Source organism: Stenella coeruleoalba, assembly GCF_951394435.1.
Source record: "Stenella coeruleoalba genome assembly, chromosome: 16".
NCBI classification, from domain to species: Eukaryota; Metazoa; Chordata; class Mammalia; order Artiodactyla; family Delphinidae; genus Stenella; species Stenella coeruleoalba.
This window is the reverse complement of record NC_137162.1, coordinates 454768-578596: the sequence shown is the minus strand read 5'-3', so window position 1 is coordinate 578596 and position 123829 is coordinate 454768. Positions and strand designations below refer to the sequence as shown.

Sequence of the window (123829 nt, the reverse complement as noted above, 5' to 3'; positions counted from 1 at the left end):
TCTCAAATCCCTTCTTCTGGCCCTGCCGTGACTCCCTTTGGCTGTGGCTCTCTCGTGGGCCTGTGGGGTGAGGTGTGTCCCTGTCCCGCTCTGTGACACGTGTGTCTTAAGCCGGGCATCCTGGTTTGGCTCTGCACCTGTGCGGTGGACACACCCCAGTGGGATGGTGTCCCGGCCATGAGAACATCTTTCCTTGTGCCAGACCCCAAGTGCAGGGCAGCGACCCAGCAGGGTCTCCTAGGACCAGTCCTCAGGTTAGTGCCCATCTCGTCTCATCAGTGGCCCCTTGGCCAGCAGATTCACCCTTTTGATTTTATTGTGGTAGATACACCTTAAGTTTACCATCTTCCCCATTTCAAGAGTGCAGCTCAATGGCATTAGGTATATTCACATTTTTTGTGCAGCTGTCACCACCGTCAGCTCCAGAACGTCATCTTCCCAAACTGAATCATTAAACACTAACTCTGCAGCCCCCTCTCCCAGCCCCTGGCACCCAGCACCTACTTTCTGTCTCTGTGGATTAAACTGCTGTAGGGACCTCACGTAAGTGGGATCAGACACTATTTGTCTCTCTGTGTCTGGCTTATTTCACCTAGAATAATGTCCACCAGGTTCATCCAAGTCACAGCATATTGCAGAATTTCCTTCCTTTTTAAGACTGAATGATCTTCCATTGTCTGGATGGACCACAGTTTGCTTCTCCATTGATCTGTTGGTGGACACTTAGGTTGCTTCCACGTTTTAGCTATTGTGAATAACGCTGCCATGAATAGGGGTGTGCAAATATCTCTTCAAGACCCTGCTTTCAGTTCTTTTGGGTTTATATCCAGAAGTGGAATTAATGGATCACATGGTAGTTCCATCTGTTTTCCAGCCGCTGCCCCATTGTACATTCCCACCAACAGTGCACAAGTGTTCCAATTTCTCCACATCCTCGTCCACACTTATGTTCTGTTTTGATTTTGTTTTTTTATCTCGGCCATCCTAGCGAGTGTGTCACAGCATGTGGAATCATAGCAGTGCTGCAGGTGACTAGCTGATGCTCGCCTGTCCAGCTGCTTGGTGGACCCATCTAGCTGGTATTTCCACCAGCTGTTCCCTGCGTTCGTACCACGTGAATTCAACTGCACGCCCGTTCTGTCCTGCGGTGCACTGAGCCCCGTGAAGAGGGTGCCTGTGCCCCCACTAGCTCGGATGACCTCAGCAGTGACCGTGGGTCCTCCGCTCCCTGCCATGGGGCCCTGCCCGCCACAGCTTCAGGGCCCTGGGGCTGGCTTTGCTTTTTCCCTTTACCTCACGTCCTCTTAGTGCTGCCCTGTTGTGTGTGCAGGACCAGCCCTGGGCCCTCATCCTGTCGGCCCCCATAACTCAGGGTGGTAGCCAAGGCTCGCTCCTGGGGCCGGTTTTGTTTCCGTGTGGGCAGCCAGGAGGCTGGAATCCAGCTCCCGCCTCATTCAGCGCCCTCGTCCTTCCACCCAAATTCCGTTTCCTCCCAGGCTGGGGCCAGAGAGAATTCGTTTTCACAGCATGTTCATCCGTCAAGGATCAGTGCTGTAGGGACCTAGAAAAGCAGCTATTTCCAATGAGCGATACATTGGTTATAAGGGAACACGTAATGTTAGATGTATTTTCCCCAAAGAGGCATTTAACCCTGTCAGCTTGGGGGCTTCTTTACCCCCGGATAGGGCTACACTCTTTATCTCTAATTAGTTCTGCTACCTGTGCTCCCTCCCATGTCCAGACTGTCCCTAAATTTTTTTTTTTTAATACTTGCAGAATGAACTTTGTTTATTTATTTACTTATTTATTTATGGCTGTGTTGGGTCCTCGTTTCTGTGTGAGGGCTTTCTCTAGCTGTGGCAAGCGGGGGCCACTCTTCATCGCGGTGCGCGGGCCTCTCACTATCGCGGCCTCTCTTGTTGCGGAGCACAGGCTGCAGACGCGCAGGCTCAGTAATTGTGGCTCACGGGCCCAGTTGCTCCGCGTTATGTGGGATCTTCCCAGATAAGGGCTCGAACCCGTGTCCCCTTGGCAGGCAGATTCTCAACCACTGTGCCACCAGGGAAGCCCTGTCCCTAAAAATTTAACTGAAGTAAGTTTCCTGTACAACCTCATGTTTCAGAATTGCCCGGCTTCTTGATTCTTGTTGTTCGTCTTCCAAATTAGTCTCTTCTGTACCTGTTCCTCTAATCACACCATCTATACAACGCTCCACTGTCAGAGAGCTTAGTATTCGGAACAGTCTCAAACCGGGGAGTCTGTGGGGTGCTTGGACTCGGGGGCAGGCTCTGAATCCGCATCATTTTTCAAGTCAGTGCAGATGGGCCCTGAGGATATCGATCTACTGTTTTTGCAAAGAAGAAAATCCCTAAGATTTGGTAAATGTACGTTTCTGTGATTTATAGTGAGACAAGCATGGCTCCCTCTAGTATTTCCTCCATGCTTTTTTTTTTTTTTCTTTTTTTTGCGGTATGCAGGCCTCACTATTGTGGCCTCTCCCGTTGTGGAGCACAGGCTCCAGACGTGCAGGCTCAGCGGCCATGGCTTACGGGCCCAGCTGCTCCGTGGCATGTGGGATCTTCCCGGACCGGGGCACGAACCTGTGTCCCCTGCATCGGCAGGCAGACTCTCAACCACTGTGCCACCAGGGAAGCCCTCCTCCATGCTTTGGTCTGCCTAATTACCCCCTTCTCTTACAGGACATCGACCCTGTCTGTGATTTCTTCCCCACTTTTGTGCCCCCTGGGCAACTGTGCCAACAGGCACAATAGCAATGTTTCCCTCTCATCCTGGTTCTGCTGCTAAACTTATTTGTCTGCCAAAAACCACACTGCTCTGTGTTATGGACTGAATGTGTCCCCAAATTCCTATGTTGAAATCAACCCCCAGTGTGGAGGTGTTGGTGGGGTGGGGGGCGCGGTGGGGGTGTTGGGAGGTGATTATGTCATGAGGGTGGGGCCCCATAGTTGGAGTTAGTGCCTTTGTAAGAAATGAAATGAGAGAGCTTGCTTTCGGTCCTGCTCCCTGCCGGGCGAGGCCACAGCAAGCACGCAGCCAGCGTTTGCTGCTGAAGCCCCCAGTCTGTGGTGCTCTGTCACAGCAGCAAGAGCAGACGGGACACCACTGCCAGTCTACACACGTGCATTCCGGGTTCGGTGCTGCGTCTGTTCCAACATGCTGCAATCTGCCCAGCCCTCCTGCCCACGTGCTGGTTGGCCTCTCCCAGAACTGTCCTCACTTACAATCTGCAGTTTTTAAACAGACAATGGCTACTCCAGGTGGGGCTTTCCTCCCCCTCACCTGGCCCAGATCCAGGCCCTGCGGCGTCCCCGGCATGGACCCTGTGTGTGACCCGTCCTGGTCCTCTTGCCGGGCCTCACAGTGGGATGCAGCCCCTGCCCAGCCTCCATCAGCGGTCAGTGGGGAGTCTCTGGGGCCCATCTCTGTTGGCCGTTTCTCCATGTGAGAGCCACTGTCCTTTCTGGTCCAGTTTCTCTGCCCATCGTGGGTCTAACCCAGTTCCTTTCCCTTCACGACCCCCGTGGGCATCCCCTTCCTGCCTTCATTTTCTGAGTGCTTGGCTCTGATCCGTTCCTTCAAGGGCCCTCCTGGCCTCCAAGAAAGGTCAGATTCCTGGCTGATGGGTGGTAAGTCTTACTCTTCACTGTGTCAACTGGGCCATGATTAATCCGCCTGCATTTTATGGTTCTGTCTTCTACCAGATGTTTCACTAACGTTTGTCACCACACCCACACCATTCTCTCCCAAAAGCCCGCCTTTGTCAACAGAGCAGAAGGTCCCATGTCCCTCGCCAGGCTGCCACCTGCCCTCCCCACCGTGTCGGAGTCACCACAGCTTTTAGAGCGCTGCACCACTTCTCCCCATCCTGTCTGTGACCCCTGACCCCACGTGACTCAGCCCTGCTCACGCGCAGCTCTGTGGAGCAGCCTGTCCCATTTCGTGTCATCACAGATGGCGTTAGTCACCGTGGCTGCCGCCGTCTGCAATGCCTGTCATCTTTGTCACCAGAATCTCCCGTAAGGGGGTCCTTTCCTGAAGACCCCCGGGGTCAGTGCCTCGTCATGTGTATGAGCAGGTGCCTGTCTGACTTGTCTTGGTTCATTGCTGTTTCTAATAACAGCACCAAGCAAAAGAACTCTCTGGGGTGCTGGGAATGTTCTAGAACAACACTGTCCAATTCGACAGCCACCAGCCACATGTGGTCACTGAGCTCCTGAAACACGGCCAGTGCAGCAGAGGAACTGAATTTTTTAATAGGTGTTTATTTATTTTTCTTTATTTTGGCTGCGCCAGGTCTTAGCTGCAGCATGCATGTGGGATCAAGTTCTCCGGCCAGGGATCGAACCCGGGCCCCTGCATTGGGAGCACAGAGTCTTACCCACTGGACCACCAGGGAAGTCCTGGAACTTAATTTTTTAATCTAAATTAATTTATGTCGCCACATATGCCTCAGAGTTCCACATTCAGTCCTTATGTAAAATTCTGTTTTATTCTAGTGCCACTGGTTTCAGCTTCCTATCTTCAGAATCTCACCTTGAAATTTACATTTATCAGCAGCAAAATCCCATTCCTTTCACCAAAGACAAAGCCCTGGAGTCAACAGGGTCACCGCAGGCCCCTTTCTGAGTCTCAGACTTACGGCGGACTTACCAAATGCAGCCTGAACCCGCCCCCTTACCACTCGGACCCGTGTCTCTGGGGGACAGATGCAAGACCACAGGCCCTGGCTGCGGGCAGTGACATTCAGTCTGTCTTCTTTCGGAGGACCTTGCCCGCACGAGGCCACACCCCAGCGTGGCCCAGCGCCTCCTGCCAGAGGCCTTCCCGGGACCAGAGGATGGCGGAGCCCCCACCTGCCAAGGGAGACATGATGGGAATCAGCCGGTGCTGGGATCGCTTCTGAGGCAGCTGACCAGAGCAGGGAAGGTGAGGCCTGGCGAGGGGTGGGGGGCGGTGAGCAGAGGGGGCTGCAGAGGGGAGGGTGTGAGCAGAGGGGGCTGCAGCCCCCATGCTCTCTACAGCACCAGCCTCAGGGCGGTGGTTTTGAGGACGGGAGGTGAGGGCTGGGGGGTGGGAGGTGCACCCTGCCTCTGCCTGTCCACTCGGCCTGCCCTGCTGCAGCCTCTGAGGGCAGGATGGAGGGGGGCAGGGGGAGGCAAGGTCCAGGGCTGAGGTTCCTTGGGCAGCAGCAGGAAGCTCTTCTACCTGGCCCCCTAGGAAGGAAGGGGCATAGGGGAGGCGCCCACCCGCCCGACAGGGAGACCCAGACAGATGTGATGGGGTCCCATGAGCAGCCCCTTCCCAAACTAGGGGAGGGCGTGCGGAGCTCTACCTCATCACACCTGCAACCTGGGGATCGGATACCACCCACCCACCGGGTGCTCTCCCAGACTACCGTCCAGCTGGGGTAGGGTCATGCCCACCACGTCCCCACACTCACACCTCTGTTCTCGCCACCAGAAGCACAAACTCGCCCTCTGGGCTTCAACGAGGGAGGTTAGGGGAGGGGCGTGGCGACGGGGGAGGGGCCGACCTGCGAGGGAGGGGGAGGGGGGACAGCCGAGGCCCTGGCTCTCTGAGATCCTCGCGAGACCACGGGGCGTTGGAGAGAGATGGGACAGAGGTGCAGTGATGCGGTCACACAGGACCAGCCTCACCTCTTGGTGGGGGTGGGCGTGGACAAGGGGTCTTGGGAGGGGCGGGGCCTCCCTCGGCGTGGTCGTCCCCGCTGTCGGTGGTGGTGGCCTGGACTAGTCGAGGCCGTGATGGCGAGAACTCGGCGGGTCTAAGGATTTAGGCAACTGAACCCCCAGGACCAGGTGCCAGGACGCAGGGCTGGGGCTGCTGGAAGAGCCCGTTTGCAAGGGGGGGAGTTGACTTTGGTCGCGGGTTGGGTCGGGCCGCAGGGCCTCCGAGTGTAGACGGGACTCGAGAACGTTGGGCCGCCGCTCACCGCTCGCCTCCACCAGCCCGCACTACCTGGCGCAGCAGGGACGCGACTCTCCGTGGCGCGCATGCGCGGGATTCGGTGCGAGGCCGGCTGCCTGGAGCCAAGGCCACGCCTCCGCTTAATCACCGGGTCTCCGAAGAAGGCAGCAGCGGGGTTGCAGAGGGGCAGCAAACCCGGGAGGTGGGTCCCAGAGCCAGGAGAGGGGCAGGGCCTAGCACCCCCGGACGCTGCTCCCAAGCCGAGGGAGGAAGCTGAGGCCAGACGTGGGTGACACAGCTGTCACTGGAGCAGCCAGGGTTAGAGGGAGGGGAGACCCCAGGGAACACGAGGCAGCCAGGTCGGGAGAGAGCGGGCCTGTGCCCGCGGCAGTGCTGAAGGAAGAGAGGGGCCACCCCAGGCAGTAGCCGGGAGCTGGCGGGGGACTCGGGGCGGGGGGCCGTCTGACCTGCGGAGGTGTGGTCACCTTAGGACTCAGGAAGGGGAGCTTCAGGTAGAGGCTGGGAAAGTCGAGGTGGCAGGGCCATTAGAGGAGGGTCCCGGATTAGGGAGGGGGTCGCCCAGCAGAACTGGGTGGTGGGCGCGGAGGATGGTGCTCGTGTGGGGACAAAAGACCGAGTGGCCGCCGGCCCTGAAAGATTAGAAAGGAAGAGATGCTAAAACTGGGGTTTAAAAGGCGTGGTACCTGTTAATGCCTGACATTTCATAAATCACCGCTTTTGAGCACAAAATGCAGTAATTCCCAACAAGTGTTCCCTGTTCCCTAGAGGGCGCCTGTCCCGCGCGTTCTGTGCAGCTGCAGCAGTCGTGGGGCGGGGGTTTACTTCTCTTTGCCGCGCTGGGCAGGCACCGCCCCGCCTCCACCCGGAGGGGCTCCGCGTACCCGCCCCCCAGCCCCCCCAGCTTGGCCGCTGTCGCTGGTAGGGGAGCAGACACTGTCGCGGCGGCACTTAGAAGCCTGCCCCCGGGCGTCCTTGGAGCAGCCCTGGGGACACGCGATTTCCAGGACACCGTGCAGTAATCTCACAAGACACCCCGCGCGACACACGGCGAGTGAGTTAAATCCCCAGCCTCACCCCTCAGGGTCCGGTGACCGAACTGGGCTGGCCCGGGGGCGGGAGGAAGACGCGGGGTCCGCGACCCCGGCTCCTCCCCGGTGTGCCCGGCTCCTCCCCGGTGTGCCCGGCTCACACCTCACCGACCCCTCCCCAGACGGAGGGACTCGAGGGCGGGGTTGGGGTGTTAATCCCAAGGCGAAGCCCGTGGGGCCTTTGATGTCCGCGGGGCGGGCTCGGGGGCGGCCTCGATGCCCCACCCAAACTGGCGCCGGCGCCCCTGGGAGTCCAGGCTGCGGGCTCGACCCGACCGCTCTGAAGCCCTGCGGCGGGCTGGGGGCCGAGTTCGGCCGCCGGGGGCGCCGCGCCGACTCAGAGCCCGCGCTCCGGGGGTCGCAGCTCCCGCCGGCGGGTCCCCGCAGCGGCGCCCTGCGGTCGTCTACAGCGCGCCACGTGTTCGTCTGCCTGGTGGCGTGAAGGAGACAGACGCGGTCCGGCCAAGGTTAGAGGAGAGGTCCCGCTGACCCCGCCGCCACCCCACGGAGCACGGGCGCCCCAGAACTCGCCGCCCCCTTCCCCGAGGCCAGCTTGGGGCCAGGGGCACGGACGGGGCCAGTGAGTAGTGAGGCGCTGGCGGCACAGGGGACTCGGACAGGGTGACTGTCCCTAGGCTAGCCCGTGCGGCCTGGGCTTCTCAGTCCGCAGGAACCCTGCGCCCTCCTGGCCACCACGGGATGGAGCCAGGCAGCAGCACAGCGGAGCCCGAAGCGGTCGGGGACCCACAGCGGAGCACGGTGGCTCGCCTGTCCTTCCTGCTCGGTTCCTCGTGGGAGCCAGACGTGGAGTCATCCACGTCCTGAGCCAGCAGACCCCCTTTCTTCCTGTCACCCGAATCTGGAGACAGCTCCTGTGGCACCAGAGTGAAACCTAGCAGAGGGTCTGGGCAGGGGCTGGGGGGTGGAGAGAGAGAAGGGCCAGCGGAGCCCGAGGGACCCTCTCTGACCAGCCCCTCCCCACCCTGTCTGGCTAGTTGCCCGCCCACATTCCTACCAAGCAGGACAGCAGGCTGCAGCAGACACCCTGTCCAAGCCCACCCTGTTGCTGGGAGTAGTGATGTGGACCCCTGACCCCCTCGGTGTGCACACCTGTCACCTCTGGCACTGCAGACCCTCGGGGGCAAGTTGGACAGAGGAGATAGCTCGGCACTCCACAGGACAGGCTCCCAGCCGGGGTGCTGGGTGGGAAGGGGCCGTCCTCGCCTTCCGGCAGCCCAGGCCAGCCGGGTGGGGGTGGGGGGAGATGAAAGGCTGTAACAGGTCCTCAGTTACCACCTCTCCCTTCACCGGGGACACAGACCCGCCCCTCCCCCAGACATCTTGAAGCCGGGGGAGGTGTGAATGGCCTCCTTTGTGCCTCTGAATTGAAGGCAATTAGGTGCTACTTATCTGTGGGGGGCATTTGGGTCCTCTTTGCAAACCCACCTCCCACCTACCCCGCTCCTCCTGAGCTTATAAGTGCAGCCCAGCCCTGCCAAGACTGAGGCGGACCCTGTGCTCCTCCTGGCCCTCCTGCGCGGCCGGGGCACCCCGGTCCCAGCCCCCACCATCTGTCCAGAGGCGGATCCTGAGTGTGGCCGCACCACCCAACAAAGCCTCCCTCCTCCGCCTTTCCTGGTGCCTGCGAGCCAGCCTCCAGCTTTGGCTCAGGGGACCGGGTCTCCCAGAGAAGCTGTGCGGGGCCAGCACACACCGCCAGGCCCGCCAAAGTCTCCCAGGGGAGCCTGTCTGTCCCAGCCCAGGTGTGCAGCAGAGGGGACCACCCCCAGACCGTGGGCAAGGAGGAGGTGAAGTCCTCAGGAGTGTGCGCCAGGGACGCCCACACCTGGTAGGTGTGGGGATTGGGGGGCCTCCCTTCCCAGGCTGGGAAGGGAGCCGGGGAGGTTTCTGGAGCAGGGTCACACATCTGTGTACTCCGGCCACAGGTGGGGCATTCTTTGCAGGGCTGGGGCTTGCGGGTTGTGCCGGACCCCTCCAGCCGGTGAACCCTTCTCGGAAGCAGAAACCACAGTGGCGGTCTTCCCTGCTCAGACCCCTTGGAACTTCTCTCCCCCCCCCCGCCCTGGAGGGGCTGCCCCCACCCTCTCTGAGCCAGGATGCCCACCTTACACTCGGTACACATGGCCTTCAAGCTCTAAGTCCTTGGGGCCCACTTCTGCAAGAGGGTCACAGGTAAGTGCGTCTCGCAGGTCACGAAACTGCTCAGTTCGGAGGGCCCACCATGGCTCCTCCTGCGAAGCCGGGTGCCTTCGTTCGGCATCCGGACTGCGGCCTGTTCGCCGGCCACCTGGAGTCCTGCAGGGCTGTTTAGGGACAGCACGGCCCGGAGCCCACCGTGCTTCTGTCCTTGTGAGCTTCCCGTGGTTTCCAGACTTGACGGAACGCTTTGTCGTTGGCGGAGGGGGCTTTCTTCGTCTGTCTTTTAGTCTTTGTGACTTAATCACTGCTCTTAGGTGTCAAGTCCTACGTGGCCAAAAGTGGGGCTGGTATTATCTGTAAGTTTGCATTTTTTAAAAAGTTTTAATAATGACCATGGACACATCTTCACCTCATGGGGGTTCTTAGTGCTGCCCTATCTCATAATTAGAAATCAGAGAACAGACGTGCAGGAGACAGAGCCTGGGTACACGGGGAGTCCACGGGAGGGCTTCCCCAGACCGCAGGCCTTTGCCGAGGGTGGGCTCCGCCAGCCCCCATTGCACCCCCCGCCCCGTGAGTCAGAGTTCCTTGTCTGCGGGTGAAAGAAACTGGTTTCTGGAAGGGAGCATTGGGCAGCGGTGAGGGGCCGGTGCCAGGATTGCTGTCCACTCCATCGTCCTCTTCGACATCCACGCCTCTGGACCCCCTCCACACTCAAGCTGAAGGCGAGGAGGGGTGTCGCCTTGGCCCAGCGGGAGGCTGGAGGGCGGGCTGCTCTCCTGAGGCCCCGCCGCCGGCACCGTCTGCGGTCACAGCTGGTGGCACCTCCCGGGGTGGGGGGCCCTGTCCCCCCAGGCAGCACTTTCAGCCACACGGACTGGGTGCCCTCCCGTCCTCCCTCAGGGCTGAGCCAGGAGGCAGAGGGCGCTCGGACTCCCCGTGTGCGCACAGCCTCCACGGCGGGGCAGGTCAGCGCCCTGGTGTGCTCCTTCCGGCACCGCCGCTACCGGGGCCCACCGCTGGCCCGGGAGATGCAGCTCTCCGAAGTGCAGGTGAGGGGGGTGGCCCGTCGTTGCCCTGCTCACCCGGTTTTAGAATCGCCGCGTGAAACACAAACGCCATCTGCAGGACTCGCAGCTGAGCGCGCCCTTCCCCACAGCACTCCGTGCGCACCTGGCGCTCTGACCCCCCCACCCTCTGCCCTGGGCTGTGTGCGGCCTGCAACTGCTGTGCCCATGGGCATCCTTGCCTGGGCCCCCAGCTCTGGCCCAGCCTCTGGGCTCCTTCTGGGGTCCCTGCCGAGCGGAACCAGCCTCCCTGGCTTCTGCGTGGGCCTCGTGCGGCAGGCAGCCCCCCAGACGCCGGGAGCCCGGTGCACACGCTGAGCCCAGCTTTGCCCTGGGGAGCCTGGCACGTGTGCGCCCTGCCGGAGACCCGGGATGTCTTTTAAGGATGTGTGGCTGCCCAGAAGCCCGCAGCTGAGGCCTGTCAGACACTGGGCCTCCGTGCAGAGCTGTGTCTGGCATCTACCTGCAGAGACACGGTGATCCCGTGTGGGCCTGAGACCGGTGGCACCTGGAACCTTCCGGCCTTAGGACTGTGGAGGGTTTACAGTCGAAGGCGTTTCAGAGCCACTTCATACCTGAAAGTTGCCAAAGGGTTGGTCTAGGAAGTGATGGGTCAGCAAACAGTCAAAGGCCAAAGTGGACTGTGTTGCGCCGGGCTCTGACGCCCTCACACACGGGGGTAACGTTACCCTTCGTTGAGGGTAACTTATTCAATAGAAGGTTTCCAGTTAGGGTAAATGAAGTCGAATTCTTATGCTATGTGCTTCCAGACTTTGTGCATGAAAATGGAAACCGGCAGGATTGGGAGGAAGTGAACGTGATTCTCACCTTTTGGCGTTTGAATTCCACGTTAACCACGACCCCAAAGCTGGAAACAGGAAAGGAACTGACGGTGAGCGCGTGTGAGCCAGGGGCTGCCCCCTGCGCTGCCCTGCGCCTCCCTTTGCTGAGGAAGGACCCACGCAGCGTCTGGCCTGCGCCCCCCGAGCTGTCCTCTGTCCTCGCCTGCAGGGCTGTGCCCCGCAGCAGGAGAGAGAGGGCCCCTCCCTGCCCGAGGCGCGCCTGGAAGCCGCCTCACCACTGGAGGAAAGAGCCGGGGGTGCAAACTTTCCGGAGGGTTCTGACACGGCACTCAAAGGGTGTCTGCGCCGCATGGGTGACAGTGGGCGAGCCGGGGCGTGGGGGTGATGCCCGGATACCGCAGTGAAGGGCCAGTTCAGAGAGGACCTGGGTATTCAGTACAGGAGTGCTTTGGGGGAGAGCAGGAGGGATTGAGGAAGAGGCAGGTGATCGGGGAAGGGCAGCGAGGCACAGCTGGGTGGGTGAAGGTGCGCCCTGGGGCCTGCCAGGCAGGAAGGCAATGAGGGGCAGATACCCTGAGACCTCCTGCTCGCTGTGGAGGGTGGGTTCCGAGCAGAAAGCCGCCGTGCGAGAAGCAGAAGCCTGGGTGTCGGAGGATAGAGCCGGGCCAGTGTGGGGGCGGCTGCCGAAGGCCGCTTGGAGCCTTTGGGATTTGGCCGAGTTCCGCAGTAGCGCGGTGTGGGCCCTGGTACCGCACTGCGGTTGTGGCTTTCTTTCCAGAGGTGGGCCTTTTACAGCTGTGTGGAGCTGCTTGTTCAGGGTTTCCTGTGGGTCAGGATTCGCTTAAACAGGTACAGGTCCGTGTGGTTTCAGCTGTTCTAACCTTTGGTTCAGAAGAGCCTAAGCCTCTGCCTGGATTCTCTCTCGACCCTAAAATCTTAGCCAGAGTCTAGCTTGTCTCGTTCCTTCCAAGCTACCCAGTGGTTCAGGGGAAGCTGAGCGATCCTCAACGTCTGTGTCCCGTGATGTGTGTGTGTGCGCCTCTGTGTGTGTGTCCCGTGATGTGTGTGTGTCCCTGTGTCTGCGTATGTCCCTGTGTCTGTGTGTCTTTTGCCTGAGTGCTGTCGCCCCCGCTCCCAGGGCTTTGGGTGTCACTTGTCTGCAACCTCCACCCACTTCTGGGCAGCGGTGCCCCCTTACCTGGTGCTCTCTAGCCCGCGGTTGTCATGACCAGCAGTGACTGGTGGGACCAGGCTTCCCAAGCCCTGCTTCCGTCCTGCTGCTCAGACAGGCGCGTTAGAGCCCCACCCGCTGGCAGGGACTGGGCAGAACAGTCTAAATCCCAGTTTAGGGAAACGGGGACTTTGCAGTGGACACTGGCGGGGGCAGCCGGCCTTGAGCAGGAACCGGGTGGAAACGGGAGAGCCCACGGCTCTGCCAGGTCCACCTCCTCTGGTTTGGGAGCCAGACCTGGTGACAGTCTGCAGGGCCTCATGCCTGAAACTTACATACAGAAGGTGCCAAACCCACACGATAAGGTACATAGAGCGGAACCAGCTGGCGGGGTCCACGGGCTGTCTGTCTTGCTCTAAACTTTTCTGTCTGCGGTTGTCATAGGAGGTGCTGGGCGGGGCTGCTTGGGTGTCAGCCCCTCCCCTTCCTAGGGCCAGGCACATCCCTCTGCCCTCCCCCACCCAGTTCTGAGCCACCCAGTTCTTGGCGCCCAGGCAGTGACGCCTGGTTGTGGATCAAGAATGGGTCCTCTCAGCCAGGCCACCCGCACAGGCCCCATAGCAGAGGGGCTTGCAGAACAGACGCGGCACTGCCAAGCCCCCTTAAGGGTGTGGGAGCATCTCCCCCCCATGACCGCACAGATTCTCGGTCCTCCTCCCGCTTCAGTGGCCCCTGGTGGCAGAGGACCTGCCACATCAGAGACCATTGCTGTCCAGGGGTCAGGACCACCCGGGCCGCACGGCGGGGCGGCAGGACCAGCTAGGCCTCTGCAGCTGGAGGGCTCCGTGTTGCCCCCTTCCCAGGCCGGTAAGATCCTCATTCCCAGCTGTGGTGGTGATTGCAAGAGACAAGGGGACAGGTGGAGGCAAACCCCTCCCCAGGGAAGCCATGCTGAGCTTTGTGGGGTAGGATCATTCACCCAGTGCCTCTGTGAGCCCCACCCCACCATTTACGGGGCAGGGGCCCCTGCGACTGGCGGCCTGTAGGGGCGTCACCTGGCTTTTCCGAGGGCTGCCTGGCCCCAGGCTGTTCTGTGTGCTCCCCAGCTGAACCAGAGCTGATACAGGACACACTGGCCTGCTCTGCTCGACCTCCTGGTGGGGACTCCTGGCCCATCTCCCTGCCGAGGGAGCCGCCCACAAGGGACCCCACCCTGCAGCTGGGGCAAGTCAGGGCCCAAGGGGAGGGTATGCGCGGCCAGCTGCAGTGACTCTGAAGGGTTTCCCTCCCTGGGCCCAGGAGCCATACCCTGCAGCTGCTGACAGGAGGATATGGTAGAGAGCAAGGCAGAGCCACTGGCTGCCTGGATCCAGCCGTGCCTGCAACCCACCTCTCTCCCCGTCACAGGAAACAGGTGTCTGGATCCGGTCACTGTTCCTCGTGCACTCAGGGTATTGTATATACCTGCTTCCCTTCGATACTCTCAGTGGTCCAGGGGGAGCCTCACCAGCAGAGCCAGCCCCCAGCCCCCTGGTGACGATGGGCCAGATGGAGAGTGGCACTGTGGGGGCAGGGAGCTCCGTTCGCTGGGCTGATCAGCCGATAAGATAAGCCTGAGCGTCACTGCTGAAGCTCTCAGTTCACTGGGCTCCTTCTGTCCCTTTTCCTGCCGCAGGATGTTAAGGCCAACAGGCTCCAGAGCCAGGGAGTCCCACCTGGACCAGCGAGCCGGCGCCCCAGGCAGCGCTGGGGGGCAGGCTGTGCGCACTCCATCCCTGGGAGCCCTGGCCCGCCCACCTGGCGCCTCCAGGCCCGGGGAGTGTCCCGCCCCCGTGACCCTGGTTATCAGAAAGCCCCCCACCCCACTGCCCCCCCCCCAGCTGATGTGTCTGGGAGTCGTTTCATTCCCTCATGTTGACGTATTTTTTTATCAGGTTCCCTCAAGACCACTCATTCTTACTGATGTGCCCCCCTGCCCCCACCAGCATGGACGAGAAGAAACACGACGGAGGGAGCTTTGCTTTCAGCGCTTCAACGGTCAAAGCTTTTCCACACTGAACTTTACAAGAAGTCACCTTTATTGACCTTTCCGAAGGGAAAATACACTCACACTCGTTACAAGTGTGATGAAGGTGGAGACAGCATCCCTGCGGCAGCCCCCGCTGACGCCCTCCCCCCGCCCCGCTTCTCTGCACATCCGAGCCCCCTGGTCCCAGACCCAGACCCCGCAGTGGTCCCAAACGGGCTGCCCCCGCTCCTGTTCCGGCACCTTCTATAACTTTTCAGGGCAGCCCCAGTGACAGTCACCGTGGAGCAGGGGCCTGCTCAGCCCCTCTCCCACGCGCCTGCAGGGGCAGGGCCTGGACCACGCCGTCCGCAGCTCTAGGGCACGCACAGAAGCGAAGATTACCCGATCTTCTTGTCCTAGGACGGGCGACCCCTCCCTCTCCCTGCCCCCACTGCCCCCCATACATCGTCCTGATGGAGGAGGGCAAGGACCCCCTGGCCCCGTCATCCGGAGCCATCCCCGATCCAGCGTGCAGGACGTGGAAGCAGGTCCAGAGGCAGGTGCGTGGCGGGGAATGGGCTCTGCAGCGCGGCAGGACCTCGGCGCCCCATTTTCCCATGCCCTACACCTCTTTAGGCCAGACCCTCAAAGAAGTATATGCATAGGAAAAAGGAACAGCGAGCAGCGTGGCCGGCACGGACGCGGGTCCAGGAGGGTCCGACCTGGGTCAGGTGAGGCGCGGGGACGAGCTGCGGGCTCGGCTGGGCGGCTGCAGGCGTCCTGTGGGTGCGAGTGAGCGGGATGGGCTGGTGGGCTGAGGCGGAGGCAGGGAGGCCGGCTGGGCCTTACCTGGTCAGCCTCGGGTCCGCGGTCTCTGCGGGCGAGCGGGGCCGGGAGCGAGGAGGAGAGCCGCTTGCTGATTGCGGGCTCTGCCACTGCGGCCGCCGGGCGCCCCTTTATGCGAGGCGGAGACCTTGGCGGGCAGCACCCGGAGCAGCGGCCATCACGTGCGGTCACGGGCTGCTCTGTGCCAAGGACCCCGCCCGCCCCCGCACCTGCGAGATTGGGGCACAAAGACCCGCTCTGAGCAGAGCGCCCAGCCTCGGCATGCGGGCGGTGAGGCCCACGGAGCCGGGGGCTGCTGGCCAGGACCTGGGACCGGGCCAGCCCTGGCCGGCAGCCTCCTCCGGACCTTATCTCCCCACGAGCCTCTGCTTGCGTCACGGCCCAGAACACACAGGGGAGAGAGAGCCTCCAGGGAGGTGGCACCTCTCCCCTCCCCTCCCGGCCTCCCAGCCTCCTGCCCTGGCCATGGAGCCCCAGGACCCCTGCCTCAGGAGGCCGCCTGGGACTGGGGCTGCCCGGAGTCCAGAGGATCCGGTGGGGGAGCTCTGCCTGGCCGCACACCTGCCCGCCGTGTGCTCAGCTCTGCCCCAGGGCCCCAGGCTGTCTGGAAAAGGGCAGGGGCTCTGCAGTCTTGGGGGGACACTGTAGGGACAGGCGAGGGAGCGGCACCCAGGGGACAGCTGATTGAAGATCCAGGGCTTCTCACCCAGAGACACACACAGGTGCGCCACCCCTTTCCCAGGCCCAGGGGCCCCAGGAGGGCAGCTCAGCCTCCCACTGTGTGTGGGCGCGGGCGCAGTCAGTACCTGCGGCGGGGGGCAGCTGGCTCCACACGGGCAAGCGTCCCCACTCTGCTCACGAACATTCCTGACCTGCGGGGAACAGCAGAAGTGGTGGCCTGAGTCTGAAACTGATTGGCCATCACGTCCCCCACCTGTCCCCTGGGTCCCAGGGGCCCCTCCTTTGCAGCACCCAGCCTCTACTCCCCCTCCGCCCCTGGGGTGGTCCGCGCCTCCAGGACCAGGGACAGTCCCCCTCCCTGCCTAAGGGTCCAGACAGGACCCCCCTGCCCTCACTTTGCCCCAGACCAGCTCTGGTGTGTCTGTGTCTGCATGCATGTGTGGTGTGTGTGTGTCTGCATGCATGTGTGGTGTGTGTGTGTCTGCATGCATGTGTGGTGTGTGTGTCTGCATGCATGTGTGGTGTGTGTGTGTCTGCGTGCATGTGTGGTGTGTGTGTGTCTGCGTGCATGTGTGGTGTGTGTGTGTCTGCATGCATGTGTGGTGTGTGTGCAGCAGCCCCTCGGGCTCTCAGCCGACCAGTGGGGCCTCGGGACTGTTGCACCAGACCCCAGCTGAGGGACTCCTGGGTGGCACAGGCAGGCGGAGGGCACAGGTGGGCGTGTGAGGGGAGCCAGGCGGGAGAGCAGCCACCCACGCCCGTGGATGTGCCAGTCCCTCCTGACACATGCCCCCCGTGGCCTGGACCCGTCCTGGCCGAGCAGTGTGGCTGAGAATCTGCAGGCCCTGGGCTGCGTGGAAGCGGCGGGTACCGCTGCTGGGAGACTGTCCGCAGTCCAGGGCCTCTGGGGGCCGTGCAGCCTGCCAGTGGGCGCAGGGTCAGAAGACGCCAGTGAGCAGTTGCTCACGGCTCTCCTGGGCGGGCGGGAGGGGCCAGGCCGACCTCTGGGCTGTATGGGGCCACAAAGTGGGTGTCAGACCCCGACCTCTGCTGGGCAGGGGAGGGGCCCTTGGTAGAGGAAGACCCCCTCCCCCCGGCTCCAGGAGCTCAGAGGCCCGATGGGGGCCGTCTGCTGAGTCTCAGGCTGATGGGTGAAGCCCCACCTCGAGTGGTGGCTCTGGGACCATCTGCTCAGGCCCCTGTTCTCTGCAGAACCACTTGGGGTCCTGCTCCCTCACCCCGGGGCCTCCATCGTCCGGAGCCTCCATCGCCCTTGACCCTCCCCCCTCGAAGCTGCCTCCCTCGGCTCTTGGGAAACACTTGCACCCTTGACCTTGGGCTCCTCAGGTGGGTGGGCGATGGGCCTGCAGGAGAGGAAGTGAGAGGCAGATTGATAGAGACAGAGACAGGGAGTTGGAGGAGGGATGGGTGCGGGAGGCCCTGCTGCTCCGAAGCACCTCGGAGGCCTTCCCTTGTCTTAATCTTAGGGTCCTGATTATAAAATCAGTGCCTGCTAATTACAAACCATTGTTTGCATCCACAAAGGCAAAGAGAAGCGGGGCGGGGACAGCAGCCTGAGTCTTGTGGCCCCTGCCCAGCGTCTCCGGTGTGTGGACCCCGAGCCGTCTGCCGCTGTGCCGCTGGCCCTGCTCCCGTCACCCCCTTAGGCCCCTACTTCCACTTTCTCTCCGGCAGTGGGGGTAGCTGCCCCTCTACCAGCGGGAGCCTGGGGGGCTCGGGTGGGAGGCCAGCTGGGGTGAGGGGGCTGGACCCACTGTCTGTGTTTCCCCAAGGGTGGCAGGGAGTAGACTGTGTGTCCAGGAGCCCCCCTCAGGCTGCCACGTAGAGCTAGGCAGAGGGAGGGGGCGGCTGAGGGGCTGGGCCTGCCTTCCACAGCAGGTTTCAGTCCCATCCAGCCCACCTGGACCCCTGGAGGGCCCAGACCCTTGGGGTCTCAGCCCCTGGAGGGCTTGCTCTGTGGCCTCTGAAGGTGAAGGAGGGGACTCAGGGCCAGCTTCCTGCACGGCCGAGGGCAGGAAGGCCCCAGCCAGAGGGCGCTGAGGCCGGCTCGCTGCCCAGCGGGTGCATCCCAAGTGCTCGCCCTGCCTCAAGGCGCTGTGCGGCCCCTCAGGGCTTTCAGTGGGACCCGAGCCCAGAGCAGGAACCCAGGCCCCCGGGCTGCCCCTTCCTGCGCTCTGGCCGCAGACCCGTTCAGGGACCACCCCCCCGCCCACGTCAGATTTTTGTAGGAGCCGAGTAGAGCAATGCCTGCCAGGTCCAGCCCCCTCCCTAAGTGGTGAGGACGGTCCCCCCTGGGCAGACACAGCAGCTGGATTCCAGGGCGGCTGGACAAGGGACACAGGGTCCTGCCCCTCACTTCTGCAGCTGCTGGCCGGACCCCACTGCGGGAAGCCTTCCTGTTTGCCCGCTCTGGCGTCCACACAACCCTGGGCGCTGCGTCGTGGTCCCTGTCCCCTGGGGCAGGGCCCCCTGCTGGGTCCAGCCAAACCCTGGGTGCAGAGGCACCACGAGCGGCCCCTGGAACACAAAACATGCTGGGCCTGGCCCGCCGTTTGCCCACAAGACAGAAAGTATCCTTGCCGGCCCTGGAGGACGTGCTTGGCATGGAATTGACTGGTGATAAGGGGTGTCCTTCAGGACTGCTCACTCCCTCCCGTTGCTCCATTCCTGGGGGGGGGTCCCCACAGCTGTCCGCCAGCTCAAGCCAAAGTTCCCAGCCACCAGGAGGCAGCCGACATTAACCCTTGGTGGGCTCCCAGAGAGGGTGGCCTGCGGAACAGAGACCTTGGCCTCTGCCCTGTACCCCAAGCTGTCCTGCACCCCAATCCTGCCCTGTGCCCCAACCTGACCTGCATTCCCTGGGTTATTATCCCCTGGCGCTCCCCACCCCAAGGGGCAGGCAAGGCAAGGTCAGCAGCCCCTCCCCAGGGCGCGGCTGAGGCCTGGTGGCAGCTCACACGTGCTGTGCAGGCCGCCTCTCCTGGCCTCAGTTTCCCCACCTATCAAAGGAGGCTCTGAAAATGGCCAACCCGTCCGGAGACAGCAGGTTGAAGCGGTGTCCGCCCTGTGACGTGGCAATTCCACTCCCCGGTGTCTGTCCACCCAAGAGGGACTGCCCCAGACGGACTGGAACGGCAGTGTCCTCAGACTGGAAACCTCTCCAAGGCCCCTCGAAGAGCAGGGGGTGCAAATCCCGGCGGCCTGAGGTCCTCGTGGTGGAGAACATGTGGTAACATGGGGAGCGTGGCCACAGGGAGAATTACGCGTTGTTGGTCTGAAACTGGACTTTAACTGGGTGCCCTGGATTTTTATTTGCTCAATCTGGTGTCCCTACACCCTGTTTGTGGAGAGGACGTGGGCCTGGAGAGGTGGGGGGACGGGAAACCAGGTCCGGGCCGAGACTCCTGTGGCTTCTGGGGCCTCCTGGGCTCGGGGCTTCTGGCGCCGAGAGCCTGAGCCCGGCCCGGTTGGGAGGGCCGTGCAGCCAGCATGACCGCGGTCAGAGGCCCCAGTGGCCCTGGGCACCTGTGGGAAGCCCCTGTGGGCGCTGGGTCCCCAGGCGGGACCCATGCGTGGGCCAGGCTGGGCCTGGAGGCTCTGAGGAAGGGCCGGGACGGAAGACAAGGAGTTAAGCCTGGACCCAGGCCCCCCCCCCAGCCTCCTGTCGGGGTTTCAAGGTTGTGTCTGAGCAGCTCCCTTGCTGGGGAGATAATCTCGGCTTCTGGTTATTTTCTCTCCCCTCTCCGGGGCGGATCCGGAACACTTGCCCGGCCATGGGAACTGCCCTCCGCCCTTCAAGGCCGCGGCATAGACGGCCCTTCCCAGGGCACCCTTGGCCTTCCCAGGACCCCCAACCCGAGGGAGGACTGGGGCCGCCTTTTCCAGACTGCTGACCTGACAGCCCCACCCCCGGCCACCGGCCCAGAGCCTGGGCCGCTGGGCTTGTCACACAGGCTCGCACGCACACTCGGCCCTGCCCACCGGCCCTGGGCCTGGACCCCAGGCTCGGCCCAGGTCCCCAGCCCCCGGCCCCCGCACGGTCACTGCTGTCCATGACCCAGGGGCCGGGGGTCTCTTTCTCAAGGGGCTGGGCTCCAGGTTTGGGGAGGGACCTGTCAACTTCAGTGGCGGCTGCTGCCCGTGGCAGTCTCCTGGGCCCCCAGCTGGCTGACCCACAGGCAGACAGCGCTCCTCAGGCCAGCTCAGCGTCCCTGACCCAAGGCCCCTCTGGGTCCCCGCAGGTACCGAGGGCCCCTTAGTAGAGGCCTGGGGGTCAGTGAGGGGTGGGGAGCGCTGCGGGTGAGGGCACAGCCTGAGACTGGGCACCTCCTGCTTCCCTCAGCGCTGGCCCCCGCGGCTGAGGAGGAAACCGAGGCCCAGGCCAGCGGGGGAGCCTCGCTTCCCAAGGACAAGGGCAGCCTAAGCTGGAACCAACATCCTCTCGGCTCCAGGGGCCCCTTCCCACAATCCTGGATGGAGAAGCTGCTGGGCTGGGCCGGGCGGGTGGGAGCCCCCAGCTGAGCCGCCCCCGTGGACTCGCTGCCCCTGACCTGGGAGGGGGCTGGGCTGGGGCTGACCTATCCTAGCTGCCAGGCTAAGGGCCACACTTGGGGGGGCGTCCCGAGACCCCCTGCTTCGGGCAGCCGTGGGTCACAGAGGAGCGCCCAGCCCGGAAGGTCAGAGCCAGGGCCACAGGCGGTGGGAATAGAGGGGGGGCCCCGGGGGCCGAGTGTGCACGCACGTGTGTGTGAGCACATGTGTGAGGGCCTGTGGGTTTGGGGCTGTGACCTCGCAGTGGTGAAGGGGCTGCGGGGGCCGGCGAGGAATGCTTGGTCTCTCCCGGGGCCTGGCCTGTGAGGCTGGGCTTCCTCTGGGAGCCCAGAGAGGGCTCAACACCCACCGGCCAGCTGCCCCTGTGTGGCTGCACCCAGCGAGCAGGGTGGGCGGCATGCTGTCATCCGGGGCCAGGGGTCTGGGGGGGGGGCGGTGGCAGCCCAGGTGACTGGCAGTGAAGGTGTCCAGACATGCCACACCCCCACCCAGCCCTGCACGGCCCCTGCCCACCCTCCTTGCCCTGTGGGCATGCCCTCTGCCTGGATGGCCACTCAGCTGACTTGACGGGTGGAGTGGGGGTCACAGAGGGCAGGTACCACTTCATCGCACCATGTGGCCTGTTACACTGCGGGAACAAAGACACCCCCCCCAGAACACCTGGGGGGCGGCGGTGGGATCAGAGCCCGGGGTCCTCACGCCTCCCCTGGGGTGAGGCCAGGGCTGCTCTGGCCCCTGGACTCCCAACAACCCTCTCCTGGACGGTCCCATTTTCGCTGGTGGGTGAGGCCCAGCAGGGCTGAAGGCCAAGAGACGGACCAGGCCCTCGGCCACCCCGCTGGCTGGTTCTGAGGGAGCTTCTCTCTCTTAACAAGTGTGTCCTTTTCAGGGTTTATGAGGGGATTGATGTCAAGCGTACGTGGGGCGCAGCAGCAGGCCTGTCTCTCTCAGGCGAGCTTGTTAGAGCCATTATTCTCATTTTTTCCCCATTACAGAACAACATGTTGCTATGACTGTTGACAATACAGAAGCGACCATTCTGCCCCCCGGGGGCCATCGCTGTGAATCGTGCGGGTTTCCGCCAGCCTGCTCTCTGGGCATCTTTTTATCACTTTCTACGCGCGAGCCACGTCCCTTCCAGGGCAGCTTCCCCCACCTCCCCCCGCAATCCCGTGGCAGCGGCGGGGGCGCCAGAGGGGCCTGGAGCCCCAGGCCTGTGGGTGCTGAGGGCCTGGTGGCCCTCGGGGCAGCGGCCATTGTCCCAACATGCTCACGCGTCCTTTCCTGCGTCTTCTCCGCGCCTTCATTTCTAATCTCAGTCGATTGCACTCCGCTCTGCTTAATTTACTACCTGAATTCAATCACAACCTTGAGCTAAACAGACCGTGTTCTGGCTGAACCTCTAAGTCAGTTTTCTGGAAGCTCCCCGTCACCGGTTCACTTCTCGTACGTTTTGCGTGTCTAGGGTGTTTTTCCCTGAAAGGTGTTTTCTAGGCGTCACAGCATGTTTAATGCACGCGCAACGTCAGGCCGGCTGCCCTACCTCACAGCTCGGAAACACTGCCTGGCGAGCTCGCTCAGCCTTGATGCCCCGGGGGAGCCGAGAGCCCAGGGTTCGGCCCCCACCAACCCCGCGTGATGGCTCCGGGGCCCTTTGGTGGAGCACCCGCCCTCCCGTCTTCTGGAACTCTCTAAACGTGCCGCGTTAGTGATGCCTCCCAGGCTCCCCCCGGAACCTGACTTCTCAGGGCTTTGCCCCCCAGGGCTGTCAGGTGCCTCCTGCTGCCCGGTGGCCACGGTGGCCACGGTGGCCCTGCCTGAACAGCGCCAGCCTCCGCCTCTCAGCCTCAGGCCCTCTGCCCTCCCCGCCCCGCAGCCCCAGCACGGAGCCCTGCTCGAGATGCCCTAGTACTGGCTGCTCCTCTGCCTGAGCCGCCAGCCCCTCATTTTCTTCACGCCTTTACTCGGGAGTCAGGTGTGGTGGGCTTCCGTGGCCCCCGCTCCCACACGTCAGGCTCTGTTTTCATCTCCCCACCCGGCTCTATTTCTGGGGGGCGCACCCCGCCCCCACCCCAGGCCTCACATTTCCCTGCTCCATCCCGCTCTCTGGCTCTCGGCCGCTAGACAGCGCGCACAGGAGAGGGTGGTGGTTCCTTGCAGGACTCGGCGTGTTACCGCTTTTGAAGGAGGGTCGGGAAGGCGCAATTTCTGTCCCGGCCACGCGGAGTCGCCCTCGGGCCAGCCCGGCGCCGCTCCTGGGCAGTGTGGGCGCGGCTGCCCCGGGCACCTCCACTTTCCCATTTCACAAAGGTTGGGGAAGCCCGGGCTGCCCACTGACCTCGACCCACCCTGGGCGGATAGTGTCACTGCTGGGCCCTCAGGACCTCATTTACACCTCTGTGCCTCCTAAGGTTTTCCCCTTAAAAATGCTTTTTAAATTATGAAGTACTTAACACGTGCAGAAAGCTCTGTCAGACGACGCACCAAGTGCCCAAGCGTCCACCTTGCGCCACGGAGACACTTACCAGGGCTTGGGGTCTGCTTCCTGGGCTGGGGGAGGGCAGCCTGGCCTTACCTCCCTGCTAACTGCCCGGCAGTCTCTGCGCCGCACAGTTCACAGCCGGAGAAAGCTGGAGTGACCGAACCAGAGAGCTGCCTTGAGTCCACAGCCAGCAACGGTGAGAGCACAACAGCGGCGCCCAAGGGATAGACCAGCGGGCGGCCTTCTCGTGTTCTTCCAGAGAGAGCCCCGCCTCTGCTTCTCCCCCGGGACCCAGGCCTGAGCCAGCTCTGCCTGTGACCCAGCAGGACTCAGATCCACTGCCCGTCACACGTCCCCCAGGCCCACCAGCCAGGTCAGGGGCCTCCCTCCAGGGCCCCCGAATCAGGCCCTGCCGATGCGCCCCGAGCCCGACCCTACTTGGGCTGCTCCTCTGCATTCCTGCCCCTGCTGGTGGCCCAGCCCCTTCTGAGGTCTCCCCGCCTCGTGCCCCACGGTGAGTCCCCTGCCTGCTCCCAGCCCCAGCCCTGGGCTTAAGGCCCCGCGAAGCTGGAGTAGGGCGGGGGCTCTGGCTGGGACCCCTGCAGGGGCCACCTGTGGGCTCGTCTGCAGGCCAGCGATCCGGGGCCCACCTCTGGCCCCTGCAGCTCAGCACCTGCTCCCAGGGTCCCTGTCAGGGCAGCCCTGTGCCCTGGGCTATGTTTCCCAAGCTCCACCCTCTGTCTCCAAAGCCCAGCCTCCGGGCCAGCCCCATGGCCACCTCCGCTGGTGAGCGAGCACATGGGCACTCCTTGACACAGGCACATGTGCGATGCCCACTGCAGGCTCCTGCTTCAACAAAGGGCCAGCCAGCCTCCTGCGTGTGCGCGTCTGGGTGTCTGGCCCTGGAACACAGTGGCAGCCCCTGGCTGTACCCTGAGGTGGAGGGAGGCTGCGGGAGCCCGCACCACACCCAGACTCCTGCCCAGCTGGCAAGACACTGTGAGCTCCGGGCTGCGGGAGCTCATCTCCGTCGGCCTGCCAGCTCCTGACACTAGGAATCAGTAGGGGCTGCTTGTGGCCCGGAACCCCGCGGCTGGCAGTCTGGAAGACCCAGCACACGGATCCTGCGGTCCTGGCTCCACAGGCAGGGCTGCTACCCCACCGCAACGTGCTGCCCCCTGAGGCTGTGTCCAGGGCAACCCTCAGAGATGGCCCCGTCCAGGCTCTCCCGGAGGCAGGGCCCCTCCCGGAGGGAGCAGGTCCTCGGCCTCAGCTGTGCTTCTAGGGAGCTCAAGCCCTGATTCTCCCCGCAAGGGCCTCGGAGCCCGCCCTCGGAGCGCCACGGCCCTGACCTGGGCCATGGGGCCGCGGCCGCGCAGTCTGACTCAGGGAGGATGCAGGCTGACTCAGAGCTGGAAGCAGCCCTGAAACCCTGACAGAGGTTTTCAGCTCTGACGCCACTTCCTGAAACCCTGCAGGGGCCCAGGATGTGAGTCAGTGGGCGGGAAGCAGAAGCAAGGCCCTGGGGTGCCCCCCAGCCCCCAGCCTGGATGCCAGGACACGGAAGCCAGCAGGATGCAGCCCCTGTCCCCACCCCCAGCCCCCCCTAGCCACACCCACCCACCGCCCTGAAGTCCCCGTCCAGGGCCAGGGGCCCCACGTGGCCTGGGTGAGGCCCGTCGCACAGGTCCTGGCTCCGCTCTGACCCCCCGGCCTCCAGAGCAGACGTGGCGATTACCACGAGGCTCTGCCGGTCCCCACAGGCTCTCTTCAGGGCACACGACCTCCCAGCGAGCTTTTTCTCCGGGGTCCTCGGGGACTTCAGGTGAGCTGACAAGCAACGCTGCCGCCCCCGGGCCCCCACGGCACACAGCACACCGCAGACCCTCCACATTCACAGACACAGTGATGACGGGACAGCTTAGGGCCTCCGGGGAATCGGACCCAAGTCTTCACGTCCAAACCAGTCTCGGGCGCAGGGGAGCCACACCGGCCGGGAGCCCTGAGACGCGCAGCCGGGACGGGTCCAGGCCTCATGCTTGTGGACACACTCGCTCGGGCCCCCGCGGCGCTCTGAGCCTGCTGGACGGTGTGCGGCCACACCCGGAAGCACCTGGTCTGGGGGGATTCCGTGTGGGTTCAAAGTCCGAGTCTGGTGGACGGGGAGCGTGGCCCCTCTGGCCCTGGGAGTCCCTCTGTCACCGGGGCTGGTCTCTTGCACGAGCTCCAATTCGCTGGTCCTTCAGCTTCAGCAGGTGCTCCAGTCTGGCCGCCTTCATCTGCAGGACCTGCAGGAAAACACACGTCCCTGAGGGACACGTGTCCACCCTCTGGAGCTGGGCAGCTTCAGCCCTGGGCTACAAGGCCACACAGCCAGTGGTCAGACCAAAGGCCCTCGAGTGGGGCACCCTGGACGGAGACGATGTGGGTCCCCGAAATGAGCCTGAGGGACCCAGGGTGATGGAGGGCAGGACACGAGAGGGACGGGCTGGCTTCCCTCCCCCATCCCGTCCAGCCTACTCCTGGGTCCTGCCAGCCACGGGCTGAGACTGGGAGCCTCCCGGCCTATCCGCTCTGCAGCCCCTGCCCGGCCCCGGGCAGGTCCTTGGAGCACGCCTGCTGATGGTGCAGCGCCATGTGCAGGGCTCACTTCTGAAGGGAAACAGCCAAGAAGACGCTCCCGTGAAGACCGACGGTCGCCCCTACTCAGCGCCCCTGCTCAGCGGTCCTGCCTCCAGTGCAGCCGCTGGCCCTGCTGAGCCTCCTTCCAAGGGAGGCCACGGCGCTAGCCTCCCTTGCTGGGAACACAGAGCCCGCCTCTCAAGCAGGTGAAAAAGAATATTTCGAAAAGCTCATCTGCCCCCTCGATGCTGTGCCCAAGGACAGATGGCTCCAGCTGGCCGAGGCAGGGCGTCGGCCTCGCAGCAGACAGACCCCTCCGAGGACCCTGGACAGGGTGCACCAGCAGGCCCAGTGTGCCACCGGCCCATGCGGCCTGGCCACACCTCTCCCCAGTGACAAGCTGCGAAGGCCAGGGGCGTCCCGAGGCAGCACGCCGATTGAGCGTGTCCAGTTCTAATTTCAGTCCACGCGGGAGGCTCCGGCCTGGCACATCCAGGCCCCTCCACGGCCCTCCCCCCGCCTGCTTTGTCTTACATCAGTGACAGTCACGGGAAGGGCACTTAACTGTGTCACTATCTTAAGTGGCAGGTGAACGGTTTTCCCCTCTGGGTTTCATAAAATAAAACACAGTTGGCAGCTGAACAACGCGGCGAGGAGTGGCAGCGGGATGTTAGAGGTGCCAAACAGCACCCCCCGCACAGCCAATAACCCGCCTACAGCTCTACGTTCAGTCCCGCCCCCTGGGTCTGCAGCACACACAGTGCAGCGCCGTGGTGCGTATCTACTGAAAAACACACACGCCATTCAAACCCATGTTATTCAAGGGCCCACGGAGGCCAGGGCCCCCTGTGTTAGCCCAGGGGCCAGAGCCACGGCCATGGGCGCGAGAGAGCAGCTTCGTCCCTACCATGGCTTCCTCTCTGCTCTCCAACACACGCAAACCACGCGATGACACCACTTTCCTGCTTCCTTAAGAAAACTGAGTGGAGATCCGCGCAGCCCTCGGGAACCGTGCTGTCATCACAATTCCTGACAACCCCTCGGACCCTGAGGCCCGACATGTTCAGCCTGCACAGCCACCCCACCCCCCACTGTCTTGGGCCCAAAGATGCAGCCTGTGCTCCCAGGGTGCTGGGGGAGCACGCAGTGGTCGCTGTGCGGCAGTGAAGGGACCTGAGCACCTCCTGAACCCAGGAATGCTGGAGACCCTTGGTGAGAGAGAGGGGAAGAGGCTGCGCCCCCAGAGCCAGGCTGCGTCCCAGAACCAGGTGTGCACCTTAGGGATGTGCCTCTGCTCCCTGACCTGGCCCCATGGCCCCTGGGCTGCTGTCCAGCACATCCGGTGGCATCGCCTGTGAGTCTGCAGCCCCTGGCTCGTGGGCCCCAGGCTTTGATAACTGGTGAAGCTGGGTGGTCAGTCCGTGGGGATGGGGGCTTCTAGGTATCTTCGGAACGTCCTGTATTTAAATAACCCACCTAAACGTGGGTCCCAGTCAGGGGCCCCGCCTGCCCCCCGCCACCTCGCCGCACACCAGTCCGGGCTGCTTGGGGGCGCCCAGGCCTGTACCTTGACTGCCTCCTGCAGCACGCCCAGCACCTGCTGCTCCTCCTCCAGCAGCTGCTGCAGCCCAGGGTCCAGGAGCTGCCAGGGCTCGCCAGCTGGGCCCCGACTGAAAGGCAAACCCGGGGCCTTCGGCCCGCGGGCCAGCGGAGGTGGGGCTGGGGGCACAGAGGGCTCGAGATGGGGCCCACCCTCTGTGTGCCCAGCAGCCCATCTCCTCTGGAGCCCTCTGACTCCCAAGGGTCTCCGCCCCGGAGGGCGCTGAGGGGCTCGGCAGGCCTGCGAGATAAGCCGACCGCCAGCTCAGGGCCTCCGGCTGGGAGAGGGGCACACAGGGGCGTGGTGGGGTGGTGGGCTCAGCCCACACAGCGCCACGGGGGCACAGTCAGGCCTAACGTGGTGCCCAGGCGCAGCCCTCGGTGCCTCTGAACGGCTTCCCCGTTTGGAGAGGTGACCATTGAACGACGGCCACCCCGCACGGCCAGTGGACAGGGCCCGGGGGTGCCCACTTGTTGGGGGGGGGGCGGTTGGCCATTACCAGCGTGTGCAGAGGCGGTGAGCCCCACCCGTGGTCTGTCAGTGTCGCCACTGGAGGCTCCTGGGTCCAAGGGTTTGAACCCTGGCAGAGGGTTCAAACGTTGTGCAGGGAGACCGGCAGGAGGGGCCGACTCTGCTCCTGTCGCCGACAAGAGGCCTGCCTGGGTCTCCCAGTCACAGACAGGGAGCAGGGAGGGGCTCACTGGGGGACGCTGGGCCTGAGCGCTTCTGAAAAGGGAAGCAGACAGGTCAGGCTGGAAGGGGCCGTGGGGACCCAGACTTCACTGCAGCCTGGGCCCCGGGGCCGTGGGGACCCGCGGCTTCATCCCCACCTATTTCCTGGTTTTACTCTCAGCCAGTTCCAAGGCTGTACGATGGCGCCCACATGTCCAGCCCTGCCGGGCGGGTCCTCACCCGCCTCCACCTTACCCCTCACTGCACACAAGACTGGCTCGATGGCCCCAGGCGTGGTGGCCACCACCTTGCGGATCTCCTCCTCCAAGACACAGAAACCCAGCTTGTGGAGGACTTTCCCACAGAGGAAGCAGGGTACAGCCCTCAGAGCAGACCGCCCTGCAGAGCCGGGCGGCAGGGCTGGCTCGCCTCCGTGCAGAGGGCCCGGGACCCACAGAGACCCGTGGCCGTCTCGTTCCCGGCCACCCCATCAGGGGTCACAGGACACATGGTGCCCTGTGCCTTCAGGCCAGGTGAGTCCCAGCCTGGGCCACCACCTCCCCGATAAGTGTCCCAGAGACTCTGCGGAGGACGCATCCTCTTGCCTGAGTCTCCTCTGTTCTGGGCGGAAGTCCTCCTAGCTCACCTCCAAAGTGCTCAGAGCCTGGCCTCTCCCCACGTCCGCCTGCAGCTGCCGTCCTCTCGCCTCTGGGGGCGGGGGCAGCCCACCCCTCCTCCCCCTCCCGCAAAGTCCCCTCTCTCCTCAGAATAAGTCCCCCCCACAGGCAGTGTGCTCCGAGGACCCTTGGTGACATCCCCTCCCCACTGCAGCCCCACTCTGTTCACTGTCACTGCCTCATGGGTTCTGCCTTGTTGTCCCTCATGTGACTTGTCACAGCTGACACTGGTCCCATCTCTTCATTTATCTGTCTTCCCCACAGACGTACAGCCCCACGAAGGCAGGGGCCCACGTACTGCTGTGTCTGCTGGGCCTGAGCAGAGCCTGTCACCCAGAACTGTTGGCGGGTGGGCGGCTGAGCGAGAGCTGTGGTCACGCAGTCAGAGGGCAAGGCTGGTGCCCCGTAAGCGGGTGTCGAGCTGACCAGTGCTGTCCTCTTGGCGGGGGGCCCCCAGGAGCCCCCGGTTGGACTGGACAGTGTCAGGGAGACCCACAGCAGGGACACAGCCTGAAAAGTTGTCCCAGGGGCTGGGAGGGGCTGTGGGGAGGCTGCCGTCCAGGACGGCCTTGGAGAGTGAGGAGTGGGGCCCCAGCAGAAAAGGCGGGGGCGGAAATCCTGCCGCGAAGCCCCGCCTGTTGAGAATGCTCCAGCTGCCGAGCTTCTGGTTCGCGTTGCGGGTGGGGATATAGTTGTGCAGGTCCACAAGCCGGGGGTGGAAGAGCTTCACAATCTCGGCCAGCATCACTGGGGTGGAGCGGGCAGGGGCGCGAGGTGAGCTAAGAGCCCTTGGATTCCTTAAATCATCAGTCATCCAGGGCCTCCGAGGTGGATGAGGACGGAGAGAAGTTCTGGGGAGCACCCGCAGGGTGTGGGCGCCCCAGGGGAGGGGGCTGTGAGAGCCCGTGGTGTCAGAGGAGCTGCTAGTAGAACCCCAGTCTGCTGCATCCTCCCCCGGGGAACGCGGGGTCCGGGGACAGGAAGAATTCCCGTGGCCAGGTTGAACACAGAACTGGCCGCTCGCTTTGCCGCATTCCTCCTCCTTCTGGGGCCATCGAGGCAGCGCCCCTCCCACGTCCTGCCCACTCCTTCCAGAGGTCCCTCACGCCCTGCCTCTGGGGTCGTCTGCATTTTGCAGGGAGTCCGGAGAGCGGGGACCCTTCCGGGGCCGCGGCCCTTGCCTGGCCGTCCCGACTAGCGGCACATCTCCTTCGGGGCTCCTGCTGGCCGGGAGGGATGACCGCTGCGCTCTTCCCCTGAGCAGAGAGCGCCAGGAACCGCCTGACGGGCGGCGGCCCTGCGGCCTGGACAACCGGCGGTCACCCCGGCCCCCGGCCCCGTCGTGGCCGCCGCCCCGCCCTCACCGCCGTCGCTGAAGTCCCGGGCCAGGTGGCGCTTTGCGGCGGCTGAGCGGCAGTGCGTCCAGCCAGGCGTCTCTGAGGCCACGGAGGGCGCCGGGCAGCAGCGGCGGCCGGGGTGGCTCGGCCTGGCGGCGCCCAGCGTGCCGGTGCCCACCGTGGAGCCGGGAGACGGCGGCGGAAGGGCGGGGCCGTTGCCGGGAGACCGGAGCGGGGTCGGAAGGGGAGGGGCGCCGGCCACCTTGGGTGCTGGCGGCCAGCTCCGCGCGGGCGGACCGAGCTGCTTAGTTTAAGCAGAGGAGGGCTTACGATAAAGTCTCAGAAGAAAAGGGAAAGTTTTATTTTAACAAGCATTGGACTCTTAAATCTTATAAATTCCACATTGTTTCGCATGCAACATTTTCCACCCATCTCCCGTCATTTAGAATTTGATCAATAATTTAATCGTAGAACACAAAAACTTCATTAAAGTTTTCAGCCCTACTGAATGTGCATCTGAGGTTTCCAGAGACCCAGACAAGACACCAGGGGCAGTAGGGAGACACACGTGGGTGAGGAGGCACTGGCCTGGCCCCCGTTCCTGAGGTCAGGACAGCAGCCGAGGGCCCGACCACGGAGTCCTGGGCGGAGAGGGCCTGGGCTGTGACCGTGGGGTGCTGAAGAGTGACCTTTGCCATGAGGAGTTGGCTCTTCCGCTAGGACTTTTCACAGTGGACCCAGCCCTCAGGGAGGGGGACGGAGGGCCTGGGGCCAGGCAGCTGGTCTGTCGGTGCTGGTGGCGAGGTCACATGATCACAGGTAACGTCCAGACAGGTGCACAGATGCCCCCCAGGGTGCTTTGAGCTCGGGCCCCATCACCTCCTCTGGACGGGGGGTTTCAGAGCAACCTTTGGGGCAACAACTCCCTTGGAAAAGGAAGAAAGAACTGACATTAAAAACCATCTGCTACGAAGAGCACAACTGAATCTAATTTCCATTTACTTTTCTTAAAATTTGGATCCTCAGTTCATCCAACGATATGACTGTGCTCAGAGCTCAGAGCCGAGTGGAGACAGCCCGGGTATTAACAGCTGATGCTTTATCAAGAATAGACTTCTGTACTTAACACTAGTGGAGAAAAAGACACAGTAACAGCTGGAAGAAGCGGCAAGCACTGAAAAGTCCTCTGACAGAGTAGAGGGCGGATGTTACACCCTCTCAGGGCTGTGCCCCAGGCAGCCAGCTGGGCACTGCCCTGTGTGTGAGGGCCTCACCTTAGTGGGTCCAGGCTGGGCCCCTCCGGCCCTGGGCTTGATGGGTGGCATCGGTGGAGTGCAGGTTGGCTTGACGACCTGGAAGGAGGCAGACACAGCTGATAGCCAGCTGGGCCAGGGCGCCAGCTTCCCAGCTCCTTCTAGAAAGTTCCCTGGGTGCTCTGCTCTGCTCCACCCCCTCCCCACCCACAGCTGCCACTGCCCCGAATGAAACCCAGATGTGGCAGGCCCCCATTCCTGGGCCCATCGGCTTATCTCACTGCCCTGCCCTCTTCCCTCAACTCCCCCCTCCCCCAACATGACCCAGGAAAAGCTCTTAAATTGCCAGAGTGGGGGTCTTCGGAAGCTCTAAAGCAAAGGATCCACTACTAGAATTTGCATTGGTTTGCATCTCAGCTTTCCCGGGGCCAGGGCTGGAGTGGAGACGGAAGGCCTCCAGCAGAGGCCCTGCTCAGCCCAGGCAGCTCATTCCAGCGCCAGAGGGACAGGGTGGGCCCAGCACACCGAGAAGGTCCCTGCTGAGCAGAGGGGCAGAAGTCGCCTGCACTTTTCTCCCCCAGCACAATTCCCTGGCTGCCACCAGTTCCGTGGCCAGAAATCTCTCTGCCCACCCCCTTCCCTGTCTGGCCTGTCAAAACCCCTCCTAAGACTTTTTTACGGACTATTTTTGTAACTTCGTTGTAACTCTAAAATTAATTCAAAATAAAAAGCAAAAAGTAGAGGATCTCCGTTAAGCACACGCCACAGTAATGGCTGTGGTAGGCGAGATCCACTCACAGAGGCACCGCGGGTCCGTTTAGGAAGTGACCAGCCGGGCGTTGCTCCATGCACCCCCACGACATTAACCGCTAAGGGAAGACGGGCCCTACTGAGATTTAGAGCCCTGCGGACACCATGCAACCCAGTGATGACTCCACACCGGCGGCGGACAGGCTGCCTCGGGCCCCCCAGGCTCCTGGCGGGTGGAGAGAGGAGCCTGGGTCTCCCTGCCTCACAATTTGCCAGAGCAGGTGACCTCCCCGCCTGCCGGGCGGTGCGTGTGCCTGTCCAGAGGTGCGCAGGACCCTCGGCAGTACCCGCGGGGCTCCCAGCAAAGAACGGGACCCACCAGGGCCAGACCTCAGGACAGGCGGGAGGGCCTCCCGAGTAAGCCCAAAGGCAGGGGGCTTGCTGGGGCGGCAGTGACTCACATTTGGGAGAGACCCTTCCCAAACCCCTGAAGCCTCAAACCAAAGGGAGCACAACGATGGAGCCCACAGCCCCACACACCCCTGTGCCCCTCCCCCGGGGGTCCTCTCACCTGCTTGGCCTTCAGCCCCGGGAGGGGCTTGGTGGGAGGAGCAGGTCTGAGCTGCTGGGAGGGGAGGAGAGGTCAGGACCCCAGTTTCCCTGGGTTCAGTTCATGTCGGCCCCTGAGGGTGCAGTGGCCACCACCCGAGGGTCCCTGGCCCACCAAAGCCAGCCCCAGACCCTCCACCTCCCAGGATCTGCTCTATGCCACCTCGACGGCCCCTCTGCCAGCCCCCCACTCACCTGGCCTGGGACCTGCTGGGTATACACAGGAACTGGGGACGGTGGGCTGGACATAGCGGCTGGAGGCTGCAGGAAGCCGGCCGTGAGCCTGGGTCTCAGGGCAGCCACCTCCAGGGAGCCCTGGCTTCGGAGCTGCCCCCACCCAGATGAGGACCCAAGGTTCCGGCCCCTCCCAGAGTGGGAAGAACACAGGCCCGTGTGTGCACAGGGGGCGCCATCCTGCCCCACCACTGGGCAGGGCCCTGAGTTATGCTCCCTTCCCACAGCCCTGGGGACGCACAGAGGTGCTGCATGGCAGCAAGGGCGTCTGGGCCTCAAAACCGTCCCGAGGTGGACTTTGCAGAGGCCTCGAGCCTCAGATTCAATCTGTCACCAGCTCCTGCGGGTCCTCAGACCACTCGTTCTAAAGCCTCGTTCTGCCTCTAAATGGCGGGCGTGGTGGCCACTCTGAGCCACTGGGTACTGCATCCTGGCCTGAGCTTTGGGGGTGGCCTGGGGAACCCGTTGGGGATGCCTAGTGCTTACAGCAGGAGGTGGCCACTTAGGGGTCACCGCGGAAGCCGTGGGTTTGGGTGGCTGGCTGGGGTGGGAGGAAAGGCCCGGCTCTGGGGGCCCCCTGGTGGGAGCCGGGGCCCTGCCCTTCACCGGTGTCCTGTGCCCCTCGTGGAACAGGGGGTTGGAGAGCCCCATGGCCGTCTTGGGCGCCACATTCCTGGGGAGAAATAAGATGGGTCAGTGCTTCCTGGCCTCAGGATTCAGCCCAGGGACTTGGGGCTCCTGGGCGTGGGAACCCTGGCCTGGCCAGAGGCCCACTCAGCTGCAGCTGCCCGTCGGGGTGCGCCAGTGACAGCCGCGCGCAGAGGGAGAGGCAGCCTCACGTGTCCCCATTGACTCTGGGGTCCAGGTGGGCCCGCAGGAGGTACTTGGAGGCCACTGGGCAAGTGTGTCCTGCTGCGGCCAGCGTGGGGGTCGAGGTCCCCCCAGAGTGGGCACCGGGGACACCCAGAGCCCAGGGCAGACTCAGAGCGCACTGTCCACCGAGGGCGGTGGGGTGCAAGGGGGAGACGGGGTCCTCTCTGAGTTTCCATATCACCAACCTGTCACCATGACCCACACCTGCTCCCGTGTCAGCGAAGGCAGGGGGCCCAGAGTGCGTTCTCCCCCTCCAGCAGTGCGAGCAGGCGACTCGCTCTGTGCACACACGCTGACGCCCTGCAAGCCCAGAGCTCACTCACCTCCTTCGGACGGGGCGCCGGGCTTTGCGGTAGATGACCACGCCTGCCAGGGTCAGCGCCACAGGCACCAGGAGCGCCACAGGCACCAGCACGCCCACCAGGCGTCTCCGGGACGCTGTGGGGACACAGGAGGCCAGGTGCCACCAGGGCCAGATGTGCCTCGAGGCAGCAGGGGCTGGGAGGGCCCGCGGGCAGCTTAGCGCATGTCCAGGCCAGCCTGGGGCCAAGGAGGGGCCTGAGGAAGGCGCCCCCTCCTTGGCCACGCCAACAGCCCTGAGCCCTGGGCCCCCTGCGAAGGCCAGGGCCACCTGAGGATCCTTGGCCCTGAGAACCGGTACATGACGCCAGCACTCTGGGCTCTCAGGGGACCAGCTGGAGGGCTTGGTGGTGGGCAGCCCCAGGCCCTCAGTGATGTGGGTGCAGCCAGGCCAGGCCCTGTAGGCCTGACTGCTGGGGAGGAAGACACTTGTGGGGGTGGGAGGCCCCGAGGTTCCCGGGCCCAGGACGGGGCTGAGCACCCAGCAAGGAGCTGGTGCTGTCCCTCGTTGCCCCTGCAGCCCTCCCTCTGGGACGGGCCCCCCTTCTCCTGTAGGGCCGAGGTGGGGACTCGGGGTCCTGGGGTCCAGATGCCGGGGGCTGCAAGGCCACATCTTCAACATGCCCCTCACGGTTTAGGGGCACACGGCCTCCTTCTCGGCCCCTCCCAGGTGGCCTGAGAAAAGGCAGGACCCGCAGCCAGATCCCCTGGGCTTGCGAAGGTGTGTGAAGGCGCAGGGCGGGGCGGGCCCTGCCTACCTGTGCGCACGGTAGACAGCAGCTCTGCGCAGTAGGGCGGGGCCCAGCCCGGGTGGCAGTGGCACTGGTCCTTGTGGTTGCACACCTGGGGGACGACCAAGGCATCAGGGTCTCCAGACCCCCACCTGCCGCACCGCCCAGTGCCCACTGAGGCGCCGTCTGCTCTGCTGGGGCCCCTACTGACAGAGGACAAGCTAGGGGTCCGGGACTGCCACCACCCAGGTTTCGTCAGATGTGCTGACGGCAGCAGCCCCTCCCCGGGTGAGGGAGGATGGCTCTGACGGGACGCTGTGGACTTCCTGAGCAAAGCAGGCATCGCCGCAGGACGGGCAGGACAACTCTGGGGCAGGCTGTCCTCCTGAGACGGGGACACGGGAGGGCACTGCCCCAGGCCCCCCGGTTTCAAGCCTTCAGAGCTCTGACCTCCCCAGCGTCACAGCACAGGTTACTAAGAGCTCAGAATAGGACACTTCACATCAGACCGGCCTGGCCCACATGTCCACCAGCACTGTGACTAACCTGGGCTTCCGTGTCTACACGGGACGCCCAGATCCCTGTCAGTTCCAGCCTCAGGAGGCCTCAGCAGGCTCCTGGCACAGCCCCAGGGCACCAGCCTCTGCCCTCTGTTTGTCTGGGCTATCCTCAGCACAGCCTGAGCGTCTTTCAAGCCCAAAGGGCTGGTGGCAGGCCATCCCCTGGACCCACGTACCCCATGGTTGCTACACCGGGCAGAGCAGTTTCTGGATCTGTAGACATGGAGGTCCTGGCAGAAGCCTTTCCAGCAAACCTGGAGGGCAGTGGGGGTCTCCGTAGGCAGCCAGTCTAGACCCCTGCTTGAAGCACCCCAGCTCTCCACCATCAACCAGAGCGGACCCAAAACCTGTGTCTGGGCTTCGGAGGGGCAGGCCACAGCCTTCACACCCCCGGTGGCCTCGCGCGCAGCCCATCTACTGGCCGGCCTTGGCCACGGGGAGAGGCACTGCCCGGCCAGCCTTCTGCTGCCACCAGGGCCACAGAGGACTGGCCCCGCCCATCCCCAGAGGGCTAGCAGGACAAATAGTCTTCAAACCCATTAACTGAGAAGGGTCTTCTCCCGCACCCCCCATGCGCCTTCCGAGTTTCTCCCCAGAACAGAGCCCTCCTCCAGCCGCCACCGCCCTGCTCTGGGCCCCAGCAGCTCGCCCTGGGGTCCAGCAGCCCAACCGAGGCGCGTCCGGCCCACCTGCTCCTCGCCACACTTGGTGCCTTCCGGCACTGGCTCGTACGCGCTGCTGCTGTCCTGGACGAGAGCCTGGCAAGCACCCGAGGAGGTGGTGAGGGTGCAGGAACTCCGCTCCGGGGGCTGCCCCCCCTCACAGAACAGAGTGCCACACCTGTTGACCCTGAGGACAGAGGGACGTGCGTGGAGCCAGCTCCGCGGGGACCCCTGCGCGGTGCTCACAACCGTGCTCAGCGCACCAGGAGCTGTGGGTGAGGCCCTGGGTCCACCCGCAGGGGTCCACGGCCCAGCCACAGTGACCCACTCTCCCAAAGGGCAGCATGCTCTGGCCTGGGGGTCCTGCAGGGCCAGGTAGGCCCCCGGAGAGGCTCCTGACTCAGCTCCCGGACTCCTTTGTGCAGAGGACTCTCTTGGTGGAAACATTCCGTGCCCTGGACCCAGGGAAGTCGGGCCACGGGAGGACGCTCACCTGCCAAAGTCCAGGGGGATACTGCCCTTGCAGCCTGTGGAGATGCTGTAGCTGTAGCACGTCTCCGTGGCAACCCGAGCGCCTGCGGGGCAGGAGCAGGTCAGCGCTCCGACTCAGGACCAGCAGCCACCCTGGCAGTCCTGAGGGGCCCATGACCAGGGCCCATGCCCGCCTCACCTGGCCCCCACAAGTCCCGGCACCTCTGGGCCACCGTGGGGCAGGCCCCGTTGTAGCAGTAGCCGCCCGGGCAGGGCGTGCCGTTCTCCCAGAAGGCGTCCTCGGGACACATGGGCTGCCGGCCGTCGCAGTGCTCCCCGAGGTCACACTGGTCCTTTGCAGGGCGGCACGGCTCTCCGGCCGGCTTCACCTGGTTCAGCAGAGCCGAGCTCACCCAGGGAACAGGAGGCGCCCGAACACCCACGCCTGCTGCGGTGCCCCAGAACCCCAGGCTCACCCTGCACTCGTGGCAGCAGCTGCCGTGGGCACACTCAGCCCCCTTGGCCAGCAGGCAGGTGCTGGCATTGCAGCAGCGGTTCTGACAGTCCTGGGGGCGGGGGCAACAGCGAAGGTCTAAGCGGGCTGCACGCTGGGCTGGCCCCAGGCCCTTCCCTCGGGTGGTCTGGTCACTCCCCGCCACGAGCCCTGCCAGTCGTTTTGGTACCAGAGGACAGGAGGTGCCGCTGTGCGTGCGCAGGGCGCCCGGGGGTCAGGAACGGTCGCCCCAGCCTGTGGATGGGGACCGGCCCCCCATGTGGGCAGCGGGCAGAAAGCAGAGGGTGGTGGCGGGGCCCGGCCCTGTACCTGGGGGGCGCCGCAGTCGCACTGCTCCCCACGCTCCAGGAACCGGTTCCCACACACGGGGCCGCCCACCAGCCGGTCGGGGTCCGGGGCGTCTACCAGGCAGGCCGTCTGGGGCTTCTCCACGAACGTCTCCAGGTCAGCCCGGCTGCAGTGGCTGAACTTTCTGGGGAAGCTGGAGCTGCGGGGAGGGGAGTCCCTGTCATCAGAAGGGGGGGGCAGCCGCCCGTGCCCTGGGACACCCCTGCTGGGCGGGAGGCCCTCGGGCGGGCTGGCTGGGGCCAAGCCTCACCCGATGCTGGCCGCCATCACGCAGCCGCCGCCGTTCCGCGGCACTGCGCAGTAGCAGTCCTGGATGTTCTCGTCGTGGTCCATGCCCAGGTTGTGGCCCATCTCGTGGGCCATGGTGCTCGCCACGCCGACGGGGTTCGGGCTGTGGTCCTACAGGAGGGGCCATGCTGGCTGGGGTCACTCTGGTGGCCAGTCCCCCGCCCGCCCCCAGCAGGCTGAGGGGCTCGGCGGTCCCTCCTGCCAGCATCACTTCTTCAAACCTAAAGCGTCAGTGCATCCTTCGGAAGAGGCAGCTGCTCAGGTGTCCAGGGGCAGCGTAGGGACCAGCAGGTGGACCTGAGTCCTGAGGCCCCCCCTCGCAGGCCCCAGCTCAAGCTCTGATCCCCACTCCCTTCCCCCCCCCCCCAGTGGCCAGCTCCAGCCTCTGTCCAGCAAACCCAGCTGGATCCCCCGCACCTGGTTCACAGCCCCCGAGTCCTGGGAGCACATGGCGGACACCCTGGCCAGTCCCACGGTGGTCCCTGCGAAGTCGACCCCGCTGGGAAAGAGAGCAGTGTCTGCACGTGGACACTCGGAACCCACCTCCCCTGGGGGCTCCCTCGTCCTGGCGACAGCGTGGCCCTCCGCCCACTCACGTGATGAGCTGCGCGTTGTCGTGCAGGTGCCGCCCCGCCAGGTCTCGCACCCGCCAGGACAGGAAGTTGTTCAGTGTGGTGTCGGCCTGGGTGCTGACGTGAATCTTGTCCCCACCGTTCCACATCTCCAGGCCCACGAGCACCACGCGGAAATTGAGCTCCTGATAAAGCTGCCAGAGGGCAGGGAGCCCCGAGGGTCAGGTTCCAACGGTGAGGCCAGCCAAGGGCCAGAGGTCCCCCCAGCATCCGCTGCGATGGGACAGGTCACGAGGGCAGAGTCCTAGCCCCCCCATCACCTGGCAGATGGTTCTACTGGCAGCCGGCGCCCCCCATGGCCAGCCCTCTCCTCCTCTCCAGGTGCCCCAACAGGCCTCTACAACCGGGGTTTCTGTTGGGCTGGGTGTGTGCTGCCGCGGGGTCCCAGCAGCCCCTGCTGAGAGGAAGCCCCCAGAGCGGAGCGGCCCCCACCTTGTCCACGTGGTTGACCACCTCCAGCATCCGCTGGCGCACAGCCTCTCTGCTCCCCAACCGCTGGAACTGGAGGACAGTAGACCCTCAGCTGCAGCCTGTCGGCCCACCTGCACCCACCCCACCCCCCGCCCCTGCCCCCGGCACCTCTGTGCTGTCCGTGACCACGAACAGCTCCACGTAGCGGGTCTCTCGGGGCACTGGCCAGTTCTGAGGAGTAGGGACAAGAAGCCGGTCAACCACCCAGCCACAGCCCGCCTGTCCTCAGCCCGTCTGCGCACACGGAGCATCTCCAGGCCCCGGAGCTGGCCCCACAGCGCTGGGGGAGCCTTGGTGGGAGCTGGGGGGGGCTCTGGCACAGACTAAGGAGCTGGCTCTGCGGCCAGCGCGCAGCCAGGCCCAGGCCCACCCCAGCCACGGGGGCGGCAGGCAGCACCCCCGCTTTGCAGGGCATTCAGGAGTCTGGGGATGCATGGGGCCAAGCGGACGCGGAAGCAGCGGGCAGGGCCTCCCCTCACCCGGGGCCTGAGGGCCGCCGAGACCCGCGGCCCCAGGATGGTCTCCAGGCTGCTGTCGTTGACCCCGCAGGTGCCGGCCTTCTGCTGCAGGTGCTGTGCCTGGTACAGTGCGTGTTGCCCCTCTTCCCCGCCCCCATCCAGGGGCTCGATCAGGTGGATGGTGGAGCCGGCCTGGAAGAAGCCCCTGAGGCAGAGGGAAGCCCATGGCTCTGAGTTAGCGAGGGACCCCAGGGCAGCAGGTGCCCCCGGCCCATCCCTCCCTTCTTGGCCTCAGTTCACTTCGCTGGAGAGTGAGACAGTGCTGGGCCCTGATGTCCTGATGCACCCCGCCTGGTCGGCAGCACCCACCTGAGGCCGGCACAGGTGCTGAGGCTGGCAGCGGATCCCTGGTGCCCCTCCACGTTGCCCTGGTAGAAGCAGTGGTCCTGTGGGAGGAGGGTGTGAGGGCTCCGCCGCCAGTGCCCGTGCTCCCCACACCGCCACGGCCAGCCTTGGGGGGGGGGTCACTCGGGGGCCACACCTGCCTCAGTAGCCGCTCTGTCACCTGGGAGCCATCGGCGGCCGTGTAGGTCTCCACGTAGCCCGAGCCCACCAGGTCCCTGGAAAAGAGCCCCCGTGATGCTCTGGGCCCCGCCTGCCTGCCCCAGAAGCCACCTTTGGTGTGGAGGAGAGGCTGGGCCAGGGAGCTGTATGCCCAGGACACAGATGTGTCGGGGGCAGGGATGGGAGCAGACTGCAGGCTTAGGCCCCTGCTCACCTGTTCTTCCGAAGGTGCAGGGTGAAGGTGTGCCCTCGGGCCCCCAGGACGTAGCTCACACTCTCCGGGTACAGGCCCTGAGCCGGGAGAAAAGGGAGGGGTCCAGAGAGAGGGGCCCTGCCCCAGCCACGCCCACCTCAAACCTGGGGGTGGGTAGCACAGGGCCAGTAGGGGGAGGTGGGGCCTCGGGTCGAACCGGAGGCAGTGGGCAGGTGGGGAGCTCCACCCAGAACCGCCTCGGGTGCCTCAGGCCTCGGTGGTTTCCTCACAAGTCCACACGGGGAGAAGAAGAATGCCCCTTACCGGGAAGCAAGGGGAGGGGGGACACAGCCCCTGACAGGCAGCCTTAGAACCCAGGCGGCAGAGGTGACCCGCCCCTGCGAGGCCCTGCCCCTTCCAGCCCAGGGCCCGACTGGCGGGGCGCCCCCAGCCGCAGCTGACCCCTAGGACACCGTGCGCTGTGCCCGCACCCTGAGGTCAGGACGGGGCTGTCCTCAACACACACTTGGGCACCTGCAGGCGCACACGCTTCAGGTCTCAGAAGTGCCCCCAGGCGCCCCGGGGAGTCCCAGCCCAGCCCCAAATGCCTGAGAGGCGTAAGCTAGCGCCCTGCTGAGCCATCCCCTCCAGTCTTGGAGGAGTCTGACTAATCGCTGGAGTGAAACTGGGGAGTGGCCGCGGCCGGCGGAGCTCCTGAAAGGAAGACAGGGCGGCCCGGCCGGCACCCCCCACCCCGAGGCGGGGCGGCTGTGGCCCTGCCCAAGGGTGGGCAGGATGGAAGAAGAAGGTGAGGCCCGGGGAGGGGGGGCGGGGAGGGAGGAAGGCGGCCCCTCACAGCTCGCTGGGCACACGGGGAGCTATCACCCTGCTCACAGACAGAAACGGGCTCTGAGGGGCCAGGGAGGGACCCCCAGGCCAGCCTCCCGCCCAGGCTTACCAAGTGGAAGGGCAGGGCTCGGCGGGTGCGGGGTGCTGGCAGGCGCCGGGGCCTCACCACCTCGTACTGCTCCACGTGGGGCAGGGTGGCCCTGGGGGCAACCTCTGCAGGAGAGGGGGGTCAGCAGGCGCACAGGGCACCCTCCCGCCCTGGGGGTCCCTTCCCAGCCTGCTGTGCGCCGGCACCTCCTCTTGGGGAATCGCCCGACAGCGTGGGGACCGCAGACTCTGAGCCCTGGCTGCCCAGCCCAAGTGGGGTTCTGCGTGAAAGAGGCCGCAGGACCCCTGCCCTGGGTGGGGTCGGGCAGACTTGCGCCTGGCAGTGCACGGAGACCCCACCCAGCGCCTGCCCTTCCAGGAGCCCACCAGGCTGCCTCCCAGACCCTGGGGTGACCCGGATGCCCCCTCCCCCTCAGAACGAGGACACACACAGGCCCTGGGCGGGGGGAGGGGTGGGGGACGCGGGGGGAGGGGGGCCCGGTCTGCCCGTCCAGCGCTTAGAGCTGACATTTTTCATCCCAACTAATCACGTGACCGCGTCTAACAGGGAACTGGCAGCCCTGTTCCGCAGGGTTCACCCAGCCCAGATCTAGAAGCTGCCCCGTATCCAGCAACAGACAGCAGGGACCCAGCCCAGGCCCAGAGATGGAGACCTACTCCCCAGGTGACTCTTTTCTCCTTCTTTCAAGGTGTTAATGGTTGTGTCTCCGTAACGGCTATCTGGCAAACCTCCCGGAGTGAAGGCCGTGCAGAGGGCCTGCCCCGTAAGTGCCCTCCCCCCCGAACCCCAGGAGGCTCTCAGGAGCTAGGGTGGGGGCCAAGGCCAGCAGCACAGTCAGTTCCCCCAGAGGAGAGGCAGGTCCCCATGTGGCAAAACAACCCCCTGGGGTGCCCCCAACCCCTCGGCTCCAGGCCACTGCTCCTCGGTCCTCCCCTCCCTGCCAAGCTGGGGGCTCCCCGTGGAGGTGGGCAATCCTCCCGAAGCCCCGGAATGGGGCCGAAGCAGCCAGGTCCTCCACCCTGTTCTGTCCCAGCCGGTCCCCACCTCCAACGCAGAAAACGCCCAGGTGGCCGTTTCCCCACGCACTTCCCTTTTGAAGTTTCCGTGTGTGCACCGCCCAGGGCCTCCCCACCGACTGGCCACCTGTGCGCCGCCGAATCCCAGAGACCAGCCCAGAGCCCCGCGCAGGGAGCAGGGGGCCAGGCGACCGGACCAGCCAGAGCCAGACGCCCAGCACTCACCCTGTAGCCACAGCGCAGCAAGCAGCAGGAGCCCGAGGCCGTGCATGGTGGGCGGTGCGGGCGGGGTCCGGATCCGAACCCACGGTTCCGGGGGGCTGGGGAGAAGGTGCTCCGTGCTCAGGCTGGCTCTGGTCCTGCCCTCGCCTCTGAGGCTCTTGCCCTCGCGCCCCGCCCTGCCCCAGCGACCAGCCCCCTGCCCGTGGCCAATCAGCCCCTCGGGGCCGGGAAGGGCCGGGCCTGGGCACCTGAGGGCGCGGTCCCGCCCCCACCCCGCCTCCCCGGTCTCCTTCTGGTCCCCTGGGGCTCCTGGACAGTGTCCCGTATCCAGTGTTCAGCACACAGTTTTGTCAACGTGGACTGAATTAAGCAGGGCAGGTGGACAGACTAACCTGGGCCACTCCTGCAATTGCATCCCCCATGCAGGTGAGGAAACAGGCTGGGGCTGCCCGGGGGGCCCCGCCGGGGGTGGGGGTGGGAGTGGAGGCCCTGCTGCGTGTGAGGCGTGCGCAAGCTCCAGCAGCCCTGCTCCCAGGCTCCTGAGGCCTCACTGGGGAGACTGGGCAAGGGGAGCACACAGGTGGGGCCGCTGGCCAGGTGCCGGGCAGCCACCTGGCTCAGGGAGCAGACCCTGCTCTGTGGAGAGGGCGGATGTGGAGGCCCAGTGGACAGCCCTGGGATGCGGTCGCTATGGGCCAAAGTCTGCAGCTGCCTGCCCGCTGCTGCCCCCAGCCCCCAGTTTCTGCCCGCCCTGCCCTGCCCTGCAGGCTGGGACCACTCCACTCTGGCCTGGTACCTGGGGATCCAGGCTTCTTGCAGCTGAGCTGGCCGGTGGCACCCCAGCCTCACTCTGAACGTGCCCCTGGGAAGGCAGGACATCAGAGCGTGTCAAGGCCTCAGGTGAAAGGGTGTGGTGCCCACAGTGGGTCCAGACCAGAGATCAAAGTTCAAAGGACCATGATTTCCCCCGAAGTGAACAGCAGAAAAAGGAAAACAAGGCAGGAGGGCTTTGCACACACTTTGGGGTATCTCGGGCGTGGGTGACAGAAGCCCCCAGGGCCACAGTGAGCAAGGGGCACAGGCAGCTTGTGTCCCTGAGCCCATACGTGACCGTGTTTCACACAACGATGCGTGTGAACCACCCCAAATCCTCCTGGCCATTTTACTTCTCTTTTTTGATATTGCATGTTATCGGATAGCAGAAGTTCAAAGGCTACGTGTCCCTATTTGGGCAAAAACCCCAGCTGCCGGGACTACACGCTCTGCTGCCCAGACCTCAACAGGGAACTCGGCAGCAGGGGCTCAGCACCGGCACCCCCACCCCACCTACAGGACCAACGTGGGCCCGCAGAGTCCCCTACCCCAGAGAACCCCTCCCCCACCCCACCTACAGGACCAACGTGGGCCCGCAGAGTCCCCTACCCCAGAGAACCCCTCCCCCACCCCACCTACAGGACCAACGTGGGCCCGCAGAGCCGCCTACCCCAGAGAACCCCTCCCCCCCACCTACAAGACCAACGTGGGCCCGCAGAGCCCCCCTGCCACAGAGAACCCCTCCCCCACCCCACCTACAGGACCAACGTGGGCCCGCAGAGCCCCCCGCCACAGAGAACCCCTCCCCCCCACCTACAGGACCAACGTGGGCCCGCAGAGCCCCCCTGCCACAGAGAACCCCTCCCCCACCCCACCTACAGGACCAACGTGGGCCCGCAGAGCCCCCCACCACAGAGAACCCCTCCCCAAGCCCACAGGGCGCTCCCCTCCCGCTGTCAACACCTGCAACCCGGAGGTGTCTCCTTCAGGAAAGCCCAATGCCCAGAGCCCAGGACAGGGACGCAGGGCTTCTGGGCCTCGGGCCAGGTGGGAGGGCCAGCGGGCGCCTCTGCTCAGAGCCTGTGCTGCAGAAGCCCGGACTGTGGCATTTTGGGTGCACCCGCACGCACTGCAGCTTAGAAGAGGAAGCAGTTTGTGGCTTGAGTCCAGGCCCCCAGCTCAGGGTGCCCCCTCCGCAGGGCAACAGCGGGGTTGGGAGCTGCCCGACCCCTGCCCCTAGGGGAACCCTGTCGTTCCTCATCTGCCAGAGCGGGGTGGGGGTGGGTGGGCGGGGAACACCTGGAGCAGGCGGTCCGAACTGAATTTTGAAAACGACCCACGTGGAATTCTGCAGGGAAAGGGTAGGGTGGCTGGGAGGGGGGCAGAGCAGCACAAAGGTATTCACCGCAGGCCACACCTGGGGCTGGCCGTGCCACCCACTGCCCATCGGGAGGGGCCGGACAAGGCTGGGCCTAACAGGACAGAGGCCACAGCCTCAGCCGCCGCCCCAGGCAGCTCTTCCATCCTCAGTGGGCGTGTCGGTGACTCATCCCCCCCAAGCTGCTCCAGCCTCGGGACAAGGGGCTGTGCTGCCCCCTGCTGCCTGGAGCAACGCCCTGCCTGCCGTGAGGGGTTCCTGCTGACCCCAGGGAGCCCAGCCCCACTTCACAGGGACAGGTGTGGACATCAGGCCCAGACCTCGCCCCCACCTGGCACCTTGGTGACTGTCCTGATGTTGTTCAGAGGCCATGTGTTCTCACTTTGTCTGACTTGAAACCAAAAAACTCTTTAAAGGGACTCTGCTCGCTTCAGGAAAGCGCGCAGACAAGCAGACCCTCTCTGGTCTGAGTGCACGAGCCCCAAGAAACGAGAGGAGCTGAGTGCAGACAATTCAACTTTATGTTTAAACAGGACACACACAGCACAAGCGTTCTGGAAACATGTGGTGAGAAACCTCTGAACTCATCCACCTGAGGCTTCAGCTGTGGCAGGAGCGGCTGGCCTCACTGCGCAGTGACAGCGACCCTGGGCGCTGGAGCTGGGGGCCCCCGCGGGTTGGGCACTGGGGGGGCTGCCTTCTGGCTCCTCTCTGCAGACAGGCGCTCCAGCCGCTCTGTGTAGAAGCCGTTGAAGTCGAGCCTGCAAGGGAAGTGGGCAGGGTCCCTGCAGATGCCTCCGTGGCCACACTGGCGATCCCCTTACCACCCCACGGTGAAGGGCATGGGAGGCACTCAAGTCTCCAGCACACGCGCACTCGGACACACATACAGGACCCAGGCGATACTGAGAATAAAGCTTAAAGACACAGGTGAGGGCTTCCCTGGTGGCACAGTGGTTAAGAATCCGCCTGCCAATGCAGGGGACATGGGTTTGAGCCCTGGCCTGGGAAGATCCCACATGCCGTGGAGCAATTAAGCCCGTGCGCCATAACTACTGAGCCTGTGCTCTAGAGCCCGCGAGCCACAACTACTGAGCCCGTGCACCACAACTACTGAGCCTGCGGTCTAGAGCCCACGAGCCACAACTACTGAAGCCCGTGTGCCACAACTACTGAAGCCCGCGTGCCTAGAGCCCGTGCTCCACAACAAGAGAAGCCACTGCGATGAGAAGCCCGCGCACCGCAATGAAGAGTAGCCCCTGCTCGCCGCAACTAGAAAAAGCCCGCACGTAGCAACGAGGACCCAACGCAGCCACAAAAAAAAAAAGACACAGGTGAAGTGAGACAAACGTCTCCAGCCCCTGGACACTGGGGCTCTCTGAACCCCGGAGCCCAGGACATTGGAATGCCTGTGGGCAGAACAGGGCAGCCCAATGTTTGGCTGAGCCGGAGACTACCCAACAGGAGGCTTCCCAGGGCAGGGACAGCCCCCTCCTCACCTGAACCCGCCCCCAAAGGGAGCAGGCCCGCCACGCCCCCTCTGAGGAGCAGGAAACCGCCAGCCCCAGGTCTGCAGGCCCCACCGACCGGCCCTCGGGCCCCGCGCACCCGTCCTCGCTGCTGCACGGTCCTCCCCACGGCCCCCCAGATTCCGCGGACTCCTGCTCGCGTCAGCCCTGCACACTCGCCGCTCCCAGGGTCATGGGAGGTGGACCCCAGGGGGGCACCAACGTGGCCCTCGAGGCGCGGCAGGCTGGGCGAGCGCGGCCCTGACCTTCCATGCGTTCCCCGGGGTCTCCTGACCAGCCGCCAGCGGGAAGGCAGCGCCTCCTCACTGCTCACCTGGAGACAGTGCGACGGCCCGCGGCTGGGGCCAAAGGGCCCTTCCAGTGTCCTGGGTCCTGGCTTGGGGCACAGCGGCCAGTGCAGCTGACCCAGGCCTGGCCCTCGGAACACAGAGAAACGGGGAGAGGGCTGATGGGGCGGCCTGACGTATACCAGTCAACACGGGCACGCAGGTGAGCATGCACACGAACACCCGCACACGTGAACGCCCAGAGGCCACTCCTCCAGCAAGCGGCCAGCGGCGGCACACGGAGGCCAAGGGAGCCTCGGCTGAACACACGCGGCTTCAGTCACACCTGCGCCGAGTGGCGGGAGGGCGCGTGCGCCAGTGGGAGGGCATGGCGGGGCAGGGCGCCGGCGGGGGCCGGTGCACCCACCTGGAGATGACGCTGGCCATGCCGTGCTCGCAGTCGCTGGTGCTGTAGATGCTCAGCCGGGCCAGGAGGTCGAGCAGGTGGGCTGAGAAATTCTTATCGAACTTACTGATGGTGGCCTCGAAGCTGGAGGCCAGCTGCGGAGCGTCCACGTGCTCGGCCAGGCACTGCAAGACATGGCTGTAGTGACTCGGCCGCCCGCCAGCAGCTCAACCCCCTTCTCTCTTCTTTTTTAAATAGAAAAATGTGTCTCGGCAATTCTTCACGTGAAGAAAGGTAAAACGTTAGGCACTGTGAAAACCCCTGAGACGGCAGGACCTAGAGACGCTCCAGGCAGCCGGCCCTGCGGCCCCACTACACGGAGCCAGGAAGGACGTGAACCTCAGGGTTTCCGCGTGTGGCTCAGATCTTCCAGCTGACACTGTTTTCTCTTGACCGCCGCTCAGCAAGTGGGGGACCTGGGAGTGCCTGCCCGGGCTCACCCTGCCCCGCCGCACCCCACCCTACAGGGTGCACCCGCCGAACCACCTGGCCCTTCCGGTTATGGACAGACTTTAATCGCAGTGACCGCAGGCCCCTGCGGGGTATCCCCATGGCTCGGGCTTACCACACACCCCCTGAACGATGCAGCCTCACTGCGGGAAGTCGGGAAGGGAGATTCTCCGCGGCTTGTATTTGGAACATACATTTAAGAGCCTTTTTATCAACCAAAGGGAAGACAGGAATGGCGGGCTGTAGCAGCGCTGTGACCCTAATGCTGTGTCCAATCCCAGCGGGACAGAGGAGGGCCTCGGGGACGCCCGCTTGGCCACCCACCCACCTTGCGGGCAAGCTCCTTGCGGGCACGCTCCTCGGCCCGCTCGGCCTCCGTGGGCGGCCCCCGCATCGTGCCGTGCTCCAGTGTCAGGTGGCCCAGCTCGCTATCCAGTTTCATGCTCTGCGTGAACCTCTGGGGGTCGGGAGGAAATGCGCATCAGCCACGAGCAGCCCACTCGAGGAAGCGCAGCCCCCGCGTGGCTGGGACGGTCTGCAGGACTGGCGCCCGCCGCCCAGAGCCCCGGGGGCGCACCTGCATGCAGTTGGTGAACATGACGCACACGGACATGAGCTTGGAGAAGACACGCAGCAGTTCGGGGTTGGTCAGCATGCAGTCCTTCAGGCAGCTGTCCAGGAAGCTGGTGTGGTGTCCCAGCACGTCATCGATGTTGGAGGCCTGGGCGGGAGACACTGTCAGAGCCGCTCTGCTGAGACGACCGCACCAAGGCCCTGACTGGGCTGCTTTGTACGCTCTGTGTTGTTTCCATGTTTTAAACAATCCTGTGGTCTTTTGGGGGAAAACTTCAAAATATCGCTAAAAGGACACACTGAATGTGCCCCAAAAGGTCCAAGGCTTTCGTTCTTAAAGACAGAAAACAAGGAGGAAACACTGCCCGCTTGCACTTTCCGCTCCTGGAATTTGGTGACATGAACTTTTTGGCTGACGGCCCCCAGGGGCCCTGGGATGGGCCTGGATGGGGCGCTGACCCAGAGCCGAGGCTCCGAAGGAACTGCACACTCTTCTGGCAGCCTGAGCCTGGGCCACGCGGTCCTGCGTGCCCTGCCCTCCACTGCTAACACGGCTCTGGCGGCGTCGGGGGAGCCATCGGGGGAGCTGTCGGGTCCGTGCCCCACCTCCGCCTCCCTGACCTCTGACCAGGCGTCGTGACCAGCCGGGCTAAACTCACAGATCTCAGGCTCTTCTCCAGGACGTGCCAGGTCGGCTCCAGCACCTCAAACATCATGTAGTACTGGATGTTCTGGACGAAGTTGAGCATCCGCTGCCGCAGGGTGAAAGCGCCCGCGAACCTGCGCCAGGCGAAGGCGTCAGATACACAGGGCGCCCGCGGGCCCCCAGCACTCGCGAAGTGCCGAGCACCTCTGGGTCTGCAGGCGCTCCCAACCCTGGAGGAGCCGGAGGTCCACGAAGGGCTCTGGCTCAGACACGCCCCACCATCCCACAGTCTAACGGTAGCATGGAACATCAGAGATGTGGAGGCTGCACAGGCCAGCTCCTGGGTCTCCGTTTTCGGGGTGTGGAGAGGAACCACCCTGCTGCACAGGAGCCCCGGAGGACGTACCACTTGGCCGAGTGCAGGGAGTACTGCTTGGCAGTCTTGTTGCTGATCCAGACGTTGCAGAGCTGCCGTTCCACGTGCTTGCAGTAGAACATGTGTCTGAAGAGCATCTGATAGCGGGTCAGGGCTTTCCTGCGAAGAAGGAACAAAGCGGATTCCGACGGACGCCTGGGGGTTGTTGCCGGCACCAGACGTCAAAGGCGAGGCTCACGGGGTGGAGCGTGACCTGAGCAGCCAGTAACCCCCAGTGGCCTAAGCAGGTGCGAGAGCCTGATGCTTACCTGTTAATGATCAGAGACAGGGGCCACTTCACCACGTAGTCGAAGGAGAAGGCCTCCAGGCCGCTCAGCGTGAGTTCGGTGGGGTCAGCGTGGACCATCGCCTTCTCCTGCTTGGTCTCGATGGCGAGGACACGCAGAAGCTGGGTGATGAGGTCGTGAGGCATCAGGTCGATCTGGGGAAAGAGAAACAAAAAAGCATCAGGTCCCAACCCCACCCCGCCCCTACATCACGAAATGGAAAAGCGAGTCCAGGGCCGAGGAATCTCCTCCAGACATGGATTCTAAGTCTGGGAGGCTGGCTTAAAACACCAAACATCTACTGATACACCTTAATTAAAAAACAAAACTGCTTTGAGTCAAAACAGAAAAAGAAGGGTACAGAGAAATTACTTTAAAAGCATCCCTGATGGTATCAAGGAGAAACAAGGGCAAGTGAGAAACCCTGAATCCTGCGAGACTCAGCCCTTCTCCACCACCTGCACAGGCCAGGCGGAGGGAGCACATGGTGAGGACGGCACAGCGGTTCTGGGCAGGGAATGTGGTCCACACACTGCCTCATTCACACCCTTACACGGTGCCACCTATGTGCCAGAGACGTGGGACAATTCCTGTAAACTGATAAGAAACTGGGAGGATAGAGAATGACAGAACCACAATGAAAGACAAACAAGGAAGGATGAAGGAATGAACAGAAATCCACAGATGAGAACTCACGTCACCTGCTGCAGAAGTGGACCCTGAATGGCTGTGCTCCCTCCCACCAGGGCCGCGGCCGACTCAGCGGGCAGCCCAGGCCCGGGGACTGAGCATCAGAGATGTCAGTCCAGTGGAGCGCTGGCCGTGTGCTTTGACCCAAGAATCTGACTTCCCGGATCTTATCCTACAAGAACACTCCTATACTTCACAAGAGACCCCAAAACACATGAAGAGCGAGCTGCCAGAACTGAGAAGGCTCTACGATGACAGTGGGAGGCCTGACACCCTGCTGTCAACAACAGAGACAACCAGGCAGGTCAGAGACGGAACGTGAGCACAGTGAGCTGACTGCCCCCCATGGGACACGGCCCCAAACAGCTAGTGCACACAGAACACTCCCCAGGACAGACCACGTGTGAGGCCACAAAGCAAGACTCAGTAAGGTTAACAAAACTGATATCATGACACGCCCTCTGATTACAACAGGATGAAGTTAGAAATCAGTAAGAGAATAAAGTGAGAAAATTCACAAATAGTGAAAATAAAACATGCTCTTAAAAACAAATGGGTCAAGGAAGAATCACAAGAGAAATTCAAAAACATCTTGATACCAAGGGAAATGAAAACACTATAACCAAAACTGATGGGATGCAGTAAAAGCAGAGCTCAGAAAGAAACTCACAGCAGCAGATGCCCACGTTAAAAAAGAACAATCTAGGGCTTCCCTGGTGGCGCAGTGGTTGAGAGTCTGCCTGCCGAGGCAGGGGACACGGGTGCGTGCCCCGGTCTGGGAGGATCCCACATGCCGCGGAGCGGCTGGGCCCGTGAGCCATGGCCGCTGAGCCTGCGCCCGGAGCCTGTGCTCCACAATGGGAGAGGCCACAACAGTGAGAGGCCCGCGCACCGCAAAGAAAAAGAGAACAATCTCAAGTCAACAATCTAACTTTACAACTTAAGAAACTAGAAAAACAGAAAACTAAACCCGAAGTCAGCAGAAAGAGGAAGATAACGAAGATTATAGAAGAAATAAACAAAACACAGAGCAGAGAAACAACAGAGAAAATGGATGAAACCAAGTTAGCTCTCTGAAAGATCAGCAAACTTGATAAGCTTTTAGTTACGTTTGACTAAAAAAAACAGAGAAGACTCATATTACTAAAATCAGAAATGGAAGTGGGGACATTACCGTCAACCTTACGGAAATAAACAGGATTATGAGAACTAATTCCTACACAAATTCCTAAGCACACACAAACTACCAAAACTGACTCAAGAAGAAACAGAAAATTGGAACAGACCTGTAACTGGAGAGGAGACGGAAAAAACAACGAAACCTTCACAACAAAGAAAGCTTCACTGGTGAATTCTACCAAACACTCCAGGAAGAGCTGATACCAACCCTCTCGAAACTCTTCCAGAAATCCGGAAGCGGGAACCCTTCCAGATCAGTGTACGAGGCCAGAGATGCTACAGAAGACTAAAGCCAACATCCCTGCCAGAAACGGATGCAGAGTCCCCCAGAGACCCCGACCCCCCAGTTCAGCAGCCCACGGAGAGGCTCACATACCACGACCCCGAGACGTGTCCCTAACAGAGCCAAGGAAAACCCTGTGAGCATTTCAACCGAGGCAGGAAAAGCACTCCTCAAGGGCTGGCTTCTGCTGTTTCTCTCTCCAAGGTCCCTGGGGGGTGCCTGCTCACCTTGAGGTCGTCTTTGAAGGGGTCGGTGTTGGCGGTGCTCATGCGCAGGGCCAGCTCCAGCAGCGCCTCCAGACGGGTGGGCGTGATGTCGTCCACCGGCTTCTTCAGCTCCTCCTCCGTGAGGTCCATGAAGTGCACGAAAAAGTCGCCCTGGTCCATCAGGAAGTAGCGCTTGATGGACCTGCGGGCAGGAGAGGTGAGAGGCCGTGGACACGAGGATGGCCCAGACCCGCAGAGTGCTCCCTACGAGGGGTGATGGGGGGAGCTGGGCGGAGACTGGGAGGAGGTTCCCATGCCCACAGGTGCCCCGAGTCCACGGGTGCCCACGCCAAGAAATACATTTACGGCGGGAGCAGGGGTCAGCTCCAAATGTGCTGAAATGAACGGCGGGGTCACAGCACTGTGCAGGACATGCTGCCAGAAAGGCACTGGGGACCGCAGACAGGTCCCTGGGAGGGCAGGGGGCCAAGGAGGGGGCTGGCGGCCACAAGGAGGGAGCTGTGCCACCGCAGACGAGGGGACGTGGGCACACACGGCCCTCTGTCGGCCCCTGGGGGCGGGCGCACCTCAGGCGGGCCACGAGCTCCTTCTCCTCCGTGAGGAAGTCCAGCAGCACCTTGCTGGCGTAGCTGAAGGCCTTCTCGATCTGCTCCACGTACGCGCGCTCCTTCAGCGTGTAGATGACCTCTTTGGCCACAGGGCAGGTGACGTCACGGCCACACTCTCTGACCACATTCAGATATTTTCCTGGAAAGGGATGGAAACAGTCAGATTACCATGCTTGCTGTATACGTGATAACTCACAGGCCTGAACCCCAGACATCGCAGCCCCAGTGCCGGCCAGAGGCAGGCAAGAGAACCAACCAGCTGAGCACAGTCCCTAAGCCCTCGCCCAGAGCAGAGCAGCACAGCTGTCGCCACAAAGGGCTGCAACCTCCTGTGACTTCATACCTGCACTTGCCTCATCAAGGGCACAGGAATAACCTCAGAGAGCCTCACGGGAACCAGACGCTACACCACCTCCCAGCCCCGATCTCAGAACCAAAGTGTGAGGCCCTGGCTGGAGCATGTCTCCAGGTAACTCATCCCACATGTGTCTCTCAGTCACGTTCCTGACCGCAAGGAGATGACTAAAAACCCTGCCAGCCCAGCGGGGCACGTGTCCTTTACTGCTTTTCCTGTGCTAGCCTGTGATACTGAGAAATAAGACACTTACCTCTGCTCTTTGTTCTTGGTTCCTGGCACTGAGCTCCTACAACCCTTGGGATTTGGTGGTTCACAAGCCCCTTTCACCCACACCTGAGTTTACACTCGCAAGGTGACTCCTGGCCATCCCTACAGAGCTTCAGGATGGGGGCTGGCGGCCGGAGGAACCAACCACATGATGGGAGAGTGGAACCCTCAGCCCCGTCCCGACATCTGGGGCGGGGGGAGGGGCTGGAGGCTGAGTTAATTCCCAACAGCCCGCGAGCCGATCAGCCGTGCCCTGTCCCGGAACCTGCAGGGAAACCCTGCGGGAAGGGGTTTGGAGAGCTTCTGGGCTGGCGAACGTGTCCACCTGCCAGGAGGGTGGTGCCCGGCACACCCCAGCTCCACGGGGACAGACTCTCCCGTGCTCGGGACCCTTCCACACCTGCCCCATGGACCCCCTCATCGGGCTGCTCATCTGCATCCTTTACAACATCCTCTGTAACAGACCAGCGATCTAGTTAAGTCAAGCGTTTTCCTGAGTCTGGGAGCTGTCATGGCAAACATCGAACCTGAGGAGGGGGTGGTGGGAACCCGATTCATGGCCACACTGCATGGAGTGCAGTGGCCTGGGGACCCGACACTTGTGACCGGCGCCTGGTGGGGGCAGCCTCGAGGGGCGGAGCCCTGACCCTGTGGGGCCTGCACTGACCATGGCACATAGTGCCAGAACTGAGTTAAATGGGGGAACACCCAGCTGGTGTCCACGGGGAGCGGAGAACTGGCTGTTGTGCGGAAACCCGCACACGTGCGGTCAGAAGTGCTGGGAGCAGAAAACAGTCTTCCTTTCGGTGGCCACAGAGCTTTAAGAATCACAAAAGGACGGCAAGTCCAGCTCGGGTGGGGGACAGAGTGAGTCCACCGGGCGCCGCCGGCACTGCGGGCGCCTACCCTGGGCAGGTGGGGACACGAGACAGCCCGCCAGGCCCCGCCCCCACGGTCACCTGTGCTGAGCACCTTGCCCGCCATCTTCTGCAGGAAGGACGGGATCTGCCGCTGCACCACGGTGTAGCGCTGCTCCCAGTACCTGTCGTTGTAGTCCTCCTGGATCTTCTCCTTGCGCAGCTCTCGCTCCTCCACCATGAACTCGCTGAAAGGCATGGGCGCTGGTGACGGGCAGATCTCGCCACACAGGCCGCCGCAAACAACGGGAGTCCACGGGGGCCACGGACAGCCTCGCCGCCCTTCATTCTCAGCCACGAGTGAAGATACACCCACCGACGCCCATGGGGCGAGGTGCTCATTACCGGGTGCAGAGGGGACTGAGGTCTGCAGAGCTGGACAGGACGCTGACTCCACTTTACTCCACCCGCCCCCCCCACGGGAACCTCGCGTGTTCTTCCATCTCGAACACGGGCAACAAGACGACACTCCCATCGGGGCCCATGTTCCTGTCACCAGCAGAGCCAGACACCCTGACGCCACCTACGCTTACCGTGGAAGGGCTTCCTTGCCAGGCCCTCATGCTAGATTTTGTCATCTGGGTCGTTAGTAAATTATGTCTAGACAACAGGCTCATTTTTTTAATGTTCCGACGTGTACAACAGATACACGTCAGCATAGAACCCTCCGTGAGCTGACGCGCGTCACGTTGTGCGCTGAGCGTGGCGCCAGCTGAGAAGGGCCCGCAGGCCCCCACCTCACCCCGCTGCCTCCGCGGCCCCTACCTGTATGGGTCGTCGATGATGCCCCTGTAGATCCACTTCTCCAGGATCTCGAAGTAGGGCACGCTGGCGGCCGTGGTGAGGTACAGACACAGCTCCTGAGCCTGGCTGTCGCCCGTGTAGCTGAAGCTGCGGTCGTGCAGGAGGCTCAGGGTCGACCCCCCGACACACTCGCCTTTGTCCACCGAGGTGGCTGCCGGGGGAGAGGACGGCGCTCAGTGCTGAGAGGGCCACTGGGCCACCACGGGCTAGAGCCCCTCCTCAGGGGACAGGCCTTCCTTTTGGGATAAACTCCAACTATAAAGCTGTGGTTTTTGGACGCTCCCGGAGTCTTCCTCCCGCAAACTAATAAAACACAAAGCTGCGCGGCTTTCGCCTCACAGAGTAAGAATCGGAGGACGAGTGCCCTGGCCCAGGGTGTCCCTCCCGCCAGGCCCGCGCACCCAGGGAAGCCAGGATGTCCACGGTACGCATGGCCGGCTGGATGTGGAACCAGAGCTTCTGCAGGGACAGGAGGCCCTGCCTCTGCAGCTGCTCCAGCTGCGTGACCAGGATCAGGTACTCTTTTACCAGTGTTCTCATGGCGGCCGCCAAGGCGTGGTTCACCTGCCCGTACTCGAAGGAGGACTTTTCCTCGACGAACCTGCAAGGAAAGCAGCCCAGAGCACCGGGCGGGTGAGAGCTGTGTCTCAGAAGGGATGGTCGGAGCCTCTTCCCCAACCCCAGAGGGCACCGTGGGCAACGCCTCCCTCCCTCTTCCAGGCCCAGGAGTGAGGCTGCAACTGTCCCCGCAAGGGGCTGAGTGCGCTTTGCTGGGTGCCCACCTGGTCACGGTGGAGTAGCTGGAGGCTGCCGGGAGGACCCTGCTCACCAGCTCCCGGATGGACAGGTCCAGGCTGGGGTCCACGAGGAAGGTGCGGCTCTGCCTCCCCGTGAGGGGCTGGGCGGTGACGTACCTGCCGTCCACACCCACCAGCACGTACAGCAGGTCCTCCACGACGGCTGCCTCCTGGGCGGCCAGGGGCAGTGTGCCTGTGGGCACAGACGCCAGCTGGCCTCGCCTCCCCCAGACCCCCCTCGGCCGCCCCTTGGTGACTCCCTCCAGCGCTGGTGGACCTGAAAGCCAAGGCGATCCCTCGGCTTAGCTGATCCCGTCGGGGCACCACAGGCTGAGATTACACAGCCCGGACCGGCCTATTGGAGCCTTAAAGCAAGTAAAACCCTCCACACGGACATAACCTGCGTGCACTCGAAAGGATGAAGTCGGGAACGACAGAGCTTCTGACATGTGTCGCGCTCGTGACACTCACTAGAGCTGGGTGAGCCTGAGTCACTCAGGGAGAAAAAGGTTTCCTCTGAAGCTCTAAAACGCTGATGATTTCTCTCTCACAGTGCGAGATGGTTCCCTTTGACCCCGATGGACTCAGGACAGTCACAGGCCACAGACCAGGGCTGCCCCCCAAATGCCTCACAGCCCCAGCGGCTCCCCACTTCTTGGTTCTCAGCCCAGATGGCCCTCGGCACCCTCCCGACACCGCTAGGCCAGAGGCAGAACCAGGAAAGAGGCGTCCAAGAGACTGCTGGCGCCCTCTGGGCGCCTGTGTCAGTCCCAGGGCACCCAGAACCGGGGCCTGGCAGCTTGGGATGGGGCGCACCACACGCCCACGCTTACAGAAGCCCCGCTGGCCTTGCACATCCGCGGGTGCACACCTGCCGGTGGAAGCAGGATGGGTCTGAGCCAGTGGCCCCCTGTCCAGGCACACGGATCACTCTGGACTCAGAGCCGCCCCTGAACTTCAGGTGGTTTTCCTCCACGGCTCTGGCAGGTCCGACTACGACCTCAGGACCCCTGAGGGAGGCAGGTCCGGCTGCCTGACCCCCAAGTGCAGGGCTGCTGACCTCTGCACTGCTTACCGCCAACCTTGGCATCTCCCTGGCCAAGGCCCGGCTGAGGCTCTCGGGCTGCAGGCCCCGGGGCAGACGCCACCCAGGCCCCAACCCCTCTCCCCGCCAGCGGGTAGAGCAGAGTGTCGCAGGCTGCGTTATTGTGAGGCGGACCAAGAGACTATGTACAGGACCTTCGGGAGGCACGGCCAGCTTGAGGCCAGCTCTGAGGGACACAGTGCAGGGGCTGGGATGGGAGGCTGCACAAGCCGCCAGGGTCTCCGCAACTCACTGGGGTGCAGGGCACAGGCCGGACACGCGAAGCCGGCTCTGGGACGACGGAGACGAGCACTGGGGCCGGGCAGGGCAGGGCTCAGGTCTGCACCCTCGTGTAGGGCCACTGGCCACCAAGGTCAAGTTAAAGAAAACCAAAAATCCAATTCTCAGCCACGCCAGCCATCCAATGCCCACCAGCTGCATGTGGCCGGTATATGCACTGGACGAGACAGAAAGTTCTGTGGGACATGCTGAGACCCCAGCTGTTGGGAATGGACAAATGCCCTCGGGCTGAAAGGGCAGGTGGAGGTGGGGCTGGGGCCAGGCTGGCGCAGCGGGAGGGACGCAAACACCACACAGCGAGCAAGAGACGCTGGGGAAGGTTGGAGCCCGTTGTAGACACGCTCAACACACAGATTCTCCCGGACTTCAGGAGAGCGGCGCCAGGGACAGAGCTGGGGTCACACTGGGGACGCCGGGTTCCTTCCAACTGATGTGGTCACCCGGGAAGGGGACATTTGGCGAGAGCCAGGAGCACGGCCTGAGGATGCGAGACGAGGTGGGGGAGGGGTCCCTGGGGGCCGGGGGTCTGCGGCTCAGGACAGCACCTGTGCTGCCCAAACGGCCAGAAAAGCGACTGCGTCCCAAGACCTGAGCCCGAGGCTCGGGGCCCCACCAGAGGCTGCTGCACGGGGGCTGCACGCGCGGTTACAAGACGCCCGCGCTCGTGACCTTGGGGACGAGGCCCTGGGTCAGGGCAGGGCCCGTGAGGGCGGGAGGCGCCGCGCCGTGTGGCCGTGGATGGGCTGGCCCAGGCGGGCACACGGAGCTGCAGGCCGGCGCGAGGAGGGTCAGCCCAGCTGTGGGTGGGTGGCGGGCAAGTGGGTTGGGGGGGACTGCCTCAACAGGGACTCAGACGGCAAGACGACTAGGGACGGCTGGTGGGGGGGACACCGCGCGGGTGGTGGGGGTGTCCCACAGGGCCGCTGCACATCACCTGAGGAGGCAGGTCCCTCCTGGGTGAGGCTCTGCCGGGGGAGGCCAAGGCACCTGAGCATAGACGGGGCCAGGGGGCCGTGGAGGCTGCATCAGGGCCTGAGGCACTGGGCCGGGGTGACAGAGGGCAGTAGGGTGACAAGAGGCCTGTGGGACGGGCGTCAATCCCGCCTCCGGAGCCCACGGGGTGCGGCTGCAGAAGGGACATGGGCCAGGCTGCCCATCCGTACAGAGTTCTCCCCGGGAATGGTGTCACTCAAGGCAGCCTCGGAGCCACGCCCACGCGAGGCCCGCCCGCTGCGGCTGCCGTGTGCGAGCAGCCACGCAGGAAACCTACACGGGAAACCTTGCACGTCCAAACCGTAAGCGCGCCCTGCCCTGGAGAGCCAGCGCCTGGCCGCCTCCGCTCTGGCCGAGCCTCCCCCGAAGGCGCCTCATGCGGGCCTGGAGCCTCCGCGGCTTCTAACTGGTCCAAGCCTGCACGCGCAACACGGAGACGCCACGACCGCGGGGAATAGACTCCAAAGTCCTCCAGATTCTGCCGCATGTGCAGCGGAGCCCGAGGCGTCTCATCTGCCTGCCCAGCCAGACCCTGGGAATGCCAGGCCCCAGGCCTGCAGACCGGGGCCCCCGCCTGCCCTGCTTCTCGCCCTTGGACGTGGCCCAAGCTCCTCTGATGGCCACAGAGCGGGCGCGGCCACACTCCCCTCCCCAGGCGGGCTCTGCGGGTGCCTCTCTGTGAGCACCGAGTGTTCCCTGCTGCCCCTGCTTCCCGTGTGCCCCGGGAGTCAGAAGGCAAGACGGTGGTCAAACCCACGTCCCCAGATGCCCCACAGTCCATCTGAATGCGACACACATAGGCCGGTGTGGCCAAGGCCGTGTCACCCGTGTAGCAGAATCTACAGCGGCATGACTCACTGCTGGGAAGGCCGACCCGGTGATCCTGCCGTCCCAGGGCTGCCCGAGCCCCGGGACGCAGGCGCTCCTGAAAGCCGGGCAAGAGCCAGCCCAGACGTTGGCACACCACCACCCCCTGCTGACCGGGGACGGGAACATGAAGGACGACGTCCGGCGGGCACTGCTCCTTGCCGCGTGGCCAAGGGCAGCAGAGGGCCCGGGGGGTGGCACAACACCGGCCCGCCGTCTCCACAGGGCTCAGCCCTCCCTGCCGCGGCGAGGCCCCTGCGGCCAGAAGTCGGTGCGCCACCTACCGATGGGCACAGCCGCGTCCATGCTCGCGCCTGAGCCCGTCAGGAAGTCCCCGAGCAGCATGGGCCTCTCGTACACCCACGCTGGGAAGACAGGGAGGCGCTGGCCCAAGTTTTTTTTGTTCTGCTTGTCTCGAAGCATCTTTCTCGTGAGTTCCAGAGACTGGTGGCGAGGTTTTTAGAAACAAAAAAGAAAGATACGCCTTCAGTACAAACACTTAAAACCGACACATCCGCGGTACGAAAAAGCAGATCCCTGAGCACACGTGTGAACAGAAACACACGTGTCTGAGCCCATCGCAGTGCAAGGGGCCGGGGACAAGGCAGACGGGGCCCAGCCCCTCATCAGGGTCTGGACTGCACGGGGCCCACAGGTAAAGCTGGCGCTCTCGCACGGAGCAGGCCCACTCCCGGGACCTCCGGGCACAGCTCACCGCTTTTCCCGGTGGCACGAGGTCTAGGCCCGAGCTGCCAGGTGAAAGGAAGGCCCAGTGAGAGTTGGCCGGATAAGGGGCGCCCCTACCCGAGCCCCTCGGGGCTGAGGGACAGAGGGAGATGGCCACTCTGGGTCGGGCAGGGAGCCGTGGTCCCCACGGGTGCCCAGCTTTCAGAGCACTGGCAGGGGGCGAGGGGGCGTCGAGGAGGGGGCAGTGGTGGGAGGACCACATGAGGTGGGGACACAGGACATGCCCAACCCACACCGGCCTGCAGCTCAGACCTCAGGAGGCAGCTCTGAGTGGCTCGAGAGCCAGAGGCAAGACCGTGGGAACATAGAAGGACGGCAGGAGACCAGGGCTGGACACAAAGTCAAAGGCAAGAAGAGCGGCAGGTGAGGGAGATAAAGTATCACCCCAAACCAATTGCCCGGCGTCAGTGAGGGGAGCCGGGATTGCACTGGCCAAGCCTACAGAATGGGCGGGCAGCAGGCGCTGACCCCCGGTGAGTCAGAACCCCCCGCCCGGCGCCCGGAGCTCGTGTCCCAGAGTCAGGCCCCTGCCGGGCCAGAATCCACACCCAGACGCCTCTGCCACACGGTACCTGCTGCCACGTGGGGCCCGTGGCCACGCTGCCCAGTTGCTTCCTCAGCTCCTCCAGCTCCTGCACGGAGATCCTGGAGGCTGCGGCGGGGGCGCCGGCCACGAGCTCCGCTCTGTCCTTGGCGTTCTGCTGTAAATACTGCAGGGTCTGGAAGCACACGGCCCTGGCGTCACGCGGGCCTCACGCTCGGGCCCTCCGCCGGGCACTGCCACCCCGCCCCACTGACCCCAGCTGCAGCCTCCACGCGGAGGCCGAGAGCAGGGGCCCCGCTCGTCCTGGAGCGGCAGCCTGCTCTCCCGACGCTGCCCGCCACGAGGCGCCATGCCCCCAGATCACGGCAGGTCGGGATCCCAGACCCTGTTCCCAGTGGCTCAGCCTTTTCTCCACGAGACCGGCCTCCCTTGCTGCTCGAGACCACGCCCCTTTATCTGTCCCGGGGCGGTGGCCACCACGCGCCCGGCCACATGCTTCCCCGCTGAACGGACCCTGGGCCTCGTGATGCAAAAGGAAGCGCCAACCAGCCCTGGATGCCCTGGGCCGGGGCTCCTCAGATAGCACGCACTTCCCTCAGTATCACAGGTAACACAGGCTCAGTTTAGCACAGACAAGAGCACGGCCTGGACAATGAAGGTCAAAGGCCCTCTGCCCCAGAGGCCGCTGCTAGCGCTGTGCTCATCTCCACCATGTTGCTTCCGTTCGGGGGCGCGCACCTCAGTGCTACAGGTGTGAAGCCGGGGTGGTTAACGGGGGGCCGCCAGGCGGGACAGCCGTCCATCATCCCCGCAGACGCAGAGAGGCTCTCCTCCTCACACAGCCACCCCCGAGCCCAGCACCCACCTCCCTGTCCTCTGTGAGCTTCGACAGCAGGTACACCAGGGGGTCAAGGTTCCTCGTGTTCTTAGATTTCAGCTCATCATATTTCTTCAGAAAGTCCTCAGGAGTACGAGAAAATTCTGCTATTTTAACCTCAAAAGCACAGACAGAATGATTTAGAGACGATAACTAGGAACTTTAAAAAGCCTTGCAAAAACTAAACCCAAAAGAAGAGTGAAGTTAGGCAGATGGAATAGTCACGTGTCTCTAAACTAAAACGAAGAAAACTCATCAGGATGCTTTGTTAGACTCACCCATATTCTCTTCTGTGGTTTCTTCCACGTTACACTTCCTAAGCCTTAGGTCAGACCATAACCACCTATGTTTTTCCTAATAGTGTATATGCATTCTTTCCATGCACTTAACTCTTTTTCCTCTGGAATCATTATTACACACACGTTCCGGGGCTACGTTTTCTCACTGATTAAGATGCTCCCCTTAAAATAAATTGGACATAACTACGTATCCTAAACTCTCTATTCTGCTCAGTAAGTTTTCTGAATTATCCTTGTGCCATCATTAAGCTGTTAAAATAAATGAAGCCTCATAATGTGTTTTTAAAATAAACTTCTAAATTGTCTTTTACTGAAAACCTATAACTTTGAATTTTACATTATTTGAATTTTAAAAAATCCACTTTGAAGGGATTTCACTGTGGCTAACGCCAGGAGCTTCCTTTTTCACCCATAGGAGAATCTGTGTCACGATGTGAACCGAAATCAGGACCATCTGGGCCTCCCTCCTTATGGGGCACAGGGAGGGCGTGGCTGGGAGTCTGGGTTCCCAGGTCAGGCTGCCAGTCCAACACTCTCCCCGAGCCTTCATTTACTCATCTGTGCAACGGGTGATGGGGAGAAACCAACGGAAGCAGAGCGGAGCAGAGAACGTGGCCCATGAAAAGCATCTGACAGTGTTGTCTGCCAGCGTACCGGCACCGCTGTGGCTGCTCGTCAGAAGGTGGACTCTGTGCCCAGTGCAGCACCGGGGACAGGCACTCACTTTGGCGCTGTGTGCAGACACAGTGGTTGTGACGTACGGGGTCCTATTCTTCTGCAGCAGGTCGATGTAGACCTCGGCCCCGTCCCCTCCGTGCACTCGCAGCAGGCTGAGCAGCTCATTGACGTCGTGGTGAATTCGAAATTCACTCATGATTTTGGCTCTGTGTTCTCCTAAAGGTAAGAGGAGAGCCCTTTATAAATCAAGAGGCTATAAATTAAAAAGTTTTAAAGCAATTGAATTGGCCAATGTCAGGTCTTTGAGAAGCCAAATTGTCACAGAGCCCATCCTGGCCTGAAGGTTCCCCATGAAGACACCACCACAGCCTGCTCTGACCGGCATGTGGGGCCCCTTCCTGGGGAGACTCGCCCTCCTCACCCGCTGCTGGGGTCTGTCATTCTCACTGGGCGCTGTCTCAGTGGGCAGCTCCCATGGGAATCAGTGCTGAGCCCCAGCAGCTCCAGCCAGGTTCCAGGCTCACTCCTCAGCTCGGGGGGGCTGGCACGTGCATACAGAGTGGACGTGGCCCTAAGGCCCGGGCCCCCATTCCTCCTGGGTGACCCCAACCACACGTGGCCCTGGGCCAGCAGGGAGCTGCTCCCCTCAGGTGGCAGACAGTACTTTCTAGTCCCAGCTGTGCAGATACAGTGATCCCAGCCCTCCAGGGACCCTGATCTATACAGGGAGCTCTGCACAGGCCTAAGCCACCGCCCCTCGCGGCTCCCCCTGTGAGGCCCACACCTACAGCTCCAGTTGCCTCCAGCTGTGTGTTCTCTGTGCACTCTGGTAACCAGGATGCTGCCTTTTCTCGCCCAGGCTGGGCTTTGCTAAGACTGCTACACATCTCCTATGTACTTGAGCTGGGTGGGCTTCCCCTTCAGCTCAATCTGCCCTGTCCATCAGATGTTCTAGGGTCTCCCCACTGGATCTCATTTATGGTCAAAACCATAAATGAGATCCCATCAAGAAGACAGTGGTAGCCTGCAAGGGGACCTCTATGCAGATGTCCCCAAAGGGACAGTAGTGGCCTGCAGGGAGACTTCTGTTCTCCCACTGATGACTGGTCCAATTAGCCATTATTATTAAGAGTAAGACAGACAAACACGGGCAATTAGTCATAGATTCAACAAATAAACATGAGCAAACTTTACACGCTTCACATAAACGTTTCAACGCGGCTACGCAGGGTTCATAATTTGGGATCATGAACAACAAAAGACTTGGAAATTACAGGCAAAGTCATTTCTGTATGTGATTTTTCTGAGGAAAGGGTCTTTCAACAGATTCTCAAAGGCTGTGACCCTAAAAAGGTTAGAACGGCTGTGTCAACAGCTCCAGTGAAGACAAGCCATGAGTTAACAGCAGGTGGGGAAGGCTCGGCACACACGCCCACAACGTGGATATTAATTTGTACCTCTACATCCAGAGACTCTAATCCTGAGTGATGGAAAACAAGTTCCCCACATACAAATATCACAGTCACCTACGTAAACGTCAAATACCGGCCAGAGGCAGGGTGTCTCCAAACACGAAAGCAGAGCAGTTAAGTGTGAGCTGGTGTGGAACTCGCCAGCATGCACACATTTTACACCAGGAGGCGCTCACGGTGACCACAGTCATGGGCACGGGGCCTGGGCTGCGGGATCCCAGGCAGCCTGAGCCCTGACTTGGTGCTTCCAGGCTGTAGGGCCCTGGACAAGGAGCCTGTCCTCTGTAAGCTTTCTCTGAAAAGGGGCGAGTACTAGACCCTGCCCACGAAGCTGTTGTGGAGATTAAATATAGCACCTAAGGGCCTGCACTGTTGTTATCAGAAAAGCAGAAAGAAACTTTGCTATTGCTACACGTGGCCAACCACCTGGAAACACCCGCTGTTACCCGAGAAATGGAAAACTGGAACTGAACCACTGCCAGCATCCTCAACTATCACCTTCTAATTAGTCACAGAGCGGCTGAATGAGGCACTGCGAACTACAAACAGAAAAGACAGCACGGAGCTCTCCCACTGATGGCCTCTTCCATTCCAAGGGCAACTGCTTTTACCCACATTCTACGAGGTTTCCAAGGACCGCGGGGTGTTCTCTAACAGCTGGACTGAGGACCACTTTGGCCACCTAGGCGGCATGGACACTGCATTTGCCATCTCTCCACCAGTCACAAGTGGGTGGACAGGGCTCTTCAGAAGAAAGATCATTTAAGTAAATGCTTATTTAGAAACTATCTTCGTGAACCTTGACATCTGTGGTAGAAACAAGCGCAGACATTCCACATCACAAGTATTAATACTACAAGGAGCCTGCTGTTCCACGCGGATGTGGGGAACCATTCCTGCAAGATCTGTGGCTCTCACCTGCAGGTAGCACCTCCCCAGCTCAGCTGATCTTTTTAATGCTCCCTTGGGCTTCACCCTACTGGTCGCCACCAACGGGCCCACAGACCCCAGTGATTGAGGGTGAGCTGCCGTGGGGCCGCGGGACCGGCACAACAAATCGCGAATTTCCCAAAGACCACTCGGGCTCCAGTCTGCGAACTGGTCTGGAGACAAGGATGGTCCAGAGGCCGCGGTAGCCCTTCAGGTGGGAGACAAGGCGGGGGGGTGTGGGAGGGGGGCCGAGGGTGATCGCAACGAGGACGGGAGGGAGGAGGGAGGGAGGGAGCCTCTACAGCCAGGAGCCTGTGCTGCTCGGGGCCGGGAAAGGGACCCGAACCATCGGCTGGACGCGCGAGGCCAGCTCCGCATAGAAGCCGCCCCGGGACTCACCGCAGGGGCGCGCCCGGCCCGAGCCCGCCAAGCCCGTCAAGCCCGCAGGGCAGCCCCGCCGGCGGCGGAAGTGGCGCTCTACGTCACGTCCGGCCCCGCCCCGGCCGGCTGGCGGACGGTGGCCGACAGGCCGTGGCGCCGCTGGCGCTCAGGGCGATGCAGCTGCCACCCGCGCTGCACGCACGCCTGGCGGGGGCACCCGGGTCGGCCGAGCCTCTACCCGTGGAGCGGGACCCCGCGGCCAGGACCGCGCCCTTCCGCTTCGCGCCGCGCCCGGTGCGCTTCCCACGGGAGCACGACTTCTTTGAGGTGCGTGACCCGAGGAAGGAGAGAGCGGCTGTGGGTGGGGGCGGAGCCGGCGCCCTGGGGGCAGGGCTTGGATGGGGCGGGGGAAATGCTTGGGGCGGGGCCTGGGTGGGCCGGGCCTGGGTGGGGCGGGGGCAGACTCCCGGTGGGCGGGGCTGAGGCTCTGGGTGGGGCCGGGGTCCTAGGGGCGGGGCCCGGGGTGGAGCCGGGTCAGAACCCAGGACGCTGTCTCCCGCAGGAAGGGGACGTGCAGCGGCACCTCTACCTCCAGGATGTGCTCATGCAGGTGGGCGGGGCGCCCGAGAGGCCCAGGTTAGTGCTGCAAGGGGCCCTTCTTGCCCTCTCCGGGCCCCTCCCTCTGCCCGCCCCGCCCCTGGTGCCCGCCCCGCTACTCTGCCTGTACCACCACGGAAGCCTGCGTATCTGGCCTCACCACCGCCTAGCTTGTCTGTAAAAATGTAATTGTTGTGAAAGTAGGATTTGGGCTTGCAAGAGAAAATCCGAAGCTTTATCAGTCCACTTAAAGGGGAGTGGTGACAGGGAGCCCGACGTTCTGTCCGCTGTGGAATGGCATCCCCACCAGGCGTTCCTCTGCCAGGGTACCCGAGTTCACGTGTCAGGTGGCCGGCTGCTGCCAGGTGTTCGACGCCCTGGAGGATTACGAGCACCACTACCACACTCTGCACAGAAACGTCTGCTCCTTCTGCAAGCGGGCCTTCCCTTCTGGACACCTGCTGGACACCCACATCCTGGAGTGGCACGACTCCCTCTTCCAGATTCTGGCCGAGCGGCAGGACATGGTGGGTGACGGCTCGCCCGCTGAGGCCAAGGGCAGGCATCACGGGGGCTCGTCCCTGAGCCGTGTGCCTCGTGGTGCCAGAGCCTGGGGTCAGAGCGCGGTGAGATGGGCAGCCCTGGGGTCAGGGTGGGGTGATGCTGTTTCCATTTCAGTATCAGTGCCTGGTGGAGGGCTGCACAGAGAAGTTCAGAACCAGCAGAGACCGGAAGGAGCACCTGGTGATGCGTCATCTCTACCCTGCGGACTTCCGCTTCGATAAACCAAGGAAAAGCAGAGGGTGCGTGGCGGTGCGCCGCGGAGCCGCCTCCCGAGCCTAGAACGCCTTTGCGTACATAGACTTTGAGGGTGCAGATGCCCTCGTTCAGCATCCCTGCCGCTAACGTTACATTTAGCTGCAGGTTGCAGAAGCCCTGACAAATCGGGAGTCCTTAACCGAGAGGGGTTAAGCAGATGGGGTGGTTCTGTGTGTGGCCCCGCCGGCTGCAGGGAGGACGGGAAGGGGAGAGCCTGCCTTCCCCGGGCCTGTGCTGGGAGTGGCTGGGGTACCATCTTGGGGTCTGCCGGGCGTGCAGGAACACCACCGCGCCCCTCTACATTCACGTTTCATCTCCACCTCGCTCATCACCTCCCTTCCATCCTCATGTGGGCCTTGGGGAATTTGTCCCAGGCCGTGAGCCCCTCACCTCACGTGGGGCCGTCAGTTTTTCCCTTTTCCCGTCAGTATGTGTTTACAAACTTGACGGCACAGCCACGTGTTACATGTGACTGTTCAGAACGCACTGTGGGAAGTACCTCTGGGAGTAGCCCGTAAGTGCGTGTTACGTTACTTTGCCTTTTCATTAACCGATTTCCTCAGGTGAAGCTTCATCACCACCTAAAAGTTGCATTGATTGAAGTCGTTTCAGACTAAATTGTTGTCCCCAGACAGAACTTTACTGTTGACAGTAGAATAATCTGGAGAACTGACTTCAATATGGGAGATTTTTATAAGGCCTTGAGTATAAGGTAGCTCCTTCCTTTCCAAGGAATCGTTTGAAGGAGAAAAACCCTACGATGCTGGATTGAGACACTGGTGTTAAGAAGGAGACGCTCAGTATTGTATGGTTGCTTTTAGTAAATTTCTCAGTAATTGTAATGGAGAGACGTTCGGTACCGTTGGTAGTCATTTACCGTGTGACACCATAAAAATACTATTTTTAAAAGACGGAGTGTGACCATCATACCTAAATTCATAGAATATGGCTTACGTCATATGAACATTCACTTCTCCACATTCTGGTAGCCTGAAAATTACTCTCTGATAAAACAGTCATAAAATAGCTTTGCGAATTCAGTCCTGGGGGAAGCGGGGGCTGCAGGCACTGACACCCGGGAGCGTCCTCACCACCTGTCTTCCCCAGCCCAGTCATGCCCGGTGCCGCTGAGCAGGTGTTGGCAGAAGCCCTGGGGGATGACGGGGTGCCGTCGGAAGGCGACGCCATGGAAGTCTGCTCTGAACACGTGGAGCCCCCACCAGCACCCGCGGGAGAGAGGCGGGCCTACAGCCACAGGTCAGTACCCGGGCACCTTTCTGAAGCAGGTTCTGAATCTGTGCTTCTCCTGGAGAATTCTGGGTTTGACTCTGGGCCGGCCCAGTTCCCGCTGAGAGAAACCGCCCCTGGGTTGGAGCGTTGGCTTCAGCGGGAGGTGGAAGCTAACCATCCTGCTGCCCTCGGACGACCTGGGGCCCCAGCAGCACAGGACTGCAAAGCACTGGCCCCTTTGACCACGGCCTAGGCTGGGATGGAGAGACCCAGGGTGTGACTGCTCGAGTTACAACCTACGAGGCTGTGTTTCTAGTGTTAACTGTGCTTTTATAGGGGATAAAGTTGGTTTCAAATCTAATTTGGGGGTAAATGTTGGAGAAATGGAAGAAATCGCCCATAAATTCAAACCGACAGGGAGATGAACTCGTGTCCTTCAGCTGCCCTCGCACAGTTGCCCAGAATTTGGCCTGAGAGTGAGTCCCAGGTGCCACCTGGAGGGCGGGTCACAGGGAGCCTGAGCTGGAGCCCGGACACATTCTCCGGGGTGGGTGGTTGGCAGTAGGTGGTCGGCGGCAGGTAGTCAGTGGCGGGGAGCGTCTCCCACCGGAAGCAGGTTTGGAGCAGCTGGCCTGCTGCAGCCGGGGAGGGGAGAGTCCGGGTGAGAGCCAGCGGACACCCTGCACGGTTCGCGGGGGAAGAGGGAGTGTCCAGAGCAAGAATCAGACCCCCGCGAGCCCACGAGACTGCCAGCATGAATTGGGTTGTTTGTGAACAAAAGCGTAGCAGTTTAGCGTGAAGGTGTCTTTCATTTCAGGATACCATCTACCATCTGTTTTGGTCAAGGTGCCTCGCGAGGATTTAAAAGGGCCAAGAAGAGAAATAAGCACCAGTAACGGCGGTTCCTCTGCGGCCCTGTGGCGGTGTTGCCGGGCTTTTCCTCCCCGCCACGGGGGCCCCAGGACCCTGGCCCGTGCCACCCTCCATGTCGCGGGCCTGTGACCGACTGAACGAGGCCGGTGGCTATGTGGGAAGCTGTGGGGGAGCCGCGGATTCCGGGAAGGGCCCCCTCGTGCGGTGACTGGGGTGTGGGGAGCAGCCCCCGCCCCCCAACGTCCTTGTGAAACACGTGGAGTAAATGGTTATCATTAACGGTCTCTGGTCGACGTTCTGTGTTGGGGGGAGGGAGATAGCAGCAGTTACTGGTGAGGACTTTGTTTCCAGCGGCCGCTTCTCAGAGGGGGTGACTGGCTTGCGCAGCTCATCAGGGCTTCAAGGGAGATGCCTGTGGTCCTCGCTCCCGCGCTTGGCAAGGTGAGCAGAAGCCTCGGGTGGGGCTGGGGAGCTGGGAGGGACCCGGGCCGGGAAGGGCGGAGCGCAGACCTAGGCCGGCAGCTGGCTTAGCTCCGATTTGATGACATCAGGGCCCCCCGGGCTGGACCTGGGGAGTGGGGACGCACCAGCCAGCTGTCCCCCTGCGGTGCCCGGTGCTGCCGTGCCCGCCCGAGGCCCCGCTCGGCCCATCTCACCCGGCTGCTCCCACTCTGGGCTCCAGTCTGGTGGCAGCAGCGGTTGCCGGCCTGCGACCGCCCCCGCCAAGCCCTGCGCACAGCTCTGCAGACACGGGTCGGGGCTGGTGGGTGTCAGTTTGAAGTTGTTCTTTGGAAGATTACTTGTCTCCTCTTTGTCTGTTGTGGTTCCACTAAGATGTCAGGGGAAGGTACTCATCGCCCTACCTGCTCATTGTTGAATGTTTTGAATCTGGATTTTATCTTTTCAAATATTGTCTTTACTCCAATCTCTGTTCCTTCTCCTTCTAAAACCCCAACCAAATGTATGTCAGACGCCCTCCGTCTTCTAACAGCCCTTCCGTATTTCCCGTTCCTTATCTGTCTTTGCTACATTCTGGATAATTTCTTAAGATCCACTTTTCAGTTCACTAATTTTCTGATCAGCTGTAGCAAATGTGCTGTTGAACTCATTCAGTGTTTAATTTCCATAGTTACAATTTTCAATTCTTTAAGTTCTATGTTGTTTTTCTAATTTGCTGGACTTTATAACTTTTGTTCATCACGTTTTCAACTCATTCTTTTCTTTTTTAACATGTTAAACTTATTGTACGTTCTCTGATTGCTAATATCAATGTTTGAAGACTCTGTGGGTCTGATTTTTCTGTCAATTTTTTCTGTTGACTCACTCATGGTGCCTTGTTTCCTGATGAATTCTGTGATTTTTGGCTGTGAGTTTGTATTTCTTGGAATTTTACCTCTGGAGTTTCTCTAACATGTCTGGCTTCTTCCTGAAAAAATTAGTATTTGCTTCTGTCATGTGACTGGGGAGCTATGATCTAGGACCACTTTAACTTTAAAATAAATTATTAGGAAAAAAAGAGGGACTTCCCTAGTGGTCCAGTGGTAAAGAATCCGCCTTCCAATGCAGGGGATGTGGGTTCAATCCCTGGTCGGGGAACTAAGATCCCACATGCTGCGGGGCAACTAAGCCCACGTGCCACAACTACTGAGCTTGTGCACCACAAACTACGGAGCCCACACGCCCTGGAGCCCATGTGCCTTAAGTAGAGAGGAAAAAAAACCCCACACTACAACCAGAGAAAAGCCTGCGCATCACAACAAAGAGCCTCCGCACCTCAACGGAAAGGTCCCACGTGCCTCAGTGAAGACCCCAAATGCCGCAGCTAAGACCCGACACAGCCAAAAAATAAAATAAAATTTAAAATCAAAAAATGGGCTTCCCTGGTGGCACAGTGGTTAAGAATCTGCCTGCCAATGCAGGGGACACGGGTTCAAGCCCTGGCCTGGGAAGATCCCACATGCCACGGTGCAGCTAAGCCCATGTGCCACAACTACTGAGCCTGCGCTCTAGAGCCCGGGAGCCACAGCTACTGAGCCTGTGTGCCACAACTACGGAAGCCCACATGCCTAGAGCCCATGCTCCGCAACAAGAGAAGCCACCGCAATGAGAAGCCCGCGCACCGCAACACACAGTAGCCCCCAGTCGCTGCAACTAGAGGAAACCCACGTACAACAATGAAGACCCAATGCAGCCAAAAATAAGTAAAATAAATTTATAAAAATAAAAAATTATTAGGTATGAGTTTTCACCCCCAGTTCACTTTTCCGCAAATGCCTTTTCTGTGTTGCCTTGACACAACCTTAGCCAAAGCAGAACATCTGAGTAACAGAAACAGACCCCTCATTTCACTTATAGCAAGAGAAGTAGAAATAAATATACACAGACCCGGCTTCCCTGGTGGCGCAGTGGTTGAGAGTCCGTCTGCCGATGCAGGGGACACAGGTTCGTGTCCCGGTCCGGGAAGATCCCACATGCCGCGGAGCGGCTGGGCCCGTGAGCCATGGCCGCTGAGCCTGCGCGTCCGGAGCCTGTGCTCCGCAACAGGAGAGGCCACAACAGTGAGACGCCTGCGTACCGCAAAAAAAAAAAAAAAAAAAAAAAATGCACAGACCCTTTCTTACACGTGCAGTTGACAAAAGCCCAAAGGTTTGACGGCACAGCCTGTTGCAGGGGGTGGGGGACACGCAGCTTACGCTCTCACACGTTGTAAGTGGGGTGCTGAACGCTGCAGCCACCTACGAAGTGGAGTTTACCAATGCCTAACAAGATCACTTCTGCAGTTACCCTTTGACCTAGCAGTCCTACTTCTGGGGATATATCCTGAACTCACATTGGCAAAAATTCAAAATACCCTAAAGGTATTTCACTATTCAGTGAAATTTTTAATAGCCAATTACTGAGAACAGCTCAAATGTCCCAAGTACCAAATGATCTGAGTAGTGTTGAGAACTGAAAATTTTTGGCTTGGGAAAAAGAAGATACAGGTTTAGGATCACTGAAGTTAATTAAAACCCCATAGTCCTGAATTTGAATTAGAAGTATTGCTATAAACCCATAATGTACATACCATATTTATTAAATCAATAACTTTACTGAAAGCCTGGACTAGTTTTTGAAATCAAGGAAGTTACTGAGGAATGCCAAGCTGGGAGTCACGAGCCACCTCAGGAAGGTCCTGCTGGCCAAGAACAGGACCGCCTGAGTGGCACCGAGAACAAGAACTACAATGAATGAAGTGCATGAAATACACTTAAATCCGTGAGCTCACAGCATCTTTAAAAACAAACCTCACTGACTACCGTTGGGAGGATGTCAGGAATTGACATCTTCTGAAAACTGGTAAATCAAGGGGAAGTCAAGGACTTCTCCTACCTTTCCTGAAAGGACTACACCTCTGGGTAACGAGGTGTTGATGTCAGCGTCTGCAGACATGACAAAAAGGGTGAACCAGACACTGGCTGTTTCCTGATAGACGTTCACCACACAACCTATTACATAGTCTTGCCAAAACATCAAGGCAGAGCCTGAGGTAAGGGGTTGCATGGAGGTGGTTTATTTTGAGAGATGATCCTAAGGGACAAGAGTGGGGGGCTGGGAGGGTGAAACAAGGGAAGAGGGAAAGCCCACCCTAGGGGGGCGTTATTGGAGTGGTCCCCACTGTGGGCAATTGAGGCTCCGTCCCACTGGAGACCCGAGAGCAGAGGATTTGTCCACCGGCGTCCCCACGGGCATGAACTCACTCCCTCACGCTTCCAAGTCTGCGGTGTGAAGGGTCAGTGTGGTCAGAGAAGCCGCAGGGCGGGGAGCCTCGGAGCGGCCGGTGGGAGATGCTGTCGGCAGGCCCAGGCATCTTGGGAGGAGTTGTTGCTCATTTCTCAGGTGGCCTGAGAGATGTGAGGCGGGCACAGAGGCACCGGGGCCCTGGTCAAGCTTCCAGACACAGAACACGTGAACCCCACCCAGGACGCAGGGAGCAAGACCCAGACACCAAATCCCTAAGACACACACCAGTCAACGGCAGTGTGTGGACCTTAGTGAGATCCAGGTTCAAATAAACAAACTGAAAAAACCAAACCAAGACTACCTGCGGGGTAACTTACGTGAAGGCAGTGTGAGGCGCTCCACAACCCATTCCCAGTGAAACTGGTGAGAACTATAACAGCAAAAACAAAAAAACAATGCCTACAACCTCTGGGAATGGTCCTGCAGGCAAGCAGCAAATAGAGAAGCATCCATCCAAGAAAATCTATGAAAATTTGCTAAGAAAGGAGAGTGGGGTATCTGACCCAAGACCACTCCCTCCTCCCCACTCAGCTCGGGGATGCAGGGACCCTGCGCCAGAGGCTGCAGTTGAGAACAGAAGGCTTCCTGTCCCCCGGCTCCGCGTGGAAGGGCTTCCTTCCCTGAGCTGCAGGCCTAGGTGTTTGTACCTGCCCAGTGCCTGCTGCTGAGGCTAAGTGTGGGTGAGGCCGGTTGAGAGCAGGGCCTCCCTCCTGCCCAGCCCAGCTCTTGGAGTGGAGGCTCTACCTTGGCACCACTGAGGGTGCTGAGGCCCTGGGCACCTTCCCTGGCTGTGGGGCAGTGGTTCTCACCAGGAGAGGCGGCTGAGAGGACACCAGGCTAGTGCCCCTCCCGTGGAGCTCCTGGAGCAGGGGCGTCACACAGAGAGAAGTCTGCCCTTGTCCTCACCCCAGTTCCAGAGCCATGGCTCAGAGATTGGGGGGATGGGGGGTGTGATGAGCAAGTCGGAAAAACATCTCTCCTAATTTCTTCCCAAAGGAGCTGACTGTTTGCAACAGACTGTGGAGAAGTTGAAGCCCAAGTTCTCAGGAACAGTGAGGTGGGGGGCACTCAGGAGGGGTGTCGAGTACAGGCTAAGTTGGAGGGTGGTTCACAGGAGGGAAACAAGTGATAAGAAAACTGGGGTGGGGAGGGGCAGCCCTCGTGGGGTGGAAACAAACAGGAAAGGCCCGACTTGGAAAAGACTGTGTCAGAGACCTTGACTGGGTTACTCTGTAGAGGAATTTATGCCCAGGGGCTTGTTGAAAACTGTAGCGCAATCATCAGGCAATTACTGGAGTTTAACAGCTGGGTGTGGTCCCAGGTGACTGTGCATGTACCCAGAGGCGCATCTCCCTCAGGACATCAGAGGCTTAACACTCGGTGTGGGCGTGGGGCGGCAGATACTCTTCACGGAAATACCCAAATAACCCAGCCGGTCACAAAAACAATGCACAAGCAAATAATAATAAGCCCCAGAGGAGAGGGACCAGTACCCAGAGTTGCTACAACATACTATCTATAATGTCCAATCTCCAACAAAAAATTATGAGGCATGCAAAGAAACAGGAATGTATAACCCTTATATCTGCAAAAGCAAAGCAACAGAGACTGCCTGTGAGCATTACAGGATGTCAGATCTATCAGAAAAGACTCCAAGGTAGCCATTATAAGCATGTTATAAACATGTTCACAGGACTAAAGGAAACTATGATTAAAGAATGAAAAGAAGGGTCGATGACAATGTCTCATCTAATAGAGACTATCGATAAAGAGAGAGAAATTATTTTTTTAAAGAGAACAAAATGGAAATTCTGGAGTTGAAAAGTACAAACACTGAAAAATTCTAAAAACTCACTAGAGGGACCCAACAGTAGAGCTGAACTAGCAGAAGAAAGAATAATGAGCTTGAAGATTGATTGAGATTATGTAAGCCAAAAAACATCGAGAAAAAATAATGAAGAGAGCCTCAGTGAAACTTGAGATACCATTAAGAACACCAACATGCATGTGATGGGAGTACCAGGGGGAGAAGACAGAGAAAAGAGCAAAAAAACTTGAAGAAATAATGGCTGAAAGCTTCCCAAATTTATTGAAAAACAAATAACCTATACATCCAGGAATCTCAATGAATTCCAAGTAGGATAAATGCAAAGGGAGTCCAGAGACAATAAAAGTAGCAGCTGACTTCTCGTCAGAAATAACAAGCGCCAGAAAGAAGTGAGATAACATATTCAAAGTGCTCTTATGCTATTAAAAAACTGTCAAGGGGACTTCCCTGGCAGTTCTGTGCTTAAGACTCCACACTTCCAATGCAGGGAGCATGGGTCACCCCTGGTGGGGGAACTAAGGTCCCACGTGCCTTGAGGCGCAGCCAAAAAAAAAAAATTGTCAAGAATCCTACATCCAGTAATCAGAATGAAAGTGGAGGCATCACCACGTACCATACAGATATAAAAAAGACTATGAAGCAACACTATGAAACAATTGTATCCCAACAAATGGGCACATTTCTAGAAAGACACAGAGTCATAAAACTGACTCGAGAAGAAACAGACAATCTGAATAGACCTATAACAGCTGAAAACATTAAATTAGTTAAAACACACACACACACACACACACACACACACACACACACAAAACTACCCCTAAAGAAAAGTTTAGGACCAGATAGGTTCACGAGTTCTACCAAATAGTTAAAGAAGAATTAATACAAATTTTTCAAAAACTTCCTAAAAACAGAAGAGGAGGGAACACTTTCCAACTCCTTTTATAGTCCAGGATTAGTATGTTACCAGAACCAAAGACATCACAAGGAGGGCATAGTCCAATATCTCTTGTGACTATGATGCAAAAATCCTCAACAAACTTTAACAAACCAAATCCAGCAACATATAAAAAGAATTATACACCATGGGACTTCCCTGGTGGTGCAGTGGTTAAGACTCCATGCTCCCAATGCAGGGGGCCCAGGTTCGATCCCTGGTCAGGGAACTAGATCCCACATGCTGCAACTAAGAGTTCACATGCCACAACTAAGGAGCCCACTTGCCGAAACTAAGGAGCCTGTGAGCCGCAACTAAGAGGAGCCCACCTGCTGCAACTAAGACCCGGTGCAACCAAATAAATATTAAAAAAAGAAAAGAATTATACACCATGACTAAGTGGGATTTATCCCAGGAATGCTAGGTTGGTTTAACATCAGAAAAACATTTAGTGTAATACATCATATCAATAGAATAAAAAACAGGGCTTCCCTGGTGGCACAGTGGTTGGGGGTCTGCCTGCCGATGCGGGGGGCACGGGTTCGTGCCCCGGTCCGGGAGGATCCCACGTGCCGTGGAGCGGCTGCGTCCGTTAGCCGTGGCCGCTGAGCCTACGCGTCCGGAGTCTGTGCTCCGCGGCGGGAGAGGCCACGGCAGTGAGAGGCCCGCGTACCGCAAAAACAAAAACCACACGATCATCTCAATTGATGCAGAAAAGTCATTTGACAAAATCCAACTAAGGATAAAAGGGAACTTCTTTAATCTGATAATGGCATCTACGGTAACCCCACAGCTCACATCATACTCAATGGTGAAAGACTGGATGCTTTCAGGAACAAGGCAAGGATACCTGTCTGGTCACTTCTATCCAACATTGTACTGGAGGTTCTGGCCAGAGCAATTAGGCAAAAAAGAAAAAGAAAAGAATGAAAGAAAGGAAAGAAAGAAAGAAAGGAAGGAAGAGCATCCAGATTGTAAAGGAAGAAGTAAAACTAGTTCTATTCACAGATGACAGGATGTTGTATGTAGACAATCCTAAGGAGCTCACTGAAAAATGATGAGAACGGATAAAAGAACTCAGCAGGGTGGCAGGATAGAAGATCAGTGTACAAAATCAGTTATCTCTCTATACCCTTGCAATGAACAATCCAAAAATGCACTTAAGAAAACAATTCCAACTGCAATAGTATCAAAAAGAATAAAATGCTTAGGAATAAATTTAACCAAAAAAATGCAAAACTTATACCCTGAAAGCTACAGAACATTGTTCAAAGAAATTAAAGAGGATCTAAATAATTGGAAAAACATCTCACGCTCGTGACTGGAAGACTTAACATTGTTAAAATGTCAATATTTCCCGAAACAGTCCCTAATCTACAGATTCGATGCAAAATCTCTGTCAGAATCCCAGTGGACGTCTTTGTGGAAACTGACAACCTAATTCTAATATGGAACTGCAAGGAACCCAGAAGAGCCAAAACATTCTTGAAAGAAGAACAAAAGAAGGTTTCAAAACTTACTACAAAGCAACAGTAGTCAAGACACTGTGGAGGAGTGTCTGCCAGGAGGATAGATATATTGACCAATGGAATAGAACTGAGGGCCCAGAAATAAACCCATACCCCTATGGTCGAGTGATATTTGACAGCATAAGTAGACCATCCAATGGGGAAAGAGCAGTCTTTTCAACAAGTGGTGTGGGATAACTGGATAACCACGCGGGGAAGAATCAAGTTGGACCCTTACCTCACAAAATATTCAAAAATTATCTCAAAATGCATCAAAGACCTAAATGTACGAGACGAAACTATAAAACACTTCGGAAAAAAGCACAGAGTGAATCTTAATGATCTTGGATTTGGCAAAGGGTTCTTAGGTATGACACCAAAAGCATGAGCGACAAAATTGAAAATAGATAAATTGTATTTCATCAAAATTAAAATAGTTTGTGCTTCAAATGACACAATCAAGAAAGTGGAAAGACAACCCACATAATGGAAGAAAATATTTGCAAATCCTGTATCTGATGAGGATTTAATATCCTGAATGTATAAAGAACTCCTACAACTCAACACAAAAGACAACCCAGCAAAAAAATGGGCAAAGGACTTAAATAGATGTTTCTCTGAAGAAGATACATAAATAGCCAATGAGCACATGAGAAGACAGTCAGTATCTCCAGCCATCGGGGAAACACAGATTAAAGCCTGAGACTTCACACCCACTAGGCTGGCTGGAATCAAAATACCAGATAATAGCAAGTGTTGGAAAGAACATGGAGAAATCGAACTTTCCACTATAATTTACCACATTAACAGATTGAATGGGGGAATCAACTGATCATCTCAATATATGCAGCAAAAGCATTTGATAAAGTACAACACTCACTGATGATAAAACGTCCTATTAACTAGTTGCAGAAGGAAATGTAGGTCACCTGGAAAAGGTATTTTGAAACCCCCCCCTGCACATATCATGCTTATGGGGAAATGTTAAAAGTATTTCCTTTAAAAAGCAAGAATAAGACAAAATGCCCCTTCTGGAAACTTCTAGCCACACTCACACTGCTCTAGCCGGCCCAGTAAGACAGGAGAAAGAGGTAAGAGATGGGTACCACTGTGCTTTGTTTCAGTTCCATTTAACAGAAAACCCAAACAATTGCTTACACGGGTAGGAACGCAATCCTCTCTGGCCCCTGAGGCCTCCCCAGCCTCCTGCAGGGTCCAGGGGCGCTGCCTCTGGGCCTCTGAGTGCAGCATTCACCACCCCAAGTTGTGGAAACGGGCTCGCCGAGGGTAGGGGTGAGCACATGGTTCCTCGTTCTGCAGATTTTCAAAGTCAACCTGGAAGAACGGTAACACCCCTTGGATGCGCACAGGACAATGCAGCTGTTTGGTGTGGTTTTTAAAAACACGTGCTTCTTAACATGCTGAGACATTTCCTGCCCACATTTTACTGCCTCTGAAATTTAGCATCTTATCATCATGGCCATGTTGGTTAATTTGCTATATGGGTATTTTTCTTAATGGTCTAATCAATGGAAACACAGCATAATGTATGGAATATCAGAAATAGCAAGAACTGTGTATGTTTAGCTAATGAGGCAACACTTTTTTAAAAGTCAAATGAAAGTACCAGAGCTTTAGGCCATCTGGATAGCATTATGCGTTATCACACCAGGGAAACACGGTGAAGTACAGTGATTCAGAAATACTTCCTGAGGGCGTGCACAGATTTGGGACCAGCGAGGCCAGCAGAGAACCCTGCCCTTTGCCTGCCCCTGGCTGTGTCCATGAAGCATGGCATCTCTGGCGATGCAGAAATGGCATTTTTCTTAACATGCCAATCATGGCAAGGTCTTTACAGTCTGTTGGGAGGAAGTACTGCCTAAGTAGTGTTTTCTTGTTATGAAATGTTTTAAACGCACAAAAGCAAATGTAAAATCACACGTCTGGGCTTCCCTGGTGGCGCAGTGGTTAAGAATCCGCCTGCCAATGCAGGGGACACGGGTTCGAGCCCTGGTCCGGGAAGATCCCACATGCCGCGGAGCAACTAAGCCCGTGCGCCACAACTACAGAGCCTGTGCTCTAGAGCCCGCAAGCCACAAACTACTGAGCCCGCGAGCCACAACTACTGAAGCCTGCGCGCCTAGAGCCCGTGCTCCACAACAAGAGAAGCCACCGCAATAAGAAGGCTGCGCACTGCAACGAAGAGTAGCCCCTGCTCGCCACAACTAGAGAAAGCCACGCGCGGCAACGAGGACCCAATGCAGCCAAAAATAATAAATAAATAAATAAATACATTTATAAAAATAAAAAATAAAATCACACGTCCTGGCAAGGACAGTAGATACCATAGCCCCACAACCCAGCTTAAGAAGTACCCAGTGTTTACTTTTAGGAGTCCCATGAGAGGGCCTCTACCCTCCCGGCACTGCTTCTTTAAGATCGTTCAAGACCTATGGTCAGATTGCGGGAGTCCCTCCCCCAGAAGTACTGAAGCAGAACTGACCTGGCCCAACCCTCTGAGTGGTCCACAGGCGCAAGACCTGCGGCCTGGGGTCCACGCCTGGCACAGAGTAGGCCAGGTTGGCTCGGGGGCCAGCAGGGACCATAGAGCTGACTGGATGCCAGGAAGGGACCCTGGTCCCCACCCAGGAACCAGAGGCGACCCTGACGTGGGAGCCTCAGGGCAGTCTTCCTGAGACCCTGAGACCCAGGCATGCTGGGTGGGTCACTGTTTAGCGTCCTCCCTAGTCCCATCTTCCCCACTCTGGCACTACCGGGGTCACCGCAGTCCACACCTTTGCATAACTTGGCCCACTCCTTGTCCCCAGATCAGGTGGCCCCTGCACCTCCAGAGAGGTGTGCTCTGCCCTGAACTGCTCTCCTGTCCCCCTGTCCAGGTGGTCTCCCAAGGGCAGGGCTGCTGTCTCCAAATCCAGCAGCCGGGCATGAGGCAGGTGACTGGGAACCAGCGGGGCTGGGGGGGAAGCCGGACTCTGGAGCTCGGACCCCTCCGTGCAGGGTCCTGATGGGTGAGTCCTCCCGCGTTGGCTCCGGCCAGCTGGGCAGCCTCAAGGCCTTGGAGACACAGTGGCTGAGGAGACGGCCGGCAGTGTCCCCTGGCCCCAGGACCTGGCCCAGGGCATTCAGGGGCCCGAGTTGTCCATGAGACGGTGGACAGGCAGTAGAAGTCCACAGTGCTCTGCCGGGGGCGGGAGCCTGGTCTAAAACAATGGGAAAGTCTTGGTCTTGATAAGTTTGCTTCAGCCTTTCCCAGCAAGGGCACCCAGCTGGTGGGCTCTGGGCCTCCACAGAGCCTCGCTTACCCTCCAGTGGTCTGGGTGCCAAGCCCTGAGTCAGACAAAGGATGGTCGAGCTGCTCCGTGGGGTCCTGAGAGGAGAGGCTCCCTGGGGAGGTGTCTTGGTCAGAACCGGTCATGCAGACCCGTGCAAATTGATGCAGCCGATCCCTCTGCCAGCCCCGGGCTGCCCAGCGCTCTGGGGTGTGGAGAAGAGGATCAAAGTATTGACGGGCCTTAAAAAGCCGCAGATGTGGTCCTGCAGGTGCCTGGGCACACAGAAGGCGGGTGGTCGCTCTCAGGGCCCCTGGGCCCCTCGTCCAGCTCCCTTGGTGCAGCGGCCCCCACCTGCCTTCTCTGGCACTTTCCAGACCACGGACGGGTCTGGCCCCTCGCAAATCGTGACTGGAGCTGGGTTCTGAGCTTAAGCGGCACAGGTTCAGGACTCGCTGGCCCACACCCCAGGAGGGACTGGACGCATCTGGCCTCCTCCCCCTTCCCATCACCAGGCCTTCATTCTTAGCAGCTGCACTTCAAGAACTGCGTTAGTTTCTCTTTCAAATTCATCCTGAGTTTGCATTTTTCCAGGAAACCGAGAGAGAATGATGGCTACGACATGTAAATTAATGCAGTATTATCCTTGCTTCCCGTGGAGCGGCACCTCCGCTGCCTGCCCAGTAAAAGTCAGTGCTTCGCCTTCGCAGGCGGCAGGACCCCAGCCCTGCAGTCATTACAGGGAGAGACGGGCCTGGAATTGGCCTCTCGCGTGGTCACTGCGTGTCCCTACGCCCACGCGGCAGAGGCGGTCTGCCGCCCAGGTGCCCCCTCCGGCCCGGCGGGTGAGGGAGGGGAGGTGAGCTAACCCCAAGATCGCCCGCCACGGCCCCAGCTCTGAGTCGGAGCATTGGGGGCGGCAGGGCAGACGCTCGGACAGGGGAGAGGGTTGGACCGTCCTCTTGCTTGGCGCCTGGGCGCTCGGTTCCTAAGTTATGTCAGCACGTTGTCAAGAGGCAGCAGAAGGATGCGCAGCAGGTCCCCGGCCACCGGCCACCCTGGCGAGTCAGCAGGACGCAGCTGGCCGCTGGCGCCGCCGGTCCCGCTGCGGGCGCGCGGCCATTCCTTCTCTTTCCGCCGGACAACGCCGACCGCTGTCCCGCTCCAGCTCCGTCCCCGCGGAAGCCAAGCGACCGCGCCAGCCCGCGGTGCGGTCCGCGCTCCACGAGTCCGAGGTTCCGAGGCCGCCGGGCCCACGCATGGATGCCCCGCGCACACTCACCGCACGCACCCTCACGCACATGATCCCACAGAGACAGCACTTCGCCTCAGGCTCCCGGACGTTCTCTAGTAAAATACATAAATACATAAATGAACGCGGGAAAAATCCCCTAAAATAAGCGTGAAAGTCTCCACTCGCACACAACGCTGAGAAACCTAGTTAGCGAAAGTAGTTGGTAAGTTTCTCTTTAGCAATTCCGGCACCAAACTGTTCCTGTCGTTTCTTTGTTCCGAATCAGTTTCCTGCCGCTGCAGCCAGAAACAATCTACTAAGTTCTTCCGAGCCGCCGCGGTTACCGAGACAGGTCCACAGAGGAAACCTCAGAATACTTTATTGGCTGCTTTGTATACATTGGAAAGTCCTATTTTGTCCATTTCGAGGACAATATAAAACTATGTTCACTGTCTTTCAGGAAAGTTTGCACTAACATAACTTTATAAAAACATTTTTTTAAAATAACCGTAAGATACCCACAGATAGTCTTGCGGCATCCAGTTTAACACAGTATTAACAACAACAAAAACAAAAACCTGAAAAATGAGACAAGAAGAGAACCCCGAGACGCCCGCTGCGCACCAGGAGCAAGGAACCGGCCGGGGCGCCGCTCGCCCGCGGGGACCCGTCTCCGGCCCTGGGAAGGGGTGGCCCCGGTGGCGGAAGACAACACCCCGCCCCCTACACCCCCTGCGCGCGTGCCCTTCCTCCCCAGCGGGCCCCCAGGGCCCACGGCCTTGCAGCCCTAGGACAGGTAATACATGCCGTAGGCGGCCACGGGCGCGGCGAGGAGTCCCGGCACCTGCGGCAGGGAGCCCGCCGCGCTGCCGTACACGGCCGGGGAGCCGTGAAGGTGGACGCCCAGCGGGAAGGGCAGGGCGAACGAGGGCAGCAGCGGCTTGGCCGCCAGCTTCAGCTTCTCCAGCTCGGCCTCCTGCAGTCGCTTGGCCTTGGCCCGGCGGTTCTGAAACCAGATCTTGACCTGCGTCTCGGAGAGGCTCAGGCTGCTGGAGAACTCGGCGCGCTCCGCGATGGACAGGTACTGCTTCTGGCGGAACTTGCCCTCCAGCGCCAGCAGCTGCGCGGTGGTGAAGGGCGTCCGCGGCTTGCGGTTGTTCTTGTGTTTCCTGAGGGTGCAGGGTGGAGGGCTGGGGGCGCCTAGGGGGAAAGAGAGCACAAAGCGGACGCTCAAACGCCAGCAGTGCGCGCCAAGGACGGTTCCGGATGCGTGTCCCGGCCGAGACCGCGGACCTCAGTTGAGACAAGATACCCCCAAACCTCCGGGGTAATAGAAGCGAGGCACCGGGGAGACGGCGCGCGGAGAGGGGGGCCGTTGTGGACTCGGGTTCTGCTCCCCAGATCGGTGGCCTTGCGTCCCTCGGGAGGAGGGGAACTCTGCCCACTTGGAAAAGCGAAAAACTTGGGCGGGAAGCGCAGAGGCCAAGCAGAAGTCAACCATCGCGGGGAGTGACGGCAGCAAAAGGGGTGCTCGGCCAGAGAGACTCCGAGACAAGAAGCCCCGGGTCTTGGGTTGCGGGCTCCGCCCCAGGGTGGAGCAGAAGCCTGTTTGGCGTGGGGCCGGGGAGCCGCCGTGGGGTTCGCGCGCGCGCGGGAGGGGTCGGGTGGGCTCGCGTGGGCTGGTTTCTTTCTCTGCGCCCGGGCCGGCGCGTTAGTGGCTGGTTACTTTCCAAAGTTACGAGAGACAGCGTCCTTCCCGCCCTAGTCCTCCGAGCCCGGGCCGGGCGGGCTCCTCTCGCAGCCCAGAACCGTGCGACAGGGCACTTACGTGGGGAGGACAAGGGGGCGGCCGCCGGGACCCAGGCCCGGGGTTCCGCGGCGCCCCGCGGCCTCTCCTCCCGGGGCTCCGCGGGCTCCGCGCCCAGCCAGTGCTCTGCCTGCAGCAGCGACTTGACGCTGAAGGGCAACGGGCCGGACCCCGCACGGTCCCTGCTGCACGTCCTGAGCCCAACAGGGTTCATGCCGAGCGACGCCGGGGCCATGCGCTGGCCGGCGGGCGCGGGGCTGGCGGGGCTCAGCAGGCGCGACGTGGGGCCAGCGCGCCGCGACACTGCCGGGGGCTCCACTGCGCCCCCGCCCTCAGAGCCCTATAAAAAGGCGGCGCCCCTTTCATGCCCAGCTCTCCAATCGCCGCTGTCGCTGCCGCGTGGGCCCAGGCGTCCATTGGTTTCGCTGACCCGGGAGGGCGGGACGGCCGACTGGGACTCTAGCGCCCCAGCCCCGGCCTGCCTGGCGCACCCCTGTGGACTTCCCAGAGCCCGGCTGTCCTCTCCCGGAGCGCTGCGGCCCGGCTGGGAGGTGGCTGGTACACCCGGGGAGCACGAGGCGCTGGCCCCAGCCTCCCCACGCGCAGGAGCCCACAGTGGGCGCGACCTGGTTGAGCCGCGGTCCGGGCACAGGTCGGGACCGCGCGCGGATCCTGAGACGCGGAGAGCTCGGCGCCGTCAGAGAGGCGGCGCCGGCGCCTCCCGTAGTGTTGTCCCTCTGTCGCTCGCCGGCTGCTCTTCCCGCTGCGCCCAGTCCGGAGCCTGAGCCTTCGGCGCGTGCCTGCTGTGGCCCAGGCGTTCCCTCCGAACCCTGGGGGCTGCTTTTGACTGAACCTGCGCCCGGACCGAGGACCCTGCTTCTGTCGCCTTGTAGTCGGGCCTCAGGTGCCCTGACCCTGAATGGCTTTTTGGGCACCCGTAGCTGCCGAACGCTCTCCGTGGCGTCCCACGGCCTGGCTCCAGGAACGGCCGGCGGGGCACGTCGAAGGTCCCCGGGCAGGGCCCGGAGCCGCGGAGAAGGCCGAGGGGCCGACCTCTCACCCGCCCGCGACGCAGGGCTTGGGGCACAGGCAGGGCGCCTCGGGCCGCTGGGGCGCGAGGTCAGTCGCTGGGTGTTGGATTCACCGTCAGCCTCTCCCGCTCCTCACTTGCTTGGCCGAATCGTCCGGAGTCGCGGGACCTGGGACCCGGGAAAAGACCCGCGGCGCGGGCTTCCGACTGACCCGGCCAGACGGGGCCGGGCTGTCAACGGGGCCCCCGCGGATCAGGCGGAGAGGGATCCCCGACACGGCTCGTAGAAGGTGGAGCCAAGGCCCGACAGAGATTTACGCTTCACTCGGATTATTTTTCCAAAACTGAACCAATCTTTGGTTTAAAAACCTTCTGGGGTGCTGCAGACGAGGCACCGCTCTGCAGCCTCTCGCGGAACGAAAGAAACCCCGACTGTGTTTTAGAATAAATCATGAGATTATTTTGCAGGTAACACCTTTATGTCCGATTAATATCCCAGAACACGGAAACAGCAACCTAAATCCGTACATGTTTATTTTTGAAAAACCAAAGTGTTTTTTTTTTTTTTTTTTTTTTTTTTTTTTGCGGTACTCAGGCCTCTCACTGCTGTGGCCTCTCCCGTTGCGGAGCACAGGCTCCGGACGCGCAGGCTCAGCGGCCATGGCTCACGGGCCCAGCCGCTCCGCGGCATGTGGGATCTTCTTGGACCGGGACACGAACCCGCGTCCCCTACATCGGCAGGCGGACTCTCAACCACTGCGCCACCAGGGAAACCCTCAAAGTTGTTTAATGAAATCTAGCTTTGGGTGACACTTTATCCAGTTCAGCTAGAAAAATTCAATTAGAAAGTTTCTCTCCGTGCAAACTTAGAAGCATGACTGAAAGGGGCCCTCAGACCCCTCCAGGCCAGGCCTGCATCTGTGGCTAGATCAGTTCTTTCTGCATTCCAAGATGGATTGCCCCTTTCTAATGTAATAAAGATGTTCTGAGTTGATTGAAGATAATTGTACCATTAGAGCACTTTCTTTGAAGGCCTCTCTCCTGATAGCTTATCTTTAGCAGGCCACTCACAGGAGCGTTTGAAAAAGAATTTTAATGAGGATGACAGCCAGCTGCCTCCGCCTGCCCCATGTCCACTCAGGACACTCCGGAGGTGGCCTCTGGGTGGATGACGTGGGGGCCTGGCTGCGGCCTGGCTAGCCTGGGGGTGGGATGGGGCCATGGGGCCAGGCGCAGGGGCCGACCTTCAGGACCGGCTCCCTGAGGGTGTTGGACTGGTGTCTCTAGTTCCCAGCAAGGCTGGGCCAGTGCTGACCAGGCCCCTGACTGGCACTGGCTCCAGCAGGGGCATAGAGGAAGGAGGGAGGGAGGATGTGGGGCTGGGGGAGAGCCCCTGGGCTTGGATATCAAAACCCAGACCCCAACACTGAGCACAACCAGGCCTCCAGCACAGTGTCATCTCCAGCCCCGCTGGGCCCTGGGATGGGAGATGGGGCAGGGGATGGTGGCGGTGAGAAGGAAGGGATCCCACTTCTGTCAACGTGGGGGCTTTGGGTGCAGAACCCTGGACCCCGTGTGTAGGGGAGCCTGGGCACCGTCTCTGGCCACCAGGAGGGATGAAGACACCTGCAGGGACCCGGCTTCCCAGCGGCCCAGGAGCAGGCCAGCCAGGCATGCTGTGTGGACAGGAGCACCCTTCCCATCCCAGGTGAGCCCCTGAAATGACAGCAAAGCCCCAAAGAATGCCCCACTCAATCCACCCTGGGGCAGACACTGTCCCCCCAGTTCGAGTGGCATTGTCCCTGCAGTTTGCTCTGAGCTGTGTGGGGACAGGAGGTCAAGCGAAGGCCCAGACACTTTTATTTCCTGTGTTTCTCTTCCTCCTTTTGGTGCTGAATTCATGGGGAATGAACACATCCTTAGCTTCCAGAAATGAGTGACGAGTACAGTTCCTGTGCCTCTTTTTGGTGCTGAATTCATGGGGAATGAACACATCCTTAGCTTCCAGAAATGAGTGACGAGTACAGACACGGGGGGATTGGAAGCCCTGAGGGGCCTCCTCAGTGGAGTCAGTGTAGCGAGATGATTCTTGAGAATGGATTTTGTTTTGTGGGATTTATCCGGGCAAGTTTGGTACTGGGCAGGACTCAAACAAGTGCTCTCCCTCCTCTTAAAACCTGGTGGAGGGGAGGGTTTGATGCTGCGGAGGAGAGGTCACGTAGAGCTCACGCCAGACGGTGCCGCAGGGTTGAAGGTGATACCACGTTAGTGACTGAAGAAAGCGACGGTCCCCTTTGTATGGGGATGGTGGGCATCCCGTCCTGGATGCCGTCTACAGCGTGGTAGCACAGTTTGCACACAAGGGACCATGACGGGCCCATCTCCTGGGTCTTGCTCCAGGGCGGGACCACCCACTCCTCAGGGCCCCTTCCAAAGGGCCACACTTCCCAGACACTGTAATCTCCAGGGGAACCATGTTAGAAACCATCGATTTATGCCTCATCCTCTATGTCATTGCTGTCATTGCTGAGGCCCCAGAGAGCCTCCTATTCATCCTGAAAGGCTGGGGCCACTCCCCTCCTCAAAGGCATCTGTGTTGGAGCCTTTGAATTTTTCCTTCTCAACTTATTGGAAAATTGCTCCAAACACAAGTGGTACTTTACCCATGACTCTGGCCAGAGGGGAACTAGGTGACATGAGCTCCAGCAGCTAGTGGGTGTGCTAAAAGAGAGGCAGGTGGGACGTGAGGTCCCCCAGGTGGGACGTGAGGTGCTCCAGGTGGGACGTGAGGTCCCCCAGGTGGGACGTGAGGTGCTCCAGGTGGGACGTGAGGTCCCCCAGGTGGGACGTGAGGTGTTCCAGGTGGGACGTGAGGTGCTCCAGGTGGGACGTGAGGTCCCCCAGGTGGGACGTGAGGTCCCCCAGGTGGGACGTGAGGTGCTCCAGGTGGGACGTGAGGTCCCCCAGGTGGGACGTGAGGTCCCCCAGGTGGGACGTGAGGTGCTCCAGGTGGGACGTGAGGTCCCCCAGGTGGGACGTGAGGTGCTCCAGGTGGCACGTGAGGTCCCCCAGGTGGGACGTGAGATCTACCTCCCCAGGTGGATGCTTTGGAGTCGCTCAGGAGAGGAACTGCTCCCAGTCAGATGAGGCCCATGAGATGGGGAAGGCTCAGATGAAAGTGGGAGCTGAGGAAAGAAGGCCCTGGGACTCATCCTGCGACCCCATCACTTCATAGTGTCTCCCCACGTCTTTTTTTTGGCCACACCTCGCAGCATGTGGGATCTTATTTCCCTGACAAGGGATTGAACCCGTGCCCCCTGAAGTGGAAGCGTGGAGTCTTAACCACTGGACAGCCAGGGAAGTCCCTCCCCACATCACTTCTTTTCTCCTGTTCACCTCTATCTTCTCTGCCAATTTACTTTCACATTTACTCTTTACATCCAGGGCTTTGAAACTGCCAAACCTCCTGATGGGGGAAATCAGAGGAGAAGCCCATCTTTACTGAGTGACCTCTCTGTCCAGAGCAATAGGTGCATATAGTTTTGTCCGGGACAGAATGACCCACCCCCCCAGGATGTCTGCAGCCTAGTCCCTGGGACCTGGCAATGTGTACGTGGCAAAGGCAGGATCGAGATTGTTCATCAACTGCCCTTGGGATGGACCATCCTGGCGCATCCAGGTAGACCCAATCTAATCACCAGGGTCCTCGAGGGCCCAGAGACATGGCAGCGTGGGAAGGAATGAGCTAGCCATAGCTGGCTTTGGTGGGCGGCCTCTAAGGCCTGGGGTCCCCCAGAGCCTCCAGCAGGACCAGCCCAGGCCGCTGACACTTGATTTGGCCCAGGGAGACCCACTTGGGCTTCTGGCCCCAGAACTGTGCAGCAGTAAATCTGGGCTGTGTACAGTCAGTTGTTACGGCAACAGTAGGGAGCTGGTCTCCCCTCTGAGGCACCTCTTATCACCCCAGCTTTTGTGGGAGAGAAAATAGGCTCAGAGAGACAGACGACTTGGCAGTGGGGGTCAGGCAGGGTGGACCCAGCCCTGAGTGACTCTCAAGTCCGTGCTCTGCCTAGGGTGGTGGGCCTAGCGCTCTCCATGGGTCAGAGGCAGCAGGGAGCCAGGGCTCCATGGCACCTGGGACCTTTGCTCTGGCACCAGCTCTCCCAGAGCCCAGGCCCCCCGGAGCATCCTAAAGCCTCCTTGCTGCCTCCCTCGCTCTGCCTGCCCAGCCCATCTCCAAGCCCCCAGGTGGGATGTGCTCAAGTCGCCTCTGCTGGCAGAGCTGAGAGTCAGACTGCCTGTGTGCGGTGGGGGTGTCGCTCTCTCCTGGGGGAACTGGCCGTTGGGCATCTGACTGCAGAGAACAGGCAGAGCTGGGGGCCTCGGTGGGCACAGGACAGCAGTGGGCCAGTGAAGCCACTGTGTGCAGAAACAGTGGGGCCCTAAGGAAGGGCTCACCGTGCAGCCCCAGGTGCGGGCCCGAGTGTAGGACAGCTGGAAGAATCCATGAAGCAGAGATGATGCTATTTTGGAATTATTGAGTTGTAAATATTTGTTTTATTTTGAGGGTTAACAACTTTTCTTTGGAGATGCTTGAAAAACAGGCGGGGGATGGGGGGAGAAACGACACCATGCAGGAGAAGACGGGAATGAGTGTAGGATGGTTTTAGAAACAGGAGGAACAAAGCAGCCACTCCAAGCTTGACGCCCCTCGGCTCCAAGGCCCCAGACGGGACAGTAATTAGACCCAGGGCTTCTGGCCTGTGCTCTAGGGCAGGCTGGACAGGGTAGGACCATGGCTCGGAAGTGAACTAAGAAGCCCACAAGAGTCCCCTGGTGCCAGCTCTTCGGGCAGCCTGAGGCTTACCAATGCCCCTGATATCTAGCAACCAGCTCTCAGATTCATTGCCTTTATTGTTTCCTGGTTTCTATTTCATTGATTTCTACTGTGATCTTCATTGTTTTCTTTCTTCTACTTAGTTTGGGTTGTCTTTGGTCTACTTTTTCAGGTTTCTTAATGTAGAAGCTGTCATTGATTTTTTTAAACCTTTCTTCTTTTCTAATATAGCCCTCAGTGCTATGAATTTTCCTCTAAGTACTGCTTTGGTGCATCCTGCAATTTTGATATGTTTTCAATCTTAGTTCAAAATAATAATTCCCTTTTGATTTCTTCTTTGACCCAGGGTCACTCAGCGGGTTACTGAGTTTCCAAGTATTTCAGGATTTTTTAGGGATGTTTCTGTATTGGTTTTCATTTTACATTCGTTTGGTAGAACACACTTTGACATGTGTCCTTTTATATTTATTGAGACTTGTGTTACAGCCCCAAATATGGTCTATCTTGGTCAATATTTTCTGTTGTCCCTGAAAAGTATATGAATTCTTCTGTTGCTGGATGGGGTGGTCAGTAAATATCAATTGAGTCAATTGGTTGATAAGCACCTACCGACTGTACTTATTGTTTGGTACTGTAGGGTTATAGGCTCATTTTCTGCCTACTTGTTTGGCCAATTATAGAGAAAGGGATATCAAAAACTTCAATGGTAATTGTGAGTTTGTCTATTTCTCTTTGTGATTCTATCAGTTTTCACCTATTTTGAAGCTGTCTTGTTAGGTCCACAAATGTTTAAGATTGTTACATGCCTTTGACAAATTGATGCTTTTATCAATTTGAAATGATCTTCATTTCTGTAATTTCTTGGCTCTAAAGTCAACTTTGTCTAATGTTAGCGTAGAGACTCCAGGTTTTTTTTGACTAGTGTTAGCATGTTTTTCACTTTTCCATGCTTTTACTTTCAACATAGTTGTGTATTTATCTTTAAAGAGTGCTTTGTGTAGGCTCTGTGCATGTGGGTCTGGCTCTTTTATCCACATTGACAGCCTCTGACTCTTAATTTGATATTTAGACCAATTACATTTGGTGTACTTATTGATAGGTTAGGTTTATTTTTAATTTTTTTTATAGCTTAATTACATTTTTGTGGGGGGGCTGTTTTGGGTCTTCATTGCTGCATGCGGGCTTTTCTCTAGTTGTGGCGAGCACGGGATACTCTTTGTTGTGGTGCGTGGGCTTCTCATCACGGTAGCTTCTCCTGTTGCGGAGCATGGGTTCTAGGCACATGGGCTTCAGTAGCTGCAGCACATAGGCTCAGTAGTTGTGGCTCGCGGGCTCTAGAGCGCAGGCTCAGTAGCTGTGGCACGCAGGGTTAGTTGGTCCACGGCATGTGGGATCTTCCCAGACCAAGGATTGAACGCATTGTCCTCTGCATTGTCAGGCGTATTCTTAACCACTGCACCACCAGGGAAGTCCTAGTAGGTTAGGTTTAAATCTATTATCTTACTAATTATTTTATAACTTCCCATCTGTTCTTTGTTCTGTTTCTTTTTTTGATCAATTGAATATTTTAAAAAGTATTCCAGCATATCTCCTTTGTTGGCTTATTAGCTATAACTTTTTTTTTTTTTTCCGGTACACGGGCCTCTCACTGTTGTGGCCTCTCCTGTTGCGGAGCACAGGCTCCGGATGCACAGGCCCAGCGACCACGGCTCACGGGCCCAGCCGCTCTGCGGCATGTGGGATCTTCCCGGACCGGGGCACGAGCCCGTGTCCCCTGCATCGGCAGGCGGACTCTCAACCACTGCGCCACCAGGGAAGCCCTAGCTATAACTTTTATTATTATTATTATTTTTTGCTACTCTAGGGTTGACAGTACACATCTTCAGTTTACCGCACCGTACCTCTAGTGAATCATCCTGCTGTGTGTACAGTATAAGAACTTCACAGTAGTGTCTGGTATCTCCATTTCTCCCTTCTGACTCTTGTGCTATGGTTGTCACACGTTTTACCACTACGTGTTATAAGCCTCACACCACATTCTGATTAAATGGTCAGTTACCTTTTAAGGAGATTTAAATAATAAGAAAAAGCCTTTTCTATTCCTCCATGTAGTTACTGTTATTGGTGCTCTTCATTTTTTTGGTACATTCATATTTCCATCTGGTATCACTTTCCTACTGTGTAAGGACTTTTAAAAATATTTCTTATAGTGCAACTATAAGTTAGCAGGTTTTAGTATTTGAAGACATTGCTCCGCTGTCTTCTCATGTGCAGTTTCCAACGAGAGCTCTGCTATCGTCCTCATCTTTGCTCCTGTGCACACAAGATGTCTTCTCTCTCTGAAAGGAGATATTGCCTTTACCCTTGGTTTTGAGCAATTTGGCTATAACGGGCCTTGGTGTATTTTATGTTTGTTTTGATTGGTGTGTCATGTTTTTGGCACAAGGATTTATTACAAACATCTCCGCTTCGCAGAGTCACTGGAGGTCATGGGAAACTCCACCCTGGGGTGCGTGCGCTGAGTTCCTTGGGTGGGACCGCATCTGGCTCTCACCTGCACCACTCAGAGGCCAGCCAGGCACATGCTCCCTCCCACCTGTGCGCAGGCGGAGGGTCCATCCTGGGGGGTCAAGCATCATGGGCAGCCTTGTACAGGCCTTGACTTGGGAGGAGGGAAGGGGAAGCTGGAACAGAGAGAGACATTGGGGGCAGAGGCCAGGGCCACAGCGCTCAGAGGAGGGGCTCCAGGACCCATGGGGCCTGAGAGGCCATGGGACTCATGGGGGAGGGGCCCCAGGGTTCAGAGCAGTGAAACCGCAGTGGGTCTGCAACTGCTTCTCCTGGGAGTTAAACGGCCCACCCAGAGTCTCTGGGGGGAGAACCCTTTGTCAGGACCCTCTGACCGAGGAGGGGCTGGTGGAAAGGCAAAGGCCCCTGAGCAGCTGGAGGCCCTGTGTGGCTCGAGTGCAGGGAGTAAGGGGAAGGTGGGCGCTGGGACGAGAGGGCAGGTTCTGGGGCTGGGGTGTGGCTGGGGTCAGGGCCCTACTCGGGAAGCATGGAGGGACGGGCACCCTGGGGCCCACGTCGTCTCTGTGTCACCTGCCGGCCTACTGCGAGGACTCTGGGAAGTCCACGGAAAAGTTCATGTGGCACCTGGGCCGAGGGATGGTGACAGCCTGGAACCCCCAAGGCAGCCCCCACCCCTGGGAAGGGGAGGGAAGCAAACGGCGAGCCCTGCCGGTTCAAGGCCTCACTACTTTTCTTGGTGCTGCAGGAAGAACTGGCTCGGGGCCCCTCCCCTCCGTACCCTGCTCTCCTGGGTGACAGGTGGTCCCGGGTCTGGGTGGGGATGGAGTGATGCGGGTGGGTGGGGGGCTGCCCAGGCCCACCCTAGGCAGCCTTTTGCTCTTCCCCCCATGAGCCATCCCACTGTGGAAGGGGCCTCTCACGAGCCGTGGGCACTGTGGACAGAAGTGCTGGTGAGGGGCGCCAGCTCGTAGCATGGGTGGGGAAGGCCGCCAACCCGAACGCCATCCTAGGGAGAGACAGAGGGATCCTCCTGGGCCCGGCCCCACCCCCGGGAAGTTAGAGAGGGTCCTGTTCAGCTGGGCCACGTGCTCCCCTCCCAAAGGCCTTCTCCCTGCCCGGCCCTGAACGCCTGGCCAGGCCCCTTTAATCACGGCCTGGCACCGTCCAGCCAGGCTGGGCTCTCCCCAGGCGGAAGAGTGTTCAAAGGGCCTGAGTGAACAGGTGGGGCATTTGGGGGACAACGGGCGCTTGGTCTCCAGTCTCCAGGCGGCAGGGACCTGTGGAATCCTCCGGCTGCCGCGCTCTGCTCTGTGCAGCCGGCGTGCTTTGTGCCGTAGCCACCGCGGGTTAATGAGCTGGAAAACACAGTTGCGCCTCCCGGCTGTGAAAATCGCTTCAGGGGCGGCGGAGTCAACTTACTGCTGGGAGAACCCAGAACTGATTTCCTTTGTCAGGAGGGCCCAGTGCATCCCGGCAGAGGCCACGGGCCGGGTCTGGGCCTCCTCCCGAGAAGACCCCAAGCAGCCCAGGCCTCAGAGGGGCTCTGAATACAGCTGGGGACCCCAGGAATGAGAAGGCTTGAAAAACAAAACAGCAGACGCCTTTCTCCTTCCTCCCCCAATTTCCAGAGCTCTCCCCTGCTTTTGGACTGAGTACCAGACCCCTCCCCACAGCAGACGCCACGCTAGGAGGACGATGCTGGGGGCTTGGGACTGGGCTCCGGACACCACCCCACCCCCACTCCTTCCAGAGGAGGTCAGCAGGGCCAGCCCTGCCCGAGAGGCCCCCAGTGATCACTCTAGACCTTGCCTGTCCTTGGCCAGCTCTGCGTTCACGGCTGAACGTCCAGGCACAGCGGGCATGTCGGGGGGGACTGCAGGGAAGATCTGAATCATCTCTGAGATGCAGGGTCACGAACGTGTAACCGATTTCTGAGCCTCTGCCGAGAGCGCCCGACGTTTTATGACGTTTTCTCCCGTCTTTCAGGCTGACCCAGTGTTCGGCTTTAGATCTTTATGAAGTTGTTGAAGGCCAGCTTCTGTGGACGCCTTGAAAGACCATGTTCTGGAACGCAGTCTATCCTCATGACGCGGGTGGGGCTGCAGGCCTCAGGGGGCCGGGCTGAGCCCTGGTGGGTGGCGGGCTGTGCTCAGGGCGACCGGACGCTGGGCCACGCCACAGACGGGCCACCAAGAGCAGTCGACTCGGATCTTCACGCGGGTCAAGGACCTGTGGGTCATTTTCTACTTGGGCCTGGAATTCAGAGCCGAGACCCTGATTCCGTGGTTTCCAGAAGCCCAGAGAAGCTGGAAGTGGTTTGAGGAAGGCCTGCAAATCCTGTCTCAGGGGCTGTCTCAGGACAGTGAGGGGTGTTGAGGGGCGCCGGTGTCAGCAGGGTGGGCCTGTGTAGTGAGACACGCGGACCAGAGTGCAACCCCTCAAAATGGGGAGAAAAGAAACCCCTCAGCCCGGGACTGAGACGTCTCCTGCTCGTACGTGGGCTTCCAAAACCAGGTGGTTCCAAGACAAGAGCAGCCCTAACTTGGGCACGTTTCCTTTCCTTAGAGGGTTTCTGTTTCCTTCTCCCTCCATAGCAAGGGAAGTTCTCCTTTGTCCCCAGTAATGAGCGATAGCAGTGTTGTCACATGCGGCAAGAAGCCTGGAGTTGGGGGCAGGGCCTGGGGGCTGCCCACCCACCCACCTGCCCGCCGAGCCCCTTGCACTTGGGCTAGGTGGAATGTTCTAGCTGCCAAGGCCTGTGGGCGTGAGTTGGAGACGGTGCCCACATCTCAGACCCCTACCCACCCTGAGCTCCACCCTGCAGGCCCCGTGCTGCGCCGTCACCGGTCACCCCACGCTCCTGGCACTTGGAGCTGACCCATGGCAGAGGACAAGGGGCGTGTACTGAGTGCCAGTTACAGGTGGGCCTTGCAGGGGGTGGGAAGGGGGGTCGGGGAGGTGAAGGGGCGCTGGGAGTCGCGTGCCCGGTTCTAGTCTTGGCTCTGCTGAAGGACCGTGCCACTGACCTGGTGTCTTAAGCTCTCTGGGCCTCAGTTTCCTGTTCAGTCTCCCCCACATAAGCTGAAGCAAACTTACAAAGAATTCCCTCAGTCATGGTCATCAAAGCCCCTACCCACTGCCCTTACAGCCCCTCTGGTCAGCCAGGCACAGAGGCACTGGGGAAGGGCAGGTCGCCAGCAACAGAGGGCAGCAGGTCCTTCGGAAGAAGCAGGGGCTACTGAGTTCTGCTGCTCAGGGGAGAGAAGGGGGGCCGTCCTGTCCTGGGCCCTCAGGGCTGATGGGGCCCGCTCCAGATGCCCGGGGCCTTGAGGTGGGAGGGTGCCCCTGGCTGTCCACTGAAGTGGGGGTCCTGACAAAATGCCCTCCGCCCTCCCCAACCCCTGTGCAGGAGGGACCACTCCCAACCAGGACGGGTGGCCGCTCATCCTCTGAGCCTCCGCGGGAGGCTTCTGGGGTTGTAATCCCATCTAATCCTGCTTCAGATCCCTGCGGGCAGCAGGAAGGCCACACACAGTGGCCTCGGCAGATCCTGGTCCTGGGGACAGGCCGGGGGAGTGGCCCCCTCCGGCCCTGAGACCCTCCCCTCGGGTTCTGGGTCCAGGACCTGCGTGCACAGGTGAGAAGCTGAAAGGCGGAGGTGCCGGCCTCGCCTGCCTCTCTGTGGCCTCCCCTCGGCCTGGGCGAGGCCACGCACAGAAGGCAGAGGCAACTAGCCCGGTCCAGGGCCAGGGCCAAAGTAAACCAGAGCCGGGGCCTCCCCAGCACCTTGGATGGGAGCTACTGGGGACCTTCAAGGGTGCTCTGGCGTTTTTGTTCGCACTGAACGTGGACCCTGGCTCGGGAAGTACATGCCTTGGGAAGTCTTCTCTGAGCTGATGGCCTCCATTCCTGAAAATGGCCAAGTTGGAGGCCAACTTGTGGTGAGGACCAAAGGGGCCAGCCCCAGAAAGGGCATCCCCCCAGCACGCCCCCCACTGCCCCAGCTGTGCCCGCTCAAGGGGAAGGGGGGCCTCAGACCACTTGGGCCCTGTCCACCCTCCAGTGGCCACTGGGCAGCGCCTGGACCTCTCCAGGGAGACGGAGGGAATAAGGGGCAGCGAAGGGCCGGGAGGTCACACAGGGCACTCTTAATGCGTCCTCCTACAGCCCTACAGCCACGATGCCACATGACACAGGAGAGGGACGATTAGGTGGCCTGGTCAAGGAAACCCAGAGTGAGATCTGAGAGGAGACTCTAAGGCCAGGAGCGCCGTGGGGACAGAGGCGAGGCCGAGAGCCTGCACTGCGGGAGAGGGAACGAGGACCTTGGGTCATCAAACCTGTGTGGAGACTCTGGGTTTTGTTCTCAACATAGGGGGTAGGGGCAGGCATGAAGCTTCAGAGGCTCAGATCAGAGGGGCCACAGCAGCTCTCTATTCCCGCCTAACAGATTCCTCCAGCAGGGTGGGTGGGCAGGCAATGAGGGCCTGACGGGAGCCAGTGGAATTCCTCCTCTTGATCAGAGAGGGCTGGCAGTGTGAACTGTGTGCATTTGCGGAGGATTCATGGCCCGAGGCTTGTTATGTTTGAAAACAGCCTATAGAGGCTAAATAACAATCGAGTATCTAATTTAATCCTGCTCTGAAAGCTCATTTAAGACTGAGCAGCTGAGCGAACCCTTCGGCAGTGGGTCTGACTGCCGGGCTCTGGAGGACTGCGGCTGTCTAGGCCCTGGGCTTCAGTCGGGGGGAATGGGGGTCGGGCACACCGTGGTGCTCCCAGACTCCAGATGGGACAGATGACAGGCTCACTGCGGGGGAAGCTCACTCTACTGCCAGGCTGGCATGAAGGGCAGCACCTTCCCTGGGATGGCGCAGGCCCCAGGCCCCAGGCCGCCATCCTGGTCTCAGACCCCGACTCACACGTGTGACCTGCACGCAACTTGTGCCTGGCTGTCGCGGGGCCTGTGTGTCGGGCCAGCCGAGGACGGGGCCTTAACCGGAACTAGCACCTGGATGGTTCTTTACTCCCTTGGTTGCGAAGCCCGAGCGCGGTTCCCATCCTGTGTGCGCCTATTAAGCTGTCACCCCTCAGCCCTGCACTGGACCTTCTCTGGGGCACGTGTGAAATCCTGGAGGCGCTCGCCCAGCCCAGAGCCGGCAGCAAGGAGCCCAGGTCGCCGGGGAGCCGTGTAGGGCTGAGGGCTCCCTGTGCTCTGAGGGGTGGGGAGACTTGCTGGGGGTCTGGAGCAGCAGCAGGACCCTCAGCCGGGGCTCAGAAGGGGCTGAGGCAAAGCTGCGGGATGTCCCAGGTCTGAAGGCTCGTAGGGCCCAGGCCCTTGCTGCCATGTGACCCTCAGTCACCCAAGACGAGCATGCCCTCCTCACCCTGCCAGGTCAGGGCTGGGCAGCCTGTGCGCACCCATGACCCAAGGAAGGATAATGCTTCCCAGGTTCTTGGCGGTGAGGTGGGCTGAGCCCCAGTAGGCAGGCAACCACGCCTTCTGCACCACCATGTCCGCAGGACCCTGAAGAGCGCCCACCAGACCAGGAGGGGCAGAGCCAGGCTCAGGCAGCCCGCCGAGGCTGGCTCCCAGGTCCCTGGGTGTGGAGCTCGTGCTCCTGCCCGAGGCGCTCTCCAGTATCCCCAGTGAGGGCGCTGTGGCGAGGAGCATTTTCACCGCCCTGCCTCTCCCCAGAGGGCCCCCCACAGCAGTCCTGCTTCTCCTCCACCAGATGGGGGCTGGAGGGACCCAGCGCTGAGCTGTCGTCAGACGGAGGAGGTCCTCGAAGGTCCTGCGCCTGAGTCTGTCAGCTTGCCGGAGGAGGAGGCAGTGACCCGGGGCCCCTCTCGGATCCCCAGGTTGCAGACCAGCGGGAATTCTTCCCTTTGGCCTCTGGGGTTGGCTGCTCGTCCCTGGTTCCTGCAGTGGCCAAGGAAAACCAGGCTCCCTGACTCAGGGATGCTGTGGCCACGAGGGCACCCCCGCCTCAAATTCTGCTTCCTGACTCCGGAACAGGCAGTTCTGGCTTCGGCAAACATCGGGGTGGTGAGCCCAGGGCAGGCACCGGGCAGGGGACTGGTCGGTGGCAGGTTTCCCAAGGGAGGGCTGGAACCACGACCCCTGGCTTCCCGGCAGAAGCGCCCAGGAGTCGGGGCCGGAGAAGCGCCGGAGGGGCCGGGTCGGACCAGCCACACTCGAGTGCGCGCCGCCCTCAGGGACAGTCGGCCTCGCGGCCCCTTTGTCATGCACATGAGGGTGCCGAGGCTGAGTAAGGGTCCCCATCAACACGGAGTCACCGATGAAGAGCACTTTGTTTCCCAGTCTGCGGGCTTGGCACATGCCTGCTGTTTCCCAGTGGCCTCCCATTCAAAGGGCCCGGTCCGCCATTCTTTGTCCCCCTAGGTGCCCGGCCGACAGCCCCCGGCAGCTGCTGCGCTTTCAAAGGCGCTATAGAGCGTCTCTGCAGGTGAGCCCTCCTGCCAGGGGCTCCCGTCAAAGGCTCTTTGAGACGTCACCGCGGAGCGGGCTCGGGGCGGGTCGCGCTCGCAGCGCCCGCACAAAGGCCGCGCCACTCAGCGCGCCCCGCCCGTGCGCTTCCGTGGGGAGGCCGGGCAGTCCCGGGTGGAGGGCGCCGGGCCCCCAGTCCTCCGGCGCTCTCCCCCTTCCCCGCCCCCTTCCCAGACTCCCCGTTTTCCCGCTGGCCTCCCCTCCACGCTCTGTGCCCCCTCCCCATCTCGCCGCCCAGCCTCTCGGGGCTCCATCCTCCCCGCCTCCGGCCTCTCTTCCCCCCTCCCCGCCTCCCCCTACCCGGCCTCCCGCCGCCAGCCCGGGGTAATTGCTCCTTTGAAGCCCCCGCCGGCGTCGCGGCGCCCTGAGCGCTCCCACCCCGCGCGCGGAGCTGCCGTCCGGCCGCTAGGTTTCAGCTTCTTTTCATCCTTTCCTTTTCAACTTTATTAAAACCAGCGGGGCGGCCGGCGCGCGGGGGCGGGGCCGTGGCCGCGGGGGGCGGGGCCTACGCTCTCGGGGGTGGGGTGGGGGAACCCCGCCCCGCCTCTCGGGGGCTAGCGCGTGGGGGCGGGGCCCAGCTTGCTTCTGCCGGGCCTTGCGTGGCCAGCCGTCCTGGGGCCCCAAGGTGACCAGGGACTCTCCCAGGACTCTGGTCCTCCTGGTTGTTTTGCTTTTAGTGTTTTTTGAAAGAGTGAGACGGGGAAGGAGAGAAAATTCGGAGAATTTTGGGCACAGTGCCGCCAAGCCCCCCACCCCAATCGTCCTGCATGGGACCTCAGGCCTCAGAGACTGTGCTGGGCCTACCTGGAGCGGGTGGGTGCGAAGGACCCCCATCGATCCTGCCCCTGGGAGCTCGAGCTGGGAGGCGGTGTCCTTGGGGTTCAGCCCCTGTTCCCCCCAGCCCCAGCTCTGCCCTCAGGGGTGAGGGCCTGGCCAGCAGACATGGGGGCTGGGGACTTGGAGGGGGGCGCCTGTTGTTTGTGCGCGTTCCTGGGAAGTCTGTGCTCCGCCTGGAACAGATCAGCTCTTCATGCAGGGGCGCAGAACGTGTGGTGTAATATCACTGCATTTATTCACTCATCTGTTCACTGAACAAACACCAGCGGGGCTTCTGCCGGGTGTGGCCGGGCCCTGGAATGCAGCCCTGGGAGGGACCGACTCGTCCTTGGCCCTTGGGAAGCAGGAAGTGACTCTGGAGAAGACCCCTTTGGGGCCCTGACCCCAGCGTAGGCCACGCCCCCAGCCCCAGGCCACGCCCCCAGGTCGCGCCCCGCCTCCCCCCAGCCCCAGACTGCATACGGGGTTTTCAGGCCTTGGGGTGTGGGGTTGGGAGTTAGTTCCCGGGGGCTCTTGGAGGTCGGGCGCCACTGTCCCGGGACTGGACACCTCCGGGCCCGGGTCGAGGCCTGAGTGGGCGGTTCAGAAGGCAGGTGAAGCCCAGCGGCCACTTGTCTGAAGTGCATCCCCTGAGCTTCCCGTATCAGACAAAACATGGCACTGGTTTGTTGGTAAACTGCAAAGTGTGATGTTTCTACAAACCGTTTATTTGGCCCCCATACGGGACTCCCAGGAGGTGCCTCTCAGGATGTGGCCCTTGGGTCGCGTGGCAGCCTCTACCTTGTGAGGGGTCCCAGGCACCGGACCAGGAGGGGCTTCTTCTAAATCTGGGACCATGAATGCAGAGACATTATCTGGCCACAGGCCTCCGTGGCTGAACCTCAGGCTGACCAGATGAAGGCGCGGGACAGCCGTGGCCAGACCGAGTGCCGACCGTCCCCCTTGCCCCCCACGGGTGCTTGCCCCCCTCAGCTGGGACGGTGGTTCTCAGGTTCCCGGCTCCCCCACCTCCGTGGCAGCACCCCTGGGAAGCAGGACCACCCCTGCCTCACATGCCAGGCCCACACCCAGAACCAGGGGCTCTCCTGTCCCCTACAGCCCTCACAATACCTCCTGGGCCCTGTCATGGGCACGGCCTGCCCCATGTCCCCTTCCCAGCGAGGCCTCCCCGGACCACCAGCCCTGGTGGCCACACCCGTCCTTCCCAGCCCGTAAGACCACTAGTAGTTTGATGCCTCTCCTTTTCCCCACCGCCCTACCACAGGGGACGTTCCTGTGCTCAGCGGGAGTCCTGTACATGGATCTGGAAAGTGCTCCGTGAACATCTGTTGGTGAACGAATTTGTTGAATTTGTTGTAGGCCGAGGGCGCCCAGAGCAGGCTGGGCTTGGGGTGCGGGCTCTCCGTCCAGACCCCTGGGAAGCCACGGGGTAGAGGATGCAGGTGCCCGTCCCCAGGGACACCCCCGCCCCAGCCTCTCTTGGAGGTGGTGGTTGCCCGGGCACTGCCTCCTGTTGGGGGAGAGAAACTACCTCTACCCTTCTCGGTTCTTCTGGCTGGTCTAATAATCAAATAGGCATAAGGCAGATAAACAGGAGAAAAACAAACAAATCTGATTTTGTACGTGCGAGGCTCCATGTGGACCTAAGTCTGTGATCAAAACAGACTGTTTATATATCTTTTTAGACAAAGAATCAATTCTTTGTGAAGATTTGACACAACAAAGGGATTTTTGCTTGGGTGGCAAATGAATGAAGAAGTAACAAAGCTTGATTATGCAGCAACTTGGCCTTGAGTTCCCTGTCTCCGGCCCAGAGGATGCCCTCCATCCCCCTGCCTGTGGGGATGCTTCTCGTGGGAGTTTGTTTCCTGCTTTCAGGGAGACAAAGGAGAGTCAGAATGTCCTTTGCGTACTGACTGTTTCTCAAGTAACTTTAATTCAAAATAGTCAATATGCCACCTTGGCGTATTTTGGGGTGGCCTGCTCCGAGCCCCTTCACACCCCGTGCCCCTCCCAGCCCGCTGTGGTGGTCACTGGGCTGGTGGGCGGTTGACAGCTGTCTCCGTGGGTGCTCAGGGGTACGGTGGGGGGCCAACCCCGCCACCCCTCTTCTGTCCTCCCTCGGGGGCCACGTGGCAGCTGCCTGGCCACCCCGGCTGCTTCTCACCATATGCTCCTGACGCTGACGGCCGCCGGACCCACCCCATGAGGCCCTTCCTTCCATGGAGTCTCCCCTCCCCCAGGTTAGGGCCGGGCAGCAGTGGGGTGAGGGGGGCTTTGTGACCAGGCCTGGCCTGCTCCCACCAGGCCCAGGGTCTGGAGTGCAGCAGACCATCACTGAGGCCTCCTGACCTCAGACGGGGAGGGCTCAGGGGCTCCTGGGGTCCTGGGTCAGGTCGCTCCCCTACTGGGGGCTCTGCTGGCAGTGGCCCCTGGAAGGGCTGGTCTGGGGGCTCTGTGGTGCCTTGCCCAGGCCCTGAGACCTTCCCTGCTCAGAGACTGGACATGCTATTTTAGGGGAGCCTCCCAGGCTCCAGAGCCTGCTGGGAGGGGCTGAAGGTGCAGTGATGCCTGTCTAGCAGAGCCTGCCTGGGGGTGGGGGCATCACCCAACGCCTGGTGGTCACTCCAGTGCTACCAGATGTCCCCGTAGACGCAGCCTCAACCGGCCCGCGTGGACAACCCTGTAATGTCCACGTTCGCTCAAGTGAGAGTCAATTTACTGCACATCTATTTAAAATATCTGTGGCAATAGCCTGTTACATTAATAATGTCACAAAGGCCGCGAGGCTTACAATGCTGAGTGCCTGCAGCACAGCGTGGCTGGACTCTCGGAGTCCACCCCAGGCTTGGGGTCAGCCCTGTCTGTGCGCAGACGCGCCCCTGCAAATCCTGCCCCCGTCGGAAGGCCACACACCCTGCTGCCGGGGGCAGGTCCTCCGGCTCTGGGCTGTCCAGGGGCCACCGCGCTCAGTCCCTTTCTTGCCGGGACGGCGGGCACGCAGCTGGGGGGTCTCAGTCTTGCTGCAGGTCAGGAGTCGGGGGTCTCGCCCCCTTCCGGGGACACTGACCTGTGGGGACATGGCCGGCCAGCTGAGTCAGAGTGGGGATAGGGCCCAACTTCCCCAGACTTCAGAGTTGCCCCAACCTTTACAGTGAGGTACATGGTGGGGGTCAGACCAGGCATGGGCTGGGGTGCCAGGCAGTGGCCTGGTGTGGTGGAACTCTGCAGGGTGGTTGAGGAGTTGAGGAGGCTGTCCCTGGGGGTGCTGTCCCTGGGGGTGCTGTCCCTGAGGGGGTGCTGTCCCTGGGGAGTGCTGTCCCTGTGGGGGGCTGTCCCTGGAGAGTGCTGTCCCTGGGGAGGGCTGTCCCTGGGAAGTGTTGTCCCTGGGGGGGTGCTGTCCCTGGGGTTGCTGTCCCTGAGGGGGGATGTCCCTGGGGAGTGCTGTCCCTGGGGTTGCTGTCCCTGAGGGGGGCTGTCCCTGTGGGGGGGCTGTCCCTGGAGGGGACTGTCCCTGGGGGGGTGCTGTCCCTGAGGGGTTCTGTCCCGGGGAAGGCGGTGCTACCTCAGGCTGAGTTCAGCTGCGTAGAAAGTGCATATGTCCCCTGTGGGTGGCGTTGGGGAAGGGCAGGTCCACCACAGGGCAGTGGACGCTGGGCCTCACAGTCTGTCTGCAGTGGACACCTCCATGTAACTGCTCTGCCCAAGAGGAGCTGCGGCCCCCAGCAGCTCGGTCCAGACAGGGCTACCGGGTCCTTAGCCCTTTGTCTTTGGCTTTTCTAAAATCGCATTCAGACTCCACCTTGACCTGTGGTGTTCCTGCCCTGTCACCCGCCCGAGGTGCCAAAGGACCTCAGCACACCGACTTGGTAGAAAGCTGACACCATGAGAAGTGGCCACTGGCTGCCCAATAGGAAATGCTAGATGGGTGAGGGGTTAGGCCAGCGTCCTGCTGTGGCCTTGAAAACAGAGAAGAAGTGAGTGCCTGGCTGCCCGCCTGCCCGCAGCGAGGGCTCTCAGGGTCTGGAACGTGGGAGTAGGGCTCCTCCTGTGGGGGCGCGTGCCCCCCTGCAGCCTGCTGTGCGCAGTTGGGGGCCTTCCCTGCCTCTGGGGTCTGGGAGGGGCCCGGCCTGCGCTCCAGGCACAGCTCAGCAGGAAGCCGGGCCCCCAGCACCATCTCCGACCCTGGTCAGGGGCCCCTCTCCACCTGCCCTCGCCTGGCGTGGGCTTCGCAGGGCCCAGGGCTCTCCTGCCATCCCACCTCGAGGCCTTTGAAGCCCAGAACCCCTTCTGGGGTCGTGGGGCAGGCCCTGGCCGGGGGCGATTCCTGAGCCTGGAGCTGCACCTGGGGCTGGGCGGGGTCCAGGTGTGGACACAGCTGACCCGTGGCAGAGGGGCCCGTCATGTGTGGAGTGACATGGGTGGAGCTTGGTTCTCCCTCCCTCCCTCCCTCCCTTCCCCAATATGTCTGCTGCCTGGCAGCCCGGACACAGAGATGCCTGCCGTGTCCACCTCATGGAGCCCTCCCAGGCGGGACCAGTGAGTCCAGACGCAGCGCCTGTGCTGGGGGCTGCTGGGGAGGGGTGCGAGTCCGTGGGGGCCTGACTCAGAGGTGCCACCTGAGGTCTGGAAGCAAAGAGGGAAGGCGTGACTGGCAGAGGGGACGGAGGCTTGGTGTGGCCGGAGCGCTAGGACTGAGGGGCTTGGAGGGTAAGGGGCCAAGGGAGCTCGGGGACAGCAGATCTGGGGACCCCGTAGGCCAGCAGGCCCCACTCCCCCGAGGCAGCACCCGTGGCTGTCCAGACACTGTTCAGAGGCTCAGACAGCAGTGGGCCGAGGTCATCCAGTCCAGCCTTGATGCGAGGGAAGAGGCGGGCAGCCCTCCCGCGTCCCAGGAGAGCAAAGACCAGCCTCAGGGGGTGTGGTCAAGCAGGGCGCGAGGACAGGATAGAGCAGGAGTGGGGATGGGGGTGTCAGCTCACTCTCTGTTTTTCCACATCAAGGGCTTGGGGTAACAGCAGAAAACGAACCCAGCCCAATTGAGGCGGAAGCCCTCTGGGCTCTGCTCTAAGGAAACACGCCAAGCCCCACAGGCACCAGCGCGCTGGGCTCCGGCAGGAAGCAATTCCTCCCTGCGTGGTCAGCATCTTTTTGTCACAGCCGTGGTCACGTGGAACTGCCGCTGGGGCCGTCCAAGGGAGTCCAGAGCTTGCAGGCCCCGTTCCTGTGTTCTGAGTGCTCTGGTTACCAGTGAGCTTCCTTTAACTCTATCTTGCCCATATGCCATCTTGGTTTTTTAAATGGAGATACAATACACATACCACAAAGTCTTCCATTTTAAAGTATACACTTCAGTGGTTTTCATTGTATTCACAAAGTTATGCAGCCATTACAATGATCTAATTCTGGAACAGTGGTTAAGAATCTGCCTGCCGGGGCTTCCCTGGTGGCACAGTGGTTAAGAATCCGCCTGCCAATGCAGGGGACACGGGTTCGAGCCCTGGTCTGGGAAAATCCCACATGCCGCAGAGCAACTAAGCCCGTGCACCACAACTACTGAGCCTGCGTTCTACAGCCCGCGAGCCACAACTACTGAGCCCGTGTGCCACAACTACTGAAGCCCACGCACCCAGAGCCCGTGCTCTGCAACAAGAGAAGCCACAGCAATGAGAAGCCCACGCACCGCAACGAAAAGTAACCCCCGCTCGCCACAACTAGAGAAAGCCTGCCGTCCCACCTCGAGGACTTTGAAGCCCAGAACCCCTTCTGGGGTCGTGGGGCAGGCCCTGGCCGGGGGCGATCCCTGAGCCTGGAGCTGCACCTGGGGGTGGGCGTGGTCCAGGTGTGGACACAGCTGACCCATGGCAGAGGGGCCCGTCATGTGTGGAGTGACATGGGTGGAGCTCGGTTCTCCCTCCCTCCCTCCCTCTCTTCCCAAATACATCTGCTGCCTGGCAGCCTGGACACAGAGATGCCTGCCGTGTCCACGAAGACTCCATGCACCCAAAAACAAATAAATAAAATAAATCAATTAAAAGAAATAGAAATAATTAAAAAAAAAGAAAGAAATTCAGGCAAGGCTGTACTGGGGCCCCTGCTGCAGCAGGGGGCAGTGAGAACAAACAACAGGCTCCCTTGCTTGCTTGCTCCCTGGCGGGGCCGGGGAAGAGAGGGGGCGAGCTGGCTCCTTATATGGGGTGAGGGCAGGGGCGTGTCCAGGGGTGGGGCCGGAGGTGTGGCTTAGGTGGTTTGCCCACCCCTAGGTGGTGGTGTGTGCAGGGGGCATGTGCAGTACTCAGCTTTTGCTCCAGGGCCCCTGCTTTTGCTCCAGGCTCTTCAAAAGTGGCAGTTGGGTTTTTTGGTTTCTCTGTACCTTTTGTCCAGAATTTGTCCCAGCTGCCATGCACGCAGTTCTTTTTAGTCCCACACAGTTTTTTTGCATTTTGTTGCTCCAGGAGATGTGTGTCCAGGTGCAAGCACTGCTGCAGCACTGCAGCAAACGGTCCCAGGTCCCAGCTTGTCTCACCTGCAGCCCTGGGCCTTGCTGAGAAGCAGTCCACAGCTGGGCACTGGGCCTGACCACCTGCCCGGCTGGGAGAGGCTGTGGCCCCAAAGGGATGACACAGGGGTCAGGGCGCACAAAGCTGGTGGCCCTGGGAGTCCTCTTGGGAGGCCCAGAGCCAGGCCTGGCTGGGAGGGCAAGAGGCCCTGAACGGCCTGCCCCTGTGCCGCCTGGAAGGAGGCCTTCCAGCCAGCGGAGCAGTGCTTGCTAATGCCCTGCAGCAAGAAACGCCAGAGGCGGGGCCCCAGAGCCAGGGAGGGGCAGAGAGTGGGGTGCCCTCCCTCTGGGTGAGAGCGGGGCGGCAGGCAGGTGCAGCTGTCGGGGGGTGGGGGTGGGGCTGACTTGGACAGGGCGGGCGCATGTCCCCCCCCACCCGCCGTGTCCCACCAGCCCCCACCCAGCCCTGGACCCTCGCCTTCATTCAGAGCAGATGGGCCCCCTGGGCCACTTCCTTTCTCTTCCTCTGAAGCTCCTTCTGCTCTTCTCAGGGAAGAAGAGCCCGAGGCGGCCGCCCGGGACTAAGTCCAGCCAGCCAGTAAGCCCAGCGGGCAGCTCTGGGTCCTGGAGGCCTTTTCTCCTGTGACCGAGCCTGGTGCCAGTTTCGGCCGTGAGTACACGATGAATTTTGCCTTACTTCCACCCAGGCACCTCCCAGGCCTGTGGGTTTCCTCCCTCCCTGGAACCTTCCGCTGCACTGTTGGGGAGGGGGTCTTCTCTCCAAGGCCATTAGCAGTTGGACGTGTCTCCAGTGGGACATGGGCCCTGAGACCCACATGCAGCTGTTTTTTAAAAGAAAACAAAATTTGTATTCGTGGCACTGAAGCTATTGAGAGGCAGGTTTTCAACGAACACAGTTAAAAATGAGCCACGGAGGTGGGGGCACCTGAGCTGGGGAGAGCCTGGGGACCCCGGGAGCTCCAGCCCTACCCCCTGCATCATGGGGCCCAGAGGTGTTGCCCCTCCTGGGCCCCTGAGGGAACCCACCAAAGGCCGGAGGCAAAGCGGGCGCTGAGGGAGCACAGAGTCCCACCAGGAAGCTCCTGAGGACCACCGGACACTTCCTGGGTGGCCGCGGGAGGCCTGTCGGGCTGGGGGCGCTGTGAGTGGGCTGAGGCACTGGGCTTAGGGTGCTGCTGTGAGCTCCAGGCAAGCCCCCTGGATTCCAGAGCCAGTCCCAGGTGGACGAGGGCGCCAGGGACAAGCAGCCTGGCTCCCGAGCTCCCAAACCCTGGGGCCGCCACAGGGTGACCTCGCTGTTACAGGCCTTAACTGTCGCGTGGATGTTTCTTTTCAGGTTACACCGTACTCTGACCATGCTCCCCACCCAGCCCCAAACTGGAAGTCGGAGGTCAGTGACCTGCCAAGCAGAGTTAAGACAAGGGGGGGGGGGGCGGCGGTCAGCTTCCGGCCCCGCTCTGCTCACCCCGTCCCCACTCCCCAACCCTCACTTTATCCTTCACCCCTACCCCCACCCCCGTGGACCTGGTGAGTGTGAAAGCCGGACAGAGATGTGGGAGGTTTGGGGAGGTGGGGAGGTATACGGGGGTGGGGGGCTGGAGGAAGCTGGGGTTCCCACGTGCTTCAACCCAGAGCCTGGTGGGGCTGTGCAGCCAGGAGGGCTCTGGTTGGTGGATTGACCCACGCAGACCCCGGGGCTTGGGTGCCCCCAAAGCTGTGGGTGTTGGGGCGTCAGTGGGCTCCCACACAACCTTTCCTGGAGGACTGCCCCGGCCAATGACACTGCCCCCGCCCCGGGCGCCTGGGAGTTCTGCCCCGGGGACCCCACCCTCTGCACAGGTAACGGAGCGGCTGAGTCCCCACCGCTGCCCTCTCCTTCTGGCCTGCTAGCCAGCTGATGAGGAAACTGACCCCTCCCTGCCTTGGGTGCAGGTGCCTCAGGTGGCCTGTCCCCTTGCTCTGGAAGAGTCCACCTGAGTCGGCGGACGGAGCAGGACCCCCAGGAAGGGACGAGTAGTGAAAGTCGTTTTCATCCTTCGAAAGGTGGCGACGCTGGAAACGTAGGTCCCTTGAGATCCCATAGTCCAGGCACAGAGTCGAGTGAGCCGCAGTTACAGCACCTGCGGGATTTGGTCCTCAAAGGGCAGAGCCCTCTTTCCAGGCCTCCGGGATCACAGTACTGGTTCTGTTCCAAACCAGAGGGGACAAGTCTGGCCACCGCAGCTGACCGGCACTGGGCTACGTCATCAGTTCTGGGTTTGGCGGTTTTATGGGAATAAAAGAGTGAGTACCACACTGATTTAGCGTGTTTCTTCGTCAGATATGAGGTTGAATAGCTATTTTTTAAGTGATCACATGGGCCTGATGGGAGCCTTTGAGGGCCACCTTCCCCAGGTGGGAGGGAATCATCAAGGGGCAGGGCCCCAAGTGACAGCAATGGCCACTCCCCGGGTTACTTAGCGGAACTGCTAAGGGGCCAGGTGGGCTTCCGGAAGCCACAGGAGGGTGCGGCTGCCCCCTCCCCTGGGCCCCAGGGGCCGGGGAAGTTACTGGAGGAGAGTGTGGCTGTTTGCAGAGGGTCACCCAGCAGCTGGGATCTTCCCTTGGAGGAGCAGTCAGCCCCAGGGCACCGAGGGTGCACTCCCAGCCCTGAACCCCTCCAGGCCTGCCCCTCTGAAACCGGTCACCCCAGCCCTTCATGTCGCTGCTTCCAGCCGGAGGGGCTGACCCAGCCCCGGGAAAGCACGGGGCTCCGCCAGGGCGCCCTGGTCACCTGGCACCACCATCAGACGGATTTCGAGAGCACCCTGGCCATCCTGCCTCCCCGCCGTCCGGGGTCCAGCCCGTGCCTTTTCCCAGCGCCTCAACCCCTCCTTCCTCAACCTGCTTCCTTCTTTCATTTTCTCGCTGTTTGTTAGTTTTAGCAGAGATGCCTTCAGAAACTATTGGCTGAAGACTTCCTTCTGTCTGGGGGAGCATCCCCGACTGCCCCCAGGCCTCCTCGGAGGACTGGGGTGAGGAAGTGGGCAGCGTGAGTGCAATATTCAGACCGCTGGTGCCCAGGACAGCACAGCGGTGGCCTCCGCCTCCTGGACGCCTGGACGCTATGGAAGGAGCGCCCTTCCCCGCTTGGAAGTGCAGGTGAGAGGATCTGGGGGGCGGGCGGGGGACACGACCCTGAATGCCAGGCTCTCCCACCGTGTCCCTCAGAGCCTCCTGCCCTGACGCTCAGCTGCCACCTCCAGGAGGGGACGGCTGCGGCACAAGGGCTTGCTAGCCAGGAAGGTGTGGTGTCTTCCTGCCGCAGGGCAGGCGGCGTCAGGGGTCCCTGTGGAAGGGGAGAGTGGGGAGACAGTTTCCCGGAGCTGCTGGCTAGACCGCACAGGCCTTGCAGGGCTGGCCTAGCCCTCGTGACCCCACCCTGCCCACCCAAGTGGGGAGGGGTCTCAGCTGGGGGCCCCCGGCTGCAGGGAGGTCACAACCCACCTCGCGCCTGCGGGTTTGCAGGGCTCCAGCGGGAGGGCCGCTTGCTGGGGTCACCATGGCTGGCCGTGGGCACGTGAGAAAGCTCCCACAATTGAGCCTTGGGGAGGTGGTGCTCCTAGAGACAAGCAGACAGACCCAAGTAAAGGCAGTTCAAGCTCAGCCCTCCGCTCACTGAATTGGAGCAGCGGCATCTCGATGGGAGGGTGTGTGCAGAGCAGAGGAGGTCTAGTGCCCTGGACAGCGTGGCTGCCCTTCCTGGGCATGCTGTGGGGTGGGACCCGGCCCAGTCCACTCAGCTGCACCGCACCACACCGCAGGAGGTGCTTACACAACACACGGTCACGTCCCACCGCTCCAGAGGCTGGAGGCCCCACAGACCAGGGGCTGCGTGGTGTGGTTCCCTGAGGCCCGCTTGCTGGCTCCTTGACACTGGGTCCTCACGTGGGCTGGGGGAGCTCTCTGGGGTCTTTTTTATAAGGACACTGACCCCATCATGGGGGTTCCACCTGGTGACCTCGTCACTTCCCAAAGGCCTCGCCTCCTTAGACCATCACCTTGGGGGTTAGGATCTCAACACAAGAAGTCTGGGGGGGACACAGACATTCAACCTCCCATGACCACTGACACATGAGCCACAGGTGACTAGAAGGTGTGGCCACTGTAAGCCCCAACCCTTTTGGAGCTAGATGTCCTGTGGACGTCACCGGAGACCCCCGGGTGGGCACAGCAGAGGCTGGTTGCCCAGGGCGCGCTGGAGTGGGGTCCAGGTCACTGGGGTTTGGCAGGCCGGGCAGTAGGAGGCTTCCTAGTGGGAAGGGGGCTCAGGCTGCCCCCCGGGAGGCTGGGTCCTGGAGGTTAGTTAGGGGAGCGTTGTGACTCTCTCTGGTGGGTCCCGAGTTGGAAGGGGGAAGAGTGACAGTCGTTGGCCGCGTCCTGGTGGGTTTGGGTGGTTTGCGGCTTCCGGGGCTGGTAGCAGCTGGTCATGACTGCGGCTCCACCTCTATAGATGGTTGGCCGTAGTCCATCTACACAGCCAGCCTGTCTGTCTTCGTCTCTTTCAGCCTAAGGGCAGTTTTCTCCACAGGGACCAGAGGCAGATTCAGGGCAGTGCCTGTGGGTTCCAGTCCCAGGGAGGAAGGCGTGGCCCTGGCCATACCCCCACTGAGGCCAAGCGAGAAGTCCCACCTGTTTGTGAGTTACAGCGGCGTGGACGCCACGTGGACCCACGGGCTCTTCAGTCCCTTGGAGGCGGACCACGCGGGGCTGAGGGTCTGCCTGCACGAGCGGGACTTCACACCGGGCAGGAACGCGCTGGAGAACGTGGCAGACTGCATCCAGCAGAGCCGGGGCTTCGTGCAAAGCCGGCGGTGGCTGCTGGAGGCCGACTGTCCCTCTTGGGCTCCTGCCTGGAGGGGAAGCCGGTCATCCCGGTCCTACTGAGGGCCTGCCGGGTCCCGCTGCACGTCGGCCTGACCTACCTGGAGGCTGCAGACAGCCGCTTCTACCCGAAGGTGACGCAGCTCCAGTGCCTCCCCAGCCACTGTGTGGCGCGCCCCGGCCCTGCGCTTGGCCCCCACCCTCTACAGCGGGGAGACCCTGCTGACCCTGGACTGCGTCAACAGGGGCAACCTGCCCTCGTGGAAGGTGGGCACCTTCAGCACCCTGGGAGCTGGAGGACCCCGAGGTGTACAAGCGTGCCGTGGGCATCGTGAACGGTGCTCCGTCGCCCGGGTCCTGCCTGCGGTACTGGGGCTGCAGGATCACACTTGGCATCGTCCTGACTCTTCTCTCCTTGGCATCACTGTTCCTCCCCTTGCTTTTAGGGCTCAGGGAACACCACCCAGCTCAGCGGTTCCTCCTGATCGCCGCCAATGCATTTTCCGGCCCCTTCCTCATGGTCTTAAGTGCTAACACCCTGTGCTGGTTCCGAAAGTTTTCTAAGAGGAAGATGCGGGAGCTGGTCCGCAGAGCTGGGGAGGCCAGCCTGCTGCTGGCGCCGCATTCGGCGCTGATGGGCTAGGAGACCAGAAACAGACTCTGCTTTGTGTATGCGCTGCTGGGGGACTGCAGGCGGGCCCTCCTGGGTGCCCCCGAGGGCGAGGCCCTGTTGCAGGAGGCCCCACTGCAGTTCTCGTCCGGTTACACCTGCTGCCTGGCCCACGCATGCCGCCCCCACCGCGAGGATGCCGCGGGGGCCCCGGGCCACGTGGAGCTGGGCCTGTGCTTCTGCCAGTTCATCTCTCTGTAGCTGAAGAGAGTCGGGGGGCTCGGGGTTAAACCCATGTGACGGCTGGAGGGCAGGGGCCGGGCCTCTTGCTGCATGTCCGGTCACCCCTCGGCGGGCCCTGCGGACGGGGCTGCGCTGAGCCCTGGCTGGTGTGCACAGGCCTCTCCCCTTGGTTCCCTGTGCTGAGTGTGGCGGCCTCAGGCCCCTGCGTCCTGCCAGGCCAGAGCAGGACTGACTGCAGACCAGGTGCCCTTTCTGCTTGTGGCCTCCCCTCCGGCTCCGCCCCAGCTCCTGAACTGCAGACCTGGTGGCTTCTCCTTCCCCTTCGGGCGGAGGGCGTGCCTGGGGCTGCAGCGACGCCCCCTGGAGCAGGTGGGGTCCATCCACCAGCGCTGCCCCTGAAAGCTGGCTCCGCTTCTGCTGACACTGTTCATCCCCAAGAGAGCAGCCTTGGAGCGTGAACTGGTTCTGGGTGCGGGGATAGCCGGGCCACCTGAGAGTCCTGGCTGAGCGGTGTGGCTCCCATCACTCTGTGCCCCCAGGGGAGCAGGACTCTGGCCGGTGTCCCCAGAGGTCCCTACGCACCAGGGCAGGACGTCGGAGGTGCACAGTGGCCCTGGGGCTCTGTCCTGGGCCTCAGTTTACTGATCTGTAGATGAGCAGCTGGCAGAAGTTCCTGGCCCTCCTCGGGGAGCCCCCGGCCCGCGGCCAGGTGCTGTGCTGGCGAGAGCTTAGCTAAGCCCCTGCGTGGTATAGTGGCCCTGCAGACACTTCATTTGGCTGGCAGCCTTGCAGTCAGCAAGTGCAGGCCGCGGACAGCAGCCCAAGAGTCACAGGCCGGTGCAGCCTCCTGAGGGGCCTTCCCAGCAGCCCGGTGAGCCACAGCGCCCTCCCTCCCTGGCCTGCCTTCCCCTGGCGCCCCTGAGATGAGACCCCCAGGGTGGACCGAAACCCCACTCTTGTGGTTTGAATTGACCAATCCGGCCCAGCGCAGGGACCCCAAAGCACTGCCCCCGTGGGCCCTGATGCAAGCTCGCGCTGCCTGCCTGCCTGACCTCCCCTGCGAGTAATAAACTCGCCTGTTTCATTGGCTCTTGTGGTCTGTTGTTGAACCCGGCTCACCATCCAGCACCCTGTGCTCCGCTTAACAAGGGTTAATTGAACGAAATCATAACACGAGTGTCTTGCTGGAGGCTGGCACAGAGGCTGTACTGGTCGCCTCCGCCCTGGGGCCAGGATCGCACAGAGAGGCTCCCCCTCCAGAGGAGACTGACCTGCAGAGTGAGAGACAGAGAAGAGGAGGCTCTGGGTAGGGGGCAGCATGAGCAAAGGCGCCAGGCAGGCCCCGGACCTCGGGGGCCCCAGAGACAGGCCCTGACACAGCCTCTCTATGCCCGTGGGGCCGGGCTCCCCTGGAAATTTAAGGGTTGGGGGCTGATGGGGAAGCAGCATGGCCAGGACGTGGTGACGGGCACAGCCAAAGGGGGAAGTGTCCTGTGAGCCCCAAAGCCTGCTGGGTGGCTTGGGCGCCGGAACGTTTTAGGGCACAGTGCTTAGCAGCAAGAGCCACCCGAGGGTCCCAGCACCTGGCCTCTGAGATGCCCAAGGAAGGGCACCATCTGGGTCTCACATGGAGAAGGAGCCTTGGAACAGTGGGGGCTCCTGCTGCCTTCCAGCAGCCCCCCTCCCAGACCCCACTGGGTCCTCCATCCCCAGCAGAGTCTCAGCATGGGTCCACCCACCCCTGCTCCAGGCCAAAACTGCCTCTCGGACCGCACAGGTGGTACCACAGTTACAGAGAGGCCGACCCCAGGCCACACTGGCCACGCCTGTCCAGGCCGAGGGTCCACTCAGTGCCCAGAATGTATCTGTGCCAGAGAGCACAGGAGCCCTGGGCACAGAGCTGGGCACTGGTCAGCCTTTAGGGATCAGACTCCTGGGGGCAGCACAGGGAGCCCTGGGAGGCAGTGCCTGGGTCCGGGGACAGAGGCCTACCTGTGTGCACGCACCCACATGTATCCGCACATGCCCACACGTATGCACACGTACCCACATGTAACCTGCACACGCCCACATGTAGGCCCACACACACCCACATGTATCAGCACGCGCCCACATGTATGCACGCACCCACATGTATCAGCACGCGCCCACACATATGCACACACCCACACGTATCCACACGCACACACACATCCACACACATGCACACGCACGGCCCCTTGGCTCGAGCACACCGCTGATGACGTTGGCATTCCTGCCCAGTAGCACCGAGCCGTGCAGCCGAGAGATGGGGAGAGGGACAAAAAGAAGGGCAGTCTGTCACTTCAAAAGGCTGGACTTTTTGTCATGAAATAGCACATTTGTGCAACAAGAAAGGGGAGACGTTTAAACGAGCCTTTCTATGGGACCGTTATCTGTAACGTAGGCCGTGGGAAATCCAAGGCTCTCTTGCACTGTGCCCGCGGCAGGCAGGCCCTGCCTCAGACAGCCCTGCTCCAGCTCTCGGGGCCTGGCCACCCCCAGTACGGCGCAGATCCCCCCACTGGGGCCGGGCAGCTCCAGGCAGTGGCGGCGCTAGCCCTGGAGAAGTGGTCCCCCCAGAGTGCCCGCCGGGGACCAGGGTCTGGGGGGCCCCAGGCTGGCCAGCCCCCAGCACCCACTCCAGGGCCGTGGGACCCAGGCCTGCCACTCCAGAATGCCAGGACGCCTGCCCACCTCCCCGCAGCCTGGACTCAGGGCTGCCCAGGGTCACACTGCTTGCTCTGACCCTTCGGCCTTGCCACCCGCTCCAGTGGTCGGTGGTTGGGGGGCACCCAGGGCTTTCACGGCGGGGGCAGGAGGAGAGGCCCCTGAGTGCGCAACCTCCGCTGTCTGCCCCAGGACAGAACCCCAACTCACCACCCCGGACAGCTGAGGATGCAGGTGCAGGCTCCGTGGACCTGGGAGCCCACGCCCTGTAGACGCCCCAGGAAGCTCCTCTGCTGGGTCCTGGACTGGTTCTCAGTGGGGTGGCCTCAGGCAGGCTGGGGCCTGTGAACCCCAGGGAGGGGCTGAGGCTCTAACCAGTGCTGGGAGCCCCCTCACAAGGCTGCTGGTCACCAGGTGCTCCGGCAGCTGTCCGAGGCCGACCCTGCATCCTGGCGCGCCACCCGCTGGTAGCCACCCCACGGGGCCTCTGCAGCAGCCCCCATTTCAGCCCCGCAGTTTCCCATGAGACAGGAGAGGAAGGCCTCCAGGATGAGGCTGCCACACCCTGCTGACCCCCGTCCCAGCTCAGGCCTGGATTCAGCAGGGGTGACCTGAAGCTCTGAATGGACTGTCCCCAGGGCCCCATACGACCCTCCAGGGCCTTTTAGGACCCCCCGACATCCCCAGGACTTCCTAGGCCCCTCCACTGACCCTCCACCTGGCTGGGCTCTGCCCTGCGGGTCAGGTGAGCCTTACCATGGACGGTGGGGCTGGGCCAGAGCTGCCCTCTCCAGGATCCTCCCCCAAGGGGACAGGGTGGGGGTGCAGCGCCCAGGTCAGCAGAGGGCTGTCCTGTACCTGCGCTGGGCGTCCTGAGCACTGGGTCGAGGCCATGAGCCAGGCGCTCTCCCCAGAGGTCCTCCCTAGAGGGGAGACGTGGGCGGAGCCGGGGGGCACCAGGCCCAGCTGGGACGGAGTGTGAGGGCAGGTCCCAACCGCCTTGCTGAGAAGCATCTCCAGAGGTCTTGGGGTCCAGTGTAGTTGAGAGTCTCTTTGGCCAAGGAGACGGCGGAGCTGCGTGTTGCTGTAAGGGGCCCACGCAGGTGACGGGGTTGCCATGAAGGTGGCAGCAGTGGGGTGAGGGGTCCCTCAGCAGGATGCCCTTGGTGGGGCGGGTTGCAGAAGGCACCCTGGGAGCGGGTTGATGTTGGCGCTGCCCAGCGGAGCCTGGGTGACCCCAGGGGCACAGAGAGCCTTGTTCCGGAGCGAGGGAACCCACATTCGTGAGAGCGGCCCTGTCCCAGCACCCCCACAGGCGCCAGCTTGCCTGGGTCCCCATTTTACAGACGAGGAAACTGAGTTTTCAGGGGTCTGGTCCCAAGAGACTGCGCAGCCCCCCGTGGTCGGACCGCGGCTGACTCTCTTCTCTGGCCTAGGTCCCCCGCCCTCCAATTCCCAGCTCCTAGGTGAATGGCAGGGACCCTGAGGCGGGGCGTCCCATCTGGGGGCACAGCCACAGCCAGGCGGGTGGAGGCCGCTTCTGAGGGGAGTCCACTCAAAACACAAGCCAGGAGTCCCCATCCCAGTCCAACACCCCAGGACAGCCGCTACCTCTGCGGGCCTCCGCCCACCGCCCCAGCTGGGGAAGGGTCTTCACCCCAGAAGAACATGTGTGTGCACGCGTGTGTGGGGAGGGGGCTGCATCACCAGACACCTGGGAGGGGGGTGGTGGGAGTATGTGTGCACGCGTGTGTTGGCATGTGTGCGTGTGCCTGTGTACACGTGACTGTGTACCCTCAGGCTCCGCATACGAGGATTCAACCAATTGCCAATCAGAAATATTAAAAAAAAAAATTCCAGAACTTTCCAAAGAGCAAAAGTTGAATTTGCCAAGCCAGAAACTTTTCACACAGCATTTACATGGTATTAGGTATTCTGAGTAATCTAGAGATGATTTATCGTACATGGGAGGATGTACGTAGGTTATGTGCAAATATTACACCATTTTATATAAGGGACTCGAGCATCCCTGGATTTTGGTATCCACACACTTGGATATCTGTGGGGTGTCCTGGAACCAATCCCCGTGGTACCGAGGCACGACCGTATGTGTGCACGTGAGTGTGTGCACCTGTGTGCAGAGGGAACCCTGGAAGGGTCACCACATCGCAGGCCGCAGGGCGGGGGAAAGAGTCTTTGCTCGCCTGTTCTACTGCAGGGTCTGCACTGTGGGTCACGCTGCGGGGCCGGGGCTACCGCAGGGGGCTGGGCAGGCCACCCAGAGCCGAGCCCCAGCCCACACCCTGACACTGGCCAGAAGCCACGGCCCTCTTGGTCTGGGTCCGTCCCAGGAGCCTGTCCTGGTGCGGCGAGGTGGTCCGCGGGACCCCGCACACGGCGCGGGGAGGGTGGAGCCCTGCTCCTACTGCCCGTCTAGGCTTAGGTTCGCCCAGAAGTGGTACCAGCAGCATCAGTTCCTGCTGTTCGCTACTGAAAACCAGGGGAAGTCTTAAGAGGATGCGGCACAGGCAACTCGTTTTAATTTGAAATGGCTTAAATTTCATCTCAGCAATCCTGGGTTTTAGTTCCAGGAGGTGAGAGAATTTCAGTTTAAGATCTGACTCCGACCTCGCGGTGTCAGGCGGGTGGGGTCCGCGCTGTTAGATGCTCAGAGGGCTCCTGGGGTCTGAGAGCCATAGGGAATCTAATTAATGAAGTTGTCACTTCTGGGAAATGTCTTTAACAGTTTAGAGAGAGTAAATGTATAAATTAATGGCGTATTAATTAAAGAATAAGTGAAGACATACACAAAGGTTACTAGGTTAATAAATGCTTTTAAATTGAGCTTTAAAGCTTGAGAAGAGCTGGGCAACGGGGGACAGAATTCGGGCCCTCGCCCGAATGGGGTTGGGGGGTCAGGAAAAAGGCCGGAGAGCCGAGGATGCTCAGGAGAAGCGCGAGATCCAGGTGGAGGTGAATCTTTACTCAGAGAAAAGCGACAGAGCTAGAGGCTCACGGGGCGGGGGGCGTCAGCGAGGGGGCCTGGGAGCAGGGGCACGACCACGGCGACCACAGCGACCACAGAGCGGCGAGCGTCGGGCGAGGGCGGTCACAGGTGCCGGCGTGGGACGCTGCGAAGACAGAGGGGAGGAGGGGTGAGGCCGGGCAAGTTGGGGCGGGCGCACGACCACACCGCCCACCTGCGTGCGAAGAAATGAGGCTGAACTCCGCCCTCCCGCCTCCAGTTCGCCTGACCCCGCCCCCAGCCTGACCCCGCCCCCCCACGCTCCGGTCCCCGACCCCCGCGCCTTGCCCACGCCCCCCATCCCCCATCCTGCCCTGCCCACGCCCTCGTGCCTGCTCCCTGCCCGAGACCCTCACGCGGTCACAGGGGTCGCCAGGGCGGACAGCACCCCTGAGTGAGCCTCCGGCCGACCGGGCCGGCGCCCTGCCCCTCCCGGGGGTGGTGGGGCGGATAGGGAGGAGGGTCCCACCTACCCGGACGGGCTGCGACCCGGAGGCCAGAGGCCATCACTGGGGGGCTGGGGGCGGCGCGCTCCCCTCCACCTTCTGTGCCGCCTCCTTCTCTCCTGGCGCCGAGGCCTCCCCCGAGGGCTTCCCCGAGGGCTTCCCCGAGGGTTTCCTCGAGGGCTCGGTGACCGCCGCCATGGCCGCGCGGGCGGGCGCCTTGTGCGCCTTGGGCGCCTCCTTGAAGGCGTGGTAGCTCGCGGACAACCACGGGGTCTCCGTGCCGTGCTTGCGGCCCACTGGGTAGGCCCCGATGGCCGCCAGGAGGCTGCGGTGGTGCTCAGGGTCCAGCTCGGTGTAGTACATCTCCAGGGTCAGCGGGGTGCAGATCTTGTGCTGCGGAAGGGGGCCGGTCAGGGGCGGGGGTGGGGGGAGGTGTGGCGGCCGCGCCCCTGGGCTCGGGTGTGCAAAACGGGGTGCATTTTTTCTCAGTGGCATCAGCCGCGATGCGGGAGCCACGTCCGTGGGCCACCCGCGGGCGGGCGGTCACCTCTGCTTTTGAGCAGTTCGGTCATACTGTAGACAGTGCCCCTAAATACACTGATTTCTGCCGTAATTTCAAGCCATCAGGGGTAGGCCTGCAATTCAGACCTGGAGGCTCCGCAGAGAGCCAGCCCTTCTCCGAACGCACCGGTGGCCGGTGGCCATGGCCTCCTCCTGAGTGAAGGGGAGGGGGCTCGGCGAGTGCCCCGCGGCCCGCCCCCACCCCGCGGGCCCCCGAGGGAATCCCAGTGAGTGAGGGCCGTTAGCAGCCCGGTGCACCCCTGGAAGTACAGTGGGGGCTCGTGGCCTCTGTGGGGGGAGCGCTCCCCTCTCGGAAATCACGGGGAAAGGGGGACGATTTATCTACTGAAAACTTAGAGTCTTGAAAAAATACACTGAAAATGGTAAAAGTCACCATAAGCAAAGCTGCGAGAAAAGAAACAAGGATGGGGGAACACTTTCCAAGCATACAGAAAACGTCAACATCCTGTGACATAGAAACACACCACATACAAGTGAGGGAGGCTTCCCTCCACCTGGACCTCCTTCCTTATGCTTTACTTTTTAAATTACAAGAAGAGAAAACCTCTCGCTAAAACACCTTTTCTTTTAATTTTTCTAAAGATAGGACTTGAATATACCTGGAAGGTGACGGGGCTTGAGGGCCTTTGCAGGTCACGTTCCCATAGAGCTGGGAACACCCCAGACCAACCCTCCTGGGGGTAGCTTGGGGGAGAGGAGGGGAGGCACCCCGTCCTTCCACAGGACACCCCCCTGGGACCCTCCCTGGCACTCTGCCTGCAGGGCGCGACTGCCCTTCCCAGCCCCGGTGCCCTGTCCACCGGCCTTACCCGAAGCAGGAAGCCGTCGGGGCAGCTGAACTGGTCATACCAGATGGCCTTATACATGATCAGGAGGCAGCCCATGAGCGCCATGGTGAAGGCGATCATCCGCCCTGTGGGCATCTGGGGGTGGGCAGGTGCGGAGAGGAGAGGTGGGGTGGTGAGGCAGTGCAGGGCCCGGGCCGCGAACCTCAGGGCCGGCGCCCATCGCGCACACAGCCCAGGGCTCACCGGCCTCTCAGAAAGGATGGGGAAAGGGGAAAGGGGCAGAGTTACTACTGAGAAATGAAAGGCTTTAGAAATGGTACCCTAAAAGTTATAAAAAAAGCCACCATTAGTAAGCTGAAGAGCTAGAAAAGGAAGGGAAAACACATTTGCCAGAGACACAGCAGGAAAAGTGAGCCTCCATCGTCTACGGGAAATCGCGAGTCACCGAGGAAGAGACGAACGACCCACGTGGGAAAGGGTGCAGGGCGCAAGCAGGCACTGTGTCTCCTGCCAGGGGCTCCTCCGAGGGCGGCGGCTGCCCGCACCCCACGTTACAGCAGCAGCAGGGAGGCCGGCAGAGCCCTACCTCTGATGGGGTGATTCCCTGTCCAGCTCTACTGAGAGCAGGGCCCTGACCAAGGGCCCCCAGCCCACCCAGTCCAGAGCCTGGGTTCCCACAGCTTGCAGCTGCCTCTCCACCTCCCCTGCCCTGACTCCCCATGGAATTGGCGGGGAGGGTTGGGTTACCCTGCTACGTGCATCCTCTGGGTGGCCGCCGCCCAGCTTCTGGGCCTCTAGGTCGGAGAACTTTGTCGGCTGGTCCGCGGAGGACAGCTGGTATTCCGTCTGTGTCTTAATGACAACCTGTGGGAAGAAATGATGCAGGAGGACCCTGAACTAGGGGGGCTGGGAGGGAAAGGGGGCAGGGGGCAGCTGCCCGCAGTGGTGTGGGTGCTAGTGGCAGGGCTCTAGTGGCTACCAGCTGACACCAAGGGAGGGGGACACTGGAAGTCGGCCAGGGCCGTGGCAGCCCAGGGCCTGGCCAGATGATGGAAAGAGCCCCTACGTCTGCTGGCTGCCTTCGGCTCTGAGGACGCTAGCTGTCCCTGCCAGAAGCTTCCTCTTCCAGGGTACCACAGCTTGGTCCCCTCCTCCAGGAAGCCCACCACTGAGCCTTCCCTTTGGGAACCAGGTCCAGAACGGTAGCAGGCATGGTCGAAGCCCACACAGATCGCTGGAGAACTGCCCTCGGCTCATGGGAGCAATGCTGGGACGTGCCCCCTGCCCTCGCCAATGGCTGACGGGGGCCTCAGGCTGGGACAACTCTGCGTGCCATTCACTCTCCAGAGCTCCGGTGGGGTCAGGCAGGGCTGTGCCTGAGCTGAGCTCTGCTTCTTACAGGTCCCTTCTGAGAGCTCCCCCTGCACCCACCCCTTGCCCAAGGACCTCATCTCAGGCTGCAATCCAAGAAAGAGCACGCCCAGCAGAGGAAGGGGGTAGTTTTTGCTGCTGAGCCCCTGCTGGACCGCAGGCAAGCTGGGCACTGTCTGTGAGAGCATGTGAATCCTCACCACCACCTGTGGCCAGTTTACCCTGGTTTGCAGATGAGGAAAGGGCAGTTCTGGGTGGCAGGGGGAGCCGATCGGGGCACACAGCAGGCTCAGCCTGGCCCTTCCTCCACTTGCTCAGCTGCCCCTTAGAGGAGGCCACACCTAAAGCCACCTTGCTAACGCCCGTGTGTTTCCAGGGCAGGATGACACAGGCCTCCACGCTGGCCCAGGCCCCTCACCTGGTCGGAGAACGCAGGCTGTAGCTGGCTGACATCCAGGGGACTGATCAGAGGGACGCTGTCCATGGTAGCCCCGTCCCCGGAGCCTGTCTTCCCCGAGAAGCTGCAGTTCAGCTTCACCATGGTGGATGGCAGTCCTCGTCCTGTCCAGAGGCAGACACAGGGTCACTGGCCACATAACAGATGTCCACACCAGCTGGCTCTGGAGTGAGAGGGCCCCAGGCTGGCCCTTATGCTCCTCACGCCAGAGGTGGGTTGGGCCGTGGGTGGCCAGGCCAACCTCCCCAGGACAAACCGGGTGAGTCCAGCCGCAGGATTCTAGTCCCTTCCTGCCCCCTGGACTCCCTTTGGCCCCCACAGCCGTGCAGGCGAGAGTGCCTCTGACTGGTGACTGCCTGGCAGAGTCTTCCACTGGCCCACCTGCTCCAGGAGATATTCTAAGGGCAGCAACCAACAGAAAACAATCCCAGATAGAAGCCTGGAGAGTAGGGTGGCCAGTACGGTACGCCAGGTTAAATCTGAATTTCAGATAAGCAACGGATGCTTTTGCTTTTTATGATATATCCATGTAATATGCAATACAGGAACATATTTATACTAAAAAGTATTGTCTATCTGAAATTCAAATTTAACTGGGTGTCCTATGTTTTATCTGGCAACCCTACTGGAGATGCAGGAAGTAACAAAGAGCTACAGAAAGAGGATGCTGGTGAATGAATCCAAGAGCTAACTGCACAGAGCGTGGTAGTAATGGTGTACATGGACTGGACCATCTGGGGAGCTGGAACGCCCTGACAAGAACAGGAGTGGGGGGCAGGCAGGAGGTGGGAGGGACCTGCATGGCTTGGAGGAGCGCAAAGCTTCCTGGGGGAGGTCAAGATGGTTTCACTTCTAGGCTGACTGATAAGAGAAAAGGAACACAGCAAATGACTTGAAACTGAAAAAACAGAAACACAAAATATACGCAGTCAATCAAAAGGAGAAAGAAATGGTCCCATGTCCACTAAGAAATTAAATCTCTTGTTAAAATCTTCCAACAAAGAACTCCAGGCCCAGGCAGCATCACCCCTGGATTCTACCAATCATTTAAGGAGGAAATCATGCAAATTTCATACAAAACTCATCCAGAGGAAAGAACACGGGAGCACACCCCAGCTTGTGAAGCCAGCACGACCTCTATCTCAGAACTCGGCAAGGACAACGAGACAGAAGACCTCGCAGGCCATGCTACCCACCAACACCAGTGCCAAGGCCCCAGATAAAATGCAGGCATGTGGAATCTAGCAAGATATTAAAAGGCTGGGTGTATTCTGGAAATTTCACATCTGAAAGCAATCATTATTTTCACCATATGAACAGAATAAAGAAGAAAAATGATCTCATCAATTTCAATAGTAGCTGAAAAAGTATCTGGTAAGGTTCAACATTTGTTTACTATTTTAAAAAATCTATTGGAATTCCCTGGTGGTCCAGTGGTTAGGACTTCATGCTTTCACTGTCGAGGGCCCAGTTCAGTCCCTGGTCTGGGAACTAAGATCCCACAAGCTGCGCGGCACAGCCAAAAAAAAAAAAAAAAAAGAAAGGGAGATACAAGGCCCTTTATTATCAGTTCTATAAATGATGGTGATTTATAGAGGTCCTAGCCAAGCCATATGGCAGGAAAAAGAAATAAGAGGTACAAAGCCTGGATGAGATTAGGTAAGACTCTCATTATTCACAGAGAAAGCATCTTCTGTGTGTAGAAAATCTAAGAGAATCTGCGTATAAATTATACGGGTTGGAAAGTGAGTTCAGCAGAGTTGATGGGCTTAAGGTATTCAGAAATCAGTGCTGTTTCTATGTATCAGTGACAAAAAATTAAAACATAATTTGTTGAAATATTCCACTTACACAGTATCAGAGATATCGAATGCTCAGGAGCAGGTCTAACAAGAGATTAGAAGGACCTCCCTGTGGAAACCCAGAAGAAACCTCTGTCAAGACACTATTGACTGGGACTTCCCAGGTGGTCCCGTGGGTAAGACTCCACGCTCCCAATGCAGGGGGCCCAGGTTCGATCCCTGGTTAGGGAACTAGATCCTGCATGCCTGCCACAACTAAGAAGCCTGCATGCCACAACTAAGACCCTGTGCAGCCTAAATAAATTTTTTTTAAAAAAAGACATTATTATTATTAATTTATTTTTTGCGGTACGCGGGCCTCTCACTGTTGTGGCCTCTCCCGTTGCGGAGCACAGGCTCCGGATGCGCAGGCTCAGCGGCCATGGCTCACGGGCTCAGCCGCTCCACGGCATGTGGGATCTACCCAGACCGGGGCACAAACCCGTGTCGCCTACATCGGCAGGTGGACTCTCAACCACTGCGCCACCAGGGAAGCCCCTAAAAAAGACATTATTGACTGAGACCAAATAACTCCTAAATTCCTTAAATAAATGGGGAAATATATGGTCATGGATTTTGGAAGTTTCCATGTTTAAAAACATCATTTCCCCTCAAAGTGTAGCTATAGAATCAATAAATCCCAATCAAAATTTCAAGGTGAAATTTTTTAAAAATATATCAATAGTTCTGTATTTTTAAAATAAATTTATTTAATTTATTTTTGGCTGTGTTGGGTCTTCGTTGCTGTGCGTGGGCTTTCTCTAGTTGCAGCGAGCGGGGGCTACTCTCATTGCAGTGCATGGGCTTCCCGTTGTGGTGGCTTCTCTTGTTGTGGAGTACAGGCTCTAGGCACGCGGGCTTCAGTAGTTGTGGCGCATGGACTCAGTAGTTGTGGCACATGGGCTTAGTTGCTCCGTGGCATGTGTGATCTTCCTAGACCAGGGCTCGAACCCGTGTCCCCTGAATTGGCAGGCGGATTCCCAACCACTGCGCTACCAGGGAAGTCCTTTTTGTGTGAATTTGATAAACTTTGTAATTTTATATGGAAGGCAGAGGGACAAGGATACTCATAACATCTTGGAAAAGACCGAGGGGGGCACTTGTCTGCCAGGCGTCTAGCTTGTCACATAGCCGTGTGGTATCACTGCGTGATGTACAAAGACCCATGTGACACACCCTATACACACGGACCACGGAGATGTCACTGCAAAGCTTGGGGATGGCCACCCAACGTCCACATGGCAAACAGTGGACCCAATCCCCACCTCACACCCCACACAAAAATCTACTCCCGGTGGATAAGCCAAGATGGAAAAGCGTCGTGGAGATAATACAGGAGAATATTTTCCTGGTCTCAGGGAGGGAAAGAGTTTTTCAGTATCACAAATAAGCGCTAACCACAAAAGAAAATATTGATAAAAGAACTACATTAAAATTAACAGCTTCTTATAACAAACGTATGGTTACCAAAGGGGATAGCAGGGGTAGGGGGAGATAAATTAGGAGTTTGGGATTAACATATACACACTACTATATATAAAATAGGTAAACAACAAGGACCTACTGTGTACCACAGGGAACTGTAATCAATATCTTGTAATAACCTATAATGGAAAAGAATCCAAAAAGGAATAGCTATATATGTATAACTGAATCACTTTGCTGTACACCTGAAACTAACACAACACTGTAAATTAACTACAGTTCAATTAAAAAATTAAGAGCTTTTGCCCATCAAAACACAGCCTTCAAAGAATGGAAACAGAAACCAAGACTGGGAGAAAATATTTGCAACCTGCAAATGAGAAAGGACTTGTTGTGGGTTCAACAACAAGACGAGCCCAAGCCCTAACCTGGGCACCTGTGAACGTGATCTTATTTGGGAATAGGGTCTCTGCAGATCTAATCAAGTTAAGATGAGCTCATACTGGATTAGGGTGGACCCTGATCCAATGACTGGTGTCCTTATAAGAAGGGAGAAATTTGGACACAGACACACACAGGAAGGAAGCCATGTTGAAGATGGAGGTGGATACTAGAGGGAGGTGGCCACAAGCCAAGGGACTCCTGGGGCCACCGAAGCTGGAAGAGGAAGGAAGGAGCCTCCCCTGGAGCCTCAGGGGAGCTCGGCCCTTGCAGCATCTTGATGTCCCGCCTCTTGCCTCCAGAGCTGCGCAAGAACGAACGTCTGCTGTCTGGAGCCACCCAGCTATGGTGGAAGCCAAGATGGGTCAGGCATCTACCGTATAAACAGAGCGTCTCAAGTTGGTCAAGAAAGACAGGCAGATCACCCAAGAGAAAAATGGACAGAAGAGGATTTCCAATGGCCATGAATACTGCAATGCTGCTCACTCCATTAACCTTGAAGAGACAAATTGCGGGGGTGGTGGTGGGGGAGCGGGGCGGGGGGAAGCCGAACACCAGGACAGGGAGAGCAGGAACACAGGCCGCCACAGGGTGGGGTGGGGCCGCTTTATCTAGGGTGTTGAACCTGTGACGGCCTCACTCACTCCTGGGCAGACACCCCGCAGGAAGGCAGGTGTGCACCCACGTGCACAGCAGCACTGCCCACAGACGCGCGCACCACGGGGCATCTCCACAGTGGAACAAGCACATGAATAGAGGCGTTTCTGCGAGGTCGTCAGAGCAGGGAAGGGAAGGGACCACGCTACCTGCAAGAACAGCCCTGAATCACAA

General features: G+C 60.5%; 8 protein-coding genes and 1 long non-coding RNA gene across 13 annotated transcripts; 4 read left to right on the top strand and 5 right to left on the bottom strand.

Moving 5' to 3' along the window:
* Positions 1-7757: 7757 nt before the first annotated feature.
* VENTX (VENT homeobox) lies at positions 7758-10700 on the top strand (the record flags this gene model as incomplete). Its single annotated transcript, XM_079900021.1, is given in 7 exon segments — positions 7758-7842; positions 8652-8883; positions 8885-8907; positions 9855-10270; positions 10314-10382; positions 10385-10425; positions 10427-10700. Coding segments are annotated over 7 exon segments (1140 nt in total).
* A 1816-nt stretch (positions 10701-12516) lies between these two features.
* On the top strand, positions 12517-14928 carry LOC307175388. Its single transcript, XR_013824328.1, has 3 exons — positions 12517-13126; positions 13667-13710; positions 14194-14928. It is a non-coding gene; the product is annotated as an uncharacterized lncRNA (long non-coding RNA).
* A 9674-nt stretch (positions 14929-24602) lies between these two features.
* LOC307175153 (uncharacterized protein) lies at positions 24603-30454 on the bottom strand (the record flags this gene model as incomplete). The annotated part of the gene is given in 8 exon segments (XM_079900020.1): positions 24603-25136; positions 27038-27140; positions 27901-28229; positions 28690-28758; positions 28811-29166; positions 29784-29820; positions 29822-30057; positions 30325-30454. Coding segments are annotated over 8 exon segments (1350 nt in total). The 3' UTR covers positions 24603-25046.
* Positions 30161-43997, bottom strand: ADAM8 (ADAM metallopeptidase domain 8; the record flags this gene model as incomplete). Its single annotated transcript, XM_079899992.1, is given in 27 exon segments — positions 30161-30682; positions 31031-31108; positions 32331-32384; positions 32564-32629; positions 33089-33275; positions 33799-34015; positions 34594-34678; positions 35303-35380; positions 35816-35975; positions 36282-36363; positions 36459-36648; positions 36736-36825; positions 37083-37260; positions 37372-37520; positions 37827-37908; positions 38006-38175; positions 38474-38542; positions 38621-38683; positions 38992-39175; positions 39340-39416; positions 39512-39590; positions 39749-39825; positions 40686-40789; positions 41927-42021; positions 42720-42785; positions 43707-43753; positions 43755-43997. Coding segments are annotated over 27 exon segments (3021 nt in total). The 3' UTR covers positions 30161-30631.
* A 626-nt stretch (positions 43998-44623) lies between these two features.
* Positions 44624-64198, bottom strand: TUBGCP2 (tubulin gamma complex component 2). Its single transcript, XM_079900061.1, has 18 exons — positions 64067-64198; positions 61312-61481; positions 60277-60405; positions 59440-59586; positions 58405-58564; positions 54862-55069; positions 54481-54680; positions 54041-54230; positions 53318-53463; positions 51692-51872; positions 51126-51306; positions 48729-48901; positions 48451-48579; positions 48058-48178; positions 47403-47546; positions 47154-47282; positions 46337-46500; positions 44624-44875 (listed from the first exon to the last, which is right to left on the bottom strand). The coding sequence occupies exons 2-18, from the start codon at positions 61459-61461 to the stop codon at positions 44740-44742; spliced, it is 2688 nt and encodes an 895-aa protein (XP_079756187.1). The 5' UTR covers positions 61462-61481; positions 64067-64198; the 3' UTR covers positions 44624-44739.
* On the top strand, positions 64077-67846 carry ZNF511 (zinc finger protein 511). Of its 3 annotated transcripts, XM_079900062.1 has the most exons (7): positions 64077-64375; positions 64611-64684; positions 64971-65172; positions 65324-65448; positions 66572-66721; positions 67112-67170; positions 67512-67846. In XM_079900062.1, the coding sequence occupies exons 1-7, from the start codon at positions 64223-64225 to the stop codon at positions 67694-67696; spliced, it is 948 nt and encodes a 315-aa protein (XP_079756188.1). In that variant the 5' UTR covers positions 64077-64222; the 3' UTR covers positions 67697-67846. The 3 variants fall into 3 exon arrangements, with proteins under 3 accessions (XP_079756188.1, XP_079756189.1, XP_079756190.1); XM_079900063.1 differs by lacking the exon at positions 67112-67170; XM_079900064.1 differs by lacking the exon at positions 67112-67170 and having other exon boundaries at positions 67541-67706.
* Positions 67847-80934: 13088 nt separating this feature from the next.
* Positions 80935-83106, bottom strand: LOC307175192 (homeobox protein MSX-3-like; the record flags this gene model as incomplete). Its single annotated transcript, XM_079900066.1, has 2 exons — positions 81976-83106; positions 80935-81347 (listed from the first exon to the last, which is right to left on the bottom strand). Exons 1-2 carry the CDS (start codon positions 82187-82189, stop codon positions 80935-80937), a joined length of 627 nt encoding a protein of 208 aa, XP_079756192.1. The 5' UTR covers positions 82190-83106.
* Positions 81126-109396, top strand: LOC307175193 (toll-like receptor 6). Of its 3 annotated transcripts, none has more exons than XR_013824263.1 (6): positions 81126-81228; positions 104749-104867; positions 105555-105608; positions 106151-106501; positions 107137-107359; positions 108789-109396. XR_013824263.1 is itself a non-coding variant. In XM_079900067.1 (6 exons), the coding sequence occupies exons 5-6, from the start codon at positions 107325-107327 to the stop codon at positions 109142-109144; spliced, it is 414 nt and encodes a 137-aa protein (XP_079756193.1). In that variant the 5' UTR covers positions 99738-99941; positions 104749-104867; positions 105555-105608; positions 106151-106501; positions 107137-107324; the 3' UTR covers positions 109145-109396. The 3 variants fall into 3 exon arrangements, 1 of the variants encoding a protein (XP_079756193.1); XR_013824264.1 differs by lacking the exon at positions 81126-81228 and adding an exon at positions 99738-99941; XM_079900067.1 differs by lacking the exon at positions 81126-81228 and adding an exon at positions 99738-99941 and having other exon boundaries at positions 108766-109396.
* A 6063-nt stretch (positions 109397-115459) lies between these two features.
* On the bottom strand, positions 115460-119598 carry CALY (calcyon neuron specific vesicular protein). The gene is made up of 5 exons (XM_079900065.1): positions 119253-119598; positions 118211-118327; positions 117485-117598; positions 116121-116486; positions 115460-115753 (listed from the first exon to the last, which is right to left on the bottom strand). Exons 1-4 carry the CDS (start codon positions 119373-119375, stop codon positions 116154-116156), a joined length of 687 nt encoding a protein of 228 aa, XP_079756191.1. The 5' UTR covers positions 119376-119598; the 3' UTR covers positions 115460-115753; positions 116121-116153.
* Between the last annotated feature and the right edge of the window lie 4231 nt (positions 119599-123829).

Excerpts from the sequence above, each read along its gene's own strand:
- TUBGCP2 (XM_079900061.1), bottom strand. The coding sequence starts at position 61,461 with ATGAGTGAATTTCGAATTCACCACGACGTCAATGAGCTGCTCAGCCTG. Across the intron at positions 48,179-48,450 it reads TCCCTGCACTCGGCCAAGTG|GTTCGCGGGCGCTTTCACCC; the intron begins GTACGTCCTCCG and ends CGCCTGGCGCAG. Across the intron at positions 46,501-47,153 it reads GCAAGGAGCTTGCCCGCAAG|TGCCTGGCCGAGCACGTGGA; the intron begins GTGGGTGGGTGG and ends CATGTCTTGCAG.
- ZNF511 (XM_079900062.1), top strand. The coding sequence starts at position 64,223 with ATGCAGCTGCCACCCGCGCTGCACGCACGCCTGGCGGGGGCACCCGGG. Across the intron at positions 65,173-65,323 it reads TGGCCGAGCGGCAGGACATG|TATCAGTGCCTGGTGGAGGG; the intron begins GTGGGTGACGGC and ends TTTCCATTTCAG. Across the intron at positions 67,171-67,511 it reads GCCCAGAATTTGGCCTGAGA|GATACCATCTACCATCTGTT; the intron begins GTGAGTCCCAGG and ends CTTTCATTTCAG.
- LOC307175193 (XM_079900067.1), top strand. The coding sequence starts at position 107,325 with ATGGAAGGAGCGCCCTTCCCCGCTTGGAAGTGCAG. Across the intron at positions 107,360-108,765 it reads TTCCCCGCTTGGAAGTGCAG|CCTAAGGGCAGTTTTCTCCA; the intron begins GTGAGAGGATCT and ends CGTCTCTTTCAG.
- CALY (XM_079900065.1), bottom strand. The coding sequence starts at position 119,375 with ATGGTGAAGCTGAACTGCAGCTTCTCGGGGAAGACAGGCTCCGGGGAC. Across the intron at positions 117,599-118,210 it reads CAGAGGATGCACGTAGCAGG|ATGCCCACAGGGCGGATGAT; the intron begins GTAACCCAACCC and ends GCCCACCCCCAG. Across the intron at positions 116,487-117,484 it reads CCGACGGCTTCCTGCTTCGG|CACAAGATCTGCACCCCGCT; the intron begins GTAAGGCCGGTG and ends CCCCTTCCGCAG.